Here is a 123,329-nt window from a genome sequence, read left to right as displayed (position 1 = left end):
TCTTTCCTGACGTATTGTATCTACACATGTGCTATTTTATTTAGAGTATGTTTCCTCCTCAGGAGGAGTTAGAACAGGGAGCATCAACAGAAATACAGTTCTAATTGTAGAACTTGACTAAAGGAAAATTATCCAACCTTTCTAAGCTTTCCATAAAAATAATTTAAAAAAGAAAATAATATACCAAGATCAGTCACATCTTAATTCAAGTTATGCAACTATGAAAAAAACAAAAAGAACAGGTGCACCATTACTGTTATTTTATTTTATTCCTTAAAGCTGTATCTCCTTCTCACAACTTCCCACATGATTCCCATAAAAACAGTAGATTAATTTTTACTTCATCATTATCATTCTTCCTTTTGCTCTCCTACAGTAACTTTACTCAAGGCAAAAAATCAATCAAGACACCACCTTTCAAGATGTATTTCCATGACTGAATTTGCATGTTCTGTAATACTCAGAAGTAGAGATCTGCCAAAAATTAATCCTTAATATGTACACATAATTCCAAGCAGTGAAACTATCATCAAATCTGAAATTAAAACAAGCTCTAGGAGAAAGCAATCTTTCCCAGGTCTTTTTGAACACTCAGATGCATCAATTTGTGGACCATTCTGATCATCTTCCAAAGATTCAGCACACTTTGGCTCATGAGTGTTATCAAGTAGGACCTTAAGGCATTTTCAATGGGGTTGAAAGTACACGGGAAGCAAACGGATCAGAGATCACTGTGTGGAGAATGTTAAGAGGGTAAATTGCATTCATGTCACAAAGCATTTTCACTTTTTCCAAGTATCTAAGCTGTAGGCATTTTGCTGTCACTAAAATACAAGACTTTTTCCTGAACTTCAAATTTGAAGAACACAATGTTAACAAAGCACGTCAAAAAACAGAATCAGCAGCAACTTCAATTTTTTTCAAATCTGAGCAAAAGGGGTAAGATTGTTTATTACACATCACATAAACCGTATGAAAAAACCTCATATCACCAGATGCAACGTATTCAATAAAATTCACATGTACATGCGAAGTAATGTTAAGTCTTATTTAAATTGTGTTGAGCCACAGAAGCAAGGCTAGGTTTGATAAATTAAAGTTGTATCTTACCGCTGTGCAGCTTGCACTAGTCCCTGCTTTCCCACTAGCCCCTTCGGTCCCTGGACAACAGAATAAACTCATTTTATTTACAGTATAAATTGTCCTCCTACTGAGGAGGACATCATCGCACCTCTCCGCAGAGCAAGTTCAGTACATTATTTATAGTTCATTTTTAGTTATTTAATTTTTCAGAATCCACTGAGAAAAAAATTAACTAAAAAGACAAGCAACTTAATTGTCCCAATTTTTCCTTCTGCACACTCAGGAGGAAAATTCCCTGGGGTTTACAAAAAGCTAATGCTACCCCCAAACAGTATATGCGGAGGCTATCTTAAGAGTATGATGGTATATCCCTACAAGACACAGACTGCTTCTCAGTGTTCTCGGAATTGTTAAGGGAAAAACAAAACTCAGTCCACCCAGGTAGCTCTAAAATACGTGCACACACTCCTATACAGAAGATAGTTTGTTGTTACAGAGGCGGAATTATGAAATCAGCTCTCTTGTGGAGAGCCAGCTTTTATGAAACTAAGTCAAATTCTCAGTCGATCGTCCACAAAAAGAAACTAAGATTCCCGCCCCAATCTCTAGAAGTAGCACTTTCATTTTCTTCTTTTTTTGTTTTTACGATAGGCCACGGTGTCTTTTTCTGTGGAACAGAGAAGTAATAATAACCTCCCTGTTTTATTCATAATACAAAAACTCTAAAATAAATCTATTGAAGCTTGCGCTGATATATTTGTCTTAAGCTTTGTGAAATAGTGATTTAAAATAATACTAACTAAAAACTGCTGAGCATCACTTTAGGGAGCAAGGAAATGCTAGAGAAGCTTCCAGTAAACGATGAAAGAATCAAACCATTAACCAGTTTGTCTACATTTAAACCAGAATAACCTTCTATTTCTTATAGGTCTCTGCTTCAGTTTTAGCCCTAGTTATAAAACCAAATGGAGTACTTTAAACGACACTAAAACACACCCGATTTATGAAACACCGTTTAAACTCCATCATCTTGAACAGGCCAGCATTAAAAGATTTAATGGCGACTGGTTCACATCATTTATGTTTTCCCCTCTGAGGGTAACAAAGATTTACAGGGCTTCATTTGAGTACTAACTGGATACAGAAACTTAAGTACCTTACCCTGAATGAATGAAAACTGAAACCCTTTCAACAACAATGCCAGACCCAAAGGCTTGCAGTATATACAACATTTACAATTACTAATGACTGATTATCTAATAATTAAACATAAATGGTATTGCACCCTAACCAATGGCTGTACTGGGATGCCACAACATTTCTTTATTCTAAATTATAATTACTGCAAAGCATAACATAAGGGCAGGCCTACAAAAAATATGTGAAATTGAGAGACGTTTGTGAGGGGAGAAGGCTTTCTCACCAGTTAGGGAGTTCAGTATAAGATTCAAGACAACCACCTTACAGAGGAGATGAAGTTTGAATGTTGGCGTGTAACTACTTAGAGCTAGGTAATAGGAAATATTGAGAATGAACAAAACCCCCAGCTCTCCAGTCTTATGTCTCACCTGGATATTAGACGTTTTAAGCAGAACTTCAAGAAAGTGCCTATATGCATTGGGGATCCAAAGCTGGAAAAAAATTACGTCCACACTTTTTCCTGTCTGAGTCTTTTCTTGTGGCTTGAAACTTTCTGGCTAATTGATCCTTAAGATAACTAGTCTCTTATCACATGCTTTTTTCCTTCTAATGAGTTTGTAAATTTTCATAAAATTTTCACTAACAAAAAGTAACACCAGAGAGGGGGCAGAGTAAAAAGAAAGGTGGTTTTGAAAATGCAAGGAAAGTTGTCAGAAGTTTTGGCACAGTTTTACTGTGAAATTTGACATATATATCTAAATATTTTGTTTTACTACTTATCAGGCATGAATTGAATTCTTCATAGAAACTTAATATTTCTCTATCTTAAAAAAGCATCCTGAAGGCAGACATTACGAAAAGGGCCCAGGCATCATAACACAGGACCAGAATTCTGTGATCAGAGGTATGGGGTGGGAGACACCAACCATCCAAACAGGACACAGCCTGGATGCAGGAGGCAAAAAGAAGCATAGGAAGACTGGGAAATGCTATTCACTGTTGAACCTGGTCAAAATAAACAACTTTGTTGAATCTTGTATAAAAATTGGAGTATGTGATTAGAGAATGCAAAGTGAAATAATTATTGTAATCATTATTTTCCTGAGTGGTTCACATTGGAGTGAACAAAAACAACAACAAAATTCTGATTTCAAAGAAAACATTTTTTATTTTCATGGCATGAAATCCTGAGCTTTGACCTGTTCTTTTCATAACAGGAGAGTTATTCTCAGAAGAGAGTTCTTCCCAAAGTCTTAGCTGGAGCTATTCAGCTTTCTGGACTCTTCCCTTATCTAGTCTCCCTCATATGCATTCTGAAAAGATCTCTCGCCCATATTAACAATGACTTCATACTTTGATGGAGTTTTGAAGCTGTTCTTAATTTCTTCTACATATGGGCAAATCACTTTAAAAATGAGCATTCCTTGGCCAAAATTACTTTAAAGCACAACATACTTAACTTTTTCTCAAACAGCAGAAACTATACAGGGTAAAGAGAACGCAAGAGAAAGAGTGGGTTTGTTTTTCTTTTAAAATACACATGGATTTTTTTTCTGGAATGGTACTCTAGGCTCACCAGTAACTCTTTCTGATTGGTTTACATACTGCTTTCTTTTTATAGTTTTAGAATGCAAAACTGTTAAAATGCTAAAGTAGTCCCAATTCAATCTGATATGCCAAGATCTTGTCAGTAGTCAGTACAGAAAAGTTCTCTGTAGCACATAAAAATAAATATTTGTTGGTCTTTTTGTACCAAATCTGGTTTATGTCATGCTATTGTTTAACTATTAACATGACTCCGAGAGGATTAATGCAACAGCAAGTTTCCTAACTTACAAAATACCCTATATTTTACACTGGGGTTACACAAAAACCCTCTTCAAAACCAGATACTGACAGAGATTAATAGTAGATGCTGTAACTTAATCTCAGAACCCCGATGATGTCAAACCTCTTGAGCGTCATATACAGTTTATGGTACGGTACCATCACAATCCTTCAATGGAATTACAGTTTTGTAACTAGTCTTTCTCTATCAGTTACCCTACACAGAAACTGTGAAGTCCAAATGCAAAGAGACCATAGGTGTGAATGATTGCACTTGAGCCTTTTCCCTCAGCCATATTTCTAAGCCCGAGAGTGATAAATGGCACACCAGTTATAAATGGGCAATAGGGTCAGTGGAACTAAAAGCTGAGAGTTCAAAGAAAAGTCACAATTCTGAAGAGTTCAGAAAAAGGCCAGAGACTGATGTTGCAATGCTTAATGATAAATGGCCAGGGTTGTTATACTCCAATTAAAGAAAATAGCTGATTGGCAAATAACTGTGGCAATGTGAATGCTACGGTCTCAGACCTTCCCAATCAGTTTACAAGTGTTATAGTTTTCCCACAGAGTGTAAAATTTTTCCTTGACAGAATCTGAATAGCTGCAAATACAGTAGCCACAAGAAGTTCTTGCAATAAGGAAATTAATCATATGAATTAAAAATCAATCAGTCACATCTACACTAGTCCACATGATGACACCAAAGTCTGAGAGAAGAGGGACTTTGTCATTATGTCTATGAACAAGATTTGTCATGGCAGGCCAAAGGCCAAATCTACTGACTATTTAGGTACCTAAAGTGGGAAAAATTCAGGAACTAGAATTTAAGGCACACAAGTTCAAAAGGCTGACCCGGGAAGAAATCTGCACAGACACCGGAATCTCTACCCGTGCAGCTCAGAGAAGTGGAAGCTGACAGCATCTTTCTTTTGTGGAAAGGGTATAATGTTTAGACCATTTTCTCAGGCATTGAGAAAATTGGATTCTAGCCCACCTCCCCTTTCACAATCCAGGTGAACACCTTGCACATGAGGAACAATTTCCATCCTGCACTTTTGAACAATCAGGAGATGAAAACTGATGGATCTGGAGGGAGTGCCAGCAGGAGGGAACTTGAGGATTTGGCCTTTTGCCATTCCCATGCAAGAAGGAAAGATAAGACGGTTCCTCATTTCAACTCCAGTATTACTTCTACTTTTCAGACAACACATTACTGTAAAAACAGTCACCATGGTGAGGCCGGGAACAAATCTCCTACCTGCTAGATAAGATCGAGATCCTAGGTAAGCTAAGTTGGAGAGATCTCCAGACGTCTCTAGAAAAGATTTGCTGAACAGACTTTCCTAGGGTGCATTTCCAGGATTTGTTCAGAGCTGGAGGCACAAGAGCCCCAGAATCTTCTTATGTCATGATCTTACATGCTTGACTTTGCAGGACCGGGTTTTAAGATTGGATATCAAAAGTGATCATGTACTACAAAATACAGAAAGATTTGCATTAGAAATTAAGTCGCATATTTTCTAAATTCTCCTCTCCAAAATAAACAAACTTAATCTTTGCTTATTGCTTTTGATTGCACCTCTGCAATAACAACAAAAAAATAGGATTATGCCAAATATTTTTGTATAAAAGTTTGAACAGTAATGAACTAAAAATAGATATATATTTGTCAGAAGATTCTTAGAGACAGAACATGAGGAAGTTTTACATGGAACAGCTATTCACGCTACCTGAAAATATTCTCCAGAGATGTGTATCAGTGCCTACAGCGAAATTATACAAAAGAGAAAGAACTGGCCCTCCTCACTTTCATATTATAGACCTACATGACGGATTAAATGTCCTAGTAATACTAAAAGAATCCACCCATTAAATGAATGACAAGGCCACAGCATTTAAAACAACTTGCTTACCTTTAATGACTGGAGTTGCAATGGGAATAAGAAACACTGTTCACAACATCCAGAACACTGCTTAATGTTATTTTAAATATCACTATTGGATTCCCCCCATCAAATGAGTCCTTACCACGGGACTCTTCCCTTGTTTTCAGAACTCAGGAACATTTGTATTATTTTTTTGTTAAGTAAAACATTCATAAGGCAGGAAATGGGGAAATTAATTCCCCATCTCCCTCACCTGTATATACAGACTGAACACAGAGTCTTTATGTGCTCATGTAACATTTGCTAAAGCATTCACTCCCTCATTACAAATACCAAATGGGTCGCTATCCAGTTTTTCACTGCAAAGTCACTACCTTTGGTTCATAAAGTTCCTGAACTACAAATTGCTGGAGGTTAGGAAAATATTCTTGGGCAGTATTACCGTATGCTGATACGTTACACGTTCTTCCTTAAGCATCCACAACTGGCAATTGTCAGAGATGCAAGGTTAGGCTACACGGAGTTGTGTTGCAACCCCACGGGGCCACGCTAATAATACTGGGACTGGTGACAGTCCTGGTGTCACAAACACCACGCATGCAGCTAACACTGCTTCCTTTATTCTCGTATGCCAGAGAATTGTATTTACTGTTATAGTTTTTTTCCAATATGCTTTGGAAGACATGCTCATTTGAGTGTGAGGGACATGCTTTCATCTAGTTGTATATTTTGACATTTAACAGTATTTAGAGGTAACTTTTCCAAATGAGCCTACCTTAGCAAGCAAGGAAGCCTGACCAGTCCATAAAGCCTCTGCGACTTAAAATGCAATGATTTTATTTCATTTTGTTCCGATCACTGGCTCCCCTTCAAAGCATGCCCGAACACTGGGCACAGCATGGGCAAATCTTGTTTAGCCTGATCCCCCCCACTGCTTCACAGCCAGCAGCACGGGCAGGACAGACAGGGAGGCAAGGAGCAAGTGGCAGCAGTTTGATGAGAGGCCTGGGGTGGACAGTGAGGGAATAAAGCAAGGAGGAGGCAATGGTGAAAGACAAGAGAACAAGGTTGAAGTTACATGGATGCCTCCAAACAGATTGATCTAGAACAGGACAGTGGTTCCCATTCATGAAGAGAATAAAAAACACTGAAATAAGAATCAGTTCACAGAAACCCACTATTGCACAGTCATCCCTTCCTCAGCTAACCGTTTTGTAGATCATCTAGCGGCCACTACTTATTTTGTAGAGGAGTGTACTTTTAATACACTGTACCTGGGGTATCATTTAACTTGTCTGTGTTTCATTGCCTCCTTTTGCACTTTCCTCCTTTTCCAGTTCCCTCCCTCATTATCTACATGCTTCCACAGCAGAGCTGGGATCTACAGACAGCCCGACTTGCTGCACCACCCTAATCCACCCCTTGCCGGTGATCTGAGCAACACACGGCCTTCAGCAAGTATTCTGCAACCGGTAGAAAGTAAGGGAGAGACATGCGGCCATATGCCCATAATACCCTCTCAGTATATAATACCCATATGGTAATTGTCACAGACTGTCCTACAAACTATGGTAGATCAAGATTTAAACGTGAACAGCAACAAAAAAACCCACATCAGGACAGAAACTGAGGGCTTTCAAAGTTTGCCACTCATTCACAACTACGGACCCAGACTCACGTCGGAATACCCTGGCGCCCAGCGCACGTCTCTTAGCCATCTGAGATGCGGACTCACACGTCTGGTTTGCTCGATGTGGGATTTTACATGGCAGAGAATCCTTTGTGTTCAGGTTGTTCCAAAAGCGAATTCTTCTCGGCAATTCAGGAAGGGGGTTGAACTTTGGTCTCCAAGATCCCAAAGCTTGATCACCAGCTATTTTGGAGCAAGCACCTCCAGCTCTTCTGGAGCTATTCCCCCTTGTATAAACAGTGTGAGAGACCCTGCCTGGATAGCTGGTGGCTGGGGGACACCCTTCAGTCATGTTGGAGGGACAGGAATCTCAGCCCGAACCTCAACTTCCTGGTAGGAGCTTCCATAACAGCGTTACTTGCTATTTGACAGCAGAACCTTCCTCTTCCTCTCTTCCTCTCTTCCACACACCCAAAGGGTGATCAGGAAGATCTCTTAGGAATCAGAAGTAGATCAGATTTATTTAACTAGAAAATTCCCAATCAGCTGCTTTCATACAAGGCAGAGACGGGGCAAACAAAAAGCTGCGCAGGCATCCTGACAGACCCTAGCTAGAAGCCGTCTGCCAAAATGAAAACCAGAATCCATCTTTGTGGTTTCTCCCCAACCACTTCAACCTTTGAGACAAAATTAGCAGTTTTGAGAGCAAATATCAGCCTCACTTCTGAGTCTAGATATCAGAAGCTGGCAATTGTTGCAGAGCAAACACTGAACTTTGAAGTCCTGCACTTTCACTTAGTACAGCAAGTCCTTATCGCTCACTTTTAAACCACAGTGACTTTTCTCCGAAGTGCAGATTGCACTGAAGCTCTTTTGCAAAAGACTCTGAACTTTATCTTCCATTTTGAGAATACTGCTCAAAAAAATACAATTTGGCACTTCAAAAGAGACGTTTGACTTGTCCTTGTCTCAAACGATTGCCCCTTATAGCCCTTGAGCAACTGCAGCTTTGGGAACATTTCAGAGAGAAATGCTCTAGCACCATGGTCATTTGGTATCAGAGAAAGCAGTTAATCTGAGCCACTGTAATTCCCATTACCATCTCTGCAAACGTACTCCTGCTTAGCGGGGCATAGAGCTTAATTTTCTCAGCCTTGTTTTTAAGCTGTGGTACCTAACGTGGTTGATACTTAAGATGCAGAAAAGGTGTTTCAATATGTTTCTTTTCATCAAACCTGGAGAAAGTAATAGCTGCAGCCATTTGGGGTAGCGGTAGCAGAAAACCATCATCAAGTTATTAAAGCCTGTGTTAAAATATAGCCTGTTATTCTTAAGAAAACAATCATTAACTTTCATCTCCACGAAATATGTGCGTGCACACACATACATATGTATGTGAATGTACACAGACACAGGTTTTTCTTTTTTTTCAATTTGTTTTGACATACTGTCACTTAAACATGCTTGGGTGTATATATACTTATTCTTTAAAATTATTTTGCTTGAAATATGGCAATAAACCAACACAAACAACAACAAAAAACCAGCCCCAAACCCAGAATTACCAGTATTTTTCTGCATTTCATTTAAAACTATTCATTATCCATACTGCTTTCTATTAGGTTCTCAAATGTGCTCCATCTGATTTAAAACCTCATAGCAAGGTTACCAAGAGGAACAGAATCAGGTCAGCACATTAAACCATTTTTTTCTGTTACATCGGCTCCCAGGCAAATCTTCAGATTTTCCATGTTATTTACAAGGACATTAAGAACGTCTTGTTCTTTCTACCTCAGTGATTTATTCTTCCCATATGCAGATGTGGTAATTCTTTAGAAGCTGGTTAATGATATGTTCTAGCAATAACAGTAGAATCTTAACAGATTAATAGATCAAAGATAACTTTGATTTACCAACCCTATAAAAAGTCTGTCCTTACCTTTCAGAATCTAACTATGAGATGTGCTAAATCAGAATAATAGTTCTTAAAATAAATTAGCTAAAAAAGTCAGTGTCTGACTCCCCAAGACACAGTTGAAAATACAGTAAATGCTTTTACATAAATACTTGACAATTTGTTAAAAAATATGTACAAAAATAATCTGTAACCAGAATTATCAAAAATTAAGCTATTACTAGAAATTGCTTGGTGATAAGAGATGCTCTTAAACAAACACTTACTAGTTTTGTCAAATACACTTCGTGTAGCTGCAGTACACTCCCACAAAAAATTTTGTTAAGAGAAGAGGGAAAACAAGATCTTCATTCAGCTAGATTTTTTTTTTTTAAACAACTAACATTAAGGCATTGGAGGTGCTCCTATTCAGATATTTTACACTTGGACTATGTGGACTCTATTCATAACCTTGATTTGACACAAACCACCGAACACACCTGGATCCACATGTGTTTTGCTGACTTGCTGACTTTTGCTGACACAAACCCTTGTTTTGCTTGACATGCTCTATTATAAATATTTTAGGGGTCACTGGTCACCTCGGCTGTTCACTGCAGAGTCTCAGCCTGGTGGCCAGAGCTCTGCCAAGTTCTTTCTCCTCATCAGGAAACAGCTGAACAGCGTCTGCCTTATCTTGCCGCTTGCAGAAGCTTGCGCCCAGGCACCCATTTGCTCTTACCTAGGAGACTGCGTGCGGATGACACAACGCGCGGACGCAGGCGCCGAGCCTGCAAACGCACCTGTGCTTCAGACTGCACGTCCGAGTCGCCTTAAGGCATTCAGTCACATCATAAAGGGAAATAATAGGATAACAGTACACAGCACGTGATAGAACACGCTAGAACCGCTAGAAAAGGCATCAGAAACCATCTCCCGTATCCTGCCCGCCCTCTCCAGTCTTTTTCCCCACGTCCTCTCTGCTGAAAAAGACTTTGATTCACTGGGACTGTTAAATGTTGGATGTAGTGTTATTCAGTGTGAACCAGATGACTCCCCTCTTGCAGGAAGTTGTATGTTGTTTGGAAGAAAATTTTCAATAATTATCCTTTTTTTTTTTTTTGTATCAGAAATAACTGATAGATCTGAAGTAGTTACCCAGACTTACCCAGTTTATTGTTAGAGGCAGTAGTGTTACATATTTAGATACTGAATTCAACAGGAGAATTAATTGCTTACAAAAGCTTTGAGAAGAATGCCTATAGACTGGACCTGAATAATATCAGATTTAGATGAGATGAAGAGCAAGTGGCGAATACACCAATGCGTTCTGAAAGATATCTAGGTAAAACCAGAGGCATTTTCTTCATGAGGCTATTTCCTAAGACTGTGCTATTTCTGCACGTACGCATTCAGTTAGGCCCGGTGAAAAATTCCAAACCTTATCTAAACTATAACAGCATATGCAATTAAGGAACATGTTCTATAGCAAAGATGCTAATGTTTGTTTCCTTAAATATCAATTAAAAAGTTACAATTTTTCACCTTAGGAAAAGTCACACCAGTAATCAGTCATACATGTAGTCAGTTCTTATATACCAGATTTATCATCAGACTGGCAGTGACCAGAATGCAAATGCTAGGGGTCTGCAAAATAGTGGCGACAAAGAAATCCCACCACTCCTGCTGCTACCTGAACATGCTCAGCAGCTTGCACAACTGGACACTAACCGTAAGACCAAACCGGAACAGATTCTTCCCTAGGCTGCTTTTGTTTAAATTCAGCGAAAAAAATGGGTTTTAGTTAAAGTTACATAGCTCAACAAAAGATATTTAATATTCTTCCTACAGAACTTGAAAGTACATTTCTGTCAAAGATACCATTAGCTTGGCTGGAAAACCCCTTAGGAAAAGTCTTACCTTGCATGGAGAAGACAAATTAAACCCAAGTTTGCAGCTTGAGACTTTTTTTCCCCTTCTAAGGATGAATTTATCTCTTTTCAGTTCAGTACCTCTGTGCTCTCTTCTGACCTAATTTTGACTGTGATAAACGCCAGAGTTTCAGCGGAGTCACTTGAGCTCCTGTAAGAAAAGAGCTGAAGTAAAAAATGAATGCACTCAACATTCCTGCTCTGACAGATTGCTTGTCAGGACACTAAAAGCCTTGCAAGGCTATAGGTGAGGTAAAGCCCCAGAACTGCCATTCTTTAGACAAAATTGCATTTTGGTTTTCTACTAATTATTCTGTACTAACATAATGAAGTCAAAGCTCATTTAGACTAAGCAGTCCTACAATTTGTCCAGGCCTGATACAGGCTGTTTTGTAGGATTCATTCCCAGGGGTATTGCATGGCTAGAGGACATTCAGATTAAATTTCAGCCTTGGTTTAGACAGGAGAAAGACAACAAATACCTTCTACTGGGAGGCACTGCAAAGCACAGCTGGCCAAAGAAGTTTCTGAATTTAACTACTTCCCATTCTTTCCCCACCCAGGCACCTTCCAGGGAATGTTTTTCACTTGCTGATAGAGGGTCAGCAAATCGCATGAAAGGCTGAACACAGTTGCATCTGCTCTTGCAGAAATGGCCAGAAAATGACCACAGAAGCTGCAGGGTGGCTTCCCATTCCAACCCTTCCGGAGGGATCCTGATGTGCAGTGGACCCACCACCAAAGCCCATGAGGCAGGCAGGAAAGGTCAGACTAGGTACCAAAAACATAAGAAGAGCTGTACTGGGCAGGGGCAAAAGCTCTTCCAGCCCGGTGTCCTGCCCCTGATGCTATCCGGTAATGAATCCTAGGGGAAATACCGAGGCAAGCACATCAAGATTTTTCCTCTACTATAATGCTCCCAGCTTCCGACACCCTTGAACCAGCAACATAAGGGCTCTCTGCTCACCCATGCTAAAGCCCTCACAGATTTACAGGACTCATTTTGCTCTACCTCAACAAGGTAAGAGTCCCTCATAGAGCAAAGACTTTAGCTGTAAGGGAAAATTGAAGAAAGTAGATCAGATAATCTCATAGCCACACCACACATTTAAGGAAGAAGAGTCTTTCTCTAGAAACTGTCCCAAAGTACATGACACCTTATGAAACAGTTGCTGGGGGGCCAACAATTAAACACATATATCATGTGGCTACATGATACATAGTCTTAAGATAAGTTAATAAAAACATCATTAAAAGATGGTTAACAGTAGAAACTGCACAAAATTTTGCTATTTTAATACCACAATCAGATTCACTGATTTGCTGCAAACACTCCAAAGTAGTTTTACATTACCAGAAAACAAGTATATGACTATTCTTCTGAGGTCTCAGTTTGCCAAACAGGCAAACATTGTGTAACTTAAGAGGAGGAAAGGGATGCCCAGTTCCATCTCCTAATAGCAAAAAAAACCCCAATAAGATACCTTACCTGAAGCACACGAAGGACAAAAGTTCGCTGCTTTATGCGGTTAACAAACACTCATTTCATAGAGATGAGCAAGAAACTACATCAGAAGAGCAAGTTATCCGCTATTAGAACAGCTCCATTCGTTCTACAGTGTCCCCTCAATCCTCTGAAAATACAGAAATAAATGAAAAGATAACTTTTTTAAAGAAATAGGATTATCAGATTTTTGAACTAATAGCAAAAGTCAGTATTGTAGGCATGCTAAAGGTACAGTGCTTCCCAAGCCTATATGACAAAATTCCTTAGTGTCTTAAGAGATTGACTGAGGCTCTGAAACGTCAATATGTAATAATACACATCAAGTCTAACTGCCCAAGTGATCATTTAAAAAAAATATTTTTTAAAAAGCAATATTTAAAAACAGCCTTTCTTCACTTCATTATTGGTAGAAAGATGGGTAAATCCACATGACCACCACAAAAGAGTGCATACACATTGCTTAGGTTTCATCAAAACTTGCAGACCTACATAAGAGGAACGCGTTTGTGAAAGTATTTATAGTTCACATTCTTGTTTTTCAAGGAAGAATAGATAGCTTTCATATATCTCCTTGCTTAAACATTTCTTCAACTCCTAGAAAGCATTTGGATTTTCAAAGAAGGTTTAAGGAAATTACAGTTTGTCCCCATCCAGGGTCAATGACACTAAGGTGTTCACTGTAGTAGCCTCTCATTTGAAAGTTCTCCCTAAGTTAGAAAGAAAATGTAGAAGGCATAGACATATGTATTAATCATTAGCATTTTCTCTTGCACCGTGCTTCCCCATATTTTTTTTTCAGAGTATTTAAATACCCAAGTCAAACAAAAGCACCCTGATCACATAGAACTTTATAGGAGACAAACAGCCTGAAATAAAAAAAAGTAAAAGAAAAAAGCATGACTTGGGCACCCTAGATTCTCTTGCAGCAATGAGATTTAAAGGCCTTCGTGCTTCATTCATTTCTGATGTCAGAATAATGGTATTTCTTTTTTAATGTTATTTTCTTAAAATAAATTATACTATTACTGATGTATACTTATATATATTACTATACTTACTTATATATATATAAAATACTGTACTGATTACAGTATCAGAATACCAGTTATGGAAAATACAGCAGCAATATATTCAAAGCTTCATATTGCTGCTGTTATACGTTTTCCCAGTTTTGGCACTCCTTTTATAAACACTTTTTAACTTGTACTTTAATTGTTCTGGCCCTTAAAACTTTTCCTCAACTTGCTGAACAGGATCTTAGAAGCAGCAGTTGGGACTGCAGTAGAAAAAGGAAAATAAAATAATGTTTTACATATGTCTCATATCGCTCTCTGCTTTCCATGATTATAGGGATAACAGGATTTCCAAAACTGGGATTCGAAAATGCACGTTCCCTCCGCTTCGAAATCAAGGGGGGTCTTTGCCTGTGAGAACTGGGGGAGCAAATTACAGCAGTACATTCGGCACTAGTTTGTAAGGCCAAATATTGACAGAGAGGTTGTTGTTATTACCGTTGTTATTATTATTTTAAGAGGAGCACCAGAAGCCCTTAGCCCCAGGAAGGAGCAGGACTAAAGACAGCCAAGACTCATCTTCCTGCCCGTGTCAGGACCCCAGCACGTCCGCAGCCCCGCGCTGAAGGTTTTGCCAAGGAAGCCTCAACTCCGAGATCCTGCCCGGTTTCTGCAGCACCACCAGCGAGGTGGCAGCGACTCCAGATTCAGATCTCGTTCTTCGGAGCTTTCGGGGACCACGGAGCAGGAGGCGTCGCTGCATTTATGCCACCTGCTCCCACGAGGGGTTTGCACCGCGGTTCGATCTACTACGACCGAGAGGACGGGAAAGCAGCCGATTCTGACGTGAGCGATGACAGCAAAGCTGCCTTTTTTTTTTTTCTTTCTTTTCCCCTCCTCCTTCAGGAGGAGAGGAATGCAACTAAATAAGGACTAAAAGCTGGATCCAAGGACCAGTTCCCACTAAAGGGTCCTTTCAACAAGGTTGTTTTGCGTTGGTATCCGAGGTGCCGCTGCTGTTTATGCAAACAGGGATCCACGGCAGCCGTGCAAAGCGCCGCGCACAAAACCCTCCCGAGCTCCGCAATCTTGCAGCTCACTCGGCACACAGAGGCTTTAACAAAGGAAACAAGGTGCAAACTAGAAGCTGAAAATGACAGTTTAAGTCCCCATTTTATCTTTAGTATTTACCCCAACAAATAGCTTGGCTGAAATTCCATTTTGCACGGAATGAGCTAATAGCTGAGTAATTCCCTATGGCGTGCACACTCCAAGAGTTTCAGCATCCGCACAACAGAACTGAATTTTAATTGACTTTGGCATTGCAGTTAGTCTAAAATGAGCATTACTCTACTTTCAGCTACATTTTAAATAACATTTTCTTTCATATTACCTATAAAGTGACAATGTTATTCCAGAGAAAAAACACAGATTAGACTTGGATTGTGAATATATCAGATACCGAGGGCTAACATTCTGAAAAGTGTGTTTGTTCCACACAGCACTCCAAAACCTGTGTACCTGCATTTCACCTATTATCCATATAGATTTTTCACAGTTTCTTTTATACTTTTTAAGATGCTTTGTTACTTTTGAAAGTGATTTTTTAAATTATTCCTTTTTCAAAAATCAAAACAAAAAAATCTTTAAATCATTTTTAAGGTTGCATAGTTGCAGAAGTCTAAGTGGCTTTGAACAAAAATATTGTTTATCAGCTTTCAAGACGGAACTGCCAAGCCCTTGCAAACAAATCCGCTCGCATCACAACCGACAGTCATCCAGAACTTGTTAAAATGCGAGTCTGAAGGTTTTTGTCTTTTTCTGAACGTACGGTATACTTCGTTTTCTCCTTTGTGGAGAAAAAAACAGAATGCACATGTTTGTGTGTGTATTCTGACTTTTTATTGTGATTTATTGTGATACACACACACACACACAGAGTTGTGCCAATCCCAGACTACAGCCAGCAACTGTTCTGTCTAATCCATAGGAGGAACAGATGAAAACTGGCCTGACAGCACATGAAATCAAGACTTGGTTTTAACATGTTTTAGGGTTGCTTGAGTGGAGAAGAGGGATCATTCAACCAGCTTCTCTAGAAGCTCGCGGTTCTACAAGCAATATTTGATACCCCAATCAGAAACATAGTCCTCAGACACATGGTTTAACCTTATTTGTCTTTTATTTCTGCTCAGCTTCCTTTCCATACACCGGGGAGGACAGAGATTTCTCCACTCCGTCTTTTAAAATTAGGAGATGTTCAAGATAAGTGTTCACTCTTACCATTAGTGATTTTATGGCACTAACAGCAGAACTTTCCCCTCAGCTGGGGTTTCAAGCACGTACTCTAACACAAACCAGAAGGCGGTGATGAGACTACACGTCTCCAAGTTTTGTGCTCCTCCCTCTGCCACAAGTGTCGGCTCCAACCGCCGAAGGGCTGTATTCGCGCAGGGATACCTGCTCGTAAACTGCGACAGACAATACCTGGTTCTCCCAAATTGAAAGCACTTTTCCAAGAAGCGCAAAATCAACCTTTCAGAGGAGGAACAGGGCAGGAGTCTGTTTTTCATACTTTTGTAACCCCTCATTACAACATATCATATTAGGATTTTTTCCAAGTGTGCATCATTTCAGACCATACAGGTTACAACTACGTATTGCCACTAAACATTCCCATTACAGCATAAACTTTGCTGAATGAACCACAGAGAAGACTTACATGCCTTGATACATGAAGAGGGGATAGTGCTGCACTACGTTAGCTTTAACACACTGGACAGTGAATCGGTTCAGAAATCTCCCAGCATAGCCTAGAGAGAGCTTACCAGCAGCAAAAACAGAGACTATAATGACAAAAAACAATTTACTGCATTTTCATTCTGCAACAAGACCTGGACATATAGCTGATACTGTTGTAACGGCAAGTAAAGTACTGCTTGTTTGGAGTTTATAAAAAAAGATATGCTGTTTTCATTTTACCTCTCCCACCGTTGTAGGTACTGCTTTAATAAAAATCCCGTATTGCAGTTCTATAGCTCCAGGTGGTTCACCTCAGATTAAACTCAGCAAATTTACACAAAAAGGACAAAAAGATCCCTGTGATAAAAGAACAAGGTGTTACTACTGCACGCACTCACTCACTCCATCGCTGACTTCTGGCAAGCCCCCTCTCTGAATATTTTGGAATGAGCATGATGCACAACCGAAGGAAGTTGCCGCTACTTTTCAGCGAAGCATTTGGAAGTGGAACTACGGAAAAAGCTCGGCACCAGATGCATAACATATCTCCTGCTATTCAGTGCCAGGATTTCGACAGCGCGGGCTGGCAGCTGAGGACTGCTGTCAGCCCTCGAGCTTTCTATTTGCAAAGTGGCAGAAGCCCATCGTCGCGGCCGAGAGCCGTATGACACGCTGCCCGCGACCCACAGCGTGACGGGCCCGGGACAGTAAGGCTGAGCTCCACGCAGCTGGTAGAACATCGTCTTTGGTGAAGACAAGGAAAGCAGCGAGCACGGAGCAGCTGCTGCCTTACCGAAATCCCTCAGACAGCAGCTCTTCCGCACGGGCACCACAACCGGCCTAGCGCCGGCCCCGGCTCCCCAGCCCTCGCGCAGCGCCGTGGCTTCGAAGCAGTGGAAGACTTTACCAATGGCAAGAAAGAAAAATGCAACAGATCTTAGGAGCTGCTGGTTTTAAACTTCTCGTTGATCTGGGAAAACTGAATAGCAAAGAGATTTTGTGCTGTAAGTTCGGGTTCTATTTAAGGGGGCAAGTTTGGGTAAATAAACGTTTATCTCCTTTCTTGCCCTTATGACTTTGTACACTGCAAGGCTGTTAAAGGGAGGAAGTAAATTTCAGGAGTCCTAAAGCACATCAGGTGAGGAGAAATACTTGAGGAAACCTCTTGTATATATGTGAGAGCAGACCCAAGCTCCATCCGCCTTCATGATTTTGATCATGAGTATATCTAAACATCTCAGGTTCTCTCGGACATTTTCATATCGTGCTAGTTTGGCCTTGCACGTGTGGGGCTGAGTGGCACAGAGGAGGAAACACTGAGCACCACTGAAATCCATCAAGAATGAAAAAGTTGCCAACAGAACTGGTCCAAAGATTGTAAAAGACTAATCATACCTCCAACATGTCCAGCAAACAATACTATGCTGCTTTGCAGCTTTTGTACCCCCCCACACACACCTTCGGCCAGTATTTTCGATACTCCGAGACGCGCACCTCAGGGTTTTGTGGAGGAGGAGCTCCTTTCTGCCTGCGGGGTGAAGAAACGCGGAGAACCTGCGCTTGGGCGCTCGCTGCCAGGGCACCGGCTTCCTCGCCGGCACCCCTGGTCCTGGCAGAGTCGGGCCCCAGACACCTTCCCTGCCCTCCCTCCACCAAGCAGCGACCGGGCCCTTGCCTGCCCTCCGCTTGTCAGCCCTGAAAGTGGAACCGATAGCCGGCTGCAAATTAGCTGAGTACGTGCTGACATACCACCCTGGAGAGCCTATTTAAAAGGTTAATAACTTTTTAAATCCAATTAGAGAGCCTAATTAACTAAAGTAATCTTTGGTCTGCCTACAAAACCTCAAACTAGGTGAACGCAATAAAGATTAATCTCCTCTTTGTTTTTTCGTAGGCACCAAATAGGATGCTGGAGATCCCCGATCACCTCTGTGTTCAGGTAGGCACAGCGATGAAGAAGGTGAAGATAGAAGATGCCTTCTTCAGAGCAGGTTCAAATACCACAGAAAAGCTCAAGCCATGGACCTTGCGTGCCAGTGTCGCAACTGAAGTATTGTGATGTTGATACTTCAGTCCTGACAAGCAGGTAGGGGACACGGCCATACACGCTAGAACAGAGACAAAACTGCCATTTTTGGAGCATCTAGTGTGGCACATTGGGTCGAAATTACCTCATTTGCTACAAACAGTAGCAGTTAAAAATACGGTGCCCAAGATTATAGACAGCAATTTTATTTCTTCACTCAAGTACCTCTGTGGAATTTTTCCTTTGAGACTTAGACCAACTCAGATCATCTTGGTTTTGCTATTGCTTCTTCACATGTACGTATTTCCAAACAGGCAAGAAACCCGTTAGATACTAACCCATTAACTAGCTATTAGGTAACCAGCTCTAGGCATCCAACTAAAACCCCGCTCCATCATTTCGTGAACTATTCTTTCTCCTCCCTGCTAGGCATGCATAGCAGCCATAAAAGAAAAAAAACAAACCCACAAACTGTTTTCCTAGAAAGTTAAAACAAAAGCAAAAAAACAACCCCCCAAAACTCCAACAAATGTTCCTGAAAACTTCCAGCGCATGGCTATCCTGAATCTGTCATCAATGCACAACCTCCAGGTAGAAAGATGAAATTCACAGTTTGTCAGATTATTCTTAAACGTCTTCTAATAAACTATCCTCGATGGTCTTGTTCGCAGGCACCCAGGGTCTCAGAAAGTCCCACCAGTTTCCTAGGAATGCTTCCTGGGAGCTGGTACATCCTGCCAAAGGCAGGTGATCGGTACCAATCAAAAAGTGAATTTCAGAGCAAAAGGACCAGTCACTAAAAACGTTGCATTACCGGTCAGTGGCCATTTAAAATTCAGAAAGCTGTTTGGTATGAATGGCAACACTAACTACAGCTGTTAGAACAACCTACTGAAAGACGCTGCCTACCCTAACAAAATACCTAATCACCTCAGGCTTTCTCTGGTAAAATCTACACCTTATTTCCAGCCCAAGGAAAGAAAGGAATGGTTCTAAGTCACATGAAGACATCAGCAAAAAGCATAAATTACTTCCCCTTGCTGCAGCCAGATGCAGGTATGAAGGGTCATGAGAAAAAAAAAAATCACATCCACGGGACCTCTAATGTGCTTTTCTGCCCCGGCAGAGCATAGCATTCACTGCTGAAAAAAACCCCACCTGTATGTTTAAAACACCCCTAGCTTTTTAATGACTGAAATAACTTTGGCATTCATTCAAGAACAAAGCGTCGAGAAGGTCTGCATAAAACTCCCTTCACGCACCCCGTTAAAAGTTAGCAGAGGTGAGCGGCTGCCGCTGGTACATTCCTCTGACCTGCCAAGACTCCATGACGAGAGGAAACCAAAAGCAAAGGGTAACTTCTTCACTTCTTCCCGGCTGGAAGCCCGGCCACGGGGGCTGGCCCCGTGACGGCCGGTGTCCCTCCTGCCCCCGCCCTGGCAGGGGATGCACAACTCACTACCCCCCACCCGTGTAACCAAATCCCACCGGTGTCAGGCAGTGGGAAGAGCAGCCGCCCCCGGTTACACGGCTCAAGGGCTGCCCATGGCTTTCGGTGGCAAGAGCAAGTTTGTCACCGTGTCCAAAAAACTGTGGGGGGGTGACGAAGAACTAAGCTCATGGGAAATGAGCTCAAGGCGTAGGAAATGAGATCTCCTGCCTACCTCTGACTGGAAATCCTTTGCCTAAGGGCAGAGAGCATCCTGAGGTCTTACAGGAAACTACAGCCTGAGCGCAAGCAACGTCCTCCAGCTCTTGTTCTGCAGTTTCTTATCACCCTGCGCCAGACTTTTGATACTTTCAGTAGACCTATATAGACAGAAGAAATTTAAAATATTTCAGAATCCTTTTGCCCTGGAGATTAAAACCCCACAGTCTTCCCAGATAAGCAGCTGTCTCCATCACTGCAGAAAGCATTTAGGTTTTTAATGGGGCTCGGCAGGGCGAACCCTATTCCCTGAGACAACACATCGTCAGAGACCCTGAAGTGATGGCTTACACCATTAGGCTCTCTAGAAAACATCAGAAGTACGACAGGCATGAAACCAAACCCAACCCAGACCAGAGAAAACCCACAGGCACCGTAAAATCTGCAATATAAAGCACTGTCAATAACACGTATGTTTTATACACTTAAAGAAGAAAGGCTGTCCCAATTAATGCATTCATTTTAAATGATTTCCTATGCAGGTCAGCTGAAAAGCTCAACGGGAAAGTTTAAATACAAAAAAAGTTATATATGGCCCATATATAACTGGTCAACCAGACTCCTAGTTTCGCAAGATGGGCCATTTAATATAAGAAATAGAAACTTTAAAAATATTGTAATGCAACATATAAGAGCTTGGTCAAAATTGAACGAACAGGAACCTTTGAATATGTCAGCTGTGTTGCTCACAGACTGTCACCATGTAAGATTTTTCAGAAAACAAAGTTTTCAGTTTCAACATATCTGTACTCATTTGCAGTCCGTCTTACGCCGTCGTAACGCGAGTGTTTATCTTTCTCTGGTGTAGGAAGCTTCTTAATACTGAAACTTGTAACTCAGGGACTTAACATGTAGAAGCAGCTTCCTATATGCAACCTGATCATCTCCTACACAACCCTTCTCCACATGCTGTCGGGATACTCGGTATTACTCTGGAGAACCATGAAAACTCTGTCACGGCAGCACGCTGTGCTGGGGCCAAAGTCTAGTGCCAAGTCTAACGGCACCACGCGGTACAGGGAGCCCCGTCGCCACCCACGGGGAGAGGCCACAGGCCACCAGAGGAGCCATCTCATTACGGTCTCACGGCTCTTAACGCTGCCCAACATGGCTGCAAGACGGAAAGTTTCTGTTTATTGCAAGGAAGTTTTTGTGGAGTCATGACACACAGTTCTCCTGTTACTGGGAACTACGTTCCAGGGGAAGCATTACTAGTGAAGGGAGGGGAAGGAGCCAGGTCCTGCAAAGATCTCTGCATCAGGGAGCTGAAATATAAGCAACAACTGATGAAATTTGAAAGTGCTGTAAAAATTTGAAGGAAGGATATACATTGCCATGAGTCAAATACAGTGTAGCTGAGATTACTCAGTGAGCTGGATTCGGTTGAACACAGGTTTAATTCACTATTTCGGAAACAGGAACATCACTTCGCTTATCCAACAGGGCTAGTACCCTAGAAAGAAGGGGCTCGGAAGGGACTTAAAAAGAGGTAAAAATGAGCTTGCAGGTGTGACACTGAACAGGAGAGCAGCAAAGCAGGCCCTCGGCCAACGAAACAGGCTGCTGCTGGACAGTCTTGTCAGCTCTGCGCCCGCTCCGCCGACGCACCAGCCTGGAGTGGAGCCCTGCCAACGACGAGGGGAAGGAGGGGAACGGCCCGTGTGCGGGCAGCGACTCCGATGGAAACGAGGGGGCTTCTCCCAACTGTCTTGTTTTGCCTTCTCACTGCCAGAAAATTGCCTGCCTGGCTCCCTAGGGCTCCTGTCCAAAATGCGCCCATTTCCTCTCCCCCTCCTACAGCACAAGGGAGCCCTGCACCCCGCCTCCCGTGGCCAAACCCAGCTTTGCCTACTTTGCTGAGAAGTGCCGAGTCTCCTCTGGGCCAAGAGCCTGGGGTTGACCAAAGGCAAGGTGAGGGAACGCAGCACACCCTCCCGCTCTGCAGAAATCCCCAAGGAGCATCTCTGTCCGTTCATACCTCTGAGAGCTTCTGCTGTTGATAACACCTCTCATTTCTTTTCCAACCTCTGTTGGGATCAAGCCCCACAATACTTTCACTCTGGAAAGAGGTGTTAGACTACGGTACTTAGGAGCCCCCAACATTTACTCATAGTCCAGCACTTCCCTTTAGACATTCTTTGTACAGCACCCTTTTAAGGAGGGCTTGTAAACAGCATTTATAATGCTTAGCACACCACTTAAAACCAAATTATTCAGTCTTAATAGCAGAAATAATGCATAAAATAGATTAGTTTAAAACTGGCTATATTACAAGGCTCCCTTAGCCAGAGCTTACCATTATTTGCTAGCTACCTCTGGTTTTTTGTAACCCTCTTTGTGAAACAACCGATTTCCTCCTAAAAAAAAAAGGAACATTACAGTCTGCCCTGAGGCCACTGCTTAGTTTCAAAAGTGTTTTGACTGGGGGGAGGTGAGCTAAAGGTAGCCAGCTAATAGCATAGCGATAACTGAGGATACCTGCAAAGTTTCACAACTTCACTGAACTTGTGATAGGAAGTAGCCATCTGAACTCATCATACTTGCTTATCACCAAAAATTGACATTATGCATTTACAAAACAAGTCTCTTCAAAGCAAACACATATAAAGCAAAAAACTCATAAAATTACTACAGATAAAAATCCAGCACAAATACTTTTGAGTCAGTATTTTTAGCTGTAAGCCTACTCCAAGAACAAAGACAAGAGAACAAACATGCTATCCATGCAACTGCCCTCCCTAAGGGATTATGGCCAGTTTTAACACTTGCTGGATTTTACTCAGTGCCTTCTAATGTCTCAGAAAAGATACTCAGCTTTCCTAATTTTGCGAGGCACTGTGTCAAGGGAGAAATTATTTAATTTTACTTTGTTACTAATTAGAAAACATCATTACAGCTCTCCCCTGTCAACTACAACCAGCAGTTAATTAACTCCATCACTTTCCATTTCAGTTAAACAACTTCACAGAGCACAAAGCACTACAAAATCCCTTAAGAAGCCCAGATAACACTGAGATGCCACTGTCTGCAGTGGAAAAGACAAATGATGGCAAACAAAATCAGTACCATTTTACTTGTCCAGTGCAAGGCTTTTGAATAACAGGATTAAACTGGACCAAGAAAAAAAGGGAAGGGGAGTTGATTCTTGAAACACAGCAGTGTAAATCTTTGTATGCAAAGTATATTGAAGACTTGTCCTGGTTTCAGCCAGGGTAGAGTTAATTTTCTTCACAGAAGCCAGTGTGAGGCTGTATTTTGGATTTGGGATGAGAAAACGTTGATAACGTGCTGATGTTTTGGGTTGTTCTAAGCAGTCAAGGACAGTCCAGCTTCTCGTGCTGGCCTGCTAGCAAGAAGGCTGGGGGTGCACGGGGAGCTGGGAGGGGACACAGCCAGGACAGCTGACCCAGGCTGGCCAAAGAGACATTCCATACCATATGACATCATGCTCAGTATATAAAGCTGTGATGAAGAAGAAGGAAGGGGTGGAGGGACGTTCAGAGTGATGGCGTCTGTCTTCCCAAGAAACCATTATGCATGATGGAGCCCTGGAGCTTCCCTGGGCATGGCTGAACACCTGCCTGCCCGTGGGGAGTGGTGAATGGATTCCTTGTTTTGCTTTGCTTCTTGCGTGCACGGCTTTTACTTTACCTGTTAAACTGTCTTTTTATCTCAAACGATGAGGTTTCTCACTTTTACTCTTCCGATTCTCTCCCCTGTCCCGCTGTGGGGGAGTGAGCGAGTTGCTGCGTGGAGCTTAGTTGCCAGCTGGGGCTAAACCACGACGGCACTCCATCATACAGATGGATATTGAAGTGAGAAATCATCTGTTCAAGCACCTTGCAAGAACCACATAACTAAAATCACCATCAGCTGAGAGTGGAACAAGCATCTGTGCCAAATACGACGACAGGTCTTAATCTCATGTTCAAAGGCATTGGAGATAACAAATTTTCCTTCAGAAATTCAAAGGAAAAGTGTACGTATTCCAAAACAGAATGCACTTGTTCAAAATAAACTGTGAGCATGGAAGGGAGGAGATAAGAAGTCTTTTGAGCATCCAAACTCAACTTGGACTACTCAGAACAGTATTATCTCCCTTAAGGAACAGGGGTTGATTTTGAGGGGAGGGTTATTTTGGTTGTTGTGGCTTTCTTTAAAGAATCTGTTTCATGAGATGCAAAACTTAAAGAACCTTTCCAAAGGAGCTTCATGAGCAGATGACAAGAATGTATTACCTCAAGCTATTAAAAGTTACAAGACTTTCAGTTCCACAGATCAAGGTTTCTCACAAAAGCCTAACACTCCAACCTCTTCCCTAAAAAAGCATGAGGCTTTCTTCAAATTGTGTTACTTAATACTGACCTTTTTTTGTTTAAAACTTCTTACTTGAAAAAATGTTTTTTCCTAATCCATATAAGTTTACTATGTTTATGTAGTAATTCCCTCCACCTTATGATTCTGTATTAGCTATAATAAAAAAAGAACCCCCTCCCCGAACTCCCACAGGTTTTCCAAGCCCTTATTCCACAGTTCAATTACAAGTTTCATGTTACAGATTGAAGTCACAGACAAAATACGAGTTTTGTTTCTTGAAGGAAATGTAGAGGAATTAGTGCTCACTCCCTGTTGCCTGTATGTCTCTGAAACACAAATGGGTTCACAAAACTTTAAAACAGGTAATGAAGAAGATACAGTCCCACAAAGCAATAGGAAATACCTAGATACAGAACACAGATACAGGTAGAGACTGCACAGATACCAACTTAAACCAGCCAGACATAGCTGCCTTTTGCCAAAATTTATGTTTGACTGCTGTTTTAATAATTCAAGACAAAGCATGAGGATCAGGGTAAACTGAAGTTTATTCAATATCAGGAAGAGCTTTTACAGCCTTCATAAACCTGGATAGATAGTGCCAAGATACAGTGCACGAGACACCCCTCACACTTCTGATGTGCCCAGTTCGAGAGTGCTTGGTTAAGTCAGTCTCCAACAAATTATTTACTCTTTTAATGCCAAGAGACTATGCAGAAAAAGTCTACAGCTTGAACTAACTACCCATATGTTTCCTATTTCAGGCTCTCAAATGCTGAGTTGCCAGACAGCATGTGTGTGGATGGTGTTATTTGACCCACAGCTCCCGCACAGGCACACACACCAGAGCGGGTCCAAGGAGAGCGGTTCCAAGAAAAGCACTCAGGAGCCTGTAGAGGTGAAAACTGAAGCCCACGCTAATCAGATGGAAGCAGAAGAATCCCGGTTCCGTATCACTAGCTCTACTTGGTAGCAAAGGCACAGTGGTTACACCAGCTGATGGTGAAGTAAAAACCAAACTAGAAAGCCTGGAAAGTGGATACTTGAGTGACTTAAATGGGGAACAGGGCAGGGGGGAAATAAAAATAGTGAATGAAAGAACCATGGGGCCCAAACCTTTGTTTGAGAGGTACCTCAATTAAGATACGAAGGGAGAGATGAAGGATGACAATATCTGTAACACTCATGATGAATACATCCAGTGAACGCCATTCTGAAAATAAGCCTTTCTGACTATACATTTCCCAGCCTGCGGGAAGGGGATTTGAGTTGATCCTAACCACCAGAAAGCAAGTCAAGATCTTCTTTCAAAGTGTTGCCTCAAGAAGCTGTTTCTGAGAAGTGCAAGTCTCTTCCTGCTACTCACAGTGAAGATCTGAAATTCATAGTGAAGAAAGTTTGTAGCCAAGTCCAAGATTTTAAGGGCATGGCAATAAAGTTGGAGCACACATGTGTACAGTAGTGATGGCCAGAGCAATAATAAATAGAGGTGTCTGCAAAAGTTTTGTGACTTCGGTCCCATAAGGATCAAATCAGGAATGGTCTGCTGATGGAAACTCCAACTACAAGAACAGCAATACCGTTAAGTGTGCGTACAAAGAAAGATGCTCCTTAGGAATTAACGGAGTTTTCAGTTAATAGCTTATCTGTCAAGTCCAGGATTTCAAAAGGCTTTCAAGGACACAATACTTAAAGAAAAACTGGATATCAATCACATGAAAAATAATTTGGTTTCACTTGAAAGAATCACTCCCCTAGTGAATTCTACCTACTGCATTTTGCTAAAAGACCTCTTTGGATAAGAGCTTTTTTTATACCTGTATTAATATCCTCTCCAAAGCAAGTAATGGAAAGAGCAACCACTTTCTTCTCAGTGCCATGACTGATACCGACTTTTCTTTCATCCTTCTAGACACAAAACCAGAATTTATTTTTAAAAAATTAAGGTACATATTTATGTTGGAAGATGCTGCATAGATGAGTCGATTTATTATATAAGTAGAGTGGTGCATTTTTTCATCAACATTCTTAACTCGTGTCTATATAAGGCTTCCCACAGACATTTGGACTCATTGGATTTTGAGCAAAGGAAACAACACAAAACGAAGTATATAAACAACCACCACTGTCTCTTACAGACCTTTACATTTGTTGGACAGTATCAGCCTGTTTCCTGTGTGCTACTGTTTATGTTGAGTACCTTTCTGGAGCTGCAGTCTTCACACGCATACTGGAGTAGCCTAAAAATAATCTGAAAGACATTTAATACAGACACTATCAGTTTTTTGGTTTTTTTAATGCCTGAACACGAAGCACATGCTTTTGACTATGCTCATACTTCATGTTTTCTGGAGCAAATCTGTTGATTGCATCAGTTACGCACTGCAGTTAAAATACAGATTGTCCACACAGCAACAGTGACTCAGTAAGGAAGGTCTAAGTCCAACCCCTTGCTTCTGGTGTCACTTCACTATTGCCACTTCTAAGAAGCACAAATTCACTCGTCAATCCTCTTCATTTGTTCGCTTTAATTCTGCTGCTGCTCATAGTCTTCTGCTAGGCTGGATCTGCTATGGCAGCTTTAACTAGAAACAATAGGGTATTTGATACTACCAAAATATCAGCTAAGTGCAGCAATATGATAGGTAGCTAAAAAGACGACACATGGCGGGGGGTGCGGAAAGGGGAGAGGGGCACACAACTGAAAGACGGCAGTGCCTTACGGGTCCTTCATGGTGTGAACCAACATCTGGAAAAAAATAAACCCTTGCATTTAATTGATGGCGCAGGTGATTCTGGAAATGAATTTGGGTTCAATTCCCTTAATCTTTTTGTGTTCTACAAACTGAAAAAAGCCTGATTAGAATCTCGCGATTCCCATCCTGAAGAGAAATCTCTACTTAAGTAATTCAGTCACAGATTATTAGGTAGCCAAATGAAGTGTATTGCTTTAGTACCTTTCACAGTTACTTGTACAGGTTGCTACTGTACTGTGCTAGGCATTGTGAATCTAAGCTATGAGCTATCTTACTACAGTGAAAAAAGCAAGGTTTTTAAGACAAAAATAGTACCTTAATGATTTAGCTGAAGGTTTAAATTCATATAAGATATTTAAAACATAGTAAAATACATATATATTTCTGGTCTATTAGTCAGACCTTCTCAATTCAAGTCATCGCAAATTAATACACATTTATCTTCAGTACTACGAACTACAATGGATTATTTTCATACTTTAAGAAACTGGAAAAAAAAAGGAAGAGAACAAATAATCTCATCCTTGCTTGCTTCCTTTTAATTGAAATATCTTAGATATTCTTCCCAACTGAAATCCTTCCTTCCTTCCTTCCCCTTAGAAAGAGTGCCTTTTCCCCTGCGTTTGTCATGTAAGATTACAAGGATGATGAGGGTAAGTGGCTCCTGCAGGGTTAGAGGGGAATTTTCCTTAAAAGTTTTCACAAACATTTGAATTCAAAATCTGTTAGCAATAAAGAAATAAAATTGTTCTTTCACTTTTCATTGTTTTTACCGTTATTGAAAAAGGCAAACAACAAGTCTGATCTGTTCAAAACCTTGTTTAAAAATACACAAGGTTAAGCAAGCATATTTTTGAGTTTCAAATCAAAGTGTAACAGATGCACTTTAAAAGATTTCACACTTTGCATCTTCACCTTTTTCATAACATGCGTATCTTTTTCCTTGAAATGTGGTATTTCACAGATCAATAGTTTCAGACCCAAAAAAGGCTCCTGAATAGTGCTGCACTTCTAAGAGTTTAATATACTTTTTTTTTTTAATTTGATAAAATAAATGGGTAATTTGACAAAGTATGAAGCACTTCAATACTGAAACCAAACCGGAAAACATCCCTAAAAAGAATTTGAATTGAAGGCCACACTCTAGTCACTGTATATTATGATCCAGTATCTCTCAAGAGTGAGCAACTTTCAGGACTGATACGTACTAAGATTGAACTCTGCCTCTTCTTGCATGTGAGATGCCTACATTTATGTCCACGACATTTCTAGGTAGTCTGAACTTAATTGCTCCTTCCATCCCTCTGTGTTCTTTTATTAGTAGATATTCAAATAAACACCACTTGAACGCCTGTAATGAAAAGTTGAGTGCCGCTCCAATAAAAACATACAAATAAATATTCACATATTTTACTGTTCTAACACAAAAAGTTCTCTATAATGAGTAGGAATCAAAATAGTGTCAGGTAACAGGATTACCTATGGACGCATTAAATTTCTTTTTCCACAAAATAATTAAGTTTCTTCATTAAAACCGGACAGTATTTCAGTTCTACAAAACAAGTCCTATAGATCTTTTCTTTTACTTCCAACAGAAATTTCATTAGGACAGATAAAAGATTTCTGAGAGGTTTCGTTGCAACAATAGCAACCCATTTCAAGTGAAGAATTACTGTAAGGTTTTATTTCTGGTCACTTACATGACTAAAATACCAATTAAAAAAAAAGGATTAATTCTTAAGCTTCACAAATTCCATTTTTTAAAAACCTTTATTTCCTCTATGTAAATAAATTTCTAGAAATTTTGCTCAGAGGGCGTAATATATTTCTACTGAAAATACTTTTTGTTTCTTCTAACTTTTTTCCTAAGAATAGAAGGAAGGTGCCATTATTTTTTTGCTTCAGAGGCCAGTCCCTACTATCAGAATAGACTTGGCATTGTCACACGCACACAAAAGTGTTCAGGTGCAGTATCATACAGATCAGTAAAGAATATACAAAAAAAACATAGTGTATAATACTGTGACAGTTTTTCAATATATTCACATACAGTAATCTCTGACTACCTGTAACTAAACTGGCCATAAATCCTGAAGAACCTTGTTTATAAAATTGAGTAGCCCATCAATATACTTTATCTCTTCTAAAAATACCCGTATTTTACACTAATATACAAGTTATCTGCTTGCAAACACAGAAGTAGCCATAAATAAAACTTTATTCTTTCATTTCATTTACAAGCTACCAAGTACCATGTATTTACACAGCACTGGACACTTAAAGTAGTTGCAGTCACAAAATGATCCAGACAGCTGTTGATAAAGTAAAGGATCTTAAGATAAAAGCAAAGTAATACTGTAACAGATAAGTGGCAAAAAAGCAGTTTTGCCATAATGATCAGACTTGCATGTTGCATCAATTCTGGTTGAAACGACTGAGTGCCATGCGATTCTCAGCTTTAATTGTTTGCAGTCTGGCTAAAGTTTGTACAGTCATTTCTCTTTGCAGTTATTAAAATAAAAAAGTTAAAAACTATAGCAGCAACAAGCAAACCCTGTGACAGGAAGGCAAGGTTTAAGAACTAAAAAAAGTTTATACAATGTGCTTAGGAAGGTTGCAGAATTTATCTTCCATCGGCTGGAGTTCGACTGAGTGACAACATGATTCGGGCGTATCTTTCACACAGTTCGTGTGTGGAGTAGGAAGGTAACTTTGGCGGGTCATTGAAACCTTTAATCTCTGTAGAACAATCTAGCAGTTTTGGCAGGAAATCTGTCAGCTTTTCTTGCAAGTTTGCTGCAAATAAAACAAGAAAAATAAACATAAGCATTTATGTTTGCACATGGAATCCTCCTTTTTCTGCCTAACATCGACTTTTTCTTTTTATCGGTGGGTGGAAGAAGAGGAGTTTCACTTCAAATAATCTGCTTGCTTCAGGTCTGCCAGCAATAACTAGGACATACCAATTCCTAGTAAGATGTTAATATAAATGCCCCTTAAGATGGTCTAACACCACAAATGTTCTTCCATTCAAAAAACATGTTTCCTTTAAGGCCTAATACCCCAGTGCAATATATTGAAATGTGTATGGGATTATTCAAAAGTCAGGGCAGCTCAAAATACATTACCAAGGCATAAAAGATATAGGATCAATTCAAGACATTAAAAACATCACATTTATTAAAAAAAAAAAAAAAAAAAAGAAGAAAAAAGTGCACAAGGGCCTTTTACCTTAATGAAAAAATTACTTACGTTCCATTTCTTGTCCAAGATAGGAACACCAACGGTTTCTCATATCTTCCACAGCAACAATATCTTTTTCTTCCATTTCATCCACCAGTAGTAATGGCAAACATGGGACAATAAGCTCATTCATAATGATCAGGCCATTATTTACTTCCTGATCATCTCCCGATTCAAACAGTGCTGCAGCATGTTCATTTAGTTTCTTCATAAACCACCACAAAAAAGGAAAGCCTTTAAGTAGACAGCATTTCACATTCTACCATGCATCAGTTTCTGTTTGTTTTAAAGTAAAACAGAAAGCTTCCTACAAAGCTACCTGGTAATCTGTATTAACCACAGTTGTGCTTTAACATCTACAGCAGTGATGAATATACCCTGTTAAACCACTTGATCTTGTGCTATTCCTGAAGCCACTTCATTTGATATCTGCCAACTTAACCTTTGCAGCTGTTCTTTTTAAAGACTGAGGCCCTATCACCTGCTTTTGTCTTCTCACTATTGCTGAAAGTGACATAATGAAGAAAAAAACCCTTGTTTTCTGCTGATGCCTTTTCCATTATTTGTCCCCCCATCAAACTGTGGCAACAGGGTGAGTCTGCTCACCCAGCGCTGTCAATTGTTGTTCCTACCTAGCCCAGACATGATGGCAGTGATCACACTATTAACAATCATAAAGATGATTGATTATTAAAAAAAAAAAAGAGAATTATGTTTTCATTCTTACTTTTGCTTTTTTTCCTTACACAAGTCTAAGTATTAGCTTGTTCATGAAAGAGGGTTTTGGTTGGTTTTGGTTTTGTTTTACATGATAACAATACTTTTCTACTAATTAATTTTGTTAAAGCTATGCAGCAAGTTCAACTTTTCGAAACATACTTCACCCTTCACTTACTAGCAAACATTCTCGTCTGTAGTGAGATATCAGCTCTTCATCATGCCCTCTGTACGGGCCTTTGGACAAGAGTTCTTTGTTATTCTGGTAAGCATAGATAAGGTAGAGCAAGGCTTCCATATAGCTGAAGTAAAGAAACAAAAACATTAGATGCAACATCCAGGTACCACCTGTTTCAAGGCAACTACTGTGCTCTTCAAAGGATAGAAACCTCCCTTGCTTGTTTGACTGTAAGTCCATCCCTCTCCCTCCCCACCAATCTCTTCATAATGTTGTTTTTCTACTGCACAATTTCATCTTTTATGCCCGATAGAACAATTTATTTTATTATCAGGTTAGATCACTTGCACGTTAAGTCTGACCCAAAGCTCACTGAAGCCAATGAACACTATTTCACTCACTTCAAAAATAGCTTTGGATTAGCTCTGAGCATACATGAACATTTACTTTTTCCTGCCTGCATTTATGTCACATTAGGTTTGATCTTCTGTCGCCGTATATATCTTGACAGCATTCTATACCTTACTAAATAAGATTTAAAGCTGTCACCTTATTTCTAAAATATAAACTGAATTATTAGCCTCACTAACTGTTAGGTCTTTCAAACTATTGAAGTCTAAAGCGATGGAAGAAGCCACAACAGCATTTCAAAAGCAGAAGTGCCGATATACTGTTGATATTTGTCTTTAATCTAAATGCGGAAGATAAATACATGCCTAATTGGTAAAGTATGAGTAATAGAGGACCTAAGAACCTAACAATCGAGAAAGAACCCTTTACACACGCATTAACAATCTCCCCTCACACTGCTGCACACCATTTCCAGCAAACACCTTAAATTGTTAATTCTCTGACTTACAGAAACCCAGTTATGACAGACAGCCACTGAAAACAGTTCAGGCAACTACCCTAAAAACAAGCAGTTAAAAGTCTCATCATTATTCAAACTAAAAAAAAAAAAAAAAAAGATAAAAATCTAGGAAGAGAAATTTCCTAATACAGTGGTTAGAGGAACAGTACATCGTGCACTCACTCCTAGTGAGAACAGGATGTCATGGTTAAGGTTTAAACTACCAAAATCAAACCACCAAACTACTGAAAATGGCTAAAAATTATGTGTAAGCACACACAGAGCATACAGGAAAAACACATGTCAGTATTTTCCAAAGTAGACAAACTCAAGACTTACACTAATGCCTCCCAATGAGACAACATAAAGAGAAGGGAAAAGGCTACTTGAAATAGCAATGGTTCCTTAAAGTTTTACCTTCTAATATTCCCTGTTTAGAAGAACAAGATGAAACCCAACACCATAATTTCAGAATCTACTGTGAAGTTATTTCTTCCACCATGAGATCTGCCCATAGTCCCTTGCAATCCTAAATATTTATTGCTTAAGAAATATATTACAAGTACAGTCACTGTTCTCCACCTTTTTGTCCTCAAAATACAAAGCTATGCTTTCATTAAAAGAAGTAGACCTATTACCCTCTCCCTCAAGTCTATTCCTCCTACCCATGAAAACTCTTCACACCACTGATCACCAACACAACTGACCAGAGAGCAAAAAAACTTACTGTAAGAGGAAAAGGGAGAAAGTGATTGCAAGGAACTGCAATTGCTAGTTATAAAGTGAAAGGAGTAGGGCCTTCTTTCCCCTTCCATTAGTTCAGTTGTGAAACTGCAGATTGAAATCACAGTGTCAACAACTCAGCTGATCCAAATTAAAAACTTGCTGGTGGTAAGTGGCCTTATTTCCAGTCCCTCCTCCTGCTCCTTCCCCCAGTTGTGTGACCTTTCCCTGAAACAACCACAGTGCCATCTAACAGCAAGGTAAGCTATTTTAAATCATCATTACTGTACATCCAAGCTCAGAGTCCTTCTATATCTTGAGACACTGAGGAGTAGGACTACAGTGTAAACTAGGTGTAATTGCCTTTTCACACATGAAATGAATATAATCTCCAGCCTATGAAGCCTAAGCCTAAAATCACTGAAGTTACTCGCAAAATTATGGAGTTCACTGGGTCTAGGCTTTGGAAAAGATGCAGAAAGCACAGAATGGCTAAATTTTAGCACTGCTTTGGAAAAGGCATTCCAGTCAAAAATGAAAAACTGTACCGGCTTTCCAAGAAACTTAGGTAACTGCTACGGTCTAAAGTTTATTCACTTTTCAGTTACTACCACAAGAGTGAGCTGCAGGTAAAACTCCTGCTGAGGTTCGTTGGCTGGCTGCATTCATCTCACCCATAGCAGGTTCCTACTCCACAGTACAATCAAGAGAAGATATGCCTGAAAGACCCTTTAGTTCTCCAGCAGCAGTGAAAAGCGGGCCTTGTTAACCACCATAAGGGATTATGAGCTAACACCAAAAGTAGGCATGAAAAAGATACACCAAACTACTACTTTAATGTTGATTTTGTGTTTGTTCAACACAGTACCATTTAAGGAAATCAAAGACCACCTGGATAAAGGCCAATTTTTGGCTCCATCGGGAGATTGAGTGCTGCTAGGTATTAATCAGTGTTATTAAAACTAAGAAAAATTGGTTGACTGAGGGAGATGGGTTTCTGAAAAAAAGCCTCAGAACAGTCCTTCTAATGAAGGTCGTATTTGAATTATGAAAGTCTATGTTTTCATAAATATATTTCAAGTTACGTTTTTATGATTTCTGTGTTAATAAGAGAATTGGAAGAGTTCATGAATTTAGTCTTGTTTTCAGAATTAGGATGGTGGCACTGCCCTCTAGAGCGTACAAGATGTGATTCTCAGTCCTCTGGGAACCTGTAGCTGAAACATGGGTGTGAAGTTGCAATAGATGCCTTTAGAGCAGGTCAATGGATACCCAGATCCTCGCCCATCTTCTAAGCACACTTAACCCTAGTCTTACTGTCTTTGTGTTAAATACCTCTTGAAGCATTTACAAAATTGCATTTCTTGCTAAAGGGAATGAATGCTACACTTCTTCGGATGTTAAATGTGTCTGATAATAGTGTATTTTTTATTTCTGACCAGTATCAGAGTCTAAGACTGGTCATTATAGGCTTGTTTTCTAAATTACAAAGATATTTGTTAACAAATGCCTCACTCTTATTCTGCAAATTAATGCAAATAATGGAAAACTATACCAAAAATGCTATTCAGAGAGCACAGAGCAGAAACCTGTGCATCCTTCCCTCCCCCTGGCATAATCAGAATATAATATGGTAAAAAGTGGATTAGTGAAAACATTGGTATTTTGCAATTGAAGGTGCCATCCTGGAGTCCCCGTACCAAGGAACTTGAAGATTGTCTGTTCCTGCCTGCATGAAGTCTGGGGCTAACAAGGAGGGTCCCTATATACCACACCAATGCCCATGACATTTTTGCCTCCTTAAGGGATCAAGCAATAACAGAGTGTTTAGTCTTCAATTAAGCCAGGCAATCTTCTGACCAGCCTTTGTACATAAGCTGTTCAAGGCTGACAAAGTAGCATATTGCAATTCTTAATTCTTAATGAATGTACTATTTATTACACACTAGCAACCAGATGAGAAAACAGGACTATGTCCTCATTGTTTTAGCCACTATATAAAAACATAGCTTGTCACAAAGACAAGGCAGCATCTTTTCCAATCAATTTTCTTGTTTTGTTTGGGGCCTTTCTCATTTGGAAGCATACAAGAGAAGAGAGAGAAATATGAAACACAGCATACACACAAGAAATTACATTGGATCCCCAGTATAATTCCCCTACCTACTGTGTTATACAGGAAAATTCAGTGATCGACTACAGAATTATTTTCACAGTCAAAAATTTGTATCATGCGATAGCTCAATTTTCACACAACAGATGTCAGCCACTTGGTATTTTGCAGCTAATCATTTTGTTCCTTTGACTGGACACCGGAGGAAGGGGCAGTTTTGAACAATTCTGTTTCAAAGACTTTTCCACAGAATGCTTTCAGGCATTTATGCTGTAATCACCATCCTTGTTGCATATAGTAGATCACAGTACAAGTTTTAGCTGTGGTGCATTAAGTACGCAAATATCACCAATTTTATACAGCCACAATTCCTGACTTGGTTGGAAAAGACAACGGAATGAATCACCACTGCCTCATGGAGCTAGGAAGAATCAGCTGCAACTATGATAGTTACACATGATAGTTTTCCTCAAATATGTTCTTTTTTCCTGACCTTTAAAGCCCATCACAGGTGGAATTTTGGCTCAGACAAATGCAGAGGGCAAAACTGCTTCTGTGGGAAGACCCAGTAAAAAGATGGGTAAGAGAGGGACTTGACTAATTGTGATTGCCAATGAAAGCAGATAAATGTATGTGCACATGTGGTGCCAGAGAGGAAAGATTCTTATGTCTGAGGGATACCCAGAGCACTTAGATTAGGAGAGAAGGAGGAATACAGGTGCACATGGAGGGTGCTCTGAAAAGAGTCCATGGCTTGATAAGGAAAGAAGAAACGGAGATTAAGAATAGGAGTCTGTGGGAAACTTTGAGGTAGATGCAAGACTGAAGACATCAATGGATCAAATAAATGTTTAAATAAAATGAAGAATACATTAAACAATTCTTAATTTTAAAAATAGCTTTACTATCAATATTACATTTTGCCTTCAAATTGCTCTACCACATTTGAGTTCTATACTACCACTTACCTCTTTTTTTGGAAAAACTCCAATCCTACCATGAGAAACATGGTTGTTTCCCTGAAATTTCTATAGTCTTGATGCCATCTCTGCATATAAGAAAGGGTATACAGAATTTCATCCACAAACATGAAATACAAGTATTATTTATTTTTTTAACATCTTTTTAAATTTGTTTTTAAACACACTTCACTTAGAGCTGAATACTCACAGTAAGTGCTAAGGACTCATAGTAAGCTTGCATGTGGGCAAAGTCTGCTTGCATCCCCCTTCCCTCAATAAAAAGAAAATTCTTAAATATCCAAAAATATTTCTAAATTAGATTATTTTTAAAGAATGCATTACCACTTGAAAGGAACATAAAGCATCTTTGGAGAACCACAGTCAGAATTATATGAGAACCCTTTTTTCTTCTCAAAAAGGGCTGAGAAGCTAATAGCCTTTTTTTCTACCCTACACTACACTCAGTTAGTTACTCAGAAAGTGTTAGAAAGCTTTTTCACACACTATTTAGCTTATTCAATATAAGAATGACATAGAAAAAGCCTAAACGCATTACATGGAAAGTGATAAAAAAAAACAAATGCAATTCAGACTGTGCAGATATTTATAGTGGAGCAAAACAATTATCTGACTGCATCGCCATTTATACTGGTGGCTACTGGTATGCTTTACAGGTAAATGTTCAAAGTGAAAAAGGTGCTTTTACTGCAATTGGTTAGTAGTCAACTTTCAATTGTTTATTAAAGGTAAAAGAGGAGACAGCATACCGTAATACATAGCCACTTACAGATTCAACACAAAGAGCATGAGAAAGGGTCCATGAAATGCCAATTTACTATACAGGACATGATACAATCTTTGGAGAAACCACCAACTACCTGCCTCAGGAGCTAAAAAAAAGTGGCTTATATCTGCAGGTGAACAGAAGACACCCCACTGCCTCACTCTTAAAGCTATGCCCAGAATTGTTTATTCTACCTGTGAAATGCCATTCAGAAAATGCTAAGATACTGAGCCTTGCACAGCCTAGAAAATGCAACAGAAATCCCACGATGAGAGTCCTTTCCCCTCAGGCTAGGGAGGGCACATTGTGATGTAGTAGCATCTACTGTAGGTCCTGAACTTGGTAATGAAAAATGACAAGTAAATATTTTTCACTTGGTTTGCTGAGGGAAAGATTACTCCCATAGTCCTGCCAAACAAGTTGTTTGGACCTAATTGCATAACAATGAGGTTTAAGTGGTGCACTGTAATCTGCCTAAGACATAAATATCCACTGTTAAGAGGCCTTAATGAACAGTATTATGCAGAGTTGAAACTGATGCTGTAAAATCAGCTATAGACTTAGCTTTAAATTTAGTGAGATTAATTATTTTGGCAAATATTAGTCACAACTATTTAATGTCTGAGATTTGCTCTTTTCTTCTTTCCAAGTTTTTCTAAATAGCACAGGAGGAATAATCAAATGCATAAACTGTATGGTCTCGGCAAACAAAGGAATCTGGTGCTGATAAGAAAATGGGAAAGTCTGCAGAGACAGCTGGCGGAAAAGCACAACTGTGACTGTGCCTGTGACCCAGTTCTCAAGATGCGTAAGGCCAGGCTTAGACCACTCTCCTCCACTGCTAGCTGTTTCTGACTAGAGAAAGCCAGTTGGCTCATACGGTAATAAACTACAAAATACTGTTAGTGATGCTGAGACCCATTAAGTAGTAAGGACACTCAAACTTGACATTTATTTATGACTCGAGTCATTGGAATTACACATGTTGAAAAAAAACAGCTTTAGATCAACTGATCAGAGCAGCCTTCCTACAAATAAAAGGTCTTTCAATAACCAGTTTTGACTGCTCAGTGTAAGAGAAGAAGAAATTTGTGAAGAGAAAATTCAGCTTATGATAACTATTTCATGTTACAATTTAATTCAAAGCATAAAAAATACTGACCTCATATTCCTCCATATTTACTTCATCCGGCTTTATCATTTCAAGCTTAGCTTGAGCAACCTTCATTATGTTACGGCACCTTACAAAAAGCAACAAGAAATCATGGAGTATTACCAGAAATTTGCAAAGGACATTATGCATACAAAGGTGGCAGCCTCAAACAGTATAAGTGATGGCCTTATGCAAAACAGTATGAAAACACTGTGGAAAATGTACTTTTTATTATGCATGGTATAATCAGCAGGAGAGGGCACACGTTTGAAGTACGTGTCATGGAGGCCTATGCTATTTCAGAACTACTTCTTGTTTTACTTTGCTAAATTGCCACATTGCTCAGTCTTTCTTTTTAATTTAAAGTTTAGATAGCTTGAAACTCCCCAATATTTCCTTTGCAAAAGTAACATTAGAAGATTATTCACTACACAGAAATCAGACTAATGTTCTTCACCTTTCAATTTATTTATTTCTTTAAGTAAGTACATATATGGAATTTCGAGTGGAATAGAGACATTGTTTTGCTTGCAAGTAAGTTACCCATCTAGCTTGTAAGGCTTTGCTGTCTACTGCTGGCTTTCAGGGCAGTGAAGAAATGTAAATTACACAGCCTTACACGGTGCTCTGAAAGAAGGTATGGAAATCTATGTACAAAACTCTGAACAACAACGAGCATTTCTCCTTATGTCATACCAACAGAAACCCAACTTCTTGTTTACTCTTTTTACAGATTTTTTTATAAAGATGTTATTTTTTACAAAATACACTTGCAAGCTATTAACTAGAAGATAAAGCCAAACACACATACTAGCCTTCTCTCTATTACATACATTATCTGAAGACGAAAGGGCATCTCCACACATCAGAGAACATTGACGAGCACAGGAAATAAGACATGCAGATGGTATTACCTTTCATCAAAGCTAAGATTGTGATCTCCAAACTGTTCCAGTAATGTTCTCTCAATTATCTTCTTTGGTGCCCGGTTTTGGATGAAGTAAACAACTGCATGACGCAAACGGTAATCACATTCAGGTGGTGGATCTTCCTGGGCTAATTTTAGCAGACGCGTGTATTCCAATTTAATTGCCTAAATAATTTTAAAAAAATACATTTTTCTTTCTGGCTTTTAACTTCAATGTCACAGACACTAACAGGATAATTCATGTCCCATGGCCTTTTGCCTACAAAATAATTTTTTAACAATTCCATACTCCACCCTTCTAACAAGTCTGAACTACTTTTAAAAAAAAAAACAAAAACAAGTAAGAAAAAACCCCACCACACACCAAAAAAAACCCCCAACCCCTCCTCACACACAAATGGTGAAGTTGTTCCCATCTCTCCCCAACTAGAGCGTGACAAAACCCCAGGTAGACCTTTACTTCAAAAGCAGTCCCGATCCTGTGCTATGTGTCCCTGAGAGAAGGTTTGTCCAATCATTAGAGAAGTTTCTTAAAGCATTTACAGTCTAAAAGCAGTATAAGCTTTCAAGCACTTAAAGTAATCCAAAATCTCATAAGGTAAAAAAAGATACCTCTAACACATGGTTAAAATGAAAATAAATGAATAAAACACATTCTACAGGAAGTTTAACAAACAGGTATGACTTTGGACACACTAAGTGAGAATGGAAAATGTCTTTCAACAAAAATAAAATTGTAGGATTTCTAAAGAAAATAATACTTCAGTACAAATAGTATTAGTCTCCTATAGGGCAGGACAGAATCCTCAGTGAGTATTTTCGATTGACTTTAGGGGTCATCAGAAGTGTTTACTTTGCCAGCACATTAGATTCTAATGAACATGATCTGTTATGTTCATTAGAATTTATTCACTGGAACTACATAGCATGATCAAGAGCAACAAGAAAAATAATTAGAAAAACTGTGACAAATGTTAGTATGTTCCATAATTTCTCTCTCAAAAGAAGGAAGTGATCAGATTGTCAGAAATCGACATTTAGAGTTAGCAAACAAATGACTTAATGCAGTAGCTTCATACATTAGTTAAGTTTCCATATAACATATGCATAAAATAAAGCTCCAAAGCAGGCAGAAAAATACCCTGTTCAATATTTCACATTCCCTTATGTTGAAATACCTGGCAGTAGCAGGTAATTTCTTGATGTTTAACTATCAGAAATCTACTAATACACATTTTGTTTAAGGACCAAACACAAGGGTAGTATACTTTTCATACAGGCTTAAACACAGAGCGTGTGGAGAACTTTAAAACTTAAGAGAACGTTCTGCATCAACTTTTTAAAATACTAATCATATGCATTATCATTAGAAAGGAAGTTCGTGAGAACCGATTCTAAACATCAAAAGCCACCAACAGTGTTTCTATTATCTTACATCAGAAGAAGTTCTACCATTAGAAAACCAACATGGACAACTATGCAATTAAACCCTGTTTATTAGGGTAGTCCAGAAACAAAAAGCAACTCCTATTAGACATTTAATTTTTCAGAGAATTACTTAAAAGTAGGAAAAAATGCAATACAAACCCTATATTTTTATATACATATTTAAATAAAATAAAATGGCATACTACAGATTCAGAAATTCTCTGTGCAATGAAAAGTAACATTATTTCTTTACATAGAATACAGGAGAAAGGGACGTTAGAAAAAAGTATGACATGCTTTCATTTTCTCACCGAGAATGTTATATAAAGGTCTTAAGGCAAACATTCTGCAAGGAACCGTCTATAAAGTTTAAAGAAGAATGACTGGAAGACATCATTGACCAAGAAATATCTTAATGGGTTTCTATTAGTCATGTCTCAAGCCTGAGATCTAAAGGGGGAGTTAAACCTTGGCAGTAAAAATGACCCACGTCAAACAGGTTTTACCTGGGTTACACTAAAACAAAGACGTCACAGAAATAACCCACAATTTTCTGTAAACACTCATTTTTATAAAACACACACGAAGAAACCCAAGAGTATAACAGTATTAAAAAAAAAAAATCACAGAAGCTTTTATAGTAAATTTACGGAGTAACATGAGATTTCATCTGATACTTTTCAAAACACGAATTTTGTTACTAAGTAGGACCACCTCATCTGCATACGCTAATACTAATGTATTCCTCAAAAATGAAACATGTTCCACTTCGTCTAAGTTATTGCAGACATGATTCAGCAGAAAATGAGTAAGGAAACTTTTCTACCCTCCAACAATTTAATGTCAGAACATTTTCTCAAAAGCAAATTCTGTCCCCCATGAAGTGAAGATGTCTAAGCATTCAAAATTAAAGACCTAAAACATTTCAACTGAGCATTGTTTTGATAACTCTGAAGCACTAAATATAATTTCATTTTGAGCTACATTTCTGTTTCAAAATCAACAAAACACCCTGCGTAATCAAAAAATAACTCAGTGTAATTAACCTTTCTAGCAAAGAGTTTGATTTGATCAAAGCATTTTTTTTTCAACATAAAAAAATAAAAAATATTGACATCTTTTCATTAAGTGATACACTTGGAAAAAAAGACAGCACTGAATCCCAAACAAATTCTATTTCACTAAACAGAGGCTATGGCAGGTGTCTCTCCATTCCCTGAGGGTAAGCATGGTTAACAGAGACAACCCTGCAAACAAATGTTATGGTTGTAACACTTCTCTATTTATCCATTACAAAAATCCACACAAATAGACAAACCAACCCATGAGATTTCAATTTCCTCACCAAGGGGTTAGAGATTTTTTTTCTTGTTGTTGGTGGTTGGGGGGTATTTGTTTTTTGTTTGGTTGGTTGTTGTTTGTTTGGGGGTTTTTGTTTCTTTTTGTTTTTACAATTTCTTCTAGTGCAACTATACCGTAACAATTGAGAAGAAAACAGACTGCTACTCAATGACAAGCAAGAAACTTCTTCCCCTCCTTCCAAATCACATTTGAGGGGCTTTTAAATCATGTCAAAGTAATTCCCTTTCTAACACCATGAAATTCAAAAGATCATGAGCTAAAAGTGATCAAAAGTTTGTGTATTTAAAAAGACTAACACGTTTTTAAAACTGGTGTCATTGTGAAGAGTAGTAGCCACAAAAAGCCTAATGTCTAATTCCCAGTAAAAAAACACTGCATAAATAGTACTAACACCCATGCAGTTACACAAAAGAAAGTAATTTAGTTTTATTAAAAATCTTCTAAGGAGTACAAAACTTATCTTTGAAATAAACAACAAATGACTAAACACTGATGTCCCTGGGTGAAAAAAATGTCGTCCCGAACAGTCTAGTGAAAGCATGTTTTTTGTCACTAATAGAGGGAAAATAAGTTACATACTCTTATTGATTACACATCTAGGTTTCATTTTACTTGCTACTATTATTAGCAAAGTAAAATGCAGAAAGGCACATAAACTACTGATATCAAGGCAGTGTACTGCTGAATCAGCAGAGGAATAACTGTCCAGTTTTCAAGGGAGAAATATCTAAATGGAGGACTGATATAATAGAAGAGTATGTATAAATGTTGGAACAGTCTTAATATGCAAAGGGTGGAGGGAGAAGGCATATCTAACGAGAAAAGTCAGAGGAGAAAAAGTTGAAAATGTTAGTTGTACCTTAAAGAACCCTGCTTCTGGCCCACACCTGTCATAAACATTCCTGGCTTTACCTATAGCCATGATAATACCTTGCATGTTCGGGGTCAGCATGACCTGCCACAAGGGATTTAAGGTAAAAGTTTTGAATGATTAATATTTTAATGACCAAATTCAATATGCTTTTAGTCTCATGCAAAATAAAAAGCAACTTAATGCATGCATACATTGAAACGGCACATTTCAAGACAGATCTGGTGTGCATATTCCGCAAATCAGTCATGGCATATTTATATATATTTACTGTAACAATATATGATTAACAGAAACTTAGCAAAAAAAATGAAGAACTGTGTCAAACACAATTTAAAAGTTATATGGTCAAAACTTCCCAAGAAAAAGGAACATGCATCGTTCAGCATTAGTATCCATCAAAAACTGCACACTGAACGAGTGCTACCCATGACCACAAAAGGATTGAAAAAAAAAAGTTTCAGGTAGAAAAATCACTCAATCACACTTTATATATACACTATACTAAATCCATACTAAACTAGACTGCCTGTATTTATACGTATTGCAACATCAAAATAAGCAACCCATTGCTGGAAATACAATTGGTCCCTGAAGCACTTGCAGACAAATTCTTACATTTCAAACCCAAAACATTTAACGAACACAAAGCCAAACATAAGACACGCATCTCACAGCTATTCACATCAGTTATATACAAACAGTCTGATATGTCTAGGTTACTCAGAAAGGCCTTTCCCCTTGATTATCTGTGAGCAAAGAAAAACATTCCCTCTCTCCTTGCCCAAGGTATAGCTGGCAACAGCAACAAAAGCTGGCCCTTGAGAACAGAAGATGAAGAACCCTAAACTCTCCAGAAGAATTTCCCGACACATAAGAACAACACTAGAAAAAGAAAAAAGCAAATACACTTACAAAAGGAACAAGGAAATAGGGAAGAAAGTTATCATCCTCTAGAAGGACAATGGCATGGGAACAACAGCACAACAGCAGAAAAAAAGAAAAAAAAAAAAAAAGCAGGTCATTACGTGAGGCTAAATGCTCATGTCTTTAAAACAGGAGACTACCACATCTGTGAGAAGCCAAACTCAGTGTGATGATGTCAATTAAATAATTTTATTCCCCAACCCAGATTCCCAGCTACAACTGATCACAATTTCAGGGGCAGAATGACCTGAAATATCCATTTGCCTAGGGAAGCAAAAGCTCCCCATAGTCCACCAAGAAAACATGCTCAGACACCTGAGAATATAGGCTGCACCAATGCTAACGCCACCCAAAACAAAGATAGAAAAAGGAGTGTCAAGGCAGAGCAGTTTGATGACCTGACAGCATTGCCTTCTGCTGCTAAAACAGAGCAGCAGAAAGTTATGTCCCTTGGGATAACATCAGGCTCACATCTGTTCCTCAAGTAGTACTAGGTACACGCATCATCCTGGGTCTCAAACTTGGAAAAATTTTTTTTTTTTTTTCCTAAGTTTTGCAAGAGTCAGCCCCCTCAGCCATATCAGTTTCAGGTCATTTCCATGGATAATTTGATCCTTGAAGTCTGAAAAGCTTGGCAAATGAGGGACCAGACTTGAACATTAGCTTTACTGGACTGACAAGAAAGCACAAACATTTAAGAACATCACTTACTATCCTGGCTTTTTTAAAGTAATATAGTAGTCCACAGTCTATCACCAACATTTCAAAGGCTATCTGGCCTAACACAAACATTCAGCTCCCACAGCTAAAAAGACAAATACGCCTCCAGTGTAAACGCTACCATGCAAAGCGTGCCCAATTAGAGTAGCTAGTGCTTTCCTTTCATACTTCATTACAAATTAAGACATTGTTAAGGTTACAAATCGCTAAGCATTTAGTTTTGCAGAAATCTGTTAGGTGTCACGATGTGCAGACATGCCAAAACTTCTCATCAGGCAGCACAACAAAGCACCGAGGAGGAGTGGTGCACACAATTGCAATCAAATGTACCTCATCGTCATAACCCCCCTCCTCTGACTCAATCACAAAAGTCCCTACATCAGGAATCGCCACCTCTACAACTCGCTGGTTAGGAGCTGGTTGAGCTGGGGCATTATCAGTGCTCTGCAGAAGAAAACCATTATCAGTATGTGTGTGGGGAAAAAAAAAAAAAAGACACCAGAAAATAGAGAAAATTACGGACAGACGCAAACTGACAGGCTGATCAAGTAAAATGATGTCACTGCTGAAGTTCTAAAAAAAGTTACAATATTACTTATATTCTCTAATTACTTACAGTTTCTTAATTTTTAAGCAGTACATTTTTAATTGAGTAGTAACTACTAAAAATATTTCATTTGTTCTTTATTCACTAATTATATCTTTACAGGTTAGCATGCTAGTATCGTAACTCCAACATCCATTAGAAATTTAAGGCAGTTGTTTAAGGATGAGTCGGTGAACCACCATTTCTTTTCGTACATTTCACCATACTAAGTATATCTGAAGTATCTGATGAATTCATATTAAAGGATGGCAACAAGCCAAAGGCTAACATTTCCTGATGCTCTGGGGGAAAAAAAAAAATACAAAAAAAGCCTCTAGCATTCAAGATAATTTGAAAGAATAATTAAAGGTGCATTACATTTAACAAGTTTATTTTTTTAGAAGAGTAGTTAGACAGAAAATCAGGGGAAGATTATGCTAGTCACTGAAATTCTTGTTATGTTAAGGTAACAAGTTAACAAGTTATGTTAAACAACAACAGAGACAAAGAGCTCCTATAGTCTATCATTGTATAATAGCCAGTTCAAAACATTTGTAGAACTTAAACCTTGACTCTAATCTAAGCAGAGTGCCATGCTACTTGTTCTGCAACTATTACAATAGCCTCATTTTTTAACAAAAATTCCAGAAAGACACATAATATCTATTTACACCCAGCAATGTATAAATACAAAGGAGGACTGAAATCAGAGGGCAGAAAAAAGGACAAAAGGGCAGAAAGTGGACACAAATGATCATGTGGTGACTAACCTACAATCCTCTTTGTTACATGTTCTGATGTTGGCTTTCCTTCTTTTAAAATGGATGAACAAAAAGTGGAGGAAAGGAATATATGCCTGCATGTTCAGAATGCATATGGAAGTAGAATGATTACAAAGCATGTTGATACACTGAGAAGGAAGCACAATTCTGTCTAAGTTAAATTTGGGTATACAGAGAGTAACTTTTAAACATTAACAGAGTACCTTCAGATTAGCTAGAAACCAGCTTTATTTTCTAAAAGCTGAAACACACTTGTTTCAAAACAGAAGAGTTTGCATTGTTTGGGGTTTTTTGGTTTTACTTTTAAAGAGACATCCACCCTGTTGCAGAACAACGCAGTGAAAATACTGGAGTAAGATGACCTGCATCTACCTCATTAAGCCTGTCATGATGTTCCCCTTGTGGTTCCTCAACCAGAGTTTTGTAAAGTCCTAAGGCTGATCACTGCACAAAGTGTCATTAGGCTAAACTAAAACACCTGAACCATGGAATCAAGTCTGTAAGATTCTTCCACATCCCACCTAGATGGATGCCCACAGACCCCAGAAAGAGGACAGCATCACGCAAGACATTTTATCATGGGTTTGGTATTTTCATAGCTACCCCTTTGGCTGGAAGTAACTCACATTAAACAGACTCCCCCTAAGCTGTTCTGTGTTCTGAGAACTCAAAAAAGTCAGATATGCAGTAGCCTAAAGCATTAATGGTAGAGAATCTTTTGAACTGGGGTTAGATTAGTTTCCCCGTTGGTTTCCATTTCAGTTTAGTGGAGAAAGCGTGCTTCTCCGCTCTCCTGACACCACAGGAGAGAGGGATGAAAAACATGTGAGGTTAAGTCAACAAGCTGTCACATAATTTTCAAAGGCCTTAAGAAGACTTTCCTGTTGGCCCCAAAGATATCTGGGGCCAGACTGCTTTTGTTTAATGAGGATTCATACCTGAACTTAGGAAGCATGCTTTACATTTTACACAGATCTAAATTGTTTGTATTTCTAGTCGTTATTAGGAAGGAACCTATACTGTACGTTTCATATGTTTTATCCTTATGGATACAGTTGCAAGACAGATGCATGTATTGCATTATAAAGGCACTTGCTTTTGTGGCAAATACGTTGGTCATTTATCTACATACTAATAGGGAAGGAAAAAAATATTTGCTATTAGTTTCATTAATAACTCATGGAATTTCTAATTTCTCTTCATATTTGTTGTATGAAGTGAAAACAGAATCACCCAACAGTAATTCTTATAACCATTTTAAGTTAATATATGCATCTGATGAATCACAAAAGGTAATTTTCATCAAGTTGTGAATTTCCATTAAAGCTACAGAATACTGTTGAAAAACCCCTTATTTCTGAAAGCTACTTTAACTTTCATAGGTCTTTCAAGGGAACTCAATTATAATCTTATTTCTCTCAGACAAAAACCTGAATGGTTAAAGCAGTATTTTTCAAGTCTTTTACATGTAATGTCAACATTTACTCCTCAAAAATAAGTGGAACCATCTAACATTTTAGAAAGATGGTGGGGGCACAAACATGTGACTGTCATTTGAACAATATGCTGTACTCTTGACAAGTACTTTAATCACACAGAAGACATCTATCTTAGTATTTTTTTTCCCTACTACACCCATTACTGTAGTACACACTTTCTGGATGGACTTCAGTGTTGGACAGTGCCTGAAGAAGCTGCAATTTTCAGTTCAAAGTTTCCACACACACCCCTTTTATCAGCTATTATATCATTTCCACTTGCAAAATAAAAGCAAAAGCAGTATTTCAAGCTTCAAAATATCCTCACCGTATCCATTATAGCTTCTGGACCTCTATCTTCTTGTTCAGCTAAGGCTTTATTGATTGCTTGTACAGAATCTTCTTTTAAGTGCTTTGAAATATCAGTCCTTGATGGCTGCTCTAAATATTCTGGTTCTCCTCCTTGAACTTAGTGACAGAAATAAGATAAGAATTTTGTGTGTTAACATAAGCATGAATTTTTAATTGTTTAGTTTTATTTGGATCACTGTCTTATACATAAGGTAACCCCCACAGAAAATGCAGGGTAGGTCACACCATTCACAAATACAACTTTACACCAGTCTACATCTCAGGTCGTTTTGAACAGTTTCATATGAATGGACCCATGATTTTGTATTAGGAACAACAAACCTGTCCTGTCTATAGACCCATTAAGGGTCTTGAGTGAGAGGTGTTCATCAATCATACTGGGGGTGACTGAGCAAAGATGAGATTGTACGCGGACTTTCTGTGGGATACAGACCCAATATATGGAATTACCTACAGCCACTTGAGTGCCAGATGTGTTTTTACTTCAAAAAATAATCAACACAACATATTCTTCTGACTTAAGGGAAATCTCAAAGTCTTCCCCACTTGATGGCAGTAAAATTGATTAGCATAAATAGTGTCTTATATCCCTTACATGATGAAAGCAAATTTTGGCACACAAACAGTCATTTAGTACTTTCCGTTACAAACAGTACCCTTTAGTACTTTTCGTTACTAACAAAAGAACTAAAACCAGTCTTAACAAAGTGTTTGTGAAGTTAAAATTTATAGAAGATGAAGTTACTCTCCACAGAGTTTGCAAAAAGAGGAATGTCGTTAAATCACTGCACTTTTTGGTCACAGATAGTTATGACCAAATACATGCTCAGTGTTAATGACTCAAATACAACAATGAGAACATCTGGACAGCAGTCTCGCTACACAAATCCATCATGTCATCTTTCACATGACGAACATATAGCCTTCTGCAATGGAACAAAAGGAGGACGTAACCTAAAACTTCATAGGTTTTTCTGTGTCAAAGCAGGTGTATGTTTTATAGTCAGAATGCCAGTGGTCTTTATTAGCTAGGTTCCGAACAGCATTGGGCTCACTGTTGCTGTTCAGAGCCTTTTCCACAGTTTTAACACCTTTGTTTTTACATTGTCATTTCTTAAGTAGGCCCTACTGTGATTCAATACATCACACCAAATACATTATTCTTCTCTTCAGATCTAAGTTCTGTCTGAATTTAAAATGAGAAGGTAGATCTACTCAATCACTCTGAAGAGAATATACATCACTTACGGACTAATAAATTCTCAAAACAAATTGGTAAAACCTATTAATAATTACCTATCTTAAAAGGCCAAAGTTTCTATGGAAGAAAAAAAAAATAATTTAGTAAAAGCTAGGCACAACTGAGAGGGAAAAGGCAGAAGAACCAACAAATAATTTTTTTCTTTAAATAAAAAATAAAATGCAAAAAAACCCAACAGACTAAACTTCAAGTACAGTTACCTTTGCCAAGTAGTTATAATTCAAGATTACACAAACTTTTTCTTACTTTCTCAAGCTGCAAAACAATATATACAAAATCCAGTGATTTTTGGTTCTATTCCTTTTATAAACACGTAGAAGCAGCTAACCTGGAGCAGGTGAGGGTGCTGGTGCCCTGGGTATCTGAGATAACAACTTCTCCTGCTGTGCCTTCTGAGTGAGCTCTGCATCCCATTCTTCAAGTTCTTTTTCAAAACGTTTATTGTCGTCTTTGACGTAATCCCTCAGATCAGAAGGTAATGTGTCCATTCCAACAAGGATCTGTCCCGTTTCTTTGTTAAATTCCTCTGCGGTAACATGAAATATAAATTTCAGAAATAGAAACAATAGGGAAAAAAAGTATGTTCAACAGATTTCCTCAAGTGAATTACTGGAAACATATAGTACAGCACCAAAGCCCCAAAAATCTATTACTTTTAATTGGTTTTATTATCTGTCAGGCACTCCTCTGCTACCGAGATGTATGGCGATCTTTGGACTACATGTTTTTGGGCACCATCAGATCATTGCCATTTTGAAAGACCAGCCTTTTGGGCCGTGAGCACTCTTTGATAGTGAACATTCGGGGAAAAAAAACACCACCACAGCTTGAGTGCATTACTGCCACATGGAGCTGGACACAACTCAACTTCCTAGCTGAAAAGGGGGAGGAGAGTGGGCCTACAGGGATTTGGAAAGTCAATTGATAAGAACACCAGCTGCATTGAGTAACTTTCCTTTTTGCTTTGAGAATGGTCTCTGCAAGAGTACCCCAGATCCTAGGGGATCAATCAGCTGCAACTGGCCCCAGCAAGCAGGCCTCAGATGTAGAGCCCAGCCACCCTCGAGGGCCCATAAACCCTATGGCTGCAAGTCCACTATCAATCTGGCAATCTAGAAAAGTCAAGGTTAATACTGCTTCTTATTTAAAAACTGAACGAGTGTGTACTCTAGCTATCTGCCCTATGAAAAGACAGGAACAGGAAAATTTTCTACCACTTGTTATTGCATGTCTGGCCATTTTCACTGTCAGCTCCCTAGCTGCCATTATCAGGCCCCATAAAACTCATGCTAAGGGACCTTTGCCCTCTTTCCAAACACTTCTGTACAAGCCTTATAGTTACATACCACTGCATGACCTGAAAAAAAGTTCCCAATCCATGTATTACTTTGGTTTACTGTGTGGTTGGTAGGGCTAAGTTATTCACATTTCAATAGACTGCATAAAGCTTCAAGTTTCCACACTCCAGTGAAATGCATCAGAGTTATGAAGCTTATGAACAAAAAGCTATACAAGGATTTTAATGTCAAGAGGGTCATTTCTGTATTTCCATATTTCTGTTCTAATGTTCAGGGAGATAACATCTCCAAAATCCTGAACATGCTATCACCTGGCTAAAATGCTTACAAATTAGCATACTTAGTTTATTTTGCTCTCTTATTAATGCTGAAACACGCCTTACCTTTAGTAACCTAGAAGTTGAAGAGTAATTGTTCCACCCACAAAAAAAAAATCTAACAGTTATGAGCATAACTAGAACTTTCAGTAATTATTAAAGCCATTTCAAAAACCTGAAAATCCATCTGAGAGAAGCTCGCTTTATCAATATACTCAGCTATTCTGTATCATGCAGAAAACATACCCATAACATTACCTTGTATCAAGTATTGTTCCTTATCATTGATATACATTAAACAATATGCACTAGCATTCCTGTAACCACCAAAAGAGTCCCGTTCCAACTCTTCCCAAGTTGACTTTGTCACAGAAATATCATTGTATTTCATCCATCTGTTCTGGTGGTGGTCATAAATATATGCCCAGTAGTGTCCTGCATTAGCTTGACCTTCATGAACTAGTACAGCATGCAACCTATAAGGAACCTTAAAAAAACAAAACAGAAGAAAAGATGTCAAGATCTCCTTGCCAGCATTTAGTTCCTACTACCTGCCAGCAATAAGAGCTACATTAAATAAAAGTAACAAAAGTAAAGTTAAAGAGGATCAAAACATGACACAGGAAAAATAAAAAGGTAAAACGAGAAACCCACTAAGCAAAAGAACTTTGAACTATTTTACTTACCACTATGAGTTACAAGAGATCTTAAAAACATCTATAGCATAAATGTCTATTCTGCTGCCTTTAGTGCCAGGCACCCTCTTTTCTTAATTCCTTAATATTCTTTCCTTCCTTGTATCTACAAAAAACCCTCATATATGTCAGCCTTCAGTGTCTATAACTTGCTCCAGTTCTGACCAGGTAAACTTGTCCTGAAGCCTGGAAAGGCACATGCAAATTCAAGGTAATAAACTCTGTGCTTTCTATGTGCCAGTAAGAGTTTATTTAAAAGAATATCTGGGAGTTGAATACTTCTATTACCCAAAGGTAAAATTCTTAACAGTAGAATAGCAATACAACTGTCTTCTGGTATTTTAAACGTATCAGTAAAAGCATTGCTAAGAGAAGCACAGAACATGTAAAGCGGTCCTCTCTTCCTGAGGTAGAGAAGGAAGATACCAGTTGCTAGGATCAATGTAAAAAGTATCCTAGTTTACATGCGTTCACTGCCAACTAAGAAGAATGGAAAACTTAGTTTCTACATAAGTAGTTGAAAATCTGAAGGAGAGAGAAAGAAGCAGAATGAACGAGTGCTGCCTTACTTACGAGTCTTTTAAAAGCATCTTAGTGATCGGTTCATTTTAGCCTGTTGGAACAGAACATGCAACATAAAAGGGAAAACTGATCTTCCCTCCTATGCACAGTATGCCTGAATGACAGCACCTCAGCTAGGATGAAAAACCTAAAACCATCTTTTACTGTTGTCGCAGTCCGGACTGTAGATAAATGGTCTATTTAACACAAGGTGTACTAAACATTTGTTGCAAATATAATTTGAGCACCACAACAATCAGTAAGCATAAATACATATGTAACTATGACTTGACAAACTCCTTGAAGTTATTTTTAACTTGATCATTCTCTTCCAGGCTATATACAAGTGCTGGAGATTTTGCAACTCCCCTTGAACTGTAAAGCTGACTGACGGCACCGCAGCTGCAATCAAACAGTCTGTCATCCTACAGGCCAAACCACACTGTGAATCTCCCAACCACAAGACATATACACAGAAGAAATCCTAGCAAGTCCTTAAATCTGAATGCTCCAGGGTTTTTAACATGTTATCAAACCAGCGTGAAAGCCTTCTTAAAATGATTGCAAGCCCATGTATATGAACATAAATAAATGCAGATCCTGATTAAAAAAAAAAAAAAAGGAAAGTGAAGTCTCTTTAGACTCTGACAATAAAATTTCATCACCCTACAACAGGTATTAAAATTCCAGGTGAATTTCAATAATTTTACTGAAAACCATGCTGATTTGGTCAGCTTGAGGGGTCCCTACCCTTTCCTCTGGCTCTGAAGGATCAGCTGTCAGTCATCCATGCTGAGTTTCCAAGAAGGTTCCCCACAGAGGTCTATGACCAGGAGATAAGCGAGTTCAGTGCCGACAGGCATCTCTTGTGATAAGCCATTATATCAATAGTAATTAACAGCACAGGGCAACACAATGTGTAAATAGTTGGCATTGAACTTCTTAGCTTACACTTGCTACTCGTGTAACACAAATGGAGCTTCACCAACCTCATCACATGTAGCTACAGAACAAATCTATCAAAGTTGATACAAAGATGAGATACACCTGTTTTTCCTGTGGGAATTCATTTCCCAACAGCAAGTTCACAGAAGGAGGGAGATAATCAAATAAGCAACTGATGAAATCTATTCATTCAGGAGGACCAGACAAAAAAAAAATAATTTTGGGAATATATTTCATAAGACAATTTGACAAGGGCTTTATGGACAACTGTAGTTTCCCTTGAATCAAAGGGGATACAAGGAGATGAAGAGCTGCTTAAATAGATCATAAAAACACTAGGAAATATCCTGCAGATAAAACATTTTTTCCTTAAAAAGTAATTTCAGGTGCCCAGACCTCACAGAAGAAAAGCTTTCAGTCCTGCAGTTGTATCATTCAGAGGGAAACATCAATACTGTGAAACTGCTCCCAGAGAATGGGGCAATACTAAGCTATCCAATCGCCCAGATGCAGGGGACCGTAGACAGCCATATGCACCTGCCTCCGTCCTACTGTGCCACAACACCCACAGGGACAACATCAGCTGAGCTGCAGAAGGGCAGCCTTCGCCTCCAGCTTGTGATTTCAGATGGGCTCAGTACCTACTTGTTCCCTAACAATCACTTAACACACACCATTACTTTCAGGCATGGCACAGGAACCCCCTCTACAAATCTATACGCCATCTTTATTCTCCTCCGTTTCTGGAATTCGGTTTCAAAACAAACACACAAAAAATATATCTAGTCTACATTATACAAATCTGCACTAGGACAAAGTGTTTTACTAAGAAATCTTATTCCATTGTAATGATGGCTGACTAGTATCTTCGCCATCCAGAGGTATGTCCTCCTGTAACACCTAAGCCAACACAGGTAGGCTATTTGGATGCAAGATCACCAAATTACTTCATTATACTGTTAGATGACACATAGCCTGTAGCTTTCCTGTTATAACACAAGTATTAAGAAAAAAATGCCTGTCAGTAGCACGCTTAACGAAAGCCATCTAGGCAAGTCTGCCTGAAATACTTAACATCAGAGTTCAGCTGCCAGGAACTATTACAAGCCATGTACAAAAAGGAAACATACCTCCAGGAAAACTGTAAGCTGAACAGATCTTACTTGAAAGGAAAATAGTTCTTTTTACTAACACAAAGTAACAGAGGAAGTAATCCTTAATCTTAAAACCTAAGAAGTGAGCAAACATGAGTATGTGAACATAAGAAATACCAGAGGAGCCACGACTCTGTGGTAAAACATTCTAAAAATGCTGTACAGGCTACACAGCATGAGAATCTCCGTAAAAGGCAGCTCAGACTCATAGTCAAGGTTGTGACTGATACTAAATGTAGACAGTTTAAAAAAAAAAAAAAACAGCCAAGAAAAACCAGAACAACAACAACAAAGGAAAAAAAAAAAAAAAAAATCAAACCCCACTAGTATTATTAACTGCAAATTAAAATCAGGAGGTTTGAAGTATTAGTATGGAAGTTGCAATATACATTGGCAATAAGCATCGAAGTATAAAAATAAGTTTCTTGTGTCTAATTATTTGCCACCTTAAAGCCATAAGATTACCTAGCAATACAGTCAAATTAGAGTGAGAAAATTTTATTGTGTTATACAAAAACCGAAGCTCTGCATTCAAGTAAAAAATGTGGATCAGAGATAGAACGTATTTGGGCTTGTCCTCACAAAGTTGCCTAAACTTAAGTATGTCACCTGTAATACATTGTAACTTTGTCTTTCATCTGACTGTACATACTTAAAAGGTTTGCAAAACCCATTATGACTTTCCAATGAAATTTCTCAAACCACTCTATATAAATGTTGTATACTTGCTCTACTTTCAAGCATCTAAGAACTTTTATTAAAGTGACAAAGAGGATCTATTTTGAATTATCTCATGCAGAAATTGTACTTACTTGGACCATTGTTTTGTCAGAGTACATCAATTCAATTGTCCGATGTATTCTAGATATACTTTCTTGTAAATCTAAAAGAAAAATAAAAAAAGAAGCTCTGTTCCATGAGGCTGCATAATTGCACATGGCTACATCTTTATTTTATCTCATTAAAAGCCAAACAAGGGCATGTTTCACATTTGGCACATCTGTTTATCTAACACTAAACCTTCTCGGGATGATAAAGCAGAGAGTGATTCATGATACACCACTGCAGTTTCCTAGAGCTCAATCAAGCCCACCCCTGCTGGAACAACTACTTCCCTGGTTTCTCCCAGAGCAACAGAACAGACCATAAGCTCTACCTACTCCAAAAAGCCTTTGCTCAGGAATTTGCTAAATTTCCCCTCATAGAAGGGGCCACTATACCCTAACCCACCTGTGGAGCACCAAGCCACAGCACAGGCTGCAGCACTATCACGCTGAGAGTTCAGACACGTCTGCAGAGACGTTCTTCTGCGTGGATCCCACCTCTGTTTCACTCTACTCCCCTCAACACTAGGCACACAGGAATCTGCATTCTTACACCCCTGTATGCTTCATTCAATGCCCAGTTTGCATCTTCAGTTTATGTAACTCCAGTCTACTACAGTTTCTAACTGACTTCCCTTCCTATGTGCTAGAGATAAGTTTGGAAGTACAAAACAAGCAACTCAACATATACATGGACATTAAGGTGATTTCCCCCACTTCCACAAATCCTTCTCAATGGCAAATGCATTCCCCAGCCTGTGGCATTACCTCTAGTGTCATTCTCTACTTCAGTCCTCCAGCGATGTAAACAGCCTTCTAGAACAGACAGCTCTTCCTCAGTGATGTGCCTTGGTGCCGGATGCATGGGCAGATCGGGAGGAATTCGTGATTGTGTGAATGGTTTATGTATTACTGATCTTTGTACAGGAGATGTGCTTGGAACATCTGAAGATGAAGGCCCCTGCTGCTCTGTTGTGCTGCATTCATTCAAAACATGAAATACAAAATACAAAAATTGAACCATCAGGTATACAAATGAAAAGCAACAATATAAAAATAAGCTTTCCATCTGAAAACAGAAATTTTTAAAGGTAATAATTTCCTACAGTGCAATCCAGGAAAGATACCTACAATATCAATATGGAATTACTATGTAAATTCTGAAAACTTTGTGGTGTACTACATGTTAGCAGAATAACAACTCTGGCTTCTATTACCAAAGATAAAGGAATTGGAATGGGATCGGTCAAGCCAGATCGGTCAAGCTTTACTTGAAATGCTATTAAACACTTTCAAATAATGTCATACAAGTAATCTCTCTGGTTTGAAACATTTACTGCCAAACTGAGAAAGAAAACTGCAGAAAGAAAAATCACAGCAGCTTGCCTTATGGCCCATTGACCATAAAATCCAATAAACACAAGTTCTCTTTTTAATAACTTCTTTGCATGTCATGCCTAGCAGACTTCCTTTTTCCGATCACCTACCTACAACTTATGTTAACTGAACAGCAACAACAAAGGGACCTCTGATATTTACGGAACTCTGGAAATTTAGCACCAAAGCACCTAAACTTGTTCCAAACGATTCTTGTAATACAAACAGCAAAGTGGCCAGCTTAGGAGAATTCTACAAGAGCAGCAGAATATTAAAGATGAAAACCTGTTACAGATTTTTCTCTTCCCATCAACAAGACCACCTATATGCAACCATATGCATAACAGGTATCTGAAGATCTTTCTAGCAAGCCACTGGCATTTTACTTTGTGTACAGCATCATGATACAGCCTGAGGAACCTGGATTCTTCAGTATTTTAGAAAGTTCTGAGAACATTAAGAGATGACAATGTCACTCCATATAACATGCTGTTCTGTTTCTACAGATTGACAAAAAAAACGGCACAATAATTACATTTTTACAGAACAAACTTCCTATTCAGCAGTTTGAACAAAGTATATTACTTTTGATATTTTATTTCATGCAAGCAATGGTAGCTTTTAAAAGTTTGTCATCTTATCAACCATCACAAGTTCTACTGGCATTATATCAGTAAAACATTTGGAATCTTTTAAAGGATTTTTAGATTCACTTACTTCACTTCTCTGAACCACAAAGTTAACCATCTTAACTAGACCAGAACCTAGAACTCTACACTTTCCAAATGCAATTTAAAAAGCTCTATTATGGACTGTTAGTGTCCACCTAGCAAAGTGATATCCTAGGCCATACTCTACTAATTGTTGCTAATAGTTACTAGCTTCAATAACGAAAATAACAACTTTACTGGACCTTTATCTCCCTGATACTTTGGATACTCTGTATTTTAAAAGTCGGATTGTTAGGTTCCTGACAAACTCTGTGAGAGATGTAAGCTGCAGAGCAGAAAAGCAGCTTACCTTCCAGGCAAAAAATAACAGGTAAATTGTACACCAGAAACCTTAAAGCTCTGCAGCCCATACATGCTACCCAAATTCTTATTCTTAAACAATACACTTGGGAAGGAGTGATCTCACCAGATACTGCGTCTACTTGGAATTGTGCTTTGTTTGAAAATAGTAATTCTCCACCTAAAGACATTTTTATAAGCACATGAGACAAATGCAGATTATTAACATTTTGGTTTATTTATTTAAGTTTGTTGTGCTGAAAAATACTTCTAGGAAGAGAACAGAAACTTTATGCTATACTCCTTCGGAGATGCTTAGTTGTATTAATCTGGTGAATGAAGCAGTTAAACTTCCTCGCCTCTCTCTCAGCGACTGGGTTTGCACTGCGGGGATGACTGGCCTCTCGCCTTGTGAGTGTGGGAGGCAGCCCTTACCTGGGTGAGGTCTGGGCCGGCAGCATGCCGCTGGCAGGGGCACTAGCACCCAGGTCATCAACGGGAGACGTGCACACCGGCTTGCTAGAGGCGAACTCCAAGGCGTACTGCAGGACATCTACCAAGGGGAATCGTTTAGGACCAGAACCATAGCTTAAATATCTGTTAACCATAAAACATATTAATGCCATGACTCACACATACCAATAAAAAAAAATAAAATTAAAAAAAAAAGGATTTTTTCTGGTTGATTGCAATTAAATAAAGCAAGCCTTTCCTAGTGCGTTTCATGCATCAGAATTACCGTGCTTATACAAAATTTCCAAGGAAAACAGTAAAAGAAAAGGGATACAGAAGGGAAATCTAGAGCAAATAACTACATACAAAGTGTATAGTTGAAAGGAGTTATTCTATGTAGCCCATAATATTATTTGCATTTACAGTTATCTATAGTACCGTTCTAATCTCTGTTGTAAAACTGTGAGGTACTCTTTGAGCCTCTTGATTTCATCCCGTTTAATTCTTGTTATTTCTCTGTTTTTGTGCATATATCTGTAAAACACGAAATTTAGAAAAAGGTGTCAGCCCATTGTATCCCAACACTGAAACTGAGGTATATACCCATCAGCCATACAACTTAGCACTAATAAAAACTCACGCTCTCTAGAACCTACAACATATTAAGCAGTAAAACAGAACTGAGAAGAAAATGGTTAAACCCACTAACCCTTCCCTCTCACAACTTTCAGACAATGCTTTTTTATCAGTGTCAAATGCTCTGTTCATAGCATGGATGACAAACATGTATTAGAAAGCTTCTAAATTAAGTGGTTTATGTAGCAACCACATAGCAATACTCCTGTTTCATTAGGTTCACAAATAACATTCAGCATCTAACTGAAAGCCATCATGGTATTTCATCTCTATACATAAACAGCATGCATTGATGCTGAGAATCCTCTTCAAACCATGTAGTCTATCTGGAACACCATGAAATATCTGACTTCTCACCCTCTTTCCTAAATGTACCCATAAAGAGTGTGTTTTTTCAGAGTACTTTGCCTGTGTACACAACTACATAGCAATAAATTGAAGACTGAAGGACAAGCAGGTTTTGGCACAAAGCAGCAGTGTGTCTTAAATTGTTATCTATGTGTATTTTCTGAAACTGATGAAACCCATGAAAATTATAACTTTTCTAGCTAGAACAGAAGTGTACTGTGATTTAAGTGAGTATAAGATGCACCAGTAACTTTACCAAACTCATGAGATTTAATTTATATACATACTAGGACTTTGTTGATACTGTTATACTGTACCTGTCCAGATACAAAATTGGAGGAAATTCTAATTTGTTGTGTATCTTCTCTGGTCTCCCCAAAGCCTGATTAAACTCAAATCTTGATAGTTCAAAAGTTAAGACAGGAGGAAGCTCAGTGAACCAGTGCTGAACAAAAGAAAAACAGAAAACCCCACAGTGAATGCCTTCCAATAGCAGAACTTTAGTAATAATGGTACAACACCTGCAGATTGACATAGCTATGGGAGAAACTAGTTTTACAGGGTGAATTGGCATAAGCTTTCCAAAGTTCCCATCTTTCACCTTCACTGTAAACAGAGGCCATTTGTCACCCGTGCTGCATCAGAGCTTTTCAACGCATCTATCGCTTTCTGCATTAAAGCAGAGTAGGCAGGAAGGCTTCTTGCTTTCACATTCATCCCGCTCATACTAGAAGTGGCCTATGCTTGAACCTACCTGCCTTGCCAACTGTCCTGGTCTCTTTTAACTCCCCAAGGCCACTGAAAGGGTTGTTTACACTGTATCAAGTGCTCTTCCCACTAGTTGCTTCAGGCTCAAGTTTCTGACCCCTTCATTCACCTGGTATCACTCCAAGTTTCTAATGACCTCCTCTTGAAGCAGGATCAGCAAATACTCTGGGCTGGGTAAGACAAGCTCTCTCACTGCTGTGAAACTGATACTTTTTCTTGAAATCTCCTCCATACTAACAACCTCTCCTGAAGTTTCTGCTCATGTCTCTAATCACTGCTAATCCACCCATGGACCAACACATGTTACCATTACTTTATCCCAGTTTTCTTTGAGTATTCGCTAGGGGTCTACCCTTAGTCCTCATTTCTTTCCTTACATAATTAGTTTCTCAACTACAAGACAAATTCAGCTCCAATTCCAGCATTAGAATTCCTTTTTTCTCCCCACTCTACAACATAAAAAACATGGTTTATCCATTTCGTATGTGTTGGATGTCTAACCATCAACTCAAACTTCCCTGATTGCTGCAGACACCATTGCCACCCATTTCTGAAATCAATGCTCATAGCCCAGATGTGGCATTGGACTCGGGGCTTGCTTCAAGTTCTCCAATCCAGCCTAATGTCTTGAGTAGTCTTTTCATACAATACCTCAAAGACAGCCTTTTCTTCCTGTGCTTATGGCTAAAATTTGTGTTTAGGTTCTCATCACTCCACATCTCATTGTAATGTTTCCTCTCTTCTCCCCTTGCCCGGCCTTAGTGCACGTAGCCTTGTCACACTAACAGATTTCCAGGATGTTGCTGAATTTTCCTAGTTCATTGCCTTCAGCATCATTGCCTTCAGCATCATCCCTCTCACTTGTTTACATGGAAAATGAGCTATCTTCCCTTTTCTTGCCTGTATCAGCCTCTACTAACCACCTTTTGAGTTTTAAAAGGAGAAAATGATGACTTCTCTCTTGCAGAAACTTTACACAGCTGTAAATTTCAATGCTAAAGTTAGCAAAGCCATACCACAACCCTTCCCGCTAAAACCCTTTTATTGCGAGGCCCCCAAACCACTTAACGATGATGAAGCTGCTGATGTGCTGAAGTTAATCAACCATGATGCTGACAAATGTTATCTCATTTTCCCCACACTTCTAACTCCAAGTATGTGCATTGACCTCCATCTTCTCTATTAAGTTAAGGATTTAAGTTCCTTAGGACAAGGAATGTCTCTTTTTTTCTGTTAGTACATTAGCTTGCTTGCTGACACCCTACTCCATGGCTGAGGCTTTTAGGCATTGTGATAATGATAATAATTATAATAACGAACAACAAGCTAAATACCCTATTAGAGGCAATCAGGGGAACAAGGGAAAAAAAGACAGAATGTTACTTTCAGGATAAAATGGATCTTTCAACACATGTGACTAAAATATTAATATTATTCTCTTTAAGCTTTGATATCTACCAGCTCGGACGAATGCCACTTTAAGTCTGTTCAGCAGAGACAGACTTTGTTAAAACTACAAGAAATTCAGCTTCCTTCAGTACTTCCAAACCTTCCAGTGCACTGTAACATCTTTCAGGCATTACGTTTAAACATAACTACTAACAGCAGCAACCACTATAAATAAACTACTTCAGGGAAATGTAACCGATTTACTTGACCCTGGTAATAATGCAGTAATGTTTTTCTAGATTAGGACTTAACACATTACCTTTCTTGTATTGCCACTGTTGTCGATCCATCATATGACTACTTCATTTCCATTTCCACATGCTAAGAAGCCAAACTGATTAAACCCCTGACAGTTTCATAGAACTCAAAGCTTAACATTCTAGACCTGTACATGACTATCTGTTCCCCATAGTTTCTTTGACATTACAGGTTAAAAAAAAACCCTCAAAACCAAACCAAAACAAAAAAATGAAGTCTGACATTTCTAGTCAAGCATTTATAACTGAACTGACATTTTATGCGTGAACGCACACAGGTTTTAACTGCAAGCCAACCTTCAGTTTATAAGATGAACAATCCTGCTCTTGTAGTAGGTAGATCCAATATTTCACCTTGCATAAAGAAATTGGAATTTAGATTGTACCAAGATATTTATGAGATTTTTTTTTTTTTTGGTCCAGTTATATTTCAGGAAACATGCTCATTATAAGAAGACATTTCTACATGTGCTGGAATAAAAAAAAAAAAAGGAAACATCCTGTGAAAGATGAACACATCCAGTAAGATGTGTAAATACATTTGAAAATGCTTTTTAACATCTAATTTGGTTGATCAACATTTGATCAAAAGGGACTGCAAAAGGGATCTATAAAACCTTTGCTGATAACTCAAAATTGGAAATATAACTTCAGACTGGAGGATGATTTCAGGGTGCGTCACTAGGTTTAGTAATTAAACCCTGTGTGTATGATTAAAGGATGCAAAGTTTCATTACTGCAGAAGATTGCCATCAAGGAAGAAACAAACTATACCTGAACTTTTTACTTAAGTAGAAGAAACCTCCTAAGATTTCACATATTTAAAATAACTGTGATGAAACATGAACAACTGTGTAAAGAGAAAGCAGCTCAGCATTCACAGGCAATGGGGATTCCCATATTTCCACATCAATAACCCACAGGTTATCAGAGGGAGCTCTGCCAGAGAAAAATGCTGGGCATGCCAGCAATAAGAGGGAACATTTCAGAGCACGCTCTCTTGGTTCTACAACCATCATCAGTCCAACTACCTATCTTCCCTAACCTGTGACTTCTGCACAAGAAATCCCGTTCGTCACGTCATCCCAACACCATATACTGTATACACTTCTTAGCAGGGCTGCATCTGAATCCTTCCACCCATGCTTCCAGCATGCTCTGACATTTGGCAGCCTCCTGCTCTGGCAAGAGCTCTTCTGGGAGGAACAGCAGCCCATAGAGCAAGTATTGTCTGTCCACCACCATGAGCAAAGAGGAGAATTGCCCACCATAGGGACCAAAAAGGAAGGTGCTGGGAAACGTCAGTAAAAAGGGGAGAGGGGAAGAAGGTAGAGTGGTGAGGAATTACAAGACAGAGGCACAGAGAGATAACAACAATGCTCTAAAGCAATGGTCAAACACACAGCTTGCACATGCTGTTTACAGCTTGGCACAGGGCGGCAAGTCAGTCAGAGCAGTGGTCAGCTACCACAGGACATTATACCCCTGACCTCTCTGGGGATCAAATATCAGCAACAGGTGGGAACCAGCCTGTGCCAAATCACTGCAAGCACTTAACTGTGCCATCCTTTACCAAGCATGAACTTTGTATCTTATCAAAAATACAAAAAGATCATACTCTGGGTACTCCAGAAGAGATACAAACCCTACAAATGAACAATCCGATTATGGCAGACATCAGAACCTGCACAGCAGCAGATCACATAAAAACCAACCATGAACCCAAATAAAAATGAAGAGCACTACACCACCACCCTGAGAAGCCCACAGGAGCACTTAACTCACCTCCTGACCAGACTTGGCAGAGTTTTCTGAATGGAGAGATTCAATTTCCCCTTCAATCATGGCAGCTTCTAGGCACTCATGCAGATCTTTAAAGCCATTAACCTGGAGTGGATACTGGCCAAACATTTCTGTGTTTTCAAATTTTTTGCCTTCACATAAGAAATTAAACAGTTAAGGTTTTAGGAACAAGCATTTATCTTCAGAAGAACCCTAACAATCCTTGGTCAACTGATCTAGTCTACTGAACAATACCCACATTTTCTTAGTGAACAATTCAATTATATGTATGAAACCAAGTTACTCGAAAAAGTCTCTTGAATGTAATATTGAAAATTACTGTATTTTTCTCTTCAGCCCATTTTTTATATTGTTTTTGCATCTATTGGTAATAAGCAAAACTCAAAATGACTTGGCACCACAGATCTGTTTTACACACAGAAATCAAAGTCCTCCTACGAATAGCCGCTCAGTAATACAACCCTACATTCTATCAGCAAAGTCATTGGAACTGCTGGTATGAAATAGCCTTTTGTATAAGTACATTTTGCAAAAATAAACCACAAAAGAGAACATTCATGATTTCCGTCCTGAAAGCAAGATCATAATTTTGTAACTGTGTATACAGGTGTAAGCTCAAACATGAGGAGAAATATGGGTGACAAGTGACTTCAATCTACCATTTCAATTTATTTTATCCTAAAGTCAGTAACAAGCCTTCTTACATCCACCAGTTTCTTTTCATTGGTTTGGTTTTTATGTATCTCCTCAGTCAAGATGAGAATGTAAGGGATGAAAGTAGCCATATGCTCGCTAGTAGCAAAAAATCTGCAGAATGGTTTTGAAATCTGACAACAAATTATTAGATACACTGTTCCAGGCTGAGGAACAACCCGGAAGCCACTTTAAAGATCATAGCTCCTTCATTCAAATGAATCTCAGGAGTCATTCACTCTAGGGACGGGGGACAGAGTCACCAACATTAACAACTGCTGGCCTCCTGGAAATAGAGAATGCTACAATTCTGCAGATCTACTAATTTTATGCAGATAAGATAAAGGGAAGCTTGTTGTACAGTCTCTTCCTCCCCAGTGCTTTCTCCGACACTACCCTTGAGCAGGTTTCCACTGATTTGTTTTCAATGAACTGTAATTTTAAGAGGGTGTGTTAGCTATACCAGATATTGTGCAGAAGAAAATGCAATAACTAAAATTTTAAACCGCATTAAATGAAGTAAAGAGAGTGCAAGACACTAGCTCAATGAAATACAGTAACTTGCCTTCTGTATACCTTTGGTAAGTGGCAAAAGCACCCTGATAATAATTTCTTGCACGCATTTTTGCTCAGCATCTCACACTAACTTCTAGTGCACTTAAGTACACACACTCAGCTCCTGAAAGTTACCCAAACAGTCCTTCTGGACCACTGCAGCTCACTACATTTAACTTCAGTCTCATATTCTTAGAACAAACCTTTTGTCACAGACCGAATGCGTCTTCTATTCTCCAAATGTACTTCTGCAGCAGTAGCTAAAATGCTACAACTGCATCATTCACCTCTGTACTTAGACAAGCACTTGAACAGACACGAGCACAGAAGTCCAAGTAAATTCAGATGCATACCTTCAAGCACACCTACTGCTAGAAACCGTCCATAAAACAACTCCACCATTGGGTTCTTTGGTTTCTCTCCATCCCTGAAAACAGAAAGCATGTTAGTGCAAAAAATCAAACTCAAAGCTATGATCATTTATAAAACTATGAGCAGAATATTCTGAATTCATTATGGAAATGCTGCCTATTTTACTCAGTTACTGTTCATTAAGTTTTGTACTTTCCTGTAATGACAATAACAATGATTCATGTATTTGCAATGATAAGTATATTCTGAAAATTAAGTTCTGGAAGTGCTTCATTCTAGGAAAATTTATGTAAATCAGATTCAATTCGTGAGCGGTTAAATTGCACAAAACCCTTGTAAAAACTGTTTCTTGCGATAGTCTAGAAACAATTATGTATTCAAAAGACATTTTATAGATGTTCACTTAATGATGAGTATTTACTTCAGAGAAGAAAAGTATATCGAACATTTTGATGAGAAAAAGCAAACCAAACAACCAAAAATCCACTTCTCACTGTATGGCTGAAAAAGGTTTAACTGAGTTGGATACAGAGCTAGGAAAAGAACCCAAAACACTTACCTCTCTTCTTCAGCTTTAATTTGGAAGGCATCTTCTAGCCAATCTAATAATTTGTGTGTAAATTCACTAACATCTTGCTGTTGAAAAACATAAAGTGATCAGTATATGTTCACATATGTAACAGAACACAACAAAGTGTCACCTTACAAGACTAGTATAGCAGTATTCCCCCCTCAGGAGAGCTCCAATATCACACTATGTCTAAGACTATGCCACCATTGGTTTTTTTTATGGGTGGCTCTAATAGAACAGTAAGGCTATGGTGTTCCTCAGCCATTACGCTGTCCTGTGATCTTTATTACCTGGGCTCTGCTTTCATACCATGCTAGGCCAAAGGCATCTTATGAATCCCATTTATCTAACAAGTGGTGACTAATACTACTTTCATCAAACGCTAAATTCAGAATGCTGTTGTAATTAAACACCTTAGCCACATAACCTCATGTGGGAAAAATAAAGCATCTGAAGAAACAAAGTGTTTCTCAGAAAAGCAAAATATACCCACTATGATTTAGGCAAGAATCTTGAATATGAGTATTAGGACCTTCCAAACCAATATCTATACAGACAAATAGTATACTAGGACTGTACCAGCCCTGGTTGTACTGTTAGATCAGAAGAATAAAGCTCTTTCAAAAACCACAGACTCAGAAGCTAAACTAAACCCTAAAAGCAAGAATGTAGAAATATTAGTTAGTTTCTAAAATAAAAGGAAGTGTACTGAATAAAATAGTCATGCTGTCTCGAATTTTTTTTGTTGGTTTGTTGTTTTGGGGTTTTTTTCGGGGTGTTTTTTTTTTTTTTTAGTAAAAGTGACTTGAGATCACATAATATTGGAGAAAAAGCTCAAAGACTATGATAATTAGAAGTTTCTTTTCTGTGGACATTTGGATTTTTGTTGTCTGTTTCAAGTATTTCCTATTGCCAGATGACCATACTAAAACATGCATAAGCTTGAATAAAAATACATAGAAATCACCTGTTGGGAATCATTTGATTTAAAAGCATCTTTAAGGATTTCAACAGCTCTTGATGGGTCAACATATTTTCTCTTTGAACCAACTAGAAGTGCAAACAGGTACCTCAGTTCACGCATGAAAGGCAGATTCCTATGTTCCTGTATTTGAAGAAGAATTACAAATATTTAACAAAGTGGTAACAAATTACCCAATGAACTAAGTATATATCCAGCCAACCATCATAATAATATATAAGCTTACTTGTAGCACTACCAAGGTAAAAACCCTTTTACTTGTTAGGTTTACAAAATAATATAGTTCTCCAGGAAGAAAATTACATTTCAGAAACTGAAAGCTCCCTGAAACCACACCTAGATCTGTCTGACTTGAAATGGGGCTGAACAGGCAAGTGGACGAGTTGAGCTGCATTTAAGACAGAACTGTTGTTTCCAAGACTTACAAAGCCTTAAGTAATGCACTGCACAACATGCATTGATTTTCTTGAAATTAGTATTCCTCTATACCTCTGTCAGAATTTCTTGTGAGCCTACACACTACCTAGTATATTTTTAAGCTTATTTTTCACTGAAGACAAAATTTAAGGTGTATACAAATCATTATTATTTATCTTTACAGAATAAAAGGAATAGCCTGCTCTCCTTTCTACCTTTTTTTTTTTTTTTAAAGTACAGTTCGTGGTGAATATAGAGTTCTTTTTCTGGTTTCCAGGAGAGAAGAAAAAATACTTTCTGCCTGTATAATGAAAAGCAAGTAAACTGAAACACAAATCCATCATACCATAGATTAAACCATAGGCTACAAGTACTGTGCAGATTGGATATCACTCACACTCCTGAGTAGATAGTTGACAAATACTTGTGAAATTAAAACCCATGTAATATCCACTTGTATTTAGAACAAAGCATCATTCAAAGGCAGCACAGATGTCAGATGCCGGTCAAACTGGAATTACTTGATCACAAACTATTTCACATGCTCATCAAACAGCATACTTGTTCAGTCACTCCTATGTCAATGCAGTATGCATAAAGCTTTTAGTACGTAAAGTCTGTTTTATTTCAAATTCAAAAACTGCGTGTGGTAAATTGGAATATGTTATGCGTAATACCTAAAAAATACTTCTAGTCACATAAATTCACAAGTTTTACTTGCTCTTCTAGTCCACCTTGCAAAACACCTACCAGTTATAAACACTGCTCACAGAAAAGGCTGAAGAATTCATCAAATGCCACCCTAATTCACCATTAAGTCATCACAATTTAAGAATAAAATCTGTCTCCCATTTACATATTTAAAGCACTTCATAAAAACAAAACAGGGAAACAACTTGTGAAAGTGATTTTTTTTTCCTTAACTATTTTCATAAAGTGACCTATTAAAAATGAAGAGAATTTCAAGTTTTAGATACGGATATAGATGCAGATGTCAAGATGCTTCTGTGATGCTACCGGTGATAATTCATATGCATGATACAGATAACTGACCACAGAACACTCTAGATCTCACCTTCCTTTTGTTAAATCTGAAGTACATAGGCAGTGAGTATTATTGCATTACTTACCCAAATTTACACTACTAATTTGGCTGAGTTTTAAGCATTCTTGTAGCTTTAGGTTGAATAACTGGCTACTGATGTCAGTAGGATTACTCAGAACAAATATCTCTTTAAAGCCTATAAAAGTTCTCTGAAACAAGAAAAATCCTTGTTGTTTTTTGAGAAAGCTCGATTTAATGCATTAGGCATGATCCTTGATGAGATTATGTGGGCATTACCACAACAAACAGTGATTCTGACTAAACAAAGCCTAAAAATCTTCAAAAGGACATGAGCCAGTCTGCAAGACAAGGTTCCACAAAGGACTCGCACATTAAAACAAAAGAACTAATAAAGCAAATCACAGCACAGCATACAGCTCTCAATTTTAAAGCATACTGTAGGTTTAACAACACAAAAAAAGATTAAAATCAATTTTGAAATAAAACTGTATGGAAAGTTCATAATCTATAACCTTCTCTATTTCATCACCTATCCTTGCTGCATAAATAATTTCTTAATACACTGATGCTGGAATAACTTATCATTAAGAAATGCTTCTAAAGCAATTTACATGTTTAATGCATAGCAAACATTCATTATTGTCAATCAGTATTCCAGGACACTGGCACAATGATAATGTCAAAACAGGGGGAAGAATGTGCTAACCTGTAGCACAGTAACCCACCTCCTCTGATAATAAAATATTTATGAAGATATCATCAAGGCCAATTATGTAGGTGGCCTCACTGCGTACAGCAAAAAAGATCTGTTCATATGACAGCAAGAGCTAAAGAGAATTGGGAGAGCAAAGAGGCTGCAGTAACTAGATAACCTTATTTGTTCTACAGAAGGAAGCTGAGGAATGCGCCAAGGGAGAAAAATTAATTTCAAATGAAAAAAGAATAAAAACCAGATTGGTGATTTTAAGTGTATGCCCAAGTTTACACTCCAGAAAAACAAAGTCCAATTAGCTGAGGCAAACAGGGTGGGGATGTTGTTTGTTTTGTTGTTTGGGTTTTTTTTTTTTTTTTAGTCAAAATTTATACCAATGTCTTTTGGATTAAAAATTTTACATGCCAAATTACTAACAACATTTGGATTCAATATACTGATAGGAAAGAACAAGAACACCCCAACATGCAAGATTCCCTGAAGTACAACCACATGCTTTAATTCTAAATCAAGAGATTGTCATCACCCTAGCATTAAACTCTACTTTCCACCAACTGGAAGAATAACAGGATGTAAACCAAAGTCTCAAAAATCTGGGATTATTAAAACTTGGTCTTTATTAGCAAGGAAATTTGATCCTAGGGAGTGTCAGTCACATACGATACTTAACACTAAGTTAAAAATAAAAACCAAACAAAACTAAGTCAAGATAGTTTTAAAACAAATAAGCAGATGGAAGAAAATTCCACGGCTTGCTTTTTGTCAACTGGTAGCTTATATTACAACTTTAAATCAATTTGCCTCTACTTGCCTTCACCTTATAAAGAAATAAAAGCACCTTATTTGGGGGCATGCATGCTTATTTCTTCTATTTGTCTGAGTTCCAACTAGTGAAGCAATCTCTTTTCCTAAATTCTCCCCAAAACATATTTCAACACTAAGACAATCCTTTTTCAGCTATAGTTAAGACAGATGATTTATATATTAATAATGTTATTTTATTCTGGAATTTAAGTTAACAAAGGAGAGGATACAAACTACTGCCAGAGATTCTTACTAGCAGGCTTGCGGAGAGCAAGGTTTCTGCACAAATCCATATACTTGCCTGGTGTCACACCATTTCACACGGCCTTAATATTGTCTGTCATGATCAGTATTTCTAAGAAACAGCACTTTGGAATTGCTAAAGGCATTCAGCTGTGTCAATGCCTGGGCAAGACTTTTTCCAAAGACAACACCTTGTTATTACCTATTTCATACCACCCATTAGATGCCAACTGCTTTTTACACCCTGAAAAATGAAGGTAAAGAACTCTGAGTACTGGAGGATATTACTAAAACCAATTATATGATGAAGAAAGAAACACCAGGCAGAAAGTAATTTTAAAGATAAAAAAATAAATAGTTCAGTAAAACTCTTTGGTAAAGCAGGACTTCATCCTGCCTTTCTGTAAAACACAGTGTCCCGTCCCCGTCTTGTGGCATGCTCCCAATATCTCCCATGTTGTATTTGCACACCACCTCATGACCTAATACAAACATTTAAAAAAAAAAAAAAAGATAGCTTGTTCTTTGAACTGGGTTGGGGTGGGCAGGGGAGAAATTACATAGTTCTGATGGAACATGCACTTTCTTTTTATAGTATATACCTAGAGGTTTAGAAAATGGACACTATCTTCTCTATGTCTGCTTTCTTTTGCTTTTTACTGCAGCTCTTACTTTTGCTAGTGAACATTCCAGTCAAGCCTGAAGTGCCAAACAACTAAGAACAGGCTGACAACACACTCCCTTCTTCCCTTTTTAAAATCTGAAAGAAAGGGGCAAAAGGTAATAGTCTAATCTCTGGATATGCAATAATTCACTGTTCCGTAAGCCCTTGCTAAAAATCAGGGCATCGAGTGCCTTCATGCTTCATACAGCCTTCATACTTCCCTTTTCCTATTTCTTCCTTTCTATTTCATAACACAGAAATCAAGGTGCCCCCATGTATCAATCCTCAGAGGGCAGCCATGAAGGAAGAAAAATTCATCTCTTTTGTCCCTCAGTCCATGACCATTCCCCCTCACTAGTCTGAAGTCACAAGAAACCTGAGCCAAAGCCCCAACTCCCCAATCCCATATAAGTACAAGAATAAACATGGGAAAATTTATGCTTACAATCAGAAGGCCAGAAGAGACAAGTTAATAACCAAAAATTTAATCTCAGATCATGAGTTACAGGTAATCAAGATCCCCAAAAACCCGATGAAGTGGCCAGGTCAACACTAACAATGCAATTGGCAAAGCTACACAGATAAAAAACATGGGCAACCAGAGAGCATGCCCATAGCTGCACAGTGTGAGGGAACTAGAACAAATAAGTTTGCTAACACAAGCTATGTTCACATTAGAAATGCCCACCCACTAGTGGCAGTGCCGCTATAGCTGTATTAGCGAAGACCTTCCACTGAACCTGGTCTAAGCAGCAGCACGCTGGGCAAACTCTGCCTCTCTCAACACCCTGCCCTGTACTCTACTGCGAGGCTAACGTATTTTGTGTAAGATCTGTAATAGGAAGCTCAGAGAAATATTAATTGGCACCTATAAAATCCGTGCTAACTTATCTAGAGAACAGCGCAAAATTTAATTACAAGAGAGAAATGCCTTTACCAGCCACTAGAGGAAGTTAGCTTCTAATTTTACCTTTTGGTTTCGGGGCAAGTCTTGAGCATTTGCAGGAGGATTGAAATTCAAAACTAGTCTTCGAAACTCCAGTAGGTTAAATAATGACTGTAAAGGGGAAAAAAAAAAAAGTTTAAGCACTTCTGTAAACAATACAAAATTCTTCCAAATATGCCTTAGTGAACTAAATGAAATGTCAAACATGAAATGCTCAAGTTTCATTTCAGAAGCTGTATTTTTTCACCTAACTTTGCTAAATATATTTTCAAAAGACAATTATTTTTGCCAAGAAAACATAATAATAAATAAAAATTTCTTTATAATTAATCACATAACTAGAACAAGACTTTTAGATGATAAGTAAATTTCTTTTTACAAGAAGAATTTCATTCCTTGTATAACTGTCAGTTTTGAAATCAAATTTAAAGTCTGTTTAGCATGTAAAGTTCATCTTGTAAGCCCATCTATCTAGCATATAGAGCACATCTTTGTGTATGCAACCTAAATCCATTTCCAATTATCTATACTTCTTGCATTCTGTCCACTCCTCCCATTATTATAGGATCTGAGTACTGTACATTAGAGTAAGGAAACTGGGTTATACATCTTTGCAGGTAAGAAACTGATAACATTCTCATTTTACAGACCATAAGACATGAAAACAGGTGTCTACGGGCACACCCACAAAGGACCCCCACTGTAACACAGAGCCTGGAGCCCAGAGAGAACAAGATGACTCTGGGTTGCAAAAATAAAAGTCCAAAGCAGTGGCTGAGAACTGAAGTCCTCAGCACTTGCGTTAACTGTATCATTGCTTTTCTGTACACTGAAGAAAGCACTTCAGTTTAAGTTCACTTCATTACCACAGACTAGCACTTTGATGAAGAAAGGGTAGCAGAAAAGGTCCAAAGTATTTTAAACACGCTCATCAGAGAAGCATAGGAAAAATTTGCCCTCCTGTTCATCCCCCTTGGTTTTACAACCTGCAATTAACTTTTTTTTCCCCAATTACATTAGCTATTTATTTTGGAAAGGCTGAGCTTGCCTATCCCAGCAATAGACTCATCCTACAACTTCCCCTAGACAGATAAAAACTTAAGTCACAGACTACAGCAGGTTTAACAGTATTTCAACCCCACAGTGTCAAGAAAGTGAAGGTCAAATTGTGAAGAGGCACTGCATTTATTCTAATAATTTAGAACATGTAGGAAGGAAAAAAGGTGAGTTTGTGAAAAGTTGCTTCATTCCTGACTCTCCCCGTGAGAGAGCCTGTACTAGGTTTAACCTCTCCCCATACCCCACAGTATACAGCATCTCCAGTAAAATGAAAAGGCTAGAGTTGTCTTTCCTAACACTTTTAGATTTTAAAATAAAATAACAAAAAAAAAAATCAAAAACACCAACCAAAAGAGGCATTTCTGACCTTGCTAAATGACAGAAAATTGAGTAGTCAAGCTTTCCCCCTGCAACCCCCTGTTCAAAATATGTTTATCCTTCCTTGCAGAGGTGGGAGATTAAAACAGAGTCCTTTGTTTACTTACTCAAAGCATAGAAAATGTTAATATTTAATTCAAGTGTCATTCTAGAAGTTGGTACTAATTGAAGTTATGTCTCATGATGTAACAACATTCCACTGGTGGGCTCTTCATCAAGTAAAACATAGCAATGTCTTACACACAAAATAAACCAGCTGCTGAAATATAATGTCCAAAGACTGACTTCTCTCCATGACTAATCCAAGTGCCAAAGTGCCAAGCAGCTGAGCTGGCCAATTTCATAATACACACACACAAATTAAGTACAGAAAACTGTACTGAAGTTTAGAATTCTTGCCTGGCATTCAATCCACAAGCTTTTCACAAAAACTGTTTTTTTTTTTATTCCAGAACTCTAAACTGTGAACATGTAACTCCATGCTTTACTAAGCTGAACAAACCTTCTTCTGCAAGCTGCTGAGAATAATTAAGAGGATTGTCCAATATGCTCTTTGCTTCTTCAGCTTTGTTCTACTCAAAAGTTCTTATGCAAAATAGTTATTAAACTTTTCTCCAAAACAGCTTGCACTGTGTGTGGTTGTACTGAGATGCAGCAGGACGCTCACAGTTAATTTGCTGCCAACACCACTGATGCTAACAGGACAGTATCATGTTGTAGCTCTTCTATACTGACTAAATTAACTTCAGAAAACTTCTGTCTTCATTAAAAAAAAAAAAAAAAAAGAGAATTTCCCAGTGCAAGTGTAAACAAGCATACAGTAAGTGTGCCTGAGACCAACAACTTTTCATGACCAAAGTACCTCAAGGAGGAACCTCCGGTTCTTCCTGTGGTAAGGAGATATAAACAAGCTCACCTAAGCCCTCATTGCAGCAGAGACCTCCCACAGCCAACCACCTCCGTGCTTCATAAAGGGGCTAGGCAAAACAGTTCCCAGTTTGCTGAGCCATCTGTTGACTCGGCTTCCTATGCCCAGGGTAGGCAACGGTCATGGAGGAAGAAGTTGTTCTTCTGTAGCCACTGAGAGACACAGCAGAGACTGTCCCTGGCCCGAGTAGCACCCACTGGCCCTGGGCCAAAGCACTAGCCTTCCTAACACATTGCATGGGGCAGCACTTCATCTCTCACCCACTTGGCTTCAGCAACAGAAAGGGGTTAGCAGTCCCAGTGCAACAAAACAGGCTGGATCTAAGAAGGCGAGATCGTATCTACTAGTTTTGATAAGATATGTTTAAAATTTACCAATGTAAAGTATGCAAAATTTATGCATGCAAGAATTCTCTAAAAGGTGGGGGTTTTTGTGTTTTCTTCCACACACCCACACCCCCCCCCCCAGTGTATTTAAACCTATTAAAAAGCTGTCATCTGGAAACCTGACCAAGCTAAGGCTAAGACAAGTTATATCAATTCAAATTATCATGAAAATCAACAGACTTTCAGAATACCTGCCTCGTATTATGTCAATTTAGGGGCTGAACAAGACATTAAAAGAAAATGAGAATGAACAACAACAAAATCCAGCATCAGTTTAGGGTGTTCAAAATAACTGTTCTGAACGACAATGGATATACTGTGGCTTTCTCCTGCTGTAGGTGGTGATGATGTGGATGTATTTTCTGCCATGCCAGAGAAAGCTAGGTAGAGTTGTAGCTTCAACACAAGGTACTGAAAACATTCACTTTTCTGAGTAATGTCTACTCTCATTACATATAAACACAAATTCAGAATATAAGCTGCCTTCATTTCACCTGAAACACCCTGCCTATCCCTTTTTCCACCCTTAATGTCTAAGATTATCAAATATAAGGACCTTGGCAGAATTTAGGCTGCCTGAGTAAAGGATTAATTCTTAACATTCAAGAACTGTGATGCTACATTAACACTGCAAGAATATAAATTAGTCAGCATATTAAATCCCTAAAAGCTTGGCATGCAGCACAGATCATTAAGAGCTGCCAGCAGAGTCCTAAAATAGTAAAAGTACTGACATCAACAATACTTGGAGAGTAGGAAAACAGTACTTCTGTGTCTAGATAAAAGATGACCTATCAAGCTGACGCAGAGCACTTCAGACAGGTGCTCTCTGATGGATTCTTGCAAGTTCTGTAAGCACAGGGCAGTAAAGACAGCTGTTTCAGTAGCAGATGTATGAAAACCTTTTGTTTTCTTTGACTAGCAATTTGCATTTATTTCCACTGTTGAGAACAAAAAACCAAAAATTTTGTGCAAGAACTAGGGAATTTTTAGTATTGATCACATTTCTACAAGTTTACACAAAACCATAATTTCATAATACTATGAACATAGCCATCTGTCTATTCAATTCGTAAAGATTAAGCTTGGAAGGAAGGAAGGACTTTCAAATTGATCTGTGAAACACATAAAGCTATTCAGGCTACTAACTCTAAATCAGTCAGGAAGATGCCAAAAACACTCTCATTTGGCAGAAAGGCACCTAGGATGATTAAGTAGAGTGAATACATTTGACCAGTGCTGTAATGAGTGCAAAAAACCTAAACTTCTCCTAAGGTGGTAAGTAAGGAAAAAAAAAAAAATTAAGCTTAGCATACAAAATAGGGCCTACCTACTGGCAGATAGCTGGAACACCACTGGCATATTGTGAAATGAGGTCATCATCCAGGTTTCTCTTAGAGCAATCCAAGAAAAGTGCAATTTCTGGTCTTGTGGCAGATCAGTTTGTAAGCTCCTTTTTACCAAAGTGAAGGGGATTAACAACAGGCAAGGATGCCACAACTAGTGTAGGTGTGCATAACGATACCTATGTGTCAGCAGCAAACACTGGCTAGGAATTTGTCCAAATTAGTGCCAAGGCTTGAGATTTAAACAGGAGAAGAATACAAAGACTAACTTGAATTTTGGCAAAGCAAATTTAGGAAGGACTTCATTTGGCTAGCAACCAAAACCTAAATATACCTCATTAGTACAGCTTGAAAAGCAACTCTTCGGCAGGGGGAAAGAAAAGTATGCATTCCTACAGAGCCCCTGAACAAATGGCTTCAGGTACTGACATTTAGCTAAAACAGGATCTTGAGTAAGTTAAAAGCTTATGCATGCATTAACACATTACAACACCCATCTGCCTCATCCGGGGCCTTTTATGCATTTCCAATTTTACATTTATTCAGATTTGAAAGTCACAAAGCAGAGACCATATATTGCTATATTTTGTATAGCAAGCAGAGCACAATCTTAAAGTATGAATACATTATTATTGTTCCAAAAATAAAAAGCAAATATAGAGTTCTTCCTATGCCATTAAGTATATTATTTGATGAAGGGATTAAGAGAAGCCCTGCTGAGAAGGACTGGTGGATGAAAAGCTGGACGTGAGCAGGCAATGTGCACCCGCAGCCCAGAAGGCCAGCTGTATCCTGGGCTGCATCCAAAGCGGCGTGGTCAGGAAGTCGAGGGAGATGATTCTGCCCTTCTACTCCGCTCTGGGGAGACCCCACCTGGAGTCCTGCATCCAGCTGTGGAGCCCTCAGCACAGCACAGCAAAGACATGGACCTGCTGGAGTGGGTTCAGAGGAGGGCCACAAAAATGATCAGAGAGATGAAACACCTCTCCTCTGAGGACAGGCTGAGAGAGTTGGGGTTTTTGAGGTTGGAGAAGAGAAGGCTCCAGGGAGACATTATTGCAGCCTTTCAGTACTTAAAGGGGGTTTCTAAGATGGGGACAGACTTTTTAGCAGGGCCTGTTGCAATAGGACAAGAGGTAATGGTTTTAAACTAGAAGAGGGAAGATTTTGACTAGATACAAGGAAGAAAATTTTCACAATGAAGGTGGTGAAACCCTGGCACAGGTTGCCCAGAGAGGTGGTAGATGCCCCATCCCTGGAAAAATTCAAGGTCAGGCTGGACGGGGCTCTGAGCAACCTGATCTAGTTGGAGATGTCCCTGCTCATTGCAGGTGGGTTGGACTAGATGATCTTTAAAGGTCCCTTCCAACCCAAACTATTTTATGATTCTATGCACAAGTGGATTAGGAGGCAGCACCAGTCAGATTATAAGGAGGTGCGGGGTGGAAAGAAGTGTAGTGCAGGAGCATGTCTTATTCGTATAAGTGCCAAATCCTGTTTTCAGAATAGAGACTAATGTGGTCATCAGGCCTGTAAGTTGAGCCTATGTATGCATTGCATTAGCAGTAAAAGTCAGGAAGCATAAATACAACAAGAATTCTTCCTACAATGCTTAAAAGTGAAAGGAAACTGACTACTGTATGTGTTTGCAAACTAGTGTAAACACATTTTACTTACAATGTAGAAAGTAATTATTGTAACAAAACTATTGAGAAATTTAAATATATTGTCTCTTAAGTACATAATAGCCCTGTGTATGGTCTTCTGCCTTTCAGAGGGGAAAAAAACACCTAACCTTTAGAGAATGACAAAGTCACCCAAAACATATTCCTGATACTCCTCCTTTCATACACTGAGAATCTGGCACAGTCAAAAGCCTTCATGAAAATCCTCGCATTCTTTGGAAAATTGCATGTAAGGAAGAGGGAAGGGACGAGAGGAAAACAGTTTCAAAGCTGGGACTTGAGCAGGTTCCTATTCAAACTTAGTTGTGAAAGTACAGGAAGAGGATTTTTTTTCCTCTCTCTCCCCCTGAAACAAAACTCCTATAGATAGATATGACACTATCTCATGGCTCAACTTCAGCAGAACAACCCCACATGAACAGTGGTAGCAGTCAGGAAAACATCTAGCATTTTCAAAGTCACAGAGACATTCAATCCCAGATCTTAAAAGCTTTGGAAAGTATCTAAAAAAGGACATTTTTATTTATGAACAGTCAACCAATCAGCATTCCAAACTGCTGAAAACCAAGGCATGAAATGCAGTTTTAAGCTGTCATGTTTTGCTTTTCCAAAAGCCTGAGGTGTAACATGGAAGAAGATGGCAAACAGCTTTCACAGTATTTGATCTAGAAAGTCAAACTAACTTAAGACCTCTAGCAGACTTGGGTTAAGTCAACATTTTAAACAAACAGCTCACCATGGTATTACCAGTCTGCATTTAGAGAACATTTGCTTGTTTATAGCAACAAACTGAGAACATTACTGCAATTCAGAAGACAGATAAGTATGATATGAGACATGTCCAAAGAATTCACTTTATATTTGTGTCTTGGCACATACTAAAAAATGCCACTCAATTATTCCTCTATTACATGTTCAACACAAAAAAAAAAAAAATCTGTTAGGACATAAAATAACAGCCAACGTTTCCTTACATGGTTACAGTTTTCAACTTCTTGCCTAAATGCACAACAACATGAAATAAGTTTGTGGTATAACTTCAAACACCACACCTAAAACAATGCAATGGCTTTATGCCCTTCTAAACCTAGAACTGCACATAGGATCACAACGCCACACTTATTCTGTATCCTTTATTTTTAATTAAATGAACAACTATTTATGAGTCAAAGCTAATGTCATCATCTGTTAAAGCTTTCCAACACTTCACAACAGAAATTTTGCAATATTATATACCACTAAATATGAGGTTAAGAGTTTGAAATATCATATAAGCAACCCAAGGAAACTGAAGACCATAGAGGAGAACAAAAAGCAGGGGAAAGGAACAAGACTAACAGCAAATATCATAGGATGACTGAACTTGGAAGTGACAGGTCGATCTTGACTCAACAGGGAAACAGGGAGTAACAGAGGCGGGGAGAGTAAGAAACTAAGTTTCCAACATCATTATTCCTCCGCCCATGAAACTACAGAACAGTCTGTATCACAGCCCCCAACCACCACCTCTGCCCCAGGGGGTTTTCTCTGTTGTTCCAGAGAAAACAGTAGAAAGAAAATATTCCATCAATGACCATTTTAACTCAAACAGGGATTGTACATTGAATGTTCTTCAGCATGCAACATTCCACTGCATGCCCAAGGAAGCAAAGGAGTTGCGTACAATGTACATACATGCAACTCATTATATAATGCTAGGCTTTTTGGTATTAATGCACTAGTACATCATCCATCACAACCTTTTCCATTCAACATGACAAATAGGAAAAACAAACAATACAAAAGTTAGATACTTGTGGTATGCTGCTTCAAAGGTGGTGAAGAACAATAGCTGAGCCATCTACCAGGAAGAAAATACTTGCTTGATTCTCACCCATCAAGCTGGCTTGCTTCTTCCCAGAACTAAAAGCTTAAGACCAAAGTAGATCCTAAATCCAAATATATTGACATCAGGAAAGCAAGAAGGTTGCTCCTAAACACAATGCAAGAAGTTAAATGCCAGAAGTGGTGTTAGGGAGCCTGAAAATAAAAGTTAAAGAGTAGCCATGGAGATTTATGCTTGTAAGATGGTAACATGCTAATTCTTTGTTCTGCAAGCTATGCACTTTGTGGGGGGGGGGGGGGGGGGGTGGGGGGAAGTATCATTTTTGAGTGACTAACCATACTCTGAGAGATTCCCAGAGAAAAGAGTATGGGAGATGCCAAACCCCAGCTGTCCTGTTGAGATAACTCATTTGGTAAATGGAGGAGCTAAAATCTGGACAGACCTTTGGAAAGTCATGAGACATAGGAAAAATGCTGCACCTCATACTTTAGGTATGGGCCTGGGTGGGGAGGGGAAATACAGCAGCATTTACAGTTCAATTTTCAAGTGACTTCCCACACGCTTCCTTCCACCAGAAAGTTGTCTTAGTGCACAAAGTGGATGATATTCACTAATGACCAACTATTCACTATCTCCCACGACACCTTTTTCAAGGGGCAAGTACTTCCAGGGCATTACTTCTTGCACAGGACTGAAACCCTACTTGGAACTCCAAAAAATAAAGTTAGTCTTGTGCAATGTCTTAAAGCAAAACACCTGGGAGAAAACTTGCAGAGGCAGCAAGCCTACAGACGCAATTCCAATAGTGCAACCACATCCTGCGAGTTACCCGCCTTCCATGTCCTACGTCCTGCAACCACTTAACTTGTGCTCAGCATGACACAAAGGAGCCACCTCACAGGCTCAATAAATGTATTGTTTATAAGCCATTTTCAGACTATAAACTCTTAAAACCAAGGAAAATTGTGAAGTTATTTTTCTACAAGGGAGCCACTGAAATCTACTGCAAAAAAGGAAGTAAAAACATGGTAGTAGTATATTCGTGTTTTGTTTCTTTAAAGAACTTGATATCTTAAGTTCTATTTCAAAAGCAGATATATGTAGTTACAATAATAAGAATTAAAAAAAAAAGCACACAAACAACCTTCTAGAAATATTCCGAACCCTCAAGATTTAGGGATCCTTCTATAAAAGTTAATCTAACTAAACAATAGCAAAAGCATGTATGGGTGAACTCCTGCCAAAAATGTAAGTTTATTACAGGTTCAAGAGGAGGTGGGAAAATCACTGAGGGATTTGATTCGTTTCTTAGCAGTTAAGGAAGAATTGAATATGCTTTAATACAGCTTTGCTTTGACATACTTTCTTCAGGACTCAGTTTTAAATTCAAGTTATTATCAAGTCAAAAGTCTTCAACAGCAGGACAGATTTGTTAGAAATTACACTATGGAAAAAATATTATTGTTCATTCTAATGATGCTGAATGTAACTGTCGAAAGCAAAACTTTGTTTTGGAGCCATCTGAAGAGAGACTCCCTGCTTCCCCTACAGAAAAGGATGACTCCTACATGTGTGTATTTCTCTATCATACAAATGAATACAGATTAAAAGGCAGTATTTCTAGCAATCTTTCAATCTTTTTGGGTTTTGCTGTCACTCACTGCAAACACTGAAAATATTAAGGAATTTCATGCTCCTAATACAAATACAACAAACCATTGACGACTGCATTTGACTAAGTCAGCTAATTAGTGTCTATAAAAAACACCATACATCGTATATGGAAACTGTCAAAATGTCAAATGCTTTTTTTTTTCCTTAACAAGCACCCCTTGAGTAGAGGAAAAAATATTTTTCTTTGTTTGCAATTTAACTTTAGATTATATGACACAATATATCATTGTTACTGACAGTAGTTAACATTTACATATTGTTGACCTCTGATGTGTCAGGTTTCAAAAGACCCCTAAAGAAAGCTTGAAAACATTTCTACATAGTCAATGAAACCCAAGGAGTCAATCTGCCCTGTGGATAAATAAATATGGTATTAGCTAATGCTCTAAATTAACATGCATTAAATTTCCTGGGATGGCTGTTTGAAACGTAAGTCTTCCTGGCTGGCAGACAATATGAATAACCTAAGTTTTCAACCAACTTAAGTTATAAATCTTTCAATGGTTTTCTTGAATTACATTCTATAGACCTAAATACAGAAGTTTAACTATCATTTAAGATCAAAGCATTATAATTCCAAATGCCACAGATTTTCACTTAATATGGGTGGTGACCATAAGAACTAGTTAGCCCTCTTTATAATCCGTTTTCAAGGTATAAAGTTGCACATCGGGTATAAACAACATGAGATCATAGGTCTAGCATAGGTTTTTAGATTCCCTAGCCTCTGTTCTTATCTCAGTGGTTAATGAATTAAAATTCAAGTTTCCTTGTAAACATTTATTTAAACATTTGCAGCTTCCTATGTATACATATTTCTTTTACAGAAATGCACATACACATAAAAAACAGTCATCTTGTGATTTAGGACTACTATGGAATTTAAGATCTGATTACACAGAGAACGTAAAACGCCAAGTCATATTAGTTCCACAAAGAGCTTTATGGAAATAAAATGTTTCTTTGTATTAGCACCAAGACAACGTTTCTGCTATTGGAAGAAGAGCTATGCATGTGAAGGAATAAGAAAAGGAGAAGAGACAGACAAAGGAAACATCAAAAGATCTCAGGAAAACAGAAAATTCAAACACCTGATAGCTTACCAGATGCTGAAAGGAAAGAGGCCTAAGAACATAAAAACTTCAGTAGGAAGGAAGCTGGTAGAATAAAGAAGTCTTTCAATTTCCTTATCTACAGCATTACCGAAGTATTACCTGCAAGTAAGTAAATTCTGCCCATTGAAAAACACAAACAAAACAAAAAACCCCAACACAAACAAAAAAAAAAACCCACAAAAAAAACCAACAACCAACACCAAGAAGTCAAAAACAACACAGGTAATAGCAACACAATAGATGTAACAATACAATATATAAATCTATTGGGATTTCAGAGTAGTTTCTGAAGAAGTCACCCAACAAAAGCTTTTAACTAAGCAGCGATGAAGTAAGATGGAAAGTCCAGGCACAGACAAATAGGCAACCAAAAAGAAAAAAGAGGGCAGGAGCAAACCATCTGTTCCAGCCTGAAGGGAGGTTACCGCAAATTCACAAAGCCTGTGCTGGTAAGCAAAATTCAGAAGTGATCTACAAAAGAGCACAAGTGGCAAGATGACCTTCTGGCTCAAAGCAGGAGGTCATTTGTGAGATCAGACCAGGCTGCTCAGGACTTTTTCCAGGCACGTCTTAAAAGCCTTCAAGGTTCAACAGAGCCTGCACAGCCTCTCTGTGCAACCCTCACTGCCTGCCTGCCCTTATGGGGAAAAATGCTTGTTATATCCAGGCTGAATCTCTCTTACCTCAACTTACTCCCATTGCCTCTGATCCTCCCAATATGCACTGCTGTGAAAAGCTTGGCTCCATCTTCTCAAAAGTCAACTAATGCAGACCATCCCATAGCTTCCCAGGTTGACTTTCTGGCCTCTCTGCAGTTAATCAGAAACCTCTTTGATTCTCCATGACCTTTCAAAGATGGTAAGAGTGTCCTTGCTAAGACCTTCCCCTGCTCTCTCAGCACCAATGGATGCAGCTTAGTGAGTCCTGTGGACTTACATGGGTGAAGTTTCCTCAAGTAATGTCTAACTCAATCCTTAACCATTGCTCAGAGTTCCTCTCCTGCAACTAAGCACAGTGGTGTATGGGAGACCTCATCGGTAAAGACTACGACAAAGCAAGGCACTGAGTACCTCAGCTTTATTTATGCCTTCTGACACTACATCACCTGCTCTATTCAGCAACGGTACCCCGTTCTCCTTGCTCAGCCTTTTATGACTAGCATCAAAACCTCTTGTTGTTACCCTACACATCCCTTGAGGTATCAACTCCAGGTTAGCTTTCACTTTCCTGACACCATCCCTTCATGCCTGGGCAGTGTTTCCAAACTCCTCCTCAGTAGCCCATCTCTGCTTCCAGATCCTGCACACTGCCTGCTTGCACTGGAGCTTAGCCATGAGTTCCTGGAGCAGCAGAATGGACCCTTCTTGCAATCAGAGGATGCTGCCAGCATTCCTGAGCTCCTCTTCCCTTCAGAGCTGCCTCCTGCGGGATTCCAGATACCAACTTCCTGAAGAAGCTGGTCTGCTCTCCTGAGCTCTAGGGTCTGTAGCCCTCACTCCCATCAGGATCTTGAATTCCACTATTTTATGATCACTGTCGTCAAGAGTACCCACATTACTACATCTCCAACCAGTTCCTCCATTTTAGGGAACAGCAGATCCAGCCATGCATCCCCCCTAGTTGGCTCATCAGTACTTCTACCATGAAGCTGTCCCTGATATCCTCCAGAAATCTGGTCTGCTGGTGTCCTGCTGTGTTGGACTTCCAGCAGGTGTCAGGATGTTTATTAAAGTTGCCCATGGGAACCACAGACCGTGATCCAGAGACTTTCTTGCCTTTAAAGAAAGCTTCGTCCACACAGGTGGACCACCACGAGGAGGGTGGTCTGTAACAGACTAACCAGGGTGGTATCTTTACCAGCCTCTCCTCTGATCCTGACCCACAAACTCTCATCTTAAACTGTCATCTTGTCCCACACAAGTATGGCATACATTTGAGCTGCTCCTTCACAATGAAAGCAACACCCTACCTTGTCATCCCTATTTGTCCTTCCTGAAAAGCCTGCATCTGTCTACTGTACCATCTCGTAAATTCATAGACCACTCACACCTGGAGAACTTTCCTGGTCCCTCAACTAAAATGCTACTAGATGTAGAAAAGGTCGTGAGAATGGCAACAAGGCAGATGAGAGGTTACAACAGATTTCATACAGGCAACAACTCAGCAGTTAGCTTGGAAAAAGAGACCACCAACCTGTTGAAAGGAAGTATGACAGCAGGCCACAGAACTATCATGGCAATCAATTTTTAACTATCTTGTCCACAAGGAGACATGGAAGCCACCAGACAAAGCTAGTCAGCACCAGGTTCAAAAACCAAACAAAAACAAGGCGGTTCTTCATGCAACAAGAAGCACAACTATGGAATTCCTAACACAAAGGACCCCATGGGTGCAAGAAGTGTGCAACATTGAAGGGAGACAAATACATAAAAGAGAAGTCCACTGGGGATTACCAACTGAACAAACTGCAAAGGATCAAGAAATGAAAGCAGGTGGAGGCTTGGGTGTGTTTTAACAGAGTAGTATCATGCATACTGTTTGTATTCCTCTGTAAGCATCCACTTGCAGAAATTGCTAGGCAGAACATTGATCTAAATGGACTCAGCCTGAAGTACAACAGCCATCACTATGAAAATAACAGTATTAGTTTATCTGAAGTGCTTAAGCCTGACAGTAATTTGTCAAAAATGAGTATTAAATATTTTATTTGCTTCCTCTCAAAATGTCAGACTATGAAAAGTTCAAATATGCTGAATTTACTTCTTGTAGACTAAAAATAAGTTTTCCCTTATTGTATTCCAGTTTCACACAATTTTCTGTGGGTTTGGATGCTTATGAATATATCTACAGATTATTTACAGAAACTTACACAGTTTTAGCAATCATGTCTAAAAAAACTTTAGGAATCCATTTTTTAAGATTTTATGTACAATAAATTATTGTTATTAGAACATTAAATTTCAGTAGACAAGTTGCAGTATCTGTACTCATTCACCTATTGACCTCATCTTTAAAAAAAAAAGAAAGAGGTAGCTTTTAATTCAGCTATGTGTACACAAAAACAGACAGAGAGCACAAATATTGGCTGTATTAGGTAAAACACAACCCAAAACAGACACAACTGCATCCATATCAGATCCTCACTTTACTCCTTCTTAACCTTCCTTCTCCATCAGTTATTCCTTCTTTTAGTCTACTCAGCTATCTATTCCAGTAAGCACTCCATGACTGAGAGTGTCTCATTTCCTCAACCTATCTCCATTGTCAGCCTTTCAGTCATTTGCATGCATTTCTTTTAATATAAAAAGTCTGTTTCTCATCTGTAATCCAGCTTTCACATGTTTTTAAGCATCCAGAATTGTCACTGATGTCAGCATGAGCTGCAGACACCCAGGATCTTCAGAGACTCAAGTCTTTGTCTTCAACAGCTTCTTAATAAGAAACATTTTTAAGCATCAATTAGTTATGCTACAGTACTTTCTACACTTCAACCAGACTTATGGCTGAATACGTTAAAAGATGCAATAAATAAGTAATGCTCAAGAACATCTCACGCAGTGGCCTAAACTTCCCAGGAAAACTTAGGTTATCCACTTAAAGATAACTCACCTTCCATTAAATACAGTGAAGAGTATACACAGCTAATTGAAGAGGGTGCTTACCTGAATGACAGCACTAAACCAGCATGTGTTGCCAACATTCTTCAATCCTACTGGACAGTTGTCTTGCCGCTTTCGATCATAAGGATTTGGAGAGTCACTCCATACCTCTGGATGTGTCCTCTTTAAACATGCTTTATTTTCTGCAATACTGGCTTCTAGAACTCTTCGGGAACAGAAGGGAGGGAAAAATGTGAGAAAAAGTAAAAAAAAAAAAAAAGACATAGTAAACCACCTTCAGTTACTAACACAGACATCTTAATTACATCATTTGCTAACTTATTTTTGCTGAACTTGGTTTTAAATTTCTATGCAATAATGTATCTTCAAAAAGTAAGATGATCTTTTACTTTTAGATATGTTACAGTAATTCCATTACGTTTTGGAAAATGGTACCAGCGAGTGAGTGAGTCTCCTGTGAGAGCTCTAGATACATGAGCCATGTCTGTAAATCACCAATTATTTAAGAACCAGATTCAAACAGGATGGACACAAAGAAATTTTAGGCAGTGCTATTAGTATAGTGCTCTCATCTACAAATGCTTTTATTGGTACGCAAAGCATGAAGTCACCAACATTTACTTTACTGACAAGAAACCAAGGCTAGCTAGGCAACTTTCAAAAATGGAAGATGTTTTTTAGTTTCCATTTTTACAACTTATGCAACTGTATTTATCACTTTACACAGCAAGAAATTACTTTATGAGCCATAGAAAGACATCCCCCACAATTTTCCAAATGCCAGCCGGCAAGTTAATTGTATGTTTCAATGACCACACTCTTTGCAGGAAACTGTTCCTATGTGATTTATGTTGAATGTCCATATTTCACATCACAGTAAGATCTGATGCGTGTTATGCTCCTAAACACAAGCTTCACTCAACACAGTATTTCTATATCAGCAAATATTTTTAGCTTGGTGACAAAGAACACATTAAAGGTAATTTGTGGTAGCCACATATTCTAAACAGAAAGATGGAGATGGATACATTCAGGTCATATAACAATGGCTCTAACTAGTATGCAAAGTTGCCTGGCATGTGCACTATTGACACAGTTACTATCCCCAGCCGTCTAGTCCAACCATCATACAAAAGGCTGAGCTGCTACCGAGCTACTACGTTTGCCAAGCACAGGATTTCAGGAGCTGCATGACAAGCACCAAAGTATTCTGTGAAGCCTGAAGCATTGCCCCCTTCAGTTCTAGACTCACTAAACATCAAAGAAAGGCAGGTCTAGGCTGGTCTGTAAATGGAGTTACTGAAGGACGAAGTTTGAACACCTTAGAAAAAACAGAGGGGAGGGACAGGGATGGACACCAAAAAAACACCACATGATGTAACACCTCAGTCTCCTAACTGTGTATTTTTGTTTCAAGCTATGCTTTTGTCAAAGGAAGAAAAGGTATCTTACAAAATATAAAAGAATCATGAAATATTATATGAATTACTGTAGATAACTGCCTTGGGGGATACACTAACTTGTTATTACTACTTATTTTGAAAAAAGTAGAAGCACTGAGAATTTGAGGGCCCATTTGGTATAAATACCACTTTTGTATCAATACATCGTAGGAAGAACCTAAAACTTGTCATTTCCTAATGATTAATCAATTTCTGACATTTAGGTTTTGACATATAACCTCATTAACAGCACAGTTTTTCTCAAAAGACACTGAAAGACTTTCTGCTCTGACATGTCTTCAAACAATGCATAAGGATGATGGAACCTGATTCTTCAGTGGTAAAAGACTCTTACACTATCATTGCTAGTGTTATCTCCTAAGCAAACCCCAAAATGCAGAGAAACAGTTAAATTCATTTCCCTTCTCACTGATACAATCCTTTGAAAGTGTTAGATGACCAGTGTATCTCTGTTCTGAGAGTGAAAGTTCATTTTTGATGTCCCCATCAAATAATTCAAAACAAGTGTCATACATATTTCAAGTAATTTCTCATTCATGTATCATTACTTAAACTCTTGTTTAAGCTAAATGGAAGGAACATTTAAAACTGATGGGAAGACTCTGACAGACTGGAATAAGTTTAGAATGATGTTGTAACAGGACTACAATACCACTTTTTTTTCAAGAAAACAATCAAACTTTTTTTTTCCTCCCCCAAGCTCAAGAACATTTCAAGATACAAGTTCAGAAAAATACATATTCTCAAACTGAAACAGTTCCCTGACCCCAAGGGTATTACCCTTTACCAGCTTAACCGCCTACTAAAATTTCTTCCTTGTATTTTAACTTCTTTAGCAGGTGAGGCGTTTCCTCATTTCTAGCTCTACCTCAAATCTGTTTCCATCAAAGCATTTGATGCTCAAAGCTTCATGACATTTTCCCTTATTTTTCCTTATAACATTATCTATCCTCAGATATCACAAGCAATAGCTGCACACCCTATGTGTCAAATTAATTTTCAGCCATAATGATAGCTGTGATACAAACTGAAATAAAAGTCAGCACAGTAAACAGGAAGCTAATGATCAGCTCAAAAAGCTACTTAAAAAAATGTAATTACCAGCATGCTGAGTATACCTCTTCTACTATAATGTTCACTACATTATATTCATACACTCCTGATTTGGGAGACTACCTTTATGAAGCATCTTACTCACACATTAGTCTCAACAAGATGAGCGTCTTTCCAGAATGTTGGTACAAGGACTTAACAATTCTGATTACGCAGCCAAAACACCCTCTTTGTGACCCTCGGAGACCCCAGCAGCAGAGCCATAACCTACGTGCAGGGTATGGCATGCCTCAAAGGCTTCCCCACCACCAAGTGTTGGGATCTTGTTTGGAGGGCAGCTCTGGAGCGAGGGTTAGTTAATGCCAGGCCTGGCACGGGACTTGAAAGCAGTCTTCTGTTCGTCTGTGTAACGAGCTGGGCACAGCCAAGCAGCTTTGCAGAGCTGCTTGCGTGGGGCAAGCCAGACAATGCAATAAGCCTCAGGCAAAGTGAGCCCACGGCACCAAAGTTCAACCAAACCATTTTGAGGAAGCCCACTCCAGCAGGCTACTCAGCTAAAAGAACAAGGAAAGGTCTTTATACTGTGACTGTCTCACCACTGGACATCCAGGAATATCCCCCAACTCTGCATCCCTTCCTAGTTTCACCTTTGATCTATACATACAATGTTTAATCACAGTGCAGTGTCCCCAGCAGTTTCAATGACCATGTTAAAAAAAAAAAAAAGCCTAGGGGTTGTGCACATCCTTACACACTTACAGTATGGGCTCTCATTTTAATATGGCTACTACCCTAGGCACAACACAGGCCAGCTAGTTTCTCCTTTCACTCATACCTTACTAGCTTCCCCAGTGAAGCCCCATCTGGCTAGCCTTATTCTCCTTCAATCCATGAAAAGTAATATAAACAAGGAGAAACCTTTTCATATTAGGAAATACACTGATTATGCACATTTCTCTGGGAGATTTAAAGTGGGAACAGTAAAAAAAAACCTTACATGTGCCATATACACGATGTTCGGCTTGGACACTTGGACATTTCACTCCTCTCAACACCTACGTAGTAAGTCAGATCTGTCCTCATTAAGTAGCACAGGCAATTACATTCAGGAAGACAAATTCTACGTGCATTACAACATTAATTACACAAGTCAAGAAATTCCATTAATGCTCCCTTGGAAACCTTAACAAAAAAAATCAGTGCAGATTAGGTTCCAAACCACTATGAATACCTTTGAAAAAAATATCCTCCACACCAAAGACTATTTAAACATGCACACATCCTACATTATTAAAAATGAAAGATTTCCATAGTTTAATTTGCTTATTGTTGACTTCCTATTTGATTTCTGCTTCTTATTCATCCTAGAAAAACAAAAGTAAATGGCTGCAGCTTGACTTGTTTACAACCACAGTGTTCTACTTTTTTGTTTTGAGAAGTCCTGCACAAATACTGTGCTTTCTATTGGAATGCCAACATTCTTCTGTGGGGTGTTAACTACAAAGTGTTTTTTTTAATTAAAAAAAAAAAACAAAAAAACAAACAAAAAATCCCAGTCTGAAGTCCTGTCCTTAAGGAAACTGATTGAACAGTTCAGATCAAAAATTCAGTAATTCTGAACTTCCTGTATTTGTACAACTCTGACATAATTTGTCATCAACTCAGGGTGTATCTTGGTATGTAATTGAGCTGATCTAACACTCCAATGCTGCCAAAACCCCCATGATTCTCACTCTTCTCCATTCATAAGCAAAGTCCCATTTCCCATTCTCATGCCATGATACACTCTGGATCTTTTAGTGAATGTTTTTGTGTGGCTCTGGGAGATGAATTCATGCAACAAATGCTCCAAAGAATACTACAGCAATTATAGAAGATGTGGTATGGTGTGCAGGCCGTATCCCCCTTGGTAGCAACAAGCTCTTAATTTGGCACATGATATTGTGTGTAATTTTTGCCATCAAATATATATCTCTGTTTCATCACACGACCAACATTTTTCTCTGTATATAACTGAACAGACTGTCTACATGCCTTTGTATGTACAGGAAAAAAAATGGCATACTTTGTTATTTTCTGCAACCAGAAAAAAATACACCATAATTTAAGTAGAATGTATTTAGAATACTTAATTATGGGCTAAGCAGATAAGACCAAAAATGGCTTTTTAGTCCAAGAAATGAAAAACAAAGTCTACAGGAAAAAAACTAAAGCTTCAAGGCTCCCAAGAAGTGAGTGCAGCAGAAGCAGTCAAAGCTTGGGGAAGGAAAAAGGAAAAAAGATTTCCACGTCCAGAAATAGCTCCATCTTTCTGAGTATCTGCCTAAATCACAACTCTGTAATTATGACAATTATGTCCTTCAAAAAAGAACACGCAAGAGCTCAACTTCTGAATCAGAACTGGACAGAACTTCCACCATGATCTTGTATACATGCACATACTGAGGTCTTAGGAAAAAACAACCCCTTAAAATCTTCTCCCAATTATTAATGAGAATATAAATCCCTATAATCCCACCTTTCTCTCATAAAATATGTTATCTTAAACCTGTATAACAAGATGGCATTTATCACAAATGGAAGGAGGGAGGGAAGAGTATCTTTATTCTCACAATTAGTACATTTATTTTTTAAAAAGAAAAAGAAAATGACTGGATAAAGTAACAGTCTCCATATTCTCAGAGTTGGACTTTTCTGATAAGTCTGCCAAATACACTGAACTGAGAAAAAGAATTATTGTGGTCAATTTCCCCCATCTAAATGATATTTTATAAAATTAGTCTTTTACAAGGAGGCAGTATTTAACCTTCTTACTCATGGATCAAATCATTGCCCTAGAACAAGGCCAGCCACAGATAAGAAAAAACAACATCCCTTCCAAGGCCAGCCACATATGGAAAAAAAAAAAAAATCAATCACCCTCCCACACAACCCTACACCAAGGCTTAGTTCAAGTCCAAGATATTTCATAGATATGCCTATATTTACATATAAACACACACTGTACAATTAGTTATTATAAAATCTGATAAAAAATTAACTTACAGACTCTTATCACACCCAAATTGAGAAAGTTAAGTTCATAAAACTTTAAACCAAGAAGTTAACTTCACTCAGAGCTTATAAATCCTAATTGTTAAACAGGCTAATAACATACTTTATTAGGTGAATACACCGAGAGCAGCTGCTGTATTTTAAGTCATAGCTTTACTACCCCCTCCCTCAATCTCAGCCTTAGCACAGAAGTAAGAAAATGTTATTGCAAAATGAACACTGCAAAAAACAGGATAAAGAATTTTTTAGCTTCTTAATTATATTTTGTTTTCATTGCTTTTTACCTGATACACAAGAGAAACTTTTAGTTTTAGGTCCTATTTAAATATGACCATATATCCTCTATCTCCATCCACTTCCTCAATATGTAAACAAATAAATCAACATGAAACATACTATTAAATCCTAGCCCACACACAATAGACTATTTCCAGTGTACAACATACAATACGTTAAAGCAAACATCCTGAAGCCAGGCATATCAGTAGCACAAGTGATCATAAACAAGTTATTCTTTGTTAAATTAAAAGTTAAAAAAAAGCAATACAGGCCAATCTCCAACTCTTTAATTTAATTTCTGCTTTAGGTAAGTTGTTCGTTTACCTGCTAATGGCTTGTTCCTCATCTGTTATTCCAGTCTCCCTGAATGCCCTGTTTGATTCCTCCAAACTCAAGGCAATTGCCCTCTGAAGATCATCTTTATCATCTCCAGTGAGATCAATCACATCTGAAAAGCAAAACTATCTTTCTCAAAATTAAAAGTGAAACAGAATGAAAGGCAAGTCTTACTGTAGAAGAGAGCGAGCCCACGTGGATTGCTGAGTGCCATTCCAGTCCATCCCTCCTGTGCCCTGTGCTCTTCCAACCACTAACCCTGCTAACAGTTCCCTTCTGCCTCCAAGCTGGATAAAAACCTCAGCAGCTTGCTCTCGCTAACATATGATGGGCAATAGTCTTCCTTCATCCTAATGATTTTAAGTTTCACAGAGCTACGGGACAAATTTAGGAATCCATGGTCTCTGAAAGCCCTCTTAGAGCAATACACTTAAATGTATTACTTCAGCCACTGTAATCAGTTGCTTCCAGGGAACAGATGCTGAAGACAACCTTCTCTTAAAAAGGATACCTTAAGTGAGCATAGTTGTTTTTCCTTCCTCATGGAGGAAAACGTGTGCAGTTTTCCCAATACAGCCCCAAATTCTACAAGTATTTCTGTGCACTAGTGAGCCAAATACTTTCACACAGTTTCATGTGGGAGAAACATTCCTTACTTAACATAATTCTTTTCTATCCTGTCTGTGTTGTAACTGGAAGTTATCTCAACGGAAGAATAAAGAAAACAAATACTGAAGTCAAAATGAGCATCCATACTTGGACACATGGGGAATGCTGGATGGGCTACTGACTGGGTAATGAAGATGGAAACAACCCTACTTCTGCCTTCCTAAAGAATGAGGAACTAACATCCCCCATAAACCTCCTTGTTTCCTGAGGGTAGTGACAGCACGCCCGCCCAGAGCAAGGAGGTATTTCACTACCCACATCACACCATGACACCCATCATCCCCTCATCGGGCACAGCCATGCTTTCAGAGCAGTTGGGGCCCACAGAAATGCCCAACAACTGCACAAGACCTTCAGAAAAGCCAAGGTCAGTGGTTATCATGATTTCAAGGCCCAGAAGTCTTACCTTGCAACTCAGCCAGACAGAAAGAGAGGGAAAAGTGCAAAAGAGACTTTTATGTGCAATATTAGACAGACACGCACACGGAGTGTTGGCTGGTTTCAGTCTCCCTCCTCCAAGGCGAAAATTTACCCAAAGAGCTATGAAAGGGGCTACTCTAGTCTGGGGTTTGGACAGTAGAAGCTAAAAGACTCTGGGAGAAAGAAATACAGATGTGAAACTCATGACTGCTCTCAAACAGATGTGAGCAGCTTGTCTGCATTTCTCCTTCCACAGGCCAGCTCAATTACTTGTACCCAAAGAGCTTCACCATCTAGCTTCTGACTTTTCTCCTGGATGAGCTGACTTGCTGTAGAGATAGGTTCCCCTATTTCCCTGGCTTACTCGTCTGTGACATTTCTCATTGGAACAAAATAAAACACTGAAATTATCATACAAAAATCATTGGCATAGGTGTGTGTGAACAGAAAATGGGATGACTTGTCCTCACAGAAAGCTGAAACTGAAGAGAAGTTGTGAAAGAAACTTTTCTGTTAACAGCAGCATCTTCAAGAATCAGTTTTCAACTTACCACTTTCTTCCCCCAATAAAGATGGTTGAATTTCTATTTTATTTAGTGAGCCTTTAAAGGAAGCACTCTTACCTGCAAAGTAAACTGGCAATCTGTCATGATCTGGAAATAGGGAAAAGTGCTATGACCACAAAAGCAGCAGTTCGTAATTTTTACTCTTACGTCTTTTACAGTCAGCTCAGATCTTCCAGCATATCAGAAGGATACTTCAACTCAGATACCTGAAATTCCCCTTCAGAAGTACTAAAGCAATTACAAGAACCACCAGCAGAAGTTTTGATATATGAGCTGCCACGTTGAGAACAATGTAGTTTGGGCTAAAATAGTATCTCAACCTGGGTTACATGCAAGCACGGCTCTATTCTACAGCCTGAGAGCAGGAGAAAGGATAGAAAGGTCAACAGCAATGAGAGGATCCCGTGGACTACATGCACTACCTATTACATTCTAAAATATGGTGCTCATTGTTGCATTTTCTACCTACTTGCAACTAGTCACACACAAGCACCTCATCTCTACTGGACACGAGCTGTTTTTCTGAAAGTAGTAATAGTGGTCACAACTACAGATGGAGTAAGCCTCCATCCAGCAGCCGCACATGCTGATGGAGAAGCATGGGACTACTCCGATCACTTACTTACAGAGGTGTATATTCCTTTAGCTAGTCTCTAGTTAGGCAAGTGATGAAATTCTTATACAACAATAAAGAAGAAAGTTAAATTAAGAAGTAAGCTCCTTTATGTGGGGAATATTTTCCAGAAAAGTAGCTGAAAATTATGTGATTAACAAAAGCTCCCACTGTTACTACAAAAAAAAAAAAAAAAACAAAAAAAACCAAAAAAAACCAAAAAAAACCACACCTGTCAAGGTCAACTTCAACTCACACTTTCATTAAATTATTCGACTTCTTTGCACCTCCCTAGCTCCTTAATCTTTATTAATCTATACCACCACCGAATGTGTTCAGAAGTTTATTACCATTCATATTGCCAGTGATTATACCACTTTAAAAGCCCAAATCTTGATTTCAGCCTGCTTTCAGAAAGCAGATCAACACAACAGTTTCCTTTGGCATGCAAGGGTTTGGGAGCAGACAGTACCCTGTACTTTCAGGGTACTGTACAGACAATACCCTGTATTGTCTTCAGAAATGTTTTTTTTTCCACATATACATTGTTCCTGATCTGCATGAAAAAAACAATACAGTGAAGACCTACTGCCAGATGCTACCACCACATGAGTGGTGCAATCGATTTATGTCACGGAGGGCTTACCTAGCATAACTCATGTCAGAAAAATACATTTCTAAATATTAGCTGATCCATGGTAACCTGCTCCATGCAAGCTTTTAGTTTGCAGCAAATGTAAAATAAAAATGTTTTGCAGATTTAAGCTAATGTATTTTAGCTCATGTTTGCTATACTTGGAGCAGGTCCAAGGTCTTTTTCAGCATCTCAGCTGACACAGTAACTCATTAAGCTGCAAGAACTCATGTATGACTTGAATCGTAAGTCATAGGATTATAAAGAAGAGATGTCAGTAGAAGTCATAACAGAAGGGGAACAGTCTGAGACTAAACTCTTTCAAAACAAAATATCTGCTTGTGTGCACAGTTTGCATTCCTGTCATTTGGTTATACATTACACAAATTATACAAATACTACATGAAATTCATGCACAGTTTTTTTGTTTTGTTTTAAAATATCTTTGGATTATGTAAATTCTTATATGGGGATTTCTTTTTTTTCTTTTTCATGAAAAGATGCCCAGTTTTCAAGCAGTTATTCTACAAGTATGATAACTCTGCCTTCTCTCACAATCATTAATATACTCAACATTAACCTAGTTCTACAATATTTATTTCACTTCGGTTCTATAGCGTTAATGCAAACCTATGACTTTATCTTATAGCAATTAGTAGTGGAATTCATTCATGAAGCTAATCTACTAAAGTTTCCTATCTGACCAACTAATTTCTGTGTTCAAGGTCTGAGTTTGAAGAAAGAAAAAAAAAAACAGGAAAAAAAAGCTGTCTTCTCCAGGTTTATTGTTACCTGACTTTAATTTAAATATGCCGATTTTGTAATACACCTCTCATTTAGGCCACAGACCACTTTAGTTCTCACTGGCTCATATCCTCATAAAGGTACTTCTTACTGTATATCACACAGGCTTAGAAAATGCAAACATTCTTAACTAAGCCATGACTACTAAATAAACAGAAAAGTTTCTGCTGAAAAAATTCTTTATGAATGAAGAAACTGCTCATCAAAACAGTCTGTCTTAGTGCATTCATGATGTTTATTCAACTAAAATTAACATGCAGAATCATTCAGCTGCGTTACTAAGAAATGTATTTTTGGTTTACAACATTATTACATAATAATGTGTGCTTCTGGTACATAAGATCCAGAGTTTGACATAGCTTGTAATTCTACAAAACAATTTTAAGTTGTATATTGAAATTCGTGACAATTATACTAGTGTACATATAGTATATGCACACACTATAACTATCTATCCCCACGTATCTTCTTTTTTTCCTAAGAAAAATTATCAATCTGTTCGCTTAGGAAGTTTCTATCATCATTTAAACAAATGATTCTTACTTGGTAATTGCCTAGGCCATTAAAATAATTACTGTGTTATTGACTTGCTACTTTTACCAGGAGGAGTCAGAGAGTAGGAACTTCAAACTTAAGTAGACTGGGAAACTCAGCATGAGGGACAGAGCTGAAGTAGCAATTGAACCCAGGGACAGGCAATAAACTACCACAGTGATGCAACTGCTGGCACAGGGAGAGGAAAATGAAGGGGCAGGCCAGATGGGTTCAATGGATAGATGCCAAGTATGGAAATGTAGCAGCAAGACTCCAATTTCAACACACCAACAATATAAAAAGAAAAAAAAGAAAGTTGAGACTACATCGGTTTTGTTTATTACAAGCGGAGTTAAGCAAGATCCTATATTCTACAGTCTAGTCTGAGATGTTAAATGTCATGATGGTCTTGGGCTCCTACATGAAGATTTAAAGGAATTTAACTGGCTGTATATGCCAATTTTGGTTAAAATTGGATGCAGAAAGAATACACAGCATCCCAGCAGCTGCTTAGCCAACCCAAACAGCTCTACTGATGAAAGAGCTAGCAAATGTTAGCCACCACTATCTCACAGGAACTTCCTCATCTCAGCTGCATTTACACTGTCCTAGGATGATAACGCCTTAAACTGATGAGTCTCACACTGACAGGGATGGGAAGGAGAGAGGTAATCATGGAACAAAGGAACAAGTGAATCTCTAAAATGAAAGGAGGACCTCAAGGTACAAGACTCCTGATACTCTGAAGCTGGGATCCTGCCATACCAAGCTGGAGACACTCCCAGGAACCTGGATGGAGATGACACAAATAATCCCCAAAACAGAAGGAAATGTCTGAGATAAGTAAGGTGACAGAAGAAACTTGTGACAAATTCTACTCACAGAAACAATAAAATGCACAGCTGTAGAATGAGAACTGACTAGGACTTGTGCGAAGAAGGATCTAGGAGCTACAACTGGTTCATGTTCAACCTGCAATTCACATCATCACAGCACTGAATAAAATATGAAGTGTTACACTGAGGTATGTTGTCGGACTACCTCATGGACATTTATAGAGATTCACCCATTTTTCTTAAGAACTCAGATGAAGTCTTGGTTATTATTTTAGTACCACACTTCATGAAAAAAGCAGAACAAATAAAGAAGGTCCAGAAGAAAAAAAAAAAGTGACAATGACAATAAGTATCGGAAATGCACCCAAAGACTTGGAAAGAATTTGGGCTGTTTACTTTAGACCTGAGGGGACATTATGATGCATTTAAGCATGCAAGACTTCATCCAAGACAAAAGGAATGAACTGTACTATGATCCCCACAGGGGATAGCACAAAGAATAAAATGCCTAAATCCCTCTTGCTTCAGGTTAAGTAAGACATTAGAAGTCTAAAAGTAAGGATAGTGAAGCACCAAACCAAAATTACTCTATAAACTTTTCAGAGTCTCTAGGACAGAGGACTTTGAAGAAGTATGGTATATGAACACCACTTAGGAAGGTTTTAGGTGCATTTAAGTCTACCTCATTGAAAAAGGTTGATTGAAAGACTTTTGAAACCTATGCAAAGGCTTAAACTCTAGAAACAGGGAGATATAAAAGCCATGTCTCCAGAAGAAATTAAGTCTACAACCCTCAAGTTGGTGTGTGTGTTATAATTACATTGTACTATGACCTCATAAAATGGCTTGAATTCTTTTGTTTGGCTGTAGAGTGTGCAATTGCAAAGACTAATGATTCAATTTTTGTGAAAAAGAATTTTGAATTTTCAAAAGAAGGGAGGGAGAGAATTTGTCTTGACAGCTATTTCATTTGAACACAATACGTCTTCTAAAATATATGTCTTCTCTTCATTCTGTTGCTTCCTTTAACCCTGGGTTCTGCAAGTTTCTCAAATAATGAGAAGGAAATGGATAAATGCTTAGCAATGCAATAGTTCTATTGTGTGGCCATAAATGAAAATACACTGAATTATGCAGATGGAAGGAAAAAAAGGTTTCTAGAGAAATCAATAAAGTGAAAATATTGGAAAGTACTACTAAACAACTTCTTCTATTTTGCTTTAACTGCAGTGCCTAGGATTTAAGCTACTAAAGAGAACATTAAAGTGATCTTAGATTAAAAGCAGTTCACTTGTACATTGCAACCCTAATACTTAAGCATTTTCTGCTCACTAACAGACTGCATGAAAGAAAGAAAAAAAAACCTTTGCAAAGGGGTCAGATAAAGCATGCATCACTTGACATGAAAAAACTACACTTGCAGGTGCTTGCACATACCATTTTGAACAGGCAAAAAGGCAAGCATCATGAATAACACTGTGCAAGTCAGCCTTTGCTTTTAAAGATGGAATAAATTTTATGCAAACTAATTAGTATTTTTGCAGCTGCCGAAATGTTGCATTTGCTAATAAAAGAAATTAGGTTTCCTTATGCCATTCTGCATAGAATGCAACTCAAACAGTTGAATGACCATTGTCACTTCTGGAAGAGCCAGTGCACAACCCAGGCTAACTGCTGACTGTTTGGATATGACTTCTTGTTATATACATTTTTATTTTACCCTGTAACTAAGTAACTGTTTCAAAGAAATTTAGTCAGTCAAGCTTGCAGAATATATTTGATATACCTTTATGTAAGGCATACATTCAAAAGCCTTTGTAAGTGGCTGGAGGTTTTCTGCAGCATAAAAGATAGATAAAGTTCTGATATTTATCTGTAACTCCCTCTTTATCCACAGTTTGGATGACTTAACTTGGTGGGACCATGAAGCTCAGTGACTCATAACATTGTAAGTTCCAAATGCACAGAGGTAGTTAGGCAGTAACGAACAGTAAGGGTGAGTTATAATTATCTTCATATAATTATACCTACGTGGGATAGTAAAAGGGAGTCAAATTTGAAAGGCAAGATAGATTCAGCAACTCAGCATAGTTACTGAGAGGTGCTAATAGCATTCTTTGCAGAAGGGAGCGTTGATGGTTGGAGCTATCATTGCTGAGTATGTTTTCCATCTATGTCCACCCTTCCATTCTCTTCTCCCAAGTCATCTGATGTCTTTCACCATATTCCCTTACACGACAGTACTTACCAATGCAGGACCTTGAACCTTGTCAATTTTTAAGTGTACTGCATTTTTAAAATTCATAACCAAAATAATTACAAACAAGCAGATCCCAACAAAAAGAACTTTAGGGTTCTGCAAGAAGCTTTCACTAGATCCCTACAGATGGGGGTGGATCTATGTTTGGTTTAGACTTTTGTTCTGCTGTGGGTGTTCAGTTCTTGCCCCATGAGTCCTCCAACATGAAGAAAAGTTGGCCAAGATCCCTTTATCTCATAACATGTTTTCAGTCTAGCTAAAACAACAAAGGCTGGCAAACGGCTCTCATCTTTGATGCCAGCGAGGACCTGAAACAGACATTAAAAGATATAAGGAAAAAAAAAGTCTCCCTGCGTTTCCCACAGCAGTTGGTGCTTCTAGATTACTGACTTGTAGTGCTATGTAACTGTAAGGAATCTGGGTCTGCCATCAGCCCTACAGGAAAGAGAAGAGAATCCTGAAATCCAGTTTGGAATGTGCAACTCAAGACTTACTCTTTTCAGTCTGACCATCAGTCACAGGTAATGTGGACTCTGCAGCTTGACTCTGATATCCCTTGTCACCTTGTATCTTCAATAAGGTTGCATAGCACAGTAAGTGACAGCAAAACTAAACACTTCTATTAATGGGATTGCTAATAAATCTTATTAAACACAGACTGCAAGAGAATCCAGCTTACTATTACACTGCCATAGTAGATTTTCAGTACTGGAGACCATAACAACAGTGGTAAGTTTGTTGAAAATAGTCTCCATTTCCTCAATGGCAATTTCTGACATTGAAAATTAAATACATGTGGGGTTTTGTATGTGTTTTCTTTCCAAAGGAGGGAAAAGGAGAAGAAGGTAAAAAAAAACCAAAAACACACAAACCACACACACCAAACAAACAAACTAGCCCACACAACTTAGTGGGGAGATAATATAACTGCCTATAATGAACTCAAGACATTTTATACAAGGTTGCCAGTAATACCAAGGATTAAAATGCATTTTTCAGATCTGAGATGTTGAAAATAAACTCTACTCTAATTAAAAAAAAAAAATTAAAAACAAAAAAGATATTTATGCCAAGGTGTCAGAGACAAAAAGACAACTGTACAACTGACAAGGAGATCTAACTGAACTTCTTTACAATAGAAGTAAAGAAGTATGGTGTCACCATAGCCACCCCAATATTAGTGAAATGAAGGGAGGAAAAAAAAAATCCTACTGTGGGTGTAACTAAATAATTCTACTCATTTTAAAAAAGCTATACAGATGTACTACATATATGGTCAGAGGATCAATATATAATTAAGATATTCTACATCTATGTTTAGAATGTTAGAATACAAACACAGTATCAAAAACCTTGTATTTTACAGAAATCAATCCTACTACAAAACTTCCTTCACTTTTTTTTCATGTTATTTCCCATATTTTTTTCAGAACACATTTAACATGTTTTAACCCCTTTAACACATTCCCCCCCGCCTAAAAATAGCTATGAACTTAAACAAAGGAATAGAACCTGCAAGGCTCATAGAAATACAGGTTGTGGGACCTCTTGCAACAACTAAATAAAATTGTTTAAAATTTAGTACATTTAAAGTTAATGTCACATATAAAATACCTATTCTTTTCCTACAAAATGCACACCTAACCTCTTGCTTCTCTCTTTGGGAAAGTCACCCTTGTCAGGGAGAAGCTACTCTTAAGCCTATTAAGCTTTAGCATATTGACAGACATTCACAGACTCTTCTCCAATTCCATTTTATTTTGACAGAAGAGTACCCAGCTTTTGCCTTTAATTATTTACTTCATGACCCCAAAGTAAATCCTATAATGGAAAGCGAAGACTGAAAACCCAATTATTCACCCTCTGATCAGTACCATACGTACATGTAAAGGTAATGCTTAAGGATAGCTCAAATGAAAAAAAAAAAATATACACTGAAGTAAGGAAAGAAAGAGTACATAATAATCTAAAAATTGTTAAGTAAGAATTATCAGAAGATTAACAGTCATCTCATGGGCAAGTTTTTAGTTTCCTTGCCTTTAAACTAAACTTACAAAAAGAAGAAATACCTACTGGTATCTGCCTGGCTGCCCACGCTGATGTATCTGTCATTTCCAGGAAGGGCTGTTTGATAGTAAGTCGCCTCCTCTAGCTGGGGAACCTTGGCATTCTTCGCAGTGAGGAAAGCCACAGCCAACTCCAGATTACCATTGCTGTCCTTTAAGAACCAACAAAAGAAGTGAAAGTTCCCTCAACCTTTTTTCATTTTTCTTAACAGCAAAGGACATCACAAGCAACTTATAAGATCAATGACACATTGTATTTTCAGGTGAAATATTGATTAGAAAAGAAAGTTTCCAAACTTGACATATTCTGCAGACTTCACTATTTTAAAATAAAGATATAACATCTTATAAAAATTTACTTTGCTAGAATTCCATGTATTTCAGAAAAAAATTAAAGGTCTTGTAGTGTAGGTCAACCCCTCAACAAGCATAAACAGCACACTCGCAGACTTCAACAGCAGTCATCTGAATTCTTCTGAAAATCTACCATTGCATTTTTAAAGCCAGAAATACTGGCTTTTTAAGGGCAGTTGTGTACATGATTTATGATGAATCTGAAGCAACAACTATATATACATGTATGACTTAAATTCACTACATCCTCATTTTCCATGTATAAATGGCTAAAAAGCTCTGCTTGAGGGAGACAAGGCTTTTTTTTTTTTTTTAAGTTATTATTTTTATATATGTATATTTGGGGAAACAGAACACAGAGAGACCTGCCATTCTTTACTTACAAAGAACTCTTCTGTGCTGTGAAAGAATTTAACAATGGTTGAAAAAAAAAACAGTAAAACAATAGCACATTAGCAAAGAGCAGCAAGTTCAAGGAGAGTTCTTCATTCTACATACGAAGCAGGACCTGTCCGTGATAGAAAACCTAACTGCATCTTGACAAGAAAACAGCACTTAACTCATCAGGAGTTGACCAGCTGTAGTAGCACCAAGGTATCTCAAAACACTTCAGTCAAAGGTTAAAGGCAAGTCATGCCATTCCTGTCTTTTCATTTTTGAACACCAGATTAATTTTTATGCCAGTACCAAAACAGATCAAGATTCCTTCTAAAGTGAACATGCCCTCATTATCAGCTTTTTTTCCCTGAAATAAATCAGAAAGTATTCAAGCTGAGAATGGAAGGAAGGGAAGGTCAGAGTAAGAAAGGGTGGGGTTTATGGCTTTCACAGTCAATTAAGATGTGTACATTCAGCTACAAGTCAAATGCATCCATCTTACCTTCAGTGCCTGTTGTAGTACCTGGACATCATTGATACCAGTGATCTCCCTCAGTTGATTTAAAAATGTTTGCTGGTGCTAAAAACAAAAACAGAACATCAAAATAGGATAAGACCTCAACAACAGCAAAACCACTTACTTACAAGAGTATGCTTCTCTGCAAGTATTGAAAGTATCTCCATATAAGCTTTACGCACCACGGGGTAGAGCATTTGTCATTTAAGTTTGTCTTAGTTTCTGCAACTTGGGCACTTTAATTCACAAATGTGATAGTTTGGGTTGGTTGAGCTTGGTGGTTTTTGTTTTTGGTGTTTTTTTAAAAACAAGAAAATTGATGATGGGTGAGCTTATGCAACATGGGTTCAAGGAGCCTACATAAAGCCACAACTGGCCCTCCTAAACAAATAAAACCCCATAGCTTCTTCAAAGGCAGCAGGGGAAATAGTTGGCTGAACTCCCATCAAAACCAGTTTCTTCAACTCCCAATTATTCTCAATCCCACTATTTCCTTATACAAAATTCCCAGCCATTCCAACCTCAAAACTAAGAAGTTAATCCTTACTGATCATTTAGGTGTTTTAAGAGAAGTACTGTAAAAATATCCACACAAAACAGAGTTTCTTGAGACTAATGCAAAACCTTAGGAATCCATCTTAGCCACCTTCCTAGACCAGTTGAATCCAACTCTCCCAAATCACAGTCAGGACCTATGACTGAGTTTCAAGTAATGCTTGGAGTTAGAAAAGAATAAGAGGTTCTACATCTCTTAAATGTGCAATTCATATGAGTTTTGAGGCTATTTTTTTTTTATAAAAATCTAGTCCCCCTCCTGTTCAGAGCCAACAAATTACTCCCTCCACTCATGCTCAGATATCACATCACAGAAGCAAAAAGCATACACTAGGCTGGACCAATCCTTGAACTCCAGTTAACCATTAAAACTGTCTTAACCATTAAAAACATGAAAATACAGAGGACTGACCATTGTTGCATACTAACAAATTCCATTCTTCCATTGGCAGATAGGAAAAGGAGAAAAGCTTGGTGGTATTTGCAAGTGGTTTTTCTTTTTTATTGTTTGCCCACCACATCCTGAACTCAAAACAATAATTTCAGCTATAAAAGACAAGATTTTATGAAGTACAGGGGTTTTTTTGCTAGACAAAAAGCATATCAGTAACAAATAAACATTCTCATGTTACTCTCCAAATCCGATTTAAAAAAAAAGCAACTATAATTGCCTTGCAGCTACTTCTAAAATACTTTTCTTTAGAACAAACTATCTGGAATCAAATATTCAAATACACTTATTCTCTCCTTATCACAACTTTGTATAGAAGAGGAAAATAAGAGCTGCATGAACACTGAACTCCACAGCGTGAAATTAACGTGGCAGGCACTACTTCATGCCCTAATAAGTTGAAATAAAAGATATAGTTCAGGATGTTTATGAATTACATACACAATCTTCCCTTCATTTATGATAGGGACACTGCTAGCAACCCAATTTGCCCGGGTTTTTTTTGCCCCTTTTTCTTTTTTAAAAACCCTGCTATTGGGACAAGAAAAGTGAAGTGATAGAGCAAAACAAGTTCCCACTCTATCCCCATGCCTCACCCCCTCATTTGTTTATTCTGGGAATTTTATAGCCATATACAAAGGCAGGAGTTACTTCCCCTGTGAAGTTGCTTTCCTGCCCCTGGGTCTGGCAAGAAGCAAAGAGAAAAGATAGACTATTTGGAAAAAGTAATTACAACAGCATTAAAACTGACAGGAGCAATTCAAGGGCAATGCATGGCAGCAAAATGGATTTATTTTTGTACCTGCCAATGTGATGGTTAATAAAATGGAAAATACTTTCACTATAAATTATTATAACAACAAGTTATAACAGATTTCTGTATCTTCCACAATATATACAACACTTGGAAAGGCTGACTGGAGGATATTCATTGTTCACAGAGATTGGGAAAAGAGAGAAGAGACATAGTTTAACAACAATCTCTTAGCAGTTCAAAATATTGGCTGTTCATTGATGAGCACAGCTGCAGCTTATAAACCTAGACATCTGTAGTTTATATCCAGATTTCAGTATTCTGGTGTAAAGCTGTGGTTCAAGGCCCCCTTCCCAAGGACATACACATTTAACAGACCAGAACCAGACCCAGAGATGCTCCTTTCTCAGCAAGAGATTATTTAAGTACCTAAATATACTTTTTTAAGGTCAAGAGTTTAAGGCACTCAGCTCCAAAATTTTTAACTGGTAACTAAGTGAACAACACAGAGGATCCATAAGCATCCTAGTTACAAGTGACAAAAATTAAGAGGAAAATTAACAGTTATCCTGAATACCTCAAATGGAGCTAAACTGCTCTGGGGCCACAAATACCTGATTTAGACATTACTGGCTTTTCAGGTAAATGTGGACAAGCTGCCATTAATCTCTAATTGAGTTATTTCAAATCACACAGAAGTTAAAGAATGATGATGCACTACCCTTCCGAGGAGGAGGAGGAAAAAGATAAAAACAAAGCAACAAAAAGAAGTATAATTTAAGCTCTTTCCACCTGATCAGTATTTTCTCTTAATACCTGCTAATAGACTAACAGGTCTTCAAAAACAATTCTGAAACTGCATAAGGCAGCTAAAAACTCCTTAGCACAGTATTAGACTGGTGGTCTTTTCCATGTATTCACCATTCTCCTTATCCTCTCAAATCTGACATAACTGCCTCATCTTTACCGTGTATAGCCCTTTCTTGTTAACTTTGCCATCATTCTCCTTTACTATTAAATTGACAATATGTTATCACCCATGAAATTGTATTAATACAGGTAATTTATTTATTTTCATTACAAATGACAGTGCAGGCAGTTACTACCAAACCCTTTCCTCATTCATTAATTGGAGGGCTAGATCAGATTTTCTTTTTGTTTTTCTTTTCACTTAAAAAGCTTGTAGTCCTAATTCAGAGACCTAAAATTAAAGTTACAAATCAAGAACGAAGTAATTTAGTGCATCTCCACTAGACTGCCAAAGTCAAAAAGGATGAAGCTTATTTGTTTTGAATTATATTCCTTCAGTACATGCTATTGTGGCATATAGCATCGTTCAAAAAAAACCAAACAACTTTAATTTACAATTACCCATGACTGAAGTTTGGAGATCAATTTCTAATGCAACTGCTAAGCAATTAAGTCTCTTCTGTATTATAACTGATATTTAACAGAATACTTAGGACAGACTTCTACACACAAAGCAAGTCACCCTCTTTACTCCTGTTAATGCTCTGCCTGATTACATCTACCCTAGAAGCTTTACTCTTCCCGGAGCTTGTGCTATCTTGAGTTGAAGTAACTGTAGCATATAGACCCTCAATTGTCCACAAACACCAATGTAGCTATTCTGAACAGTTATGATCATAATTCACTCAAAGGCTTACCAAAAATAGCCAAAGCAGCTCACACTATGCTAAAGCAAAGCTAAAAAATTAAGGCGGCAGTCTACAAGTATTTACAAATGTCTGAAGCATCTGCACTAATACATGTTAATTGAATCAGGTCATATATGTTAAGTAAATCAGAACATAACTAGCAGTCCTAACATAAACAAGTTGTTTCTTTTTTTTTTTTTTTTTTTCCCCTCAACACAGCTCTTCCCCGGTTCCCTATTTTTTCCAACCTTGCATTAATAGAGGTTCAAATTCTGTATTGTAACTCACTGTACTTCAATCCAATTTAATAAGCAGCCTCTCTCTTCAAATGCAGATCCAAAGTGATTATTCCAACAGAACCAGGTGCAACTCCTGGTGCAAAGAAACCCACTTCAGTTCTTTCAGAGCTTATTTGCCTGCACCCGCTTCTGTTTGCCATCCTTTCCTCAAATTTACGTGGCAGATTCCATAGTTTATCTATAGCACAGATCCTCCAGTTTAGTAAGTCAATACTCCACGTGTATCTGCAGTGTACACACACCACCAAATGTGTTACATTATACATGCACATGTATAACACATATACAAACATAATCCATGTAGCCTGAATTGCATTTAACTCAACTCTAAAAAGGCTCCAGGACTTGGTCTGCAACACCAGACTTTGCTGGTGCAAGTGCTGCAGGGTAACCCAAATCCCTGGCCAGGGGAAGGAGATGGTCCGCTAATGCTATAGCTGCCCTAAGATCCAGCTGCTTACACCCCTCAGTCCCACCACATCACACAGCAATCGGTTCCCCAGGGCTTTCACGCACGAGCCATTCCCAGCCTTCCCCCTTCCTCTGGCTCCCCGAGGTATGCAGTATGTATCAGCTTTTGGAAGATTTTAACTAACAGGAAATTCTCCCATTTTCCTGGATGGAAGCCAAATTTGTATATTCGGAATGCATGCCCTTATTTCCAATTCTTCCCTTTTTCAGCCATCCCTCCCTTCGTTTCAGGAAATGCCCAATTAAGATTATCTGGTTTATAACCTCACACAATAGCATATTCAGTAGCTGTGCCTGTGCTAGCGAAGCACAAAAGAATCTACACTATTATCTGCTTAGGGAGATACTGTGCCCAGATTAGTTCCACGGCAGTACTGTAAACTCTGATAACTTATCAAAAATCAGAGCAAAAAGCTTCATTACACAAATGCTTTTTTGGACACGGTAAATCTCATAGTTGACTAATTCTGAATTATACTGCAGGTAAATTTGGGGGAAAAAATTAGCCACCTTATGATCTGTTTATTCTCTCATGTCTGTAGCTTCTGAAGAAGTACACAATAGCTTTGGTGTTATTCATGGCAACGTCCAAACATTTGTTTGCAACACAAGCACTTTGAAGCTTTGAAGATAAAACAACCTTCTTCAGTTTCCAAGCAAAGGAAAAGTTGTATGTTTAGTAATAAATGAGACGGTCTAACCATTACCAGGAGAAGACAGGGCCTACTGCCTCACTAAGCAGTTCATTTAAATAGTACATAGTGAAAATGAACTATGGGAATCTCCTTCAAGGGGTGAATACTTGTACTAGAGACAAAAAGAAAGAGGGAGGAAAATGCAAACCCCCGTAAACAGCATGTGGACTCAGACCCTCGACACAAAATCTGCTTACTTTCCAGTGCAACACCAATTTATAAGAGCTATTTGTTGGAGGAAAACCTGAATGACATCGCATAAAATATTTTATATTAAAGGCAATTCTAATGTAACCTGAGCTGCAGAGGACCTGCTGATGGTACATTTGCAGACAAGTAGCTAACAAGCTAGTTTCCTCATATGCTGTTGTGGTAATGAGAAGAACACTGAGAGATTAGAGGAATGTAATCCTCTATAAAAAGGCTGTAAGCTTCTGCTACAAACAAATAAACAAAAAATAGTTAATGTACAAAGGCAGAGCATGCTAAAGACCCTCAATTACCACTGTGAATGTCATTTTCTGCCACATTAATCAAATCTCCCAGGAACAGTTGAGGCCCACATACACTGCTGGGCATTATGGCTCCCAGCAACACAGATACATTGACCATCTTCTAAATAAGCTGTTGGTCAAGTTCCAAATAAGCAAATAAGAACTAACTCCTTCCAGGCAGATACTAAGCTGAAACATAGGGAAAACGCAGAGTCAACTCCAGAAGGCTTTGTTGCATGTCTTTGCTCTTCCCATCTCTGTTCTCCAGATTTTTCACTCTATGTGTGTAGATTAAACATACATATATAAATACGTAAATTAAAAAGAGGGTATATGTATACATACATTTTAAAAAGCAGTCTTTGCACTAGCAAAATACCAAATCGCTGTACTGGTTTTAAGGTGTACATTCTTACAGTACGTCCTAAAGCACGACAGAATTAGGTTCCCTTGCCTGGTATCTGCCAACTGGGTTTCCTTTTGTTCAGTAATGAAAAGAGAAACCTCTTACATGACACTGTATCCTCTAACAAAGTCGGTAAAGATACATTTTTATACACACACAAATGCAAAATGCATCTCAGCTTTGGCTTGGACAAAACTCTCTTTTTACTCTCTCACCTGCGGAGAGTAAAGGATGTGCACAAAGACTGCTTATTTTCAGTCTGGGACTGCTCTGCACAGACTGCCAAAACCTGCACAAGCTGCTGCTGTAATTGGCAAAGAGGATAATTACCCACCTGCAACTAGACTGAGAGCAAACTTACTTCAATGAAGCAAAAGGACACACTCTATGGCAGTAACTTTCAGCCAACCACAGCGTGGACCAAATAAAAGTTTAATGGGGAAGAGGCTTGAGTACATTACTTACGTGCATACAGTCCTCCCTGAAAAATGAAAGGAGGATCCTACTTAATCATAGCATTATATCACCTATATTCATCATAAGACAACACTCAGAATACTCTCACCACATTTCTATGGTTTCCATGAACAATGACAAAGCTGTACTACTTTAATTGAAAATGCTTTAACAAGTGACTTTTCAATGAATATCAATATTTGATATTATGGATTCTACACAACACAAGAGCATGCATCCATGTAATCACTCACTATTCTGAGCCTCATGTTTGTGCCCCAAAAAGCCTCATTTACTCTCAACATATAACACTTAAATTTATTTTGATTCAAGCTAGTATTTAAACTTTTTGAAATGAGATTTTAAAGAGAGGCTTGAGGAGTTTGGTTTGTGTTTACTGACACTAAACATAAGGCAAACCCACCTCAGATAGTCACACACATTTACAAAAAAAACAGAAGTTAAATGTGAGCCAAATCATCACCTACATGGGGAATACTCTTGCAATGAGACAAAAACCTTGTCAGTTCACAGGGGGAAAGTCCCTGGCTTTCCAAACTCACAGGCAGAAGAAGTGGTTTCACACCCTTTCTTCCATGTTCACATGGACAGCACAGGGAAGGAATGAGACCCTAAAGCCTGATTTCTTATGCAGTTCAGGGGACAGAAGTGAAAAGCAAGGGGGAAGCATCACTTTATTACTACACAGGTCTTCCTAGGCAAATTTTGGGGTGCTAAAGAACTGGAGTAATAATGCAGCTGGAAGAGGCATCACTGAGTACATACATACGATATCATAGACACCATTCAGAACGCAACAGAAACACACTTCCTTGAACATGTGTAGTGGATTTTGGTCTCATTTTCCCTCAGGCCACAGAAGTACTGAAACTCAGCCCTGGACTCCAACTTAATAGCCCCGCAGGTCTATTGCCTGGATTACAACTAATCATGCTCAGTTTACATTATCAAGAGATTCAGTCTTCCCCAGTGAAATAGAAACAAAACAAAAACAACACCACAAAAGGAGAAAACAGTGGCTGAAGGCAATATGAGTAGTCATTATAAGACAAGTCAGAGTAAGCATTAGGAAGGAAGCAAAGCCATTTAAACCAACTTACAAGAACAGAATAATAAATGGTGTGATCTACCACAACAAAAGTGTGAACTGGCTCAAAAATCTTGTCATTTCCATCAAAGCAACATGGTTTAAAACCAATCCTCCAAACCAAAGGAAGAACAAACAACAGAAACGTAACTGAAGTTCTGTCTTAAAATTAGTTTGTGAACTGACTTATGAACATTGTTGAGTCAGTTGCTTATGAACGTTGCTTGAATGAAACAGCATGTGAAGAATTGCTTAGTTCCACATTCCCAGCTCTTACTGGTAACTATTCCTAAACAGGCTTCAGCGAAAGGCTTATAATCAAGGAAGGATAGCAGCCTTAGTACTTATTTAAAACATAAAAGGTGTCAGAAACATAAAATTATTGAGAGTTTTGAGGTTTGTGTGTTTTAAACCACTACCACAATTTCTCACACCCTGCTCAGCGCAATAGAGAGAGCTTCCCATTAAAACAATGTCAAGCTAGGTCTTTTCTCTTGTCACTCTGCTGCTATCATAGTAATGACAACAGCTCTAAAAATTAACTAACTGATGTAAAACCAGTGAGATCTTTAGTCTCATTTAACTAGATGCAAGCCAAACTTCAGGTTGTATTCACTGGAACAGCCATGGGAAAGTCTGCTTCACAAAAATAACTTTTTTTCTTACACACTCCAATAACTGTGACAGTAATCAGCAGAAATATCTCCACTCTGATCCAAACCTGATGGGTGCTTAGAGTTTCTGGGGGCAGCAGGGTGTCTTTCAAAGCACCAGCACATGTTATCTGTAAATTACATACAAAATTCAGAAGGATTCCTCTGAGAGCTCATGCATAGACATCAGCTGGGTGGTGCCACACGCCGGTGGCACGCCCCAGCCTTGGTTCATGTCCCAGTCCCACCTCAACGTGTTCGAATCCCAGCATCAAGAGAGCTGCCAACAGCATGCACAAGCCACGGCAAATTAAAACCAATGATAGGTGGCATTATACAGATAGAAAGGAGGAGGAGGCTGGAAGATAACAGATATGCAGCTAACTGTGTATGCATATAATAAAACACACACACACATATGGACACACATTTTCTAATCACTCCTGGCTACTTCCTGTTGTAAAAGTTTCCTTCTTAATTTTTTTCTTCTGTTCATAGACATTTACCATCATACCTAAACATTAAATTTCACAGTGTCTGCCAAGGTAGTATCACCAAGATACAGGCTTTCTCTTCACAGGAAAGACTATCGCCCAGGGTATCACAATCTTACTGTAGCAGCTATTAAAAATGACCTTTTGAATGTCTTTTATACAATTCATGAAATCTTTGCTTTCTGAGGTCTAAAACAATGCTGCAAAGATCTGCATTTTAAGTTCCCACTTTGAGATATTTTCCTTTGCATCCCAATCGCAGTTTAACCCATCATGACAAACACAAGCTGTTGCGGCTCACATTTGAGTGTCTTCACAGTCCTTTCATCACTCAATTATTATTGGCCACTGAAAGGCTAAGACCTCTCAACTCGAGAGGGCAGCCCCGCTAGCCCATTCAAGTGTTTAGCTTTTTTATGGTTTGTTTGTTTGTTTTTCCAGCCAGCCCTTCTGATAACCTCACCCTGCTCTGCGCAATACGGAAGAGCTCCCAAGAAAACAATGTCAAGCTAGTTCATTCGTTCTTCTTGCTCTGCTATTACGACGACGAGGACAACTGCTCTAGGAGCAAACAAACCAACTGTAGAAGCTGCAAGTGTCCTCAAATCGGTGGGAACCCGGTCTCTGCAATACTTGCAAACAATAAAGTTTAAAGGGACTGTCAGACCACAAGCTATTTCTGACAACTCAAATGTCCTTCCCAGGCTGTAGCTCCTGCCCATGCCAGCCAGCCTAGGCTGGTGTTGCCAGATGCCACCCGCTGTGGCCACGAGCCACTCCTCCCTTTGAGCCAGCATTGCCACTTGCCTGAACCTCTGGCAAGCCATCCCAGGCTTTCAATAAACCCTCAGAAAGCTGCTCTTTGCTTTTAATTAATTTCCTGCCGACTTAGTGAGAGCCAGGGGTGGGACAAGGGAAAGGACAAGACCAAGGCTATGCCTATTGCCACAGGATTAAATCGTCATGAAGCAGCACCCTTATGAGATTGAATTGTTTCTCTGTCTTTATTTTAATCCTATTTTTATCAAGTGAGAGAAACTGAGGGGAAAAAAGCCTCCTGCAGTCCTCATCCTACTTTGGCACTATTGCAGAAAACTTACTCCAACGAGAGGTGAATATAGAGTACGTATAGCCACAGGGCACTTGCAGGGATCTGATGCTCCTGCTGTGCCTCGGTGGTCAAGACTGCACACCATGCAAGTCAATGCACACACCCAGGCCCACCCCTGCATGGGCTGAAACCACATACTCTGCTCCCCGCTCCCTGCTTTAGGTATTCACACCCAGAAAGATCCCATTTACTGCTGGCACAAGTATCAAAGATCCCACCTCACCTCAAGCAATTCTGCTATCTGCCCTAAGTAAACTATACCAGAAAAGATTTCACAAACTAAACAATTTTTCCATACAAAATCCAGAGTAGTACAGCTTGGAAATCCTAAATAAAAATTAAATTGCACTTTTTAAGACAGGTCTTTATTACCAAGAGTCCATGGTATTCAATAGCAGGGACATATTTGGGCAAAGAGCTCAACTGTCTGGTTTCAACAGAGAAAGAGGAAAAAAAAAACCCCCACCTAACAGAAAGCCTTCCATAAAGGCTTTTCCATTTAGTCCAATAAAAAAAAAAAAATTACTAACCTGATTTCCTAAAGAAATAGGCCTTGCAAATCACAGAGCATGCACGTACCCAGGGACGCCTGCCCTCCTGTCTGTTGAGAGCAACAGCCTCAGCAGCCTGAGGCCACCTCCAGCAGCTCGGCTGGACCCCAGGACTCCCTGACACCTTCAGCAGACCCCCTGCTTCCAGGGGCTGCCCCCAGCGGCTGGGCCAGCCAGCACACAGCTCCCCGTCACGCTGCCAGCTGCTGCCCGCTTCCCAAGCCAAAAGAATTTAGGTGAGATGACACAGGGGGCTGGGGAAGAAGGAGCGGAGGGGAGCACCTCCATCCCGCTGCAGTGAAGTCTTCCAGAGATGAACTCATCCTGCGGCCTCAGTGGATCCCCCAATACACAACTTTTAACCCGAGGCGCATTACAAGGCAAAATTCCATCAGAAAAGTCAGGCATCATTATCGGCAGCATTCAGTAAAATTATTTAATAGCTTATCCTGCTCCTCTACTAATTATTTTAAAAGAAATCCTGCGAAGAGACACACATTGTTAGCTTGCAGGAAAAATAAATAAATCAATGAATCAATACATTCTTCAGAAGAACGAAACTACAGATAACATTGTCACCTAAAATCCAGGGCAGTGTTTAACAGGCTGCCTGCACTGTGATGGGTTTCTGACTGCAGTTCCAGCTTCTCCAGCGAGACAGCCTTTCCAGGGTCAACCGCCAGGAAGCCACTGGCACGTGCTGCATCCCTGCGGAAAGGCCACAGCAACACCACAAGCTATCGGCCTGTGAAGGTCAGCGAGCAGCTTTCATTTTCATTCGGTAATAGCCTCAACAGACGCAGATGATACTAGAATTAAAATGAACCTCAAGCACAACGGAAACACATTTAAAGATGCGTTGAGATTTGTGCTGAGGATCAGAATATAATTTTACCACCTCAGAATTAAAGAAATAGTAACTTCAGCAGTGTAGTTCACAGAGGGCAGCTGAAATTTTCTAGGACTTTTTTTTTCCAAGAAGAAAGAAAAAAAAAAAAGACAATCTTGAGGATCTTTGGTGGTTTGGGTTTTTTTTTTTAAGAGACTTTGAATTACCTTATATTGAAACATATATCTCCCTCAGCTCACACAGAAAGCTGAACATGTTGTATTCTCATATGTTAGGACATGGTCTCAAGAAACTTATGACAATTTTGGTTTATAACTGCTATTTGTTACAATTTAGCCCTGTCAATCTTCCCTGTGTTGATGATGTTGTGACCAATCGTGACTTTCTGCCATCCTTCATCATCATGTACCTAGCTGAAACTTCACAGGTTGACTTGAGTAAAAGGGGTATGAAAGACTCCTCTAAATAGAGTTGTTCACATTTTTGAAAAATAATTTGAAATATGAAGAATTACAATTCTGTGCTGCCTTCCTAGCAGCAGCAGTATGCCAACACATTCCCCACCAAACAACAGAAAGAAACTGCAATAGCAGAATTTCCTACTCGGCAAGGTCACAAAGCAAGAGACCTCAGCATCTTTGCTGGGGATAGCAGGCAGCTGCAGACGCCTTCCCTGGTCTGTAAGAACGCAAGTGGAGTCTACACTGCGCACACACCCCCACTCAGCACTAGGAAGTAGGTGGCACATTTACCAGTCTTCAGCCCCAGAAAAAGCTTCAAGGCAACACGCCAAGTTAGCAAGAGCTGGAACTGGTGATGATGGGGAAATCTGACTATCTTTACCATCCATAAATCCAGAGGTTACCCAGCAGACCAGCAGAGTGTACCCAAAAAAGCAGCCCAGTCAGCTTCAAGTGAGGGGACAATTATGGTCCAGCCAGAGTTGTCGCAAGAGATGTTCTGCAGCTTTCAGCACCAAGTCCCATAAAAGACATGCAAGGCTAGAGGAAAATTTTGAAAGCTGCCAGTAAGACGTTGGTTATTTTTTAACTTCAAAACAAGTAAAGGAATACAGAGAGAAAGAGAAGACTTAATTCTAATCTCCCATTAAAAAAAAAAAAAAATCTATAAACTTAAGTGAATAATTAAAAGGTTCTAATGTTGAGGAAAGAAAATGGTAGTGGGAAAGTCTCTAAAAGAAACGAGCATAGTCCTCAAACAGGTGAGAAATTCGAAACACAAGCAGAATTTGAAGAAAAGAAGGTGACAAATGGGAAAGTACGTAATATCAAGAAAGGAAACAACTCTGCAAGCTGTCCAAAAGCTACTTAGCTTTAAAAAAAAAATTTAAAAAATTACAAGCTTAAAAACTTTCTCTTATATATTTTCCCATGATTCTATGCCAAAAAAAAGTGAAAGTAAAAGCTGCAAAATATAGAAATGCTTTCTCAGTTGTAACATAAGATTTCTGGGATACAATGAAATACACAGTATTTGGTCCTCTAACTAGGCCATTTACACCTATGCACTTTGGAAAGTGTTAAAAAAAGAAAAAAAGTACATTTCCAACAGTTATGGTCCCAGGAGAATTTTCTTTTTCCAAGCAGCTAACTTTCTGAGAACTAGAATGAAACTGAGCACAAAAGAAAAGTGGAGTAGGAGTCTGTTCTCACTGTATCCTCCTCTTCTGAAGAGGATGAAGAATGCCTTGTGCCTGTGCATACCCAGCCTTTTCCAGCTGCTTATTTTAAAGCACTCTCAAAGCATACACCTGAATGTAAATGAATACTATTTTCAACTTTCACATAGCACTTTTTTTTTCCCCGGCTTAATCCCAGTAAAAATACAGCTAAATCCAGCTTCTCAAAATTATTTTTTTTAAATTTAAATTTTATTGAAACTCAGAAAGAGTCATTTTTAGTTTCAGAATAAGTATAGAAATTTTCAGCACAGGTAATCTGACTTTTCTTGAAGTCATACAGCTGTAAAAAGAACAGCTATCACAGAAACCATGCGTGAACTCAAGCCTAGCATTTACTATTCACCACAAGTAATAGATGGCATTAAATATAGCTACACAATTCACAATCCAAAACTTTTACATCTCAGACTCAGACCCTAATGTCACGTGAACATCCTGTTTTAATTAAAGGGAGCCCTCTGGATTATGAGGTACAACACGAGTGAAATGATGACATGTCAATTGGCAGGAAGGAGCCACAGAGGCATATAATGCCATTATATCACGTGCATTAATTTCCAAAATTCTGCCAAGATCAAGGTAAGATACAAGGGTCAATTAAATTTAAATAGCTATGCATTATGCCTTGAAAACACTAATGCCTCTCTGAAAAGCTTTTATTAAATACATGTGTTTACTGTAAAGCTTAAACATATGCTTTCACCTGATGGCTAAAACACCTTTAGTCAAGGATATTTTAAGCACAATCTGCATTTTCTTGACACCTAGACTATGATAAGCTTGACTGTTACCAATTAGCTGATTACAGAAACATTTGAAAAGAAACGTTGTGAAGGGTGTAATTTTTTTCAGCAAGAATCCACCAGTTAAAATAATTCAGAAACCTACTATAAACAAAAGCATCAAGTCAAAGCTGTGCATCTCAGATTAAAAACTATTAGAATTTGCAAATCTGCTGCCTTATAAAAGAAAAAGTGTTTTGCATACACAAATCTCTGTCAAGCTATGTTTCCAAAGTCAACCTAGTTGCACGACAGCCTTCAGTCCTCCTGGAGGACCCCACGGCAGAGAATGTGGATGCCCAAAGGAGGCTGTGACCCCATGGGAAGGCCATGCTGGAGCAGGCTCCTGGCAGGGCCTGTGAAGAGAGGAGCCCAGGCTGGAGCAGGTTTGCTGGCAGGACTTCTGACCCCATGGGGGATCCATGCTGGAGCGGTCTGTTCCTGAAGGACTGCACCCCATGGAAGGGACCCAGGCTGGAGCAGTTTGTGAAGAACTGCAGCCTGTGGGAAGGACTCAACATTAGAGAAGTTTGTGGAGGACTATCCTGTGGGAGGGACCCCACACTGGCGCAGGGAAAGAGTGTGAGGAATCTCCTCACCCTGAGGAGGAAGGAGCAGCAGAGACAACGTGTGATGAACCGACCACAACCCCCATTACCTGAGCCCCTGTGCTGCTCAGGGGCAGGAGGGAGAGAAACCAGAAGTGAAGTCGACCCCAGGAAGAAGGGAGGGGTGGGGGGAAGGTGTTTTAAGATTTGGTTTTTTATTTCTCATTATCCTATTCTGGTTTGATTGGTAATAAGTCAAGTTAATTTTCCCCAAGTTGAGTCTGTTTTTCCCATGACAGTGATTGGCGAGTGATCCCTCCCTATCCTTACCTCAACCCACAAACCTTTCAGTATATTTTCTCTCCCCCATCCAGCTGAGAAGGGGAGTGATAGAGCAGTTTTGGTGGGCACCTGGCATTCAGTCAGGGTTAACCCACCACACTCATGCTGATGGCTTTCAACATGCTCCTGAATTTCATCCACTACGGCAAAGAAAAGCAAAAGTATGCAGCTAATGACATTTTCGAAAGAAAAAAAACTACAAAACCTAACTGGGGGGGAAAAAAAAAAAATATCAATGCCGCCTTAAATTGCAAGAATCTACATCTAAATAGATTAAATATTGTCACTGTGATTTTCAAATGCTTGGAATTAATGACATTATTAACTACATGGAAAACCAGTCCGTAATTAGACAGACAAGAACTCACAAAGCCTGCCGCAGACAACTGAAGTTATCAGTGTCCTAGTCACAACCTTTTGTGTCAATCTGTCCTTTCACCACCCTAGGATCCAATTCTTCCTTCATACCACTTCATAAGAATCTCAATATAGACTCAAAACAGTGCTTAACATCTCATTCATGTTAAAGCCTAAAACCACAGACACCACCACATTCACCAGCAAAACTACTATGTTGTTCAGTATGTTAAAACCACCCCTCTACCAGAAGATCCAGCCCTGCAACTATCAGCACACCACCTCTGCCACTCCAGATCACAGATCAGTATACCCACCCCAAACACCTAAGTGGGGAGTTGTAACCAGCTGCTGCAAGAGACAGATTAACATGCCCTTTATTCACTGCCGAGAACTGGGATGGTAGCACAGAGCAGAAAGGTGGTATGGACAGGATTACTCAAAAAGAAGTTTCATGAAAATTCACCATCTATGGTCTGTAGAGCCCTTAGTTAGTCTATTGCAAGTTTTGAAGTCCTAAAGAAATCTAGCGACAGAGATCTAAAGCCTGCAGTACAATGAGAGAGTGTAAATTTTAATGCTGTAAGAAAGCAACATTTTAGCCAACGATTGTACTCAACCATGGCACACACTATGGCTGCTCTCTACCTGCGAGTTTTGCTGAGGGGTGTTGGCACACAGCTTATGACAACATTTCTATTCAGCACAGCATTAATGTCAGGTAACACTAAAAATCTGGCATACGCTGTTCAGAATGCATTGTTGCCAAATTAAGAGTTATAAGTGTTCAAAAAAGTAGCAAGAGATGCCATTTGCCAACCTGATGCAGGAAAGGGGAAAAACATTTCCTTTTACTTAACATAAAGCCTGAGTTTGTACCATTATACAAAGGCGTGCCCCCCCCGTCCTGTTCAGCAGTAAAGCATCTCACCACCTCATCTTTACTTCAGCCTCACAGCTTTAGATTTGTCACCGTTATTTTTTCCCTTTTTTAAACAACAAAAAAAATGAAGAATTTATAAGAAAAGTTTCAACTTCACGTGGTTTTACATTCAACTATTGTGATTCACAGTACTAGCATTTCCCTATTAATTGTACCTGACCACACATTAACCAGAACTTTGCACATACGGCAGTCCCGAAGTGACTGGAAGGAGTTACCACCCCACCAATTGCACACTTCGCTCTCTGGCAGAAGTCGCATGCGAGTTATATTTGTTTCACTGAACTTGGTTAAACTAACATTCATTCCAGTGAAACATTTGCTACTCTTGGCACATATTGACTTCTTTAACAGCACCCCAACTGATGAAGTGTAATCATCAGCTAACAGAAGCAGTCTTTATTTCCTAACAAGGCTTTTTTGGGGGGGGGAAGACTGAAGTCTACTCTGAATTCATAAAATCATTTTGAAATATGTTGTCACAACAGCCTCTCCTACATCACTCACCTAATACTCTGGCTTGCTATTTGCATCATGATGCTACGAGTCAACAGCCCCCTGGTGAGAAGCTGAATACTCTCAAATTACAGGTGTCTATCTGCTGATTAGAGACCATCACATCAGTAACTTTGTCAGTAACTTAGTCCCTGGGTTTTGATGGGGAAGTTTAACACATTCACCGAAAAAAAACAAAACCCCAAAAACCCAACACACACAAACCTTTGTTGTGACTCAACGCAACCTTCCCCACCCTTACAAAAATCACGCTGGTTATCACAAGAGAACTAGAAACTGAAAGCGCTCAGGATACTTTCGTTTCCCAGAAAAGTTGCTCCCACACATATGCTCTTCCTACTCAGTGAAAGTAGAAAAGATTTTCCTGTCTCTGTCCAGGTCCTGGCAACACACACGTGCACGCGCACACACACCCCATACCCTCCACCCAGATTTTTAAGAGCTCTATGCCATAATAAGTACAAGTCAATGACAACAACAACAAAAAAACATACAACAAAACCACCAAAAAGTCAAAACCCAAACAAAGTCAAAAAGACAACCTTTTAAAGGAATTTATTCCTACATGAAAACATGTAAGTGAAGACACTGCTCTTAAGCTTTTTGTTTACTTTTTATGCTAAGGAATATCAGGAATGTCAGTTTGGCTCTTAGCTTTTGCCAGATGACCAGCTGGGAATTGCAAATCAGCATCTTTGCTACAGAAAGCAAAGAGCAATAAAACATAAAGGAACCCTGGAGGCACTCCTGAGTGCCTTGATAATCCCTCCATCTCTGGCATCACCAGCAACGGCTGTCAGGGGGTGACTGATGCAGCACCCCAAACAACTCCTGGCACAGGTGATGTGTGAGGGTTAGACACCTCCCAGCTCCTTCTGCGAACATTTTGGCCCAGCCTGAAAAGGCAGCCTCCAAGTCGGCTGGGGCATCAGGTCAATTTAGTGGCCAACTCGGCCACTGTGCCGCTCCCCAGCGTCCAGGGTGTCCCTTGACCCAACCAGTCACATCACTGACATTATGAAGCCAGCTTCTTGCAGACTGAATAATCGACTGTCAACGCTTGGGTGTTCTTCAGCCAGGAAGAGAAGATTTAGCCAAAAACAGAACAGAAATTATATCTCTCATTCTATCTTTCATTCCCAGGATTGAAGAGATGCTACTTCATGCCTTAACATACCTTTTCAGAAGTAAGAGTGCAAGAAAAGCAACTGTTCAATTATCCTCCCACTTATCTTTACAAAGCACTTTTAAAAATGTGACATATTTTTTCTATTTTGAGACATGAGTAATTTGCTATTTGACCTTTTCATAGAAGCTGATGGGCTTTGTTGTCTTTTGTAGCTGCTGTTCCTACCAGTTGTAGATACAGGGTTATCCTAAAAATACATTTTTCTAGGAAGTATTATAGTTATTTTTAAGTAATATTGCAAAAGTTTAACAGAAAAAATGTTTAAACCTTACATTTTAATACTCTGAAGCAGTATTTTTTTTCCCTAAGGTGTGGACCAAAAGATATTTAAAGATGTTATTTCGGACAGATGCTAATGATAGTACTATAGTTGTAAACTTGTGCTAGCACAATCAAAGTCATCACTGAATTTTTATGAAACTTTTTCTAGAACGCAACAGGTTTAAAACTACTACTAAATGTTTCAGAAAGGTGCAGATTCATAGTGCATACCAAAAAAAGCAAGACTGCATGCCTACCAAAAAAAAACCCAAACCCCACACAGAAAAAAAAAAACCCCACACACGCCCCCATCAAAACCCTTCAGAACATTCAGAAAACCAGACGGCATTCAGCATACCAGGCTGACAAGGGCTTTCAAAATTACTTTGAATCACTGACTTTTGCACCTTGCTCTAGCTTTCAGAAAATACAACAGGAGTCTATGTAGAAGGTGTAACTACACACAATATGAACTTCTTAAATGAACATTTTTTTTTTAAATACATAACAAGATGTGCATATCTAAAAGTGTGACTCCATAGCACTTCAAATAATTTTTGCAAATTACTTAGTAGCTGGTACAAACACTTTCAGTAAACCAGTCTGGTTATTCTGCTCATCCTAGCCGAAAGAGGTAATAAAGGTTTCAATACCAGCAGTAGCAGGTATAACCCCCCCCAGCACACACACACACTCAAGCCCACTGTGCAAGGAGCCCACGTGTCACACAGTCCGAACACAGGCAGCCTGTTCATGGGGAGATATGCAACCCATCCTCATTACATGACCCGGAGCGTAGATAAAGGCGGACACCTGCATGTTGGTCACAGGCAAGAGCAGCTCTGGGCACATCATGAAAGCAGGAGCCTGTGGCCTCTAGGATCCACCAGGCAAACGGTCAGTCAGGCAACCCTGAACTCAACTGATCAAACCAAAGATTTTAAAGGTTGTATCCTTGGAAGGTTGCCACCTATCGAGATGAAAAAACAATGAGCACAACTCCCAAAATACCCTCCTTGCATATCAAGTCCTCAATGGATATTCTTTGCAATCATCTCCTTGCCATTCAGGACTGCATCAACATCCCTATTTCAATTCTTGGAGACACATGACTGTATCATCTTCCATATGAACAACTATTGCAGTATTAAGAAGTCAGTGGCTATTGCTTTCAGGGAAGAAAAGGAGTCAGTACCATATTATTAGCTAAATCTTTCAATAGTAAGTACATCAAACGCACGAGGCGAGCAGAGCAGAAGCACACACATCAGCTAGTACAATTTTCTCCTTAGTACCATGGGGAAGAGCAAGGGAGAGGAAGTACGTAGTATTAGACCTCGCTTAACACCATGCATTATTATTTCAAGCGATAAATATCCTTAAAGGTTTCTGCTTCTTTAAAAAAAAAAAAACAACAAACAAACACTAGCTGAGCTGACACACCTAACTTACTCTACTACTCTGCCAATATGCTGCTGAATCACAGGTCTGAAGTAACAGTGGGTGTGGGAAACCAAAGGACAGATAAGACAGACTTTAAATCCATGTATCAACCAACACTCGGTCTCTCTCCAGAAGCAGCAGAACTTGATAATACACATTGCTGAGAGGCCAGCTAAGTGTCAGCCTTTAAAACCCAGCTTCTTCAATCTGCTGTTCTGAGATAACCGTCGCGATAATTATGAGCTGACAGACTGATGAAACATGTATGACCTCTCCACGTCATTTCTTCCAATTACTAGAAAATTACACCCACCCCCATCGCCGAACCCACTGTGTAAGGGATGCTGGCCAAGGGAAGGGTCTGTGCAGCACGAAGGGCAGCCTGGGACAGTCTTCCTCCAGGAGGACAATCGTCGGACACGTGCACCAGCACAAGCTGCCCCCACAGCAGCGGTGCTGGACTGCCTGGAGTATGGCGAGTCCTGCAACACCTTACCTCTTCAGCAGCAAAATGCCTGACAAAAAGGATTTTACTGGACAGAAATACAGACAGGACAAAATGAGAAGCTGCTTTTTTTAAATTCCCAGACCATCTACCTTTATTCACATGCATTAGTCTTGATATGAACATTACAGATAACCTACAGACACCTAACGACCTTAGAGAAGCACACAAGGGCTGTGAGCAACAAGGGGAACACGATTATTATTTGCTTCAGGAGATAAATTACAAGTTTTAACTAGGAGTCAAGATGGCCAGTAAACATGAAAGAAAAAAAATCTCTTTTTACCCGATCCAGATGCTTTAACTACACAATAAACTCAAGATAGCTTCAGTGGGAAATGGGCTATTTGCAGTTAGAGCATTTATTAATACAAACTTACATCTCCAAGTACTGCTAAAGTTTGACACATACTTCCTGTATGACAGTAAGAAAACATCTGATGAACAATGTTGGGAACCACAGTTCTGAATAAGGTATGCTGATGACTCAGGCATCCCTTGGAAATCCAATGTATTTCTGCTTGCATGTGGTTTCTTCACACTAACAGAAAACAATCATGACAAACTTTGAGGTCTCCAGAACAAACTCTCGTTAGTTGTGGAGCATGGGATTTTCTTCTTTTGAGGGAAAACAATGAATTAGTGCTATGATAAACTCTCTACCTTTCGACCATGCATCAGCCCACTGTACCTTCACAATTTTTCTTCTTACATGCAAATAAGCTGAACAATATGTTAAAGTTTGTCACCCAGTTAGCTATTCACTAGTCTCACTGAGCAATGAGGTACTTATATTTGGAGTCAAATAATATTTTTTGCAAAATAGTCTCAAGATTGGCCTTCCCCCCCACACCCAGCATGCAATTAGGGATGAAGTAGGTAACAAGGAGTTTCAGATAATAATCAGATGATTCAACAGAAATAAGAAAGAAAATCCTTGCCACAAAAAATGCTTATTATTTTATGCATTTTTTCTAGATACTTAGACAAGTAATCATCATCCATAAATGCTGACTTCAACTTAATTAATTAATAGTAATTTCATTTTTACTGCAGTATGGATTACCAGGTGATCTACCACAATCAATCTCCAACCAACCTTCAAGCTTATCCTCAATTTGAAACTAAAGTAATCCTGAACTACTGACCTGCAAGCAGTAGTTCCCCTGAAAACTGTAACATTTATTCTTCGGTATTATGGACAGAAAGTGCAAACAGGCCGCTCTGACCAGTGTCTACCACGTATTATGTAACAGGGTACCTGATACAATAATTAAGAGATATATTTAAGTAAACCATCAACAACAGGTTTTGTAAAAGATAATGTTGCTCACGAAAGTTGTCAGGTACACAGTAGCAACAAATGAAGTTGTTAAACACAGAAGACACACACATAGCATAGGATGCGGCAGCAAAACCCTGCTACGTTAGCCTGCTAGCACACCTCAATTTAAAACACTACCAACTGAAGAACCAAGAGATAGAATTAGTCCATTCAGCCCTTGCCTTCCTGCTAAAGCAGCCAAAACCAGTGCTAACTACTTCCAACTATGACAGCAGTCTTTGGAGAGGCATGCTTCTCCCTCCGAATAAGCTTCTTGAATGTAAGTTGTATCACTTTCACCAGCTGTACCTTAATCACCGCATTCTCACCGTCCACTCTTACGACTGGAGCCATTAAACTTCCACAATGACTATACCAAAGCAAATATACCTTTATCCTCTTATAAAAGCACCGTGTGCCATAAAAAAAAAAAAATCAGGTAGGAGGAGGAGGCAGTCACATCACTAACCAGAACAGCTGCCATCAACCAGCAAGTTACCTTTAATAAACAAACAAACAAACAAAAAGCATTGCTATTTAATTGCAGTTTTTCTCTTGCCAGTTCAGTTCACTTCAAGCAAAGAAGAGCTGTAGATGATGTCTTTTTTTTTTTTGACAGAGAAACATTTTCCAGCAACTCCCGGTACGCAGTACAAGATTCATAAACGCTGCCATTCGCCTAATCCCGTTTCATGGCACACGTTAACACCCGTCCCTAAAGCCAGCACTTTTTTTTTTTTT

General features: G+C 38.8%; 1 protein-coding gene across 1 annotated transcript; it reads right to left on the bottom strand.

The window, feature by feature from the left end:
• Positions 1 to 29,660: 29,660 nt before the first annotated feature.
• USP25 (ubiquitin specific peptidase 25) lies at positions 29,661 to 101,733 on the bottom strand (the record flags this gene model as incomplete). Its single annotated transcript, XM_010292218.1, has 23 exons — positions 29,661 to 30,256; positions 30,713 to 30,908; positions 31,599 to 31,722; positions 36,253 to 36,332; positions 38,193 to 38,271; positions 39,098 to 39,276; positions 47,594 to 47,733; positions 49,227 to 49,424; positions 50,772 to 51,000; positions 54,681 to 54,751; positions 55,461 to 55,669; positions 57,515 to 57,676; positions 57,971 to 58,066; positions 58,834 to 58,961; positions 62,776 to 62,924; positions 64,395 to 64,468; positions 64,973 to 65,049; positions 65,952 to 66,089; positions 70,843 to 70,929; positions 84,877 to 85,039; positions 91,008 to 91,131; positions 100,429 to 100,573; positions 101,656 to 101,733. Coding segments are annotated over 23 exons (3,099 nt in total), but the record flags the coding sequence as incomplete, so codon positions are not given.
• Between the last annotated feature and the right edge of the window lie 21,596 nt (positions 101,734 to 123,329).

Source organism: Phaethon lepturus, unplaced genomic scaffold (assembly GCF_000687285.1).
Source record: "Phaethon lepturus isolate BGI_N335 unplaced genomic scaffold, ASM68728v1 scaffold11718, whole genome shotgun sequence".
In the NCBI taxonomy this organism is placed as follows: domain Eukaryota; kingdom Metazoa; phylum Chordata; class Aves; order Phaethontiformes; family Phaethontidae; genus Phaethon; species Phaethon lepturus.
This window is presented reverse-complemented; position numbering and strand designations above follow the sequence as displayed.